Raw genomic sequence first — 144,179 nt, 5'->3', positions numbered from 1 at the left:
TCTGGGCCAGAGGCGCCGTGGCTCCTGCACAGGGACGGGTCCGCACTAAGCCGTTTTCAGTTCAGGAAAGTGATGGCACAAGGTTTGGAAAAGATGGGGCCGACAGGGGGCCGGTTTGGGACTCATTCATTCCGGATAGGGGCCGCCACCTCTGCGGCGGTCGGGGGGTTAGTGGCGGAGGACATCAAAAGGTTGGGGAGATGGTCTTCGGGGTGTTACAAACATTATGTCAGACCTGAAAAAATGTAAGTTAACCATGCCGTTCCCTCCATTTTTCATTTCCCAGCGGCACAACGAAGGAGGCTACGCACGGTATGGGTAGTGGGGCACTCATTCATCTCAAGGGCCAGGATGAGCTGGACTCAACAGCAAGAGGCGTTGACGGCTGGCGAGTTCAGGATTGAGTGGCACGGAGTGCCAGGGATGAAATGGGCTCAGCTAAAGGGGCAATTGAGGAAGTTGCTGAGTAGGCAGCAGAAGCCGGAGATGTTGGTGATACACTTGGGAGGGAACGACCTGACCAGCCTGCGGAGGGGTGTCCTGCTGAAGGACATTACAAGCTCACTGCAGGAAATATCGGCACAGTTGGGTGAAACGGAGATTATATGGTCTAAGGTTATTTCCCGGGCACAATGGAGAGGGGCAGAGAGCCATTCAGCAATAGAGAAATCAAGGAGGAAGCTGAACGGGGCCGTTGCCAATTTCTGCAGGGGCAGAGGTTTCCATCAGGTCAGGCATGGCCTGATTGACGGGAAGACACCCGAGTACTTCTTAACGGATGGGGTGCACCTGTCCGCAAAAGGAATGGAGCTCTTTTTCTGGAACATTTGTACCAAATTGCTGGAGTTATGAGAAGGAGTGAGGAAAAGGGGAGCCACAGTGGGCGGGAACCCACCAGTTGGCGTGGCGGTGTTTGGGCAACCAAGCACAAATGATAGACTCCGGACGAGCCAGAAGAAAACGGAATGGGTCTTCGCTCTTCCGGACCAGCGCCTCTTGGGGGCCTAAACGGCGGGGGCGTCTGGTGGTAACGAATAAGGCTCAGCTTCCCCCAAAACAAACGGCGCTCTCCCCACCCACGGACACCTGCACGGGCAGGATAGGATCAGGTACAATGGGTCAGGGGAGTTGGGGGCCTACTATACCAAGTATAGGGGGAAGCAAGGGAAATCTGGCAAGCAAGCGCCACATGTACAGACTGAAGTTCACAAATGTGTACAAATAATTCTGTTGTCATGGAAATAAAACTGCGGCCAAGTTTGCCATTTGAAATATTGTGTCATGCCAATTCATTGTGTGATAAGGAGCAAAACGCAGCGGGGTGCATGCGCAAAGAATAATTGGCAGAAGAGGCAAATGGACAGATGCAGTGGTTATTGAAACGACAGTGTTTTAGATGCCACAGAAACTGAGGACTCTAGCGGCTGTTGCTTTAAGCGAAGTGAGGAAGGGCAGTGCCTGTACTCTCCGCTCCTCGTGCAGTTGCAGGAATTCCACCCAAATCTGACGAGGCAAAGGAGGGACCTGAAGTAGGAAGGGAGACACAACATTGAGACAGCAAGCCATCACACTAGGCCTGCACTTCATACACCTAAGAACAGGTAGACTAAGGGAGTCCCTCCTGGGGCAGGGTAAGGAAGTGACACGCAGAGACTAACCACCAGCTCCAAGTTTCATATCAGAACTGGTAGCCACCCTCAGCGGTGTGACCCACCAGCCAATCCCTACAATAGCTACCTGAAGGGATGCACCTGAGTTCCCTTAACACAAAGTGAGGCTGGAAGGCGGGGGCAGGGCATGGCAGTTAAAAGGAGGACCAGACAAGGGGAGGGTCAAACCAATACCAAGTCCCTTCATTCCAGGGGGCGGAGTCCAAGAGCCAAACCCCATCGCAGATACACACCTGAATCCTCATTCAACAGCGAGAGGCCAGAGTGCAGGAACAGAGCACTATGAAAGTACACACTCCCAGCCCATCAGTGTAGGTGTTTGGAGGTCAAGCTGGAGACTGCGGAGTGGAGGCAAGAGCTTATTTGGAGATGCTTGGTGTAGAGAGCAGGCCACTGGACCGGGCCAAGGAATCCAGGGCGCTGGAGCCATAGACCAGGAGGGGGAGAGTGGCAGTCAAAAAGGGTGACGCTAGTCTTGCAGAGGAGGGTGGTGCTAAGAGGAGTGAAGCAGGAGCCAAGAGGGGCGAATGACATGAGGGTGATAGTAGTGCTGAGGTGGATAGTGCTCATAGGAGCAAAGAAGGCACCAGACGGGTGAAGGACTTGATGGGTATAGTGGTGCAGAAGAGGGCAGTGCTCAAAGGAGCTCAGTAGATGCCCAGAGGGGTGAAGATATTGAGGGTGACAGCAATGTAGAGAAGGGCAGTACTCAGAGAAGTGAAGAAGGTGAGGAAAGAAACAGCGGGACTCAAAGGGATACGAAGGTGAGAAAAGGGATCATAGTGAAGAAGGTGGGAATGAGAAGCAAGACTGGAAGTTCAAAGACCCAAATTGGTGACAAAAGAAGAGCGTCCTGGAAAGGAGAGGCACAGTATCGGCTGATGTACTGATCGAAAAGCGTACCCTTGAAAAGTGGGAAAAAGAGTGCCAAAGAAGGGTAGTTGCAGGAGAAGAATGAACTGAGAGGTGAAACTAGAGAAAGTGAGGAAGAAGGAGTGGAGGTTAGAGTAGTGGAAGGAGATTGAGGAGAGTTAGAGAGCGTCTAGAGCACGGGCGATGAACTGTTGTCATTACAGGCCAATGAGGGGACTGCAGATTAGTTGGCTGCCCTCTGACCCTTACCCGCTCTACTGGACCCATTCCAACAATTTGGGAGTTGCTACAACCTAGAGTTAGCACCCACGCTTTTGACCCGGGTTCCCAACATTCCTTCTGTGGTTGACCATCTGGAAAAGTGAGGATCCTGAAGAAGAGGAACATACAATAGACAAATAGGAACAAGTCTCAGAGGCGAAGGAGGAGCCGGTGAGGATCCTGAAGAAGAAGAACAGAGAGTAGACAAATAGGAACAAGTCTCAGAGGAGAAGGAGGAGCCGGTGAGGATCCTGAAGAAGAAGAACAGACAGTAGACAAATAGGAACAAGTCTCAGAGGAGAAGGAGGAGCCGGTGAGGATCCTGAAGAAGAAGAACAGACAGTAGATAAATAGGAACAAGTCTCAGAGGAGAAGGAGGAGCCGGTGAGGATCCTGAAGAAAAAGAACAGACAGTAGACAAATAGGAACAAGTCTCAGAGGAGAAGGAGGAGCCGGTGAGGATCCTGAAGAAAAAGAACAGACAGTAGACAAATAGGAACAAGTCTCAGAGGAGAAGGAGGAGCTAAGGGGATACGTCCCCAGAAACCATTGCCAGAGCAGAGATTGTCCAAGAACCCTTGTATAAGGCAAGTCCGTGTGCAAGGGAATTCAAGGACTTGGGTTTGTTGTGAAACATTTGCTGAATAGAGACTTTAAAGAAAATACTTTGTTTTCTGTTGTCACCTCTCTTGAAGGCATCCCCAGAGCCTGACAACGCTGAGATGAAGACATTTTTTATTTTTTGTTTCCCCTGAACTTTCAGTTAGTTGCACCCACCAGAGTAATCCTAAAGTTTCTGTTGCACTTCACGCCTACGTTTATTATTTTTCCCTCGAGCAAAAGTAACCTAATCAATCACTTTAATCTTATGTGTCTGATTGCGTTTTATCCTTTCATCCGTGTCACATACGTGACAATTCCTATGCGCTCCGCCTGTTGTTTTTACACCTGGTAAAAGCAGATTTCTTAGTATCCAGTGTAAATGCCTTCCGCAATGGGTCATTTTTACACTTATATTTTCCATTACAGATTAGAAATTATTAAAGTTGCATGGAGGGAACATTTACTATGGAATGGCAACTCTAAGTGGACCCTGCTGAACAATGTACTGTTCAAATTAGAATGCACCTTCCCATATCTCTACCCTTGTAAGGACGCCCCTATTAAAGCCCTCACTGAATTTAAAATAGGATGCTATTTATATATATAGCAAGGCCTCTGGTTACCTAAAAACAAAATCACTCTTTATTCCCATCTCTACTGACAGGGGTTATCTCTGAATCCTTGTGGTTGAGGGCTTGAGAGGATTTTGAGTTCAGGAGCGCTGCCAGGGCATAGCCTCCAGGTGATCTAAGACTCGACTGTAAGGCACACATGTTCTTAAAGAGTTCCGCTTGTTAGTCGTACGCAGAGCTTGTACGAATGACACGTTGGGATACGATAGGTGTCTTGAGATGGTTAGGTCATAGGACAGACAATGGCAGTGTGAAAATGTTAGACCCTTTGTAGTCTAAGGTTCATCACCTGGCCAAATCATGCAAACTTGCAGAAGCCAATGACAAAATCGTGGCTCAAGTTACACAAGACTGGGTGACAGCGAAGCTACGCAGAAACATCATGGTGGAGCCCTGCATAATGTTTAAGGAGATACCGAAAATGCTATGACTTAGCAGATTAATGGTTATACGAGCTGGCAGAACAAGGTGGCACACTTTAACACACAGGATTTAATTCATAAGCATTGTAGTAAGTCAACATCAAGATACAGACAAGTTGACATTTTGAATAACGTGTCTGTTTACTGAAACAACCTATGTGTCCCTGTCGGTCTTGACACTATCTTGGAGAAAATAAAGAAGTCTAAAGGGTGTTCTTTAGGATATCCTAAAATATAACCTCTGTTCGTTGTGCAGAAAACCTAATCTATCCTGATTCCTGTCCCTACCACTAAAACAGAACAGATGTTAACATAAAAAAAGGTAGGACCTCTCGTCCAATGGTGGTTCAGTGGTTGGAGTCTGACCCCAATTCAAGTGCCCAGGCACCAGAACGTCTGTTTAACCTCTCCCTCCTTGGGTTGTGAATTTGCTTTAAGTTAGTGTATTTTCTTCCCTCTTTTTATCCATCTTTGGGTTTGTGAGACACTTTTACCTAGTCCTGGGCGTTGGATACCTCTGAGATTCCTGGGATTTGAAAGTCCTGTCCGAGGTAGACTTTTGGGAACACTTTCTAATGATTAAGGTAAGCTACGCTCCACCATTCCTGTTGAATACCCCTCCCCGGGGTCTGAGGTTTCACACCCTATTCTGGGTATTGACCCTCTCTGGTCCACCTTGGGATTGAATTACTATTACCGCTCTGTGGGGCTGGTTCGTGTTCACCCCTCATTGGGGTCGTTTGGTACTCACCCTGCCTGAGGTTGTTTGGTTCTCACCCCATCTTGGGCTTGTTTGATTCTCATCCCGCTTGGCGGTCGTCTGGTTCCAACGCCAACTTCCTCATCCAGTCTTGGGACTGTCTAGTTCTCACCCTGCCCTCGGGTTGTTTGATTATCACGATGCCTTGGGGCTCTTCGGTTTTATCCTGCCCCTGGGGTCTGCCTTGACCTTGCCGGCCACCTCTGAACTTCCCTGAGTGGCCGCATACCTATTTCTTCCAAGCAGCGCACCTACAATCTGCGACTTGGCGAGGTACCGCTGTCCTGTTCCATAGCCTCTCCTGGAGTAGGTGTCTCCACTGCGGGTCGAAGCACCACGCTGGGTGTTCACTCGGCTCTCCAGGTAACACCTCTCAGGAGGAGGGTTCTCCCGTGAGGCTCCGCGGGTCTCTCTCTTCCGCTTCAACAATGCAAATGGTTTCTCTTCCCTCTGCTCCACCAATGTGGAGGGGCTCTCTCCCATTTAGGTAGCAAGGTTGTGGGCTTCTGTCCTGTTCTCCAGGCCGTGTTAATGTTGTTGCCTGATTAGGTCAGAAACCATATCAGCCATGGATATACGAAGCGTTAACTCATTACATGTGTCAATTCCCATAAAACCGAAACATACTTATTGTTTTCTTGCGACAAGGGAGGATAACACATATCCCTATTTAGGGATTGCCTGTCCTCTAAGAGGAAGGGGCGGTCACGCCCAGTGGGATCCCGCTTGCCCTATCCCCCAGTAGTGTTAAGCTTAGCGGGCTCACCTCACCTTGGGAGCAGATGTTAGATTGACTCCATATTAAATAGTATTCTACATGCCCTTAGATGAATGAGGTATATGAGTTGTCATTTATTTGAATATTCTTATAATTGTCACCAATATAATAACAGGTTGACAGACGTTTGCCACATCCTTGATGGAATAAGGTTTAATGGAAAATGCAATTTTTTCGGACAAGGGTTGCCTTGTTTCTGGGTTGTAATAGTAAATTATCTTTCCTGATGAAGTCAAAGGGAAACCATCTGCTATCATGTTTCGTGAAAACATATGCCGATTGCACTACACAACCTAGAAATGGTTGCAGATTAAGGAATTGAATCATGTAAGTGAAGGGTACATCTGACAAATTGGAGCAGATACCCTGCACTGTATTTTTCTTCTCTGCTTCTATTTTCTAGTACACACATTGTTCTGTTGTGTGCAAAACCCCATGTTGCCACCAGGTGAGATATGCATATGGCATTTTGATTAATGTCCTGCGAGAACATTGTGGTTAGAACTTTGTGAGAGACTGCATAACAAGACAATTGAGAACAGGAAATGTACTGATTACTATGGAATTATCAAACCATACCTCATACTTCACTGGGTGATCTCCTGCATTACTTCTAACAGGCTGTCCCATCACCACAACCATCACCACTCAGTTGTCATGGTCCTCCAATGCGGTTGACAAGGAACAAGTAGAAGCAAGACACTGTAATCAGTGACACTGTTTTCATCAAGAATAAGCACATGTAAGGGAACAAAGGTCTGCCTTTTGAAGCCAGATATAAGGATACCATGGTGACAGCACAAGGGATGGATGGTCTGATAAACCAAAACACAACCCATTTCAAATAGTTGGATGGAAACCTGTGGGAGGAGAAGCATTCTGAATTATCCACGGGAGGAGAAAGACTGCAGGCTGAAGACCAAGGAATTTGCGCCAATGACTCCTATAATTTCCCATCTGATAACATTCACCTTGATGTAGTGGACACAGACCCTAAGCCAGTCACCATTCTAGCTCCCGCTTGACGAACCAACGTTGAAGAACCTAGATACAAACTATGACCTGCCACTGTACATCAAAAAGTCTAAAAGCCAATGAATGGCGCAAGTAGACTGTGATACTCTGAAGCTAAGCATTTCCACTGTTCAATGGGAAGGCACCCTGTGTTGGTTGATATCTGTATATCAGTGGTATTGGTGTCAGTGGCTCCAACGGGGAATAAAGCAGTTGTGAGTCAGAAGAGGCGGCTTGATAGTGTCGAGGATCCGGCCAGATAGCTGGATAGATAGTTGTAGGTAATGCACTTTAAAGGGATCCACGTGGACAGTGAGGCTGCAAACTAATTAGATGTATTTCAAAAAGAGGTGATGAGAAGCATTGAAGTAGATGGCAGTTCATTGGGGAGGGGTTTAGTGGGGGTTGAGTTGCAGGATTTGATTGGAAGGGGTTGAGTAAAGGATGGGAGGGAGATAGAGGTGAGTGGCAGACTGCGTTTAGAAGCAGTAGTGCATTGAATATAAGGGAGGTTAAGTGTGAGGGGAGCGTAGTATTGATGTATGTATATTATTTGTACATGAATTACTTACTGGATAGAAGCATGAAATACAGTCATATGTACCATGTGAGAATACTCATATGTGGCCACTCATCACTCACATAATGGTTTTACCAAATTCGTAGACATTCACACATTTTGAGACCACCCCTGCAAGCAGTTTTGCACTCCTGTCACTCCAAGGAAACTGCTCCCATGAATGTGTCCAACTTCATCACCTTTGCTAAGCACTCCAAACTATCCTCTATCCTAATTCTCCTTGACCTGTCTGGTGCCTTTGACACTGCCTATCACTCTGACCTCCTTAATACTCTCTTTCTTATTGGGATACGCTATGAAGCCCTTGCCTGGATTGAATCCTACCTTGCACCTTGCCAATTCTCTGTCTCCTGGAGCAACAACACCTCTTTACTCACGCGCCTAGCTGTTGGTGTTCCACAAGGCTCTGTCATGGATCTGCTCCTCTTTACACTCTACACCTCTGCTCGTAGTGCACTATTTTCCTCCTTTAGGTTCTCGTACCTACTCTTCGTGGAAGGCACCCAAATCTTCTTCTCTTTTCCTGAACTCTCCTATGATCTCCCTATCAAAATTTCCAACTGTCTCTCTGCCATTAAATATTGGATAGCTTTGCACTCTCTGTTGTTACACTCTACCAAAACAGGGGTGCTCTACTTTCCTGACAAAAACTCTCTCTCATCTCTTCCACTGCCTATCCAATTCCCACTTGACTCTCTTCCTACTCTTCTTCATCTAGAAACCTTAGCGTCATCTATGACCCTTCTGACACCTTCTCTACTTTCATCTCCAAAACTGGAACAGCAGCCTGCCTCAACCTCCTAAATATTAGGAAAATCATGCACCTCCTTCCTTTCAAAACCACCAAGCATCTCTTAACCACGCTTGTCTTCTCTAAACTGGACTACTGTTCCAGCATCCTCTTTGGTCTCCCCAACTATGCTTCTTTCTGTCCTCTCGACAAGATCATTAACTTCGCTACCAGGACTCTCTTTGAACTCCCTCACTTCACACCTACTTCCTCGTACCGTCATCAGGCTGGATTGCTGACGATGCAAAACATGGCCAGATTAAAATTCCTTCTCCTGGTTCACAAATCTATCCATGGTAAGTAACCACTGTATCTGTCCTCCTCTATCCAACGCTACAAGACTTCTCATTATCTCTGCTCTGCTTCCTCAACTACTCTTGTGTCTCCTCACCCTCCTTGTGCATCCTCTCGCTTCCGCTTTTTCTCTCTTCTTGCTCCACTTGCATGGAATTCTCTTCCCCCGGACATCAGAGAAACAGTCCTCATTGATTTGTTCAAAACCAAACTAAAAGCTTGTCTCCTCACCCGAGGTATCCTCTTAACCTACCGCTCATCTGCCTGCTAGCAAATATTTGTTGCTTGCCTCTAACCTGCCTCTGCCTCTACTCTAGCATTTCACCGATCATGGTCACATCTCAAGCACAGCTGGCCGTACCACCTACCTGCACTTAAAAATGTTGAATGTTGGTTGTCCTTAGTCTATGTATGTCCACTGTGATGAATACCAGGGTATTCTCACCAAACCCATGGGGGGAGCCCCTTCCCATGAGGCCTAGGAGGTGCCGCCGCTACCCGAAAGTCCCCATGGGGGTGGTACTCAGTGGGTGGATCTCATGGGCAGGGAATCCCTCTATGTGACCATTGACGACTATCTTGGCAGAACGCAGTATGCACCCACTCCATCTCCCCCCCTCCTCTCACCCCACTCAGTCCTCTGTGATTCTCCACATGTCAATGTATTTCTGTAGGGTAGAAGACCCCATCCAAACCCCATGGAGAACACGAAACGCTGACGGATGCTGGCTGAAGACACCCTGTGTTCGATGTTGTCCAGGCTGGAGAATCGGAGGTCTGGGGGAAAATGGGAGTCGGACCATGCGATCGGACTGAGAAGCACAAGCTGAGAGGGGCAGGCCTGAGAATGCTATGAGGACAAGCAGAGACTGCTGGAAGGCGACCGGAAGCCCGCAGCAGGAAGAAGCAGTTCCGCTAAGCTGCCCGAGCAAGCAGGTAATATCCCAAAAGGGTCCTGGGTTACTGTAGCGAGTGGTAGATATAACGGAGAACAAAGGAAGTGATTGGGAAAGGCTGAAGAAACCCATCTTGCTCGTACCAGTACTTGGGAAAATATAAGAAACAGACATATGATAAACAATGCCTGGCAGCGATACACTTGCGAGAGGGGTCTGGGACTCATATGAAGTCGGAGAAGCCCCTTCAAGAGCAGCACACCAGGGTCTGGGACCCACTTGAAGTCGGGAAAGCCCTGCAAGGAGAGCACACAGGGGTCAAGGACCCATATCAGTTCAAAGAAACACGAAAACAAGGAGCTGGGGCCCACAGCAAGTCAGGGGGGTCCTGAGAAAACATAGAGGGGCTTGGGACCCACCCAAAAGAAAGAGAAGCTACACAGCAGGTCTAGGAGAGCCGGAGACATTCCAGAGGGGTCTAGGACCCACATAAGAGAGAGAGAAGTAAAGATAAAGGATTGAGGACCAGTTCCCGAAAGAAGGAACATTTTCTGGAACACTAAGAGCTACAGTCAGGTCTAGCAGGATAGTGAACCAGATTTGAAGTTATATTTGTGAAATGGAGAGAGAACAGGGGAAGAAACTCCTCCCTGATACTTGTGAACTGTGCTTTTGGTCTTTATTTGTGAAATACGACATTGAGAAATAAGAAGATCTACAATCAAGTCTGTCAGGATAGTGAACCAGACTTGATGTTACATTTGTGAACTGGAGAAAGAGCAGGAGAAGAGACCCCCAACCCCCCCACTGATACATGGGAACTGTGTTTTTGTGAAACAAAACAGACTGAAAGAAAAGAGGAGGCAAAGCAAGTTCCTGCTAATCCTGTTGTGGTGTTGGATACATTTGGAAAAGCATCCAACATCAAGAACCTTTAAGTTAAAGAACCACTTGTATTTTTTAATAAAGGATTGAACATTTCAGTTGGCATTCAGAATGAGTGAAGCATCCTTCTGGATTTAGAAGACACCCAGTTTTTCTTTAGTTAATCTAGAGTGTAAGGGATGGAAATAGGCTTGGACACAGGATGCTGACCGTTTTACTTTATTGGACATCCTGACAGAATCCTTAGTCTTTTTGTTGAGGCAGGGAAACCCTTCTTAGAAATAGGGTCAGAAAGGTTTGCCTTTTCTTTACTTTTATATATAAATAAAAGTCTTTGCCAACAAACATGCCACTGTGTCAGACTCATACTTCTGCACCCTTACTCCACTTACGTATTGTCCCTGGTGACTGTACCAGTTACTCCCCTCCACAACCTGGTCGCAATGTCCCTCAAGCTCACCCATTGTAAGAAGCTCACTGCTTCTTGACAAATATGATTTGTAACCTACTGTACGTTCTTTTGTGATCAAAAGAGCATTGTTCCTCCTGTATATAAGTAAATAAATAAATAAAGAATACATCAGATGTCACACCCTATCAGCACATGGCAGACCTTGACGACCAGAGTAATGGAGAAGATAGAGGAGACACAAACAGATACAGGAGGATGAAGCTATTGAAACAAATGGCCATGTAAATCTGCAAACCTCCACTGCACCTGGCTGTGATGATGGTAGTGCAGCCACACATGTGACTGGATCCATGGAACATGCTCAAAGATGCTGTAATGCATGGAAAAAGTACAGACAGTACATCACCTGCAAGGACAAAACAAGTCAACACCAATTCAAAGATGGGCGCCATGGGAACATGGAATATAAGTGGTGTGTTTCAGCTTCCTTTCAACACTCGGAGCCTCCATGCACGAACTCTGGCTGAATTCCTCCCTGCCAGCATGCTACACCTGGATGCAGCACCATTACTGGGGTAAGCCCTGGATTTTCAGCGTGTTTTGTGCCAGATGCGGCGATTTCAGCAAAATGCACGCAAAATTGAGTTCTCCGCTGCTGGCAAGCTGGTGATTGCGAGATGAGCATTCTCCTGCTTTATTTCTATCTATTTCTATGACTTTTCTCTGCTTTTGGGCATTGGTGCCTTTTTGTGCTTCCACCTTCAAGATGGCTGCAACATTTCCACCAAGTACAACTGCCTTGGGCTAGCCGCGGTCTACCCCTCCCATTGGTTGCACTGGTCTAGATAGACCAATCCCAGCAACTGGGAGGCGGGAGCCGGCCCAGTCTACCAAGGCCCTATTTACCCCTGTCTGCCCCAGTACGCCGCCATGCTGCCCCCGTGATGGTGTGTGTGCCCCCCACCCCTTGCCCCCGTGATAGTGTATGTGCCCCCAACCTACCCCACCACCCCATGTGATGGTGTGTGTATCCCCCACCCACTCTCTACCCCCTGTGATGGTGTGTGTGCTCCCTACCCCCTTGCCCCCGTGATGGTGGGTGTTCCCCCCACCCCCTTGCCCCCGGGATGGTGTGGGTGCCCCCCACTGACCCCCTTGCCCCCTGTGAGAGTGTGCATGGCCCCCACCCACCCCCTGCCCCCTGCCATGATGGTGTGTGTGTCCCCACCAACCCCTCTGCCCCCTGTGATGGTGTGTGCCCCCCCGCCCCCCTCTGATGCTGTGTGTGCCCCCCACCCCTTGCCCTCTGTGATGGTGTGTGTGCCCCTCACCGACCCCCTGCACCCCTGTGAAGGTGTGTGTTCCCCCACCCACCCCTTCCCCCCTTGATGTGTGTGACCCCCACCCACCTGCCCCCTGTGATGGTGTGTGTGCTGCCACCCACCCCCTACCCCCGTGATGGTGTGTGTGCCCCCCACCCCTTGCCCTCTGTGATGGTGTGTGTTCCCCCACCCACCCCTTCCCCCCTTGATGTGTGTGACCCCCACCCACCCCCTTGCCCCTTGTGATGGTGTGTGTGCTGCCACCCACCCCCCTACCCCCGTGATGATGTGTGTGCCCCCTACCCAGCCCCTCTCCCTGTGATGGTGTGTGTGGCGCCCACCCACCCCCTGTCCCCCTGTGATTGTGTGTGTGCCCCCACCCCCTTGCCCCCATGATGGTTTGTGTGCCCCCACCCACCACTCTGCCCCCCCTGTGATGGTGTGAGTGCCCACACTCACCCCCCTACCCCTGTGATGGTGTGTTTATAACCCCACCCATCCCCTGCCCCCCGTGATAGTGTGTGTGTGTGTCTCACCCACTCTCCTGTGATGGTGTGTGTCCCACACCCCCTTACCCCCCATGATGATGTGTGTGCCCCCTACCCAGCCCCTGTGATGGTGTGTGTGGCCCCCACCCACCCCCTGTCCCCCTGTGATGGTGTGTGTGCCCCCCACCCCCTTGCCCCCATGATGGTGTGTGTGCCCCCACCGCCCCTCTGCCCTCCCTGTGATGGTGTGTGTGCCCCACATCCACCCCCTTGCCCCTGTGATGTTGTGTGTGTATCCCACCCACCCATCCCCCTCCCCTCATAATGGTGTGGGTGCCCCCCACCCACGCCTTGCCCCTCATGATGTGTGTGGCCCCCACCCTCCCTCTACCTGCCTGTGATGGTGTGTGTACCCCCACCCACCCCCTTGCCCCCCTGTGATGGTGTGTGTGCCCCCCACCCACACCCTTGCCCCTCGTGATGGTGTGTGTGCCCCTCACATTCCCCCCTGCCCCAGTGGTGGTGTGTGTGACCCCCACCCACCCATCTCCCTTGATGTGGTGTTGTTACCCCTTTTGTCCCCCTCTCTGTTCTCTAGCACTTTGCTATTTCATATTTGCCTCCTGACTGGTATGAAAATTGTCTGTCTGTGTACCCCCTCTTTTGTTCTTCTCCTTCCCCTCCCCTTCCAGCACTACTCTGAAAGGTTGTCTGGCCTAGTACTTTGGTCGATTGTTTTGTCCTTCTCCTCCCCCCTCACCCCTTATTCCTTAAATTAAATTCCGGCACTACATCAATTGCCTAACTGGCAGAGTAGTTTTAGCCGTCTGTCTTTCTCACCCACCTGCCCTATCCTCCTCCCCATCCTGGTCCTCCTCTTGTTAAATTCCGGCACTACCTCAATTGCCATCAGGCATAGTAATTGTAGCCACCTGTGTTTCTCATCCAACTGCCCTCTCCTCCTCCCCATCCCTCCCCCCTCTTGTTAAATTCTGGCACTACCTCAATTGCCATCAGGCATAGTAATTGTAGTTGCCTGTCTTTCTCATTCACCTGCCCTCTCCTCCTCCCCATCCCTCCCCTCTTCTTGTTAGATTCCGGCACTACCTCAATTCCCGTCAGGCATAGTAATTGTAGCCGTCTGTCTTTCTCATCCACCTGCCCTCTCCTCCTCCCCACCCCTCCCCTCCTCTTGTTAAATTCTGGCACTACCTCAATTGCCGTCAGGCATAGAAATTGTAGCTGCCTGTCTTTCTCATCCACCTTCCCTCCCTCTTACTGTCCATTAGCACTTACTCAATCATTTGTTTCATGACCTCCGTGATAGCAGCTTGTCTCTCTCTCTCCCCCTTCCCTCCTTGTCTTCTCCTCCCACTTCCCCCTCCACCACTATTCCGAATGGTCGCCGGACCTAGTATGTTAGTCGCTTGTGTTGTTCCTCTCCTTCTCCCTCACTCCATACCCCCCTGCCTCCCCTCCTCTTGTTAATGTTCCAGCACTACAACAATTGTCGTCAGGCATAGTAATGTAACCGATTGTTTTGTCTCTTTTTTCCAACCCCCTCCTCCTTTATTGATCCTTGCACTTGCACTATCTGAAATGTCGCCAGGCTTATTTTGATAGTTATTATTATTCACATTCTGAATTGTTTCAAGGACTTGTAAGAATGTAACTGTATTTTCCCATGTTCCCTCGCTCCTTGAAGCGCTTTGAAATGCATTGTGTATCAATTCAATTCAATTCAAAGGGAAGGTGGAAAATCTAACACTGCCCGATATCAAAACTGGAAGCTGTAACATGTACCACATTGAATCTTTAGGATATTTTGCAGGACATTTTCAATTTTAGGGCAGAAAACATTTGAAAAAATGTATATAATGAATACGGGTGAATCTCTTTTAGGATGGAGGGAACTAAAAAATGTACACATGAAAATGGATCCTAATATCAAGGAACAAGTATTACATGTACAATTTAGTGAAGGGTTGTTAGTGGAAGAACTATTTACGTCAGTCTTTTCTACAAAAAAATTGGGAGACTAAGTGGAATGGTCCATTTGATTATTGTGAAAGAAGGAAGTGTTCCGGTGTGGTCCAAAGTTTGACTAGTGCCTTTAACTTTGAGAGACAGTGTAAATGCAGAGTTCAAATAAAATGGTGTGATGGAGGGATAATTGAGAGAGTTCATGCAGTAGAGTGAGTGTCACCCATTGTGGTGGCAAAGAAGGTGTTACGCTCACCTGGTTCCCACAGGGGCGTAGATCAAACCCGGACAGCTGCGGCCTCCACCAACGTGAAGCATAGGGCAAAGATGACCGTCTGGACGGACCCCCTTAGTCTTGTAAGTTTGACTCGTCAAAGTATTCTCCTGTAGATGGAGAAAGGGATTTAGCCCCGTGGGTGTGAATGCAGACCCCCCCTGCTCCCGCTCTCCCCACTTACCACCTCCGAAATTCCCAGTCAGTGTCCTCACCTTATGTTTTTGATTGGTGAGCTCTCCAACCTGCGTGGCATGCAGGGGCGCATAGATACCAGTTGCTTCACTGGTTTTAGGTGCTGGAGTTCTGGACGATTTTTGACTCCGGAGTTTGCCAAGATTAAAGAGTTCAAAATGTCCAATGTTCACTCTTGCACTCCCCTGTTGATTTGCGGCGACAAATCCTGTCTGGAGGTTGCTGGCGGCGTTCAGGTAAGAGTCTGTATCACCCAAACTATCCTGTAAAGTTGCATGAGTTTAGCTCTTTGTCTTTTCCTTCTTTCCTAGATGCGGCGTAAGAAGATGCAGCGTATTGAAGGATAAAGCCTCCGGTGATAATCAGGTGAGTCTCGTAATAAAAGTGATTGTCTTTTTAGTCTCTTTAGGCTCACCTTGCGATTTTCTTGTCTTTTCCCCAGATGTTGAAAATCACCGAAGAAAATGACAGAGGCAGCGCTGAGTCGGAGATGCTGTGGGCTGGTGAAAATGGAGCAGTGCTGCAGCTGGAATACGACGCGTGCCGAATGAATGTCCCTTCAGGATCGGAGTGATGCAAGATCCGAAATCAGGTAAGGAATAGATTAAAATCCGTAATCTAACCTCTTCTCCTATTTTCCTTTCTCTCCTAGGAGCTCCTTGTTCAAGACGGGTGTGGCAGAAGACTGGATGCAGGTTTGCAGGCACGGTGAGCGTTACGCTGCTAAATGCAGAATAACGCGAAGCGTGTGTTGTAGATCGGGCGTGGTTTAAATAGCTTCAAAAGTAGTCCCAGGTAAGAAGTCCCTAGAACCACACCCGAGTGAAAAGTAGTCCTTGTGGAAAAATAGTCCCTTCCAGGTCTCACGTTGGCCTACATGCATGTGCAGCATGGTCTGCCTGAGGTAAGTGATGACTATGAGCCTGGCGCCTTAGGCGCCAGGACTGCTTCCTACTATGAGCCTGGCACCTAAGGTGCCAGGACTGAACCCAGATAGCCCCTAGCCGGGGCTTCTGAGGTTTAAACAAATGTCTGGATGCCTGCTTCCGGGGCAGATGGGCTTGGTCCAGCTGCCCGGGGGCAGGCATCATGACAGAAGGAGAATGAAAGAATTAGGTTGTGTGTTGATCTTAGGCAACTCAACAAGCGTGTTGTGGTGGAAAGGCATCCTCTGCAAAATATCAGGGAAATGTTGAGCATGATTGGGCAAAATTATATTTGTCATCCGCATATCACCAAATTCTTCTGGAGCCAGAGATGCATATATTACCAGCCTTCATAATGCAAGAGGGAGTATTTGAGTTTTGCAGAATGCCATTTGGGCTTGTGTCAGCCTCATCAGTTTTTCCAAAAGAGGATGCATAGATTGTTTGGTGACATGCGGGGTGCGATGTGCTTTCAAGATGATATATTGGGTTTTTTGGGGAGTGTGTTGAGGAGCAGTACGTCAACTTAAAAACAGTATAACAAGTATTAGAGGAGAGAGGTTTGACATTGAGTAAAGAGAAGTGTGTTTTTAGAAAACAAGTCATTGAGCATTTGAGACATGCATGAGGGTGTGCGGCTAAAAGAGGAATTAGTTGATTGCATAAAGAAATTAAAACACCTGAAAGTAAAGGAGAGCTGCAATCCTTTCTAGGTTTGGTACAATTCTATCAAGTGCTTGTGAAAAATGTTGCCGGAAAAGTGGTGGACATTTGGATACTTGACTCATCATCATGGACTAAACTAAAAATGTTACAAGGGTACGCCATTGAATTCTGAATGAATCTCTAATGAACCACATTGGGTAGTGCAATCTGTATGCAAATATGGGGTACCCCACTTACATGGTTCATTGTGTGCCTTATTTGTGTTCCTTTGTGTTTTTTCATGTTGTGGATATTTCCAAAATTATATTGGTTTTGGATGGATCTCTCCACATACTGAATCCATCCCCAACAACCTGTCCCGTTTCATATCAACATATGGTATGTTTGCTTTCTTTTTCTTTTCCAATATTGGTTGATTAATACAATTGCTATGTGTTTGATTGTTATATTGGAATAAGTTGAAACAAAAATTGCACAATGTTGCGTAAATGACATGTTTGTGACATGTATATGATCTTGTTTATTTCTATTTTTATGTTGACAATTGTTTAACAGCCTTGAGGACGACCAATTGATACATTTACTTTGAGCGCCGTGAGGATGACCAATTGGGTCTAAACACGTGTCGGCTGATCTAAGGACAATAAAACCAACTGTAAAATATTTGTTTGAGAATTTTGAAGCATCAATTTGACATTATTACTTCATTGGACTTGAATCTATTTTTATGGTAGAGCGCAGGTCACCCTCCCAAACTCCCTTCTTATCTTGTCAAATTATTCCAAACTTTGTGGGAAGTTTGTGGGATTAGGGACATCCTGCTGCCACCTCCAAAACAACCATTCAAACATGTTGATAGTGGAGAATAGCGCATAGCCATCAGATCGTTCCCACAACTTCACTTTTACAGTTTTTCATGATCGCGTCTGTGCTGGATGAATTACACTGGTCATAATGACCAACTATATGTGTAATAGAGAGGAGGATAGAGCTGCACTGTTTGCTCCAAAAGGCAGTACCTCCAACACCTTCAAGAGTAGCTACAATACAGTGGAAACATTGAGACAGAAATGTATTAAATTAGAAAGATTGTCAAAACGGGAAACCAATAAATATTGGGAGCATGCCTCCCTGGCTAACTACCTAGAGAATGGCCTCATACCGAGGGGCTTACGCGTGCTTATGTTTCCGAACTTTGATAAGGCAGAAGATGCAGATTTGGCAGAGGACTGGGAGAAGAAACTTAATCAGAGCTCAAAAATAATGCTGGAATTGCTGATCTCACATGCTACACGTGAACATAAAAGAGTGAGAGCTTTAATTAATACTGTTAAGGAAGAAATCAAGAATATGCCTAATGCAGAGACAACCTAAGAGAACAACTTTGAAAAAATGAATGAAATTTTACGAGAGTACCAGGATGATATTAAAATGAGGAAGTTCAGGAAATATTTCAGGGATGACAAAGATTCCAGGCTAGATAGGGTGTACACTTTCCAACCCAAATACGATAATATTCCAAAACAGAAAATCAGTTCCTCTAACACTACACCAGCTAGCTCAGACCCAGACTCTGAGGGAGATAGTGAAACTCAAGGTACCAGTAACAGTGATATAAATAAGGAAACCACACAACCGATATCAAGTGGAGGTATGAGTTTTTTAGAGCAAATTCACAGGCACAGAAAAGGGAATCAGAGATTTGCAAATACCTAGCAAGTCAGATTTTCAATCCCAAACACAGTTCCTATACAAACACAGAATGCCATATTAGGGGGAGCAGAAGGGCGAAGCGGAAGCGGGAGTGGAAGCTCTGACGAAGATCAAACACATCCAGGATTTCTGACCAGAGCCACCTCCAAGAAACAGATGATAAAATAGCTCAATGCAACCTAGTTATGAATTTATCTAATAGACATCTCACGATTTCTGAGGTTTCCGTTTTGAATAAAGACCTTTCTTTTGCACCAAGCATGGGTACAGACTTTGTACATTTTCAAATTGACCTTTATACATGTTTGCGGAAACTCAAACTAAAGAAATTCTTTGCTACGCAAGTACAAACATTTACACCAAAGGTCACTTTAGAACATCTCAGCACATATACTATTTCAGACATAGCGAATATTGAAACTATAACATCTTTGAATCAGAACACCAACATTGAATCTATCTGTCAGGACTTAGGGGTCAAGGACAGACATCTGACAATGGCAGATGTCAAGCCAAAATCTAAATTTACCCCCCAATTAGGGACAGATAACGTGACAGAAATCTTTCATAAGGCTATTACTAGGGACATGACTATCTTGATAGGGATTTTAATGGCAAAAAGACAACCAGATCCAATTTAAGTAAGGAGGAAGTGAGAGCTTTAGAAGATTTAGCAAAAGATAAATCAATCATAGTGAAAGAAGCAGATAAAGGGGGCAATATTGTCGTCATGAATACCGCTGACTATGTATCCATGGCTAAGTTACATCTAAATACACCACAATGCTATATTCAACTCAAATCTAACCCTACCAAGAAGGTGGTGTCAGAACTGCTGGATCTAATCCAAACATGGTATATCAATGGAATGCTAACAGAGGAGGAAAAGGCTTTTTTGAGCATTTCAGAACCAAACATGCCCACCCTATACTTCTTACCGAAAATACATAAACCCTTTGAAAATTTACCAGAAGTGAAACCAATAATTAGTGGTATAGGGTGGGCAACCGAGGGTTTGTCCCAATACATAGATGAAGCCTTGAAACCTCATGTTCTTTTGATGAAATCCTATATTCGTGATAGCATGCATATCTTGCAATTTGTGACGACTATTACTTGGGAACCAGATTTTCTTATAGCCACCTTAGATGTCTCAGCCCTGTACACTAGTATAGACCATGATTTAGCACTGCAAACCATTGATTACACGTTCAAAAATTGTTCTGCTTTCTATATCAAGCATATTAATATGATCAAATGTTTTTTGAAATTCACACTATATAACAATGTCTTTATTTTTAATGACCAATACTATGCACAAGCAAAGGGAGTAGCCATGGGCGCTAAATTTGCTCCATCTCTGGCCAATCATTTTATGGCATTTTTTGAAGAGACACACATTTACAATCACAAGGTTATTGGAACTAATGTCATTGCTTGGAGACGGTTTATAGACAATATTTTGATTGTTTGGAGAGGCACATCTGACTCATTTCACAAATTTGTATCAGACATCAACATTAATAATTTTGGAATACGTTTCACGGGTTTCGCCAGTGCACTATTTGTTGATTTTCTTGATCTCCACATCTTTGTGGACAAAGGTTCACTACAGGCCAAAACGTATCATAAACCAACGGAAGTGAATTCAGTACTGTATGCGGCAAGTAGCCATAAGAAATCTCCCCGCTGGGTAATTCTATAGGGCCAGGTGAAACTGTAGCTGTGATAAAGACTACCTGGAAGAAACAAATGTACTAACTAGGAGGTTTCTAACTGGAGGGTATCACCCAAACTGTATACTTAAACCTCAAGACAAATATGCATTATCTAAACAATCAGATTTAATCGGCAAACAGACCAAAATAAGAAATTAACAACGTCACATTACTATAATTACACAGTACTCACGTGACTCCTCCTAACTTTATAAACTGGTTGCTAAGCATTGGAATAATTTAAAACTGGACAAGGATCTGGAGCCCTTTTTGTCAGATAAGCCCAAACTGACATTCACTAGAGCACAAACCATAAAACAGAAAGTCAGTCCCTCTTTTTTGAACACCAATGATGACAAGTCCAACAAAAATTGGCTAGGCACTAAAACAGGTTTTTTCAAATGTGGATCTTGTAACCACTGTAGATATGCACACACTAACTGCGACTCATTCACTGACATGAGGGGTAGAACTATACGTATTAATGGATTCATAAATTGCAAGTCATGTTATGTGGTTTATGCTATCATTTGTGTGTGTGGAAGGCTATATGTGGGCAGCACCATTAGACAGCTGAGGATTCGGTTTAGAGAAGATCTAGCAACCCTAAGGAGCCCTGACCCGAAATTGCCACTTGCAATACATGGGCAGGAGCGGCATCAGTTGGATAATAAAGACGACATACGCTTTATTGGCCTTATTAGAACTACTATGGGCAAAAGAGGCGGAACTATAAAATTGAAGTTAAGGCAATTAGAGAGTAAATTAATCTGCCATCCTAGATATACTTCAGTTGGCCTTAATTGTGACCATGAAATGCATGTGTTTCTTTGAGTCTGTGAACACTATCGGACTCATTAGTTATAGAGAGTTGAATACTATAAATATTATCCAGTCATCCTTTAACTTGTGGCTACATTACTAACACAAAGTGTTTCTTACTCTCTAATCCTTTCTGGTCGGTCCAGCATTAATGCACATCAAACTTAGCACTCTAATAATCATCACAATTCATACTCTATTATCATATTCACTAACAGATTACTTTCTTTTTAATTTCTTAGGTGTTTACCTATCAATTGAGTGGCATTTATGGAATAGCTCCTAGGGGTCATTTTATGCTATTGCTCACTTTTACACATTGAGAGAATCCTTCACAAGGGAGATTATGATATTTTTTAATTTACCATATTTGTTAAAGTTTTGTGAAGTTGCAATCCGTATCTTCTGGTCGAATCACTAAATAGAGTAATTTTTGTTTACATTGAACGCTACGAACACAGATACACGCATTGTCATCACGGTCTGAGAACTACCAGGCGTCCGCCTCATCGTGACCTATTTTTGTTTACATCTGACGTCACGCCGCAACGTTACTGACATTTGGAAGTTGTTGGGAAAAGCGGTGGAATTTCAGTGGAATTGGAGGTGTGAGAGCGAATTCTGCAATAGAAAGGAGGAAACTGATTTGATGGTTTCGCTAGCCCAATTTGACACATGGAAGTCATCTATTATTACAGTTGACGTGAGTGATGTGGGACTGAGGACAGTGTTGTCTCAGAGGAGTGAAGGGGGAGAATAAAATGTTATTATACATGCGTCACGCGTTCTGAAGTGTCCTGAGAAAAGGGATTTGGGGATTTGGTGGAAGAGAGAATAAGAAGACTGAGGTTGTTGGCTCATGCTGTAACATGTGATGTTCCATTTGAACTCAAGAGGATGAAAGGGAAACTCTCATATGTGCCTGGCCTCGGTGGGGCAAGCTAGGAGTAAAGAGATAGATTTGGGGGAGGTGAAAATGTGTGCATTACACAAGGAGATCATGAAGGAAAGGAGTGTGAAAGATTTGGTGAGGAGAGGTGATTGGATAAGAGTGAAGAAAGTAGTTATAAAAAGGAAGGGAGAGGTGGTGTACAGCGATCACATGCAAGTGGAAAATGTTTGTGCAGGAGCAGTGAGGGTTAGTGATGGCCAAGTGTGGAAAAGTACCTAAAGAGAGTTGTGACGGTCTCAGTGATATTCATTACAGAAACAACAATGCGTCTTTTTATTGTTAAGTTAGAAATATGACTGAATTTATACAAGAACCCTGATTCCATTACTTGTTTCCTGACTGCAGACCAGTATTGTTATATTTATTGTTATTCTTATTGCTGGCGGGCCCACAAGCTGTTTCTAGGTCACAATATGTCTTTTGTGTAAGGATAAAGCCGTTGAGAAATGACATGCTATATATACATTTTCTGATGCTTTATACTTGTTTCTCTTCACACTTTATGTATAATTCTTATCGGACACCCACTGCAAACTACCTATCATGTATTATGAATTGTATGCATGTTTGTTTTGTAACATACTAGTGTATTAATGTGGTTACGTTTTTGTCGTCAGTGCTGTACATTTGTACTAATGATTTTTCATCCCTTAATGAAGTTATGCCTGAGTGACTCACTGATAAAGCTGGAGTGAAAATGGTGTCCAATGTGGAAGGCTTAGGGTCTGCAACATTTCGATCTCCAGATGTTTTGGACTGAAGCTCCCATCAGGCTTAGCCAGCATAGTCAGTGGAGGGGGAACCATAGGGGTCATAGTCCAAAACATCTGGAGAGCCACAGGTTGCAGACCCCATGCAAAAAGAAGTGCTATTGTCTGTAAGCGAGATATTAGCAACCAGGAGCAAGCCATGTGCATTTGCATCAAATACTTGTGAAAACTGGACATGCTTATAGACTCTGAAGCTGACAGTTGCTTTGTGAATGAAATGTGGATTTCCACATTTAGATGAAATGGTACAAAGTTAATGGAGATGGATGTGCATGTGTGTGGTTATGGTGATGTACCCATAGAGGTTCGAGACAATTCAATGCAGTGGCACATTTTAAATGTAAGAGTGAATAATGTGTCATATATGTCTCTAAGAAAGGTGAAATCATTCAAGGTTCAAGATGAATAAAATAGTCATATAATATTATTATTGAATCCCAATGTTGATGAGATGTTTTCTTGAGTATTAAAATGTATGTGGGATGTTTAAAAGGCCATGATTCAAGCTTAAAAACCATAAGCTAACTGGTGTGCCCAAAGTGAGGAAGGTGCAAGTTCGTTGGCTGGGGGGAGAGGCAAAAGAGATTGCGAGATTATGGGAAGAAGGAGTCATTGAACCTGGGAAAGCCACAGCATGGTTGTTGTCTTTGTTCGTAGCAAGAAAGGCATCAGGGCAGATTATGTTGTGTTTAGAAGTGAGGACATTGGAACAATGGGTATTGGCAGTTTTCGAATGCCCATTATTGGCAAGGTAGTGAATGATGCCTTTGTGTTTAATGTTTAGCATATCACCAACTGAAGTTACATCTCCAGCCGATGCACTTGACCTATCATTTCAGATACTAAATGGAGGTATAAAAAAATCCTATTTGGTTTGATGTCTGCAGACTTTTTCAGTTCGCTATGTGTGTATTGATGGGTGAGGAAAAAGGAATCTGATTTTTGCAAGGTCATTTGCTGCTATGTAGGAAATATGTTGAGGATAATGACAAAAGGTTGAGGATGTTTTTGCAAATGCCTGGGTAGATATTGTTGCATTTAAAGAAAGAAAAATGGAACATCAGGGAAATTCATGTTAATTACCGTGGTCATGAACTGTCAGGTGAAGATGTACTCCAACCAAGGATATGATCAAATCTATATAAATTGATTCAGTTACAAATAAGAGCTGCCATATGCATGGGCTTTGTTGAGTACTACTCTACATTTGTAGGATATTTCTTGACTAAAGCCAGGTTTGTTTGTTTGTTTGTTTGATTATTTATAGCGCGCGCCAGACCCAAGGGTATCAGGGCACGAAACAGGCAAGAAAATTCTCAGCTTGGTTACAGGGCTGTACAAATATATACAAAAGGGTGGTGGAGCATGGGAGTGTGCGGGATAGTCAAGAAGGAACAACAGGTGGAAATAATGTACACAAATAATATACAGATTGAGATAATATACAACACTTGAGGCATAAAGAGATGTGCAAGCAAAGGCATACTATATACAGTGCGGACTGGTCAGGGGTGTCCGTGGCGGATCATTAAAGTTAGTGGTCATTTACTTTGAACCAGTTTATGATATTCCGTCGGAAGTGAGGGTAGGTTTGTTTTTTTCTTAGGGCAGGTGATAAAGAGTTCCACAGCTGGGCTGCTTTAAATGGGAAGCTACACCCTCCTGTTTTGGCTCTTTTAAATATGGGTACAGTTAAGAGGTTTGTGTTGGCCAGTATTGAAGGGCAGTTAGAGTATTGTCTTGTGAATCTTTCTGTGAGGTAGCGCGGGCGGCGTTATTGAGACATTTATGTGTAAGTGAGGCAGTCATGAGAAGCAGGTCCATGACAAGCTTGGTAAGGAAGAGTGGGGAAAATCTCAGTGGAAAAATACATGTCAAGAAGAATTTAATGGGATGAAAAGACAAATACCTTCAGTGAAAATGCTTTTGAGATTAGACACAACTAGTGACAATAGCTATCAGTGAATATTGTATTGGCACGATTTCAACTCAAATGCAGGATGGCGTAGAAAGGGTTTTTATAAACAAAGGCATGGATATTTTTTCAAGAAGGGATAGCAAGGTGAGTGACAAGTATACAGGGCCTTGTATTTGAGATAGGTTATGTGCGAGGTAAAGGGAATGTGTTGGTAGATGACTTATCACAGAGTCCAGTGGGTGACAAAGAACAAGAGAGGAAAGAGAATTGTGCGGAGACCATAGATATTTCTCAGTTTTCTGACGAATCTTTAAATGAACATTGTTGGATGCATGCCATGTTGTTGGATGGCACTTCGTTAAAAGTTAACAAGTTACTTGAAAGTGGGGGAAGAAAAACATTAATTGTTGGGATCATAAAGTCAAAATCTTTAGAAGAGTGAGAGAGGAAATGAGAGTTGATGGAGATTTTCTCTGCAGGGCACACATTACTTCATCTTGAAGGAGTGAGGAACAGAATTACAAGCATGCCATGGCAATGTCTGCACTTGGAATTTGGGGCTAGTGAAAATGATCAGCCGCAGAGATGTTAGTTGTTTAGTTGATAGATTTGCACCCCTAGTGTGTTAGCGTACATATTGCTTCAACAGTGACTACAAGGAAAGATGCCATATACTTAGAGAGAACATTGCAAAGGGAGGAGGTTATGCAGCAGAATAATAACTAATAATTGTGCTGACATGGTTTCCAAGGCCAGGAAGAAATTCCTGAATGACAATGGTATCATGCATGCTAGGGCTTAGCGTTATCATCCTCAATACAATGGCAGTGTTGAGTGCTTCAATAGGACTTTAATTTGTGGTATAAGAATAGCAGTGGAAAACAATAGTGCTGTGGAAAAGAAGTTTCCCAAACGGTAGAAGCTTACTGGTTCGAGCCTAACTCCGCAACAGGCCTTGTTTCTTTTTACATATTGAGAAGAAGAAAGTGAATGACCTTCATTTGCCCACAATGACACGAGAGGGCACAGTTGTTGGCATGGATAGAGAAAGAAGGGAGAGAGTTAAAAAGAAAATTATGTCAGCTGAAACATATTATTATTCTTCTCACATGTGTAAGTACGTTACAGTAAAAGCGGGCCACGAGTTAGCTAAATTTTCTTTCAAAGAATTGATGAGCATTGCTTGAGCTGTGGAAACTCAAGACATAAGAGTTTATAATAAGGGAGGATTGTTGTGCTAAAGAACTATTGTACACTTCGTTTCCTAATGCAGGAAAAGATGGGGGATATATTCAGTTACATACTTGGGTTGCAGAATGTTGAGTGAGGCCTTCAAAGTGGAATTAATGTGATGGGAGTTGGTGGCGAGGTCTGAGACATCTGGCAGTGTAACATTCTAGCACAGGGGTCTGCAACCAGTGGCCCTCCAGATGTTTAAGACTGTGACTCTGATGATCCCTCACCATCAACCATGCTGGTTTGGGCTCTGGGAGACGCAGTTCAAAACATCTGGAGAGCCAAAGGCTGCAGCCTCCTGGCCTAGCAACTGGCACATTTTTCATTATCTACAAAATGTACTTTGTTGAGAAGACAGGGGCACTACCACACTTATACATTGATGGCAGATGAGTACTAAGAAGGGACAGGTAGCTTGCAATGGTCCCCTGAATGCCACTACAATGTAGATAACACTTCATCTTCAGCAATATGTAATCTTTAGCTTTTGCTTGGCTTAATTACTTCATAGCTGGATAACTGCCCCCTGCCTCTTTAATTCTGTTTTGGTTACAATGCAAATGAAGCAGACTTATTGCCCTTCTCTCATTTTCCCAAAAAATGTAGTTAAAAGGTGATCCTGTTTCTGGGAATGAACCAATGAAAGGCTATATCACAAATCCTGGTTTATGTGTATGAAGCAATGACATCAAATTTACAATGCTATCAAAGAGCATATGAAGAAGGTATGAGGGACCTTGGGTCAGTAATGGTAGCAAAGCATTGACATATGGTAAACTGAATGGATACAATGTGACAGAGAGGGTGATATGAACCATGCGATACTGGAAACTACTTTCATCCCACCCACGAGAAGCAATTTGGCTCAAACTGGTATGCCATGCCTCCTCTGTATGTTTTTGATTCATTGGGCCTCATCACTGAGGTGAAGCTTAGACTTTTAGACACAACGAATAAAGGGTGCATATTCACAACAGCATTGGAATCACAAAAGGGAACACAAAATGAGATGGAAAAGCTTTGCGCTAATGTTTCAAAACCACTGGGATACCTTCGGAAACATTTCCCTCATGCTTAGGCTCATCTGTTCGAAGGCCACCAACATTTTGGAAATCATTTTCAAACTGCTCCAAACTGCAGTCCTGTGCCCCCTCTGCAACAGACAAGAAGCATTCTGAGGCCCATTGCAGTCTCTCAGGGCCTGGTCATTGAGGTGCAGCTTGTGTCTCTAGGATAGTCAGCAATAGCTGTCACTGTTCGAGACTAAAAGTGTTTAACAGTGAAGAGCTTCCAGTTAGGGTTTCAGTCTGTTGAGCGGTGGTGTAGGCACAGTGGCTAGAAAGTGTTAGAGTGTTCAGGAGGTGCAGAGTTGAATGAATGATGAGGCGGAGGTGGATAGAAAAGCAAAAGGCACAGGGGCCCTTTAAGAGGGAAGACCTTGTGCATCAATGGGACCTAAGTGTGAGTGTAGCAGAAACATGGAGAGCAGATAAGAGCTGGGCAACAGATCGGAAAGGCCGCATGGGTACAGGTTGGCAGTTCCTAGTTAATGCTGCCAGGAGTGAGTTAGTAGGGAGATCTAAAGAATGTGAAAGTGACCTACTCATCCACAGAAGATTAAAGAAGAGGCTCAGTCCTTGGCCCTTCATTATTCTCTATCTCTTCTATTCCTCTATCTTCCATTATTTTTTCCTCTGACTTAAATTGTCCTTTTCACACTGATGATTCCCACATTTTTCTGCCTTTCCTGATACATTTTCTACCTGTATTTCTGACATTCCAACTCTGAGTGCTCTCCTGCTCTGAACCCATCTAAAATTGCTGCCCATCCCCAAAATGAGACCGCCCCATTTTAATTTCCTCTAGTGCTTTAAGTTGGATGCTAAACGGGGGCTCTCGTTAGGGGGTTTGGCCTACACATGTGTGCACTTAGGACACACTACTGACGAGAGCCCCACGCGCCTAAGGGGGCCTGATGAAAGCAGAGGAGCTGGGGCGCACTGGCATTATTACCCTTGGTGCGCCCAGCCCCTCCTTTTTAATAAAAGGAGGGGCTGGGCGCACCAAAGGTGTGATACCAGTGCGCCCCAGCTCTCATACGCAGCAGACACCCTTTTCATTCAAGAAACCACATGGTTAAAGTTAAGAACCGCAGGTTCCGTGAGTGAAAGGTTTTTCTGCTGTATGATGTCTATGTACTCAGAAAGAATAGTGGACCGGGCCCTCCAGCACTCCTCCTGTTTCTGAGTACAGAGTCATCAGGCAGCCTGTGTAGCCAGTGTGTAGCACACAATGTGGGGGGGCCCTCGAAGCCATGCTGAGGGCCCCCCTAGCTCGACAACGAATAACGGGTCACACCACACTCTGGCCCGGCCTAGATTACCATGCTTGCGCAGTAGGGCACTAACGTGCTGCTGCAGGGGTATGCCTCACACAGTACTAGGAGAAAGATATATATATATGTTTTAATGCATTATGCAACACACTTACTGAGAAAAAAGGCCAGAGCGTTTGGAGTTGTTTTGCAGGGTAACACCACATGCAAGTCACCAACAGTGCACAGGAACATTAATGCTTGAATTTATATAATGCTTTGCTATTAAAATTGCCATACAACAATTTTTATTTATTTATTTAAAATTTATAATGCGCCGGTAGCCCTCGGGCCTCAGGGCACAGAAACAAGGACACGTTACAGATGGACGGGTGCTTTGAAAGACAGGACAGACAAGTGAGCAGTGGGCCTAGAAGTGGGTTCAACAGAGAGATTATTTAAAAATGAGAGTTTTCACTTGCTTGCGGAAACTCATGTAGTTGGTTTCCAGTCGAACGTGGGTGGGGAGATTATTCCAAAGGCCAGCTGCCAGTATAGGGAAGGATCTGCCAAAACCACATTTGAGTTTATGCGGCGCAACTGAGATTTTGCCGAGATGGGTAGATCTTAGTGTTCTGCCTGGAGCATAGGAATGAATCCTGGATTTCAAATAAGCTGGGGCTTTTCCATGGATACATCTATGCACGATTGTTAAGGCCTTGAAGTGAACCCTATCCTCAATTTTCAACCAGTGTAGCTCTCTTCTGCAGTCACTGATGTGCTGTGATCTGGTTTTATGCTTCACAAACCTTGCTGCGTTATTCTGGACAACCTGGTAGCTGTGTAAGCATTTCTTGGAGGCACCCAAAATCAGGGCATTGCCATAGTCCAAGCGGGACAATATAATGGCTCTAGCAATGGTGGCACTATTGTCCTCGATATGTAGGGGCGAATGGATTTTAATAACCTGAGGTGATAAGCACAGTTTTTTTAAATATATCGTGCCTGAGCATTTGTCCCCAGGGAAGCTTCAAGCATCATACCGAGGGTTTTAACTTTACTTTGGACCTGAATCTGTGTATCTTTTATTTTAAAGGATTTATACGAGGTGGGTTGTTTAGCTCTGACTGAGGAGGAGCCGAAAATCAGAAGCTCGGTTTTTTGTCCATTGAGGCACATCCAATTGGAGTCCATCCAATGTTCCACGTTGTTGTGAATCATGGTGAGCTGGTCGCTATCTTTCTGGTAGTCTCCGCTAAGCTCGAACACCAGCTGCGTGTCGTCGGCATAGTTGGTAAAGAATGCATTTATGTGATCGAGGACGAGGCTCAGGTAGATGTTAAAAAGTAGCGGTGACATGCTAGCGCCTTGAGGAACTCTGCATATGATTTCCTTTTCCATGGAGAACTTGTCGCCCCAATGGACCTTAGATATCCTGTTTTTTAGGAACAACATCATCCAGCCGATGGCTTCCTCTGAACAGTTAGCTGTTTTCTTCAGAGTGGACTGGAGTAAGTTATGGGTCCAATAGGTCGAACGTAGTGCTTAGGTCGAGGAGAATGAGGAGACCTGCCTTTCCTTTGTCGATAATGCTAAGCATTTTAGATTGAAAACATGTCCGACTGGCTGCATATTACAGACCAGTCTGGACACGTAATAGCATATAACAGTAAAGCATGCAACGCCACATTTAGACATACCTTATCTGGTTGCACCAAAATGCCAGTCGGAGCAATAACATTTACGATGGTTGTTTTATCACAGATGCCCAGAAAAATATACAATTCCACAGTATGAAATGGCTAGACTGTCAGCACCCAAATGTCAGTCTAGCCAGGTAATTACACTTTGCAGGACTGCTTTATCAGAGATGCCCAGTTAAAAAAAAGACAAGCCTAATAAAAAATGACTAGACCGGCTGCACCAAAATTCCCCTCTAGACACTAATACCACATATCAAGCCTGCTTTGCCTGGAGATGGATTACCATTATGATTTATTGCACAATCCCTGCCGCACCCCACCCGTTACCACGCATCCCCTCTTCCTCCCACCCCCAGCCGCAAACCCCAAAATCAGCTCCTCTGCCCAGAATTACCTCCACATCCCTCTTCCTTGTCCCAGTGCTTACGTATGAGGCATCTTGTCCCATATTTAAGTACTAGGACGAGGAAGAGTGGAGCTCGGAGTAATGAGGAGTACAGGTATCTAAGCCAGATATTACCTCGATGTTCCACTACCTTATCCCAGTACTTGTGTATGAGGCAAAGTGCCTCATACACAAGTACTGGGACGAGGAAGAATGGGGCTACCAGTAATGAAATTACCAATAAGTAATCATGGCATTAAACACAAGCACTGGCACAATACCATTGATCTGACTGGCCTTCAACCCTCTCCCCCTACCCCTGAAATGTTGGACTATGTTGACTCGACCTGGCTGACCTACATAGCCGTTGCCGGACAGAACAGGACACAAATGTAAACGGTGCCTGGGTTTCGCTGTTACCAAATGCCCGGCAATTACTAACATAAAGCATTTCACTGTTAGTACCTGCATTCAAATGCATAATTCTTTAGCCAATTGAAATCGTGATGTGGGTTTAGTACTTGCATGCCAGGGGAGTGATTGGATGGGTAGAGATGGGGACAGGAGACTGCACATTCTCAGAGCTGTCCATAAGCGGGTGCTTTCAGACTTAAAGGAGAGAGTTAACTGCGTGTAACATTGAAGCGGCACTAGAATAGTCTCATTAGAATGTGTAAAGAAGTTAGATGCCCCCACACAAATAAGTTTGCCCCCACCCCATCGCCCTTGAAGTAGCTCCTCTCCCAACATTTGAAGGGTTACCCCCCGAAATGTAGGTTTTGTTGCACCCCTGAACACAAGCACACACACCATTCATCATACACATACACACACATACACACACACACAGCCACCCATACATTTAAGTGTGATGCCATTCTGATCTGAGGCTCGCAAATTGCTGGTCCTTTTTTTATCAATGTCATGAAGCTTTCATTACCATAGACAATATGCCAGGGTCCATCCCCACCTGCCCCTGTGGTGTTTGAATTTTCAAGTGGGGCCCAGAACAAAGCGCAGAAATGTCTCATTCATACTTCTTTGGGGTCAGGATTTAATTGAAACTCCTGTTGTGGGGATCCCAATGAGTTGATTAGCTGCCGGATTTCACGCATGTTTTTATTGGCAACATTTCACAGCATTTTTTCCGCATCTGCTTGCAACATCAACCTCCTTTGGGATCTAAACCAGTTTTTGTACTTTTGGCACCTCATTCTCAACAAGCCCTCCCTCTCAGGGCCCATATTTTTCATTATGATGTGCAAATCGGTGCTAATTTTCTCCTAGTTAGGTCCACGTCAAAGTTGTGTTTATGGGAGAAGTTTATACTCCCATAACTAGAGACACCACTGACCCTAAAACCTGCCAAAAGCGGGGTATAGTCAGTCATGTTAGAGCTGTTATCCGCTTTGGCATTCATAATCCCCCCTAACATTGTGGCATAACAAGGTCACCCGAAAGGCATCCATCCTCAAGTGATTTCTCCCTTGCGAACACTCGATTTGTACCTTAAACACCTGTCTGGGGTCCTGTTTCTTTATATACCAGCTCACTTCTAAAATGTTATGATCACTCCTAGTTGAATCCAGAAGGTCAAATCTGCCTATCAGAGGCAGAAAACTACTGCTCACAAACACATAATCAATTGTAGCGGAGTATCCACCATGATTCCAACTCGAGTGGGCTGGTATATCCCCCTTCAATTGACCATTTAGCAAATGGAGGTTTCGACTGCCCACATCTTGTAGCCACAAGAACTTCATCTTCTCAGCTAATTTTGTTGCACAATCACTCAGTCAAATGAATTCATTTTTGCTGATAACACATGACAGGTGAGGTGGTTGAACATTCGTGCTGATCGTTGTTGGTGTGTTGGTTAGGGTCTCAGTGGCGTTTTTTTCATTTTTTTTCTGTATATGCGGTTGGTGGAATCCATTGCTGGTTGGTGCCTGTTTCCAGGTCAGGCATGCCTATCTGGGTTGCCTGATATATATTCCTTTACGGGGTGTTTTGCCAGTCTCAGTTTTGGTGCTTTTGCCATGATCCTGGTTGTGATGTGGTAGGGATTTTAGTATGGTGTTTTGTTTGACGGGGCATTGGCTATTGTGTGTTTGCTCATGGATGAGCATTTTGGTTCATGTCTGGGTGTGGCAGACCTAGGACTCGCACGGCAGTGAGGAGTAAGCGGAGTTCTGTTTTTTTCATTGGTGGTCTCGTGTGTTGGGTTGTTTTTTTGCTCTGAAGAGAGCAAGTCTGTGCCTTGGCGTGGCGGGCCTAGGACCCTGGGTTGGCAGCCTGGGCTCGAAGGAGATTTGTGTTTTAGGGTGGTTGTCTTCCTGCCATTTTGGTGTGGCAGTTTTTCAGCTGGTCCTTTGTTCATTTCGGTTCAAAACTAGGCTTACAAACTTACTAGACACACTTTCAAAAGACAACAAAAGTAACTTTTGCATATGTATGCTTTGGATGAATGCCAACAGACAAAAATTCAACCCCATGGCTCACACCCAACTCTTCCCCATTATTTTGGTAACCAGAAAGGTGGCCACAAGCCATGGGCCACAGCCCCACCCATGCACAAAACGGCAAACACTTGGGAATCATTATCGATTCAGAACTCACATTCGATGCTGAAACTGTCTGAACAGTTAATAACTGCTTAGTTTCCCTAAGTTTAATTACGTTTCATCAGAGGCGTCTTCACAACTTACCGCAAAACAAACATCACAAATGCATGCACTTCACCCTCTCACTTCCAGCACAATAGGATCCATAGCCGTTTTCGAAAAACCCAAACCCGGTACATTGCAGCTTAACCAAAATCACAAAATCAAAACCAGAGCTCATCTTCGGACTACGCCAGGAGCACATTTCACCAGTAAACAGAACCATTCACTGGCTTCCCATTCTACAGATGAATATGGTCAAGGCCTTATGTACAGTGTTGGACTGGGATAAAAAATGTTCCCAAACACCAAAGTGTCCTACATAAAGAATTGCAATTCATGGCTCTTTACAACAAACAGTTTGAATAGAGTACTGGGGTACATTAATTGGGAAAATGTGAGGAAATATTTAAAGCACATTAGGACAACAAGATTGGTCAAAACACCTGCTGCTCAGTCCTTAAAGTGGACCCATTTGTTGAGAAAACTGCCCACAGTGGACTGTCAAGCCAGCCCTCAGGCATTGCAACCACCTGTTCTCATATTTGTGCTATTGTACAGGCACTATTCTGAGGTCTGCCTCCTCCATCTGTAAATGTGTTATTGTACGTCATTTCTGATCGAAATTGACATCCCTGTTCTTCAAATAAATATAACTACAAAAAACACCATAGTGCCATATGGGCCAGTCCAAGCCTGCTTACGCATCATTCGTCATGTTTCCAAAAAAATAGGTTCTGTGTATATATATCCATGTGTATTAATTTACAGTGACTCAGGTTTTCCATCTCAAGCCCTAGTTGCATCCACACTGAATTAAAAAAACACACACACACCTAACAGAAAACTGATGCAAACAATAGACTGTTCCACCTACCTAAGCCTCTGAAGGAAAGACAGTTGTGCTTTCTGGTTTCAGGCCACTAATCTCTGGAGCTCCTTTTGTGCACATATCCGTGAACTGGACGATCACGCAGCATTTAGGAAGGCTTTGAAAACCTTGCTGTTCCCATCCACTGAGTAACTCTGTGGATCAAATCCTTGGTTACCCATTGGGACCAAAACACAATTGGATGAATAATATATTTTACAAATGCATATCTGGCTTACGGAGGGCTGATTTCACCTCTTTGTTCCTCTTTCTCGTTGCGGTTTCCGCATTCATCTTTATGCAATTCTTGGCTATGTCAATTCTGACAGTTGGCTTGGCAGACCAAGATTATTTCCTTGGGGGTTGGCAGGTGACGCCGAAAAAGGTTAAATGTTAATAGAGCCCCGATTATTCAAGGGCACGCATGAGCAAATCTTGGGTCAATCACAAAACCATGTTTTTAGGCAAGATTGTATGTAGTAACCCTGTGGGAAACTACAACAGCCTTGCCTTCATGGAAATAGGTAACCCAACCTTTGCTATAAGCCTGTATTACACACGTTGGTAGAGTGACTGAACATCCAGGCTTATCTCAAGAGGGGTCAGTGTGAGCTTTAGGGTTGCAACATAGAGTTTCACAGTGAGAAGTATCCAAATAACACTTACATTCACGGTCTCTTGATTAAATAATTATTTATTAATTTAACAGTCAGTTTTAAAATAAGCCTTCTTTAGAAGGGAGCAATTTGACAACAATAAAAATATGTTTCAAAATATCCTTCTTCAGTTCAATACAGTAAGTAGATACCCTTTTGGGATGGAACACAGATTTCCTACACCCAGTGGGGACTTCAATAGCTATGACACTGTGGACATTAATGTATCCCTTTTCACACTGAATTGATAATACTGAGGTTATGGCAAAAAGGAACAGGTTAGGGAAGGAAACAATAGTTAACAAGTTTCTCAAACAAGCAAGCACTTTTAAACCCTCCAATGCAATGTAGATTAACCCTTTCCCAGCTATACAAGTGAGGTATGTATGACTTTTTGGAGGGATAGTTAAACACGAAGTCAGAGTTAGAAGAGTCTTCAGGGAGCCAGGACAGCCAGTGTCACTTGAGCAAAGTCTAGGGGAGCTGAGACACTTCTTGAAGGTAAGTAAATGTCTTGCACAATGCTTCAGAGAGTTTGTTGAAAAAGAAATCACTGTTGGGCCACAAGCTGGGAAGCGTGTGAAGGGCAAAGCTGCAAGCAACTCTGGAAAAGGCAGCAACTGCAAGTCTCAACGAGAACAGACAAGTACCCCTTTGTTCACAGTACCTTACGTCTGAAGAAATGGTTCTAGCTGGCTTCTGATCCTGTTGTATTATGGCAGATCCTGTGGTTCCCGGTACTCAGTCATGGGGAGGACATCTGGGGACTCCTGCACTACGATTCAAAGGTCGGCGGCAGCAATGAGCAAGGTTCAGATCAGCTGCACTGCTGGTTGCAGCTTCTCGCGAGCAGCACCACTGCGATTCTTGGACACCTTGTGGTCTTTCTTAGCTTCTGGGGTCCAGCACTCTGTTGAGGTGGCTCAGGCTTGGTCAGCCCTGCTTCGAGGGAGTCCGGAGGATCTTCCTGGAGCTTGGGTCTGGCTTAAAAAGTATGCCCTCAATTCTGGTGTTCCTGTCCCCTGGCACTCGGTTCCTGCAGCAACAATGGAAGTACAGCGAGCAGAGAGAGGATTTCCAGTCGAGTTTTTCTTTCTTGGGGTTGATTGGTCCCACCAACCCAAGGGGAGAAGTTGTATGCAGGGCTTCTGTAGTCGAGGCGAATTTGGAGCATCAGCACTGCAGCAGGGCTTCAGCGGGAAAACCAATGGTCCAGGAGTTGCAGCAAGCTTCTCTTCCGAGTTCTTCTTTGATTCCTTCGTCCAGTGGTCGACTCTGCCTTCCTTGCAAAAGACCTTGCCTTTTTATGCAAGTCTCTACCATTAATTCGCAGCCTAGCTGTCACTCACACAGCAGCGTGGCTGTCCTCCAAGCAGGGGTGTTGTTAGGTCTGGAAAAGATCCGGGGCTATGCTAATTTTGGGACTGTCGGGACTGGGGGCTAGCTAGCCTTTTTGGTTGTAACCCCTGAGCTTCTATCCGAGGCTATAACCAAAAGACCCGGGGCTATAGCCCCCTTAACCCTCCCTAGCAACGCCTCTGCCTCCAAGGACAGCCAGCCAGCCAATCACCTTTGGGTGCATTCCTGTAACCAAGCAGACTAAGCACAGGGAGTTTCGGGCACCTTCAATGCTTCCTGCCCTGCCAGACACGCTGGAGCCACAGGCGGGCTTCACCAGTGAATCCTGCCAAAGACAAAACGAACAAAGGGACCACACCTGGTTTGGCACGCAGAGTAAATCTCAAGAAGGACCTTTAAAACAATAAATGGTGAAAAAAGAAGACCGGGCCATTTTGACAAAATGGGCACCCATGGGTGCTATACTGCAGCTACGAAGGCAGTGTCACGCTCACCTGGACTCCACGGGGGCGTAGCACGTAGCCGTACGAATGATGTCTGCACTGGCACAGCTCTGGTGGTATGATGATGTCCTCTCCCCTGTTATCACCCCAGGAGGCGTTTGTCTGCAATGTTGAAACAAGACATTAGCTATTGAGTGGGGCTGGATTGGTCCCACCTCCTTCAACCTCCTGATGCCCAACTCCTCTTCTGGCTCACCTTTGAGTTTTGTGAGGTTGGCTCTCCATCCTGCTTGACACTCAGCAGGGGCGCAGTAAGCTCACTCTTTCCCCAGACAAAGTTACTTCACTGGTCCAGAGTGGCTGTTGCTGTGTCTGAAATATCTGGATTAAGCAGGTAAGTCTCTATGCCAATGGATGCTTGGTATATGTGCTCAATGTCTTTATTTCCCAAGGTTTAAACGTGTTTTGTCTTTCTTGCAGGCGCGGATTCGTACGGAGGTTTGGATGAAGAATTGACTCTCCTAGGATGCTGAGCAGGTTACCTCCAGGTGAGTCATAGCGCGGGTGAGTGGTGCTGGATGGCTGAATATTTGTTCGTTTTTGTTTTGTGCGCGACTAACCTGCTGTTTCTGTTCCTTCTATGCAGGCGCAGCGCGGCCCCAGGATGATGAACGGAAGAACCGCTCCGACGTATTCCGGAGGAATGCAGATCCCCGGGTGAGTATTGGATGCCTGCGCGGATGCCCTCTTCCCAACAAGGACGGCAATCCAAAGATCAGCTGAAGGCGAGACCGATGGATGAGAATTTCAGTTAAGGCCTTTGTCACTGTAATAACACCTGTTCTGTCACAATCACAAGCACTGAATGGAAGAGAGATTGACACTCTCCCCCGAACCACGGAAGCCTAATGAACTCGACCCTCCCACCGTGGTTGGCACAGGCGCCTGAGTTAGAAAACAGGTCGCCACGTGGCAGCCAATGGGGGGAAGAGGGGTTAGGGAGAGGTTGTGGATAGGGAGGGGAAATTAGGAAAACCGGAAAGAGGGTGAGGGACTCCTACTGTGGATGGGACCAGGGCAGCACCAGGGAAAAACCCTAGACTGTCTAACATGTAACACACAATAATATTACCTAAACATGTACTTGATTCCTGAATAGCACACCTTAGTACGTGTACTGTACCATGTCCTGACTTACACAACACATAAGCAAGCACAATGAGAACACATAATGGATTAGACAGTATACATGGCCTATAGGGCAGCGTTAGCACCATACAACATAAATGAAAGTCCCCTTAGTTTCATTCACCAGAGACATAACTTAGTCCATATGCAGTACTTTCTGCAGTACCACATGAATTGCCTTAGTTCCATTCACTAGAAACATTTCCTTGTCCAGATGCAGTATTTCCTGCAGTACCACAACACAAACTTTGCAACATAGATGGAACACATGCGTAACCAGTAAACCAGTTTTATTTTCCCCCACGATTGAATGTCAGAAAATGAGGGAGTGACTTATCTCAGGTCTGGGGAGCCCCACAGGACCTCCCAGACAAACATGGAATGGCTGCAAATCACTCTCAAGCAGTTTGATAATGCCCTTGTCTCCCCGAGTACTTATCTTGAGTCTGGGAAGCCCAGAGGGATTTCCCAGACGAAGAACTGCAAGCGTTGAATTCGATGGTGACTTAGCTCCCCTCCTGCTCCTGCTGTTCAGCGTCCGCGTGTGAGGAAGCATTTCTCCATTGCCTTGCACGCAAGTGAAAACTCCTTCCGACCGCGACTGTCTGCCTCATGCTGCATCGAAAACAATAAGCCACACCTGCCTGCGCCGTTGCCGGCCTTTAAGCTGTACTTAATTCAATACAGCTGGCCAGGTGCGCACATGGGCTAAAGTACAAGGACACCCACAGGTTGCTGGGAACTGTAGTTTCGACGTCCTTCCCAGCACATACAGTCTCAATAGGCATATTTCAACACTACACGCCTTTGCCAACCCTGATTACTGACATGTTCTTCTCTCTTTCTTCTTTCAGGCACCGATGGATGGAAATCTCAGAACGGGCGTGGCTGTAGAAGCTCGAGGACAGAGCAGACACATTGAGCGTTATGCTGCAGGAGTACAGAATAACGCGAAGCATGTTCTGCCTGCAGGGTGTGGCTTAAATAGCCTTACAAGTAGTTCCAGGCAAGTAGTCCCTTTACCACACCCTGCCTTTCAGGTAAAGTAGTCCCTCAGTCACACCCCGGATATGCAGAAAGGTTCAGCCTCACTAGGCTGAGTAAGTAGTCCATATGGTTCAAACCGTCTTATGAGCCTGGCACCAACGGCACCAGGACTGAGTCGAGGAGGTTCTGGGACACTCCTTTGGGGCTTGATAAGCCCTATTGGGTGTCAATGAATGGGGTGGGCCCATCAGTTCCAGCGGTTTTGGAGCATGCACCATGACAGGCAGCCTGCGGTAAAAACACACAATGGTAGGAAAAAGTAAACCACTGTCACCAGACATTAATTGTAGAAAGGGTGACATAAACATGTTACACGAGAAGTTAGACAAAGGGGATACTAAGTAACCCATCCAGCACACTATTGTAAGATAGTGTGTGCTGGGTCTATAAAGAGGAAAATGTAGGTAAAGTCAATTTCACTTCACTACTCTTGTAAACAGTAGTTTATCCATGAGAATGTATTTAAACCTTAGCAGGAATCCAAGGAATTTCTCTGTGATACTGCACTGAGGGTTCTGTGTGTTACAATGTAAAAAGATTATGCCTCAGGAGTTTGTCAGACTCCAAAACCAAACACAGAAAACACATAGGATTTAAAGTACAAAGTCCCAAAGTTCAGCAAAAGAGCTGGGGGTCTCTAAGGTGGGAGGAATTAAACACTAAAATGAAAACTCTCCCTAAAACTCGTCCCCCACAGACTAAGGGACATGAGGATCTAATCCTCACCAGGATGGATCTCCTGTTGCAAGTCGGTTAAATGGTCTGCTGAGAATACCAGCAACCTTTCTTAAGCTTTGCCATGGCACATTTTAACAGGTGTTTTCATTTGTAAGCTATAGGACCTAAGAATACTTTTTGGTACATCTTCTTTGTTTAATGTATAGGGGTTCTGAGTTAACAGTCCCTTAGAAGTTGTGACAATGGGCCTCATTACACGGTAGGCGGTAAACCATGGCGCTATTAGCGCCATGGTTCATGCCGGTAATTTACCGGTACCACCTTGGTGGAAAGGGGAATTAGTGCCCCATTCCAAGGTTGGCGGGGCGGTAATTCCCCTTTCCACCATTGCCCTTCCCCATTCCCATTTTTGCCCCATAGGGCATAATGGGAATGGGGAAGGCGCTAATTATGGTACCGCAAATTGCGGTACCGTAAATAGCTACCTGGGTCCCTTTACGGGTTGGTTTTTAATGCCTGCAAAAAGCAGGCGTTAAATTCCCCAACCCACAAAGGGACCTCGTAGTAAGGCGGTAAGGATTTACCGGTACCGGTAAAATACCGGTACCGGTAAACCCTTACCGTCTACCGTGTAATGAGGCCCAATGTCTCAACCTATAATAGGCATTTTCTAGTGGTCTTCCAAAGGAAATCGCTTAGACCTAGAGGGACCGCCAGGATTCTTCACCACCTCTCTGGCTAGCACAGGTTGGGTCTCAGGCATCTGGGTTGGAGGGGTTATATTCAAGCAAGGTACATGCTTCCACATCCTCTTAGATCTGGTTTTACCTGGCTTAGAAGTTTCCCTCCTAACACTAGGATTTATCCTGGAGTCTTCAGCAGAAGATCCAACAGCCTTAAGGTGTTTAGCCTTAGACTTGTCTTTTCTGGCTTTCCACCAGTTTTGAGAATCACCAGTTCTCACAGACTTAGATAGAGGTCCAATGTGTCTGTCCACCTCTTCCTCAGAAGCAGTGTGGGTTAAAGACATTACAATTGGAGTGGAAATGATGCAGCATGGTTTGGGCTCCCATTTCCCTAATATTCTAGCCTTGGATTAGCCTTGGTTAGAGGTTAAATTACTAACATAAGGACTTACAATGGGGTTCTCTGTAGAGGCTCTCACATGCTCAGAGGGGTCTCTTAAGGTTGCCTCTCTAGCACACCTGGTTTGTTCCTGCTTCTTCCTACTGGGAGGCCAGGGGGTACTGGACACTACTCCTAGAGTTTTTAAGTTGTTCTGCAAAAGGACCGTCCCAGGCACCTCATTCTGAATAATGGCAGGGATCCTCACTGTCGTATTGTTACACTGAACGAGAGCTGGAAACCATTTGGACAGGGCCTCCAGCAAATCTAGTGGGGCCCTTGGGTGCCTTGGCCACATCCTCAGGCTTGAAAAAGCTTTCATCCAAAACTGTTCTGCTGGCCCCAGTGTCTCCCATGGCATGGTTTTCCTGGCAATTCACAAGAACACTGTCCATACAATACCCTTTGGCGTTATCTGGAATGGAGCTATACACATCCATATTCTGATTTGTACACAGACCCAGGGACACTAAGGATGCACTGGCTTGAACACCAAAAGGTTCTTCAGCCAGTATGTGAAAGTGGGCTCTAGCCATTTGTACCTCTCGCTCGGGGATGAAGGCTAAGGAGGTATTTCTGACCCCTGAAGGACTACCCTTGCATCTGGGATCTCTTTACACATGGTCAGTAGACCCACAAGCATAGCATTTACAAAATGCTCCCTGGAATGGGGACTTCTGCTGACCTCCCTCTGGTTGGGCACCAGAGAGTTCACTAGACCTACCAGGTTTCCCATGGGATCTACCCTTATTTTATTTGTGGACCTCTCTTCTGGGGGGTTGGAATTAGAATTGTCTTTATTCTCACCCTTGTGCTGCTTTCCCTCCTTTTTGTGAGTGGCCTCAGAATCCTTATGAGTGGCCCTCTTGGCTGCCCACGTGTCAGCTGCTCTTGCTAACTTTTTGGGATCAATCTCTTGGGAGTCAGCCAAGTGCTGTCTCAACTCAGAGGAGTAGGCATCAAACATAGATTCTAATAAAAACAGATTGCTCATTCCTTCAAAGGTGTTCACTCTGTAGCCCTGAACCCAACCATTGAAGTTTTTGAAACATTCTCACACCCAGGTAGCCCAAGGGGTACCATCAGCCTTTTTGAGGGTCCTAAACCTCTTAAAGTACTGGGAAGGAGTTTTCCCAAATCTGGCTATCAAGTCCAGCTTCACATTCTCAGGCTCCTGTCTTTCAAGTTCACCCACCTCCATTACATTTGCAACCTGGAGAAGCCTAGACAAAATCCAAGGAATCAACTGATTCCCTGTGAGACTCTGAATCGCATGATTCTATTCAAAGGCACCCAATCAATCCAAAATATCAAGTTTCAAATCATACATACTCACTGTTTTTTTAGGGCGGCGAGGCCTCTTGTGACTGGAAGACCTAGAGGACTCTGGGAGAGAAGCTGTTTCAAGAGACAATGGGCCTCATTACGAGTATGGAGGTAGCCATGCCGCTTTTAGTGGCATGGCTACCCCCATAACGGGTACCGGGTCTGAGTACCAGGAATAGGGAATTACTGGGCCATTCTGACCTTGGAGGACCCGGTATTTCCATTTCCTGGGACCCAGACCCGGTACATCCCCATTCCCATTTGAGCCCCCATAGGGCTCAATGGGAATGGGGAGGATGTTAACAACAAGCCCATTAATGACGGGCCTGCTGTTAGCATCCTGGTCTGCTAGTGGGTCCCGCTAAGGACGCCTGGTCTGACCAGGCATTCCAGAGCGGAACCCGCTGCAGACCTCGTAACAGGGCGGCCCAGAATGAACGGTGCTGGTCCCTTACTGGCACCGTTCATTCCGTGGCCGCCTTCTTTTGAAGAGCATGCTGCATTTCCATTTCCCTGAGCTTGACGTCCCAATGCTTGGCTTCAGTTTGAGCTTTCAACCTTTTGAACTCCAATTCAAGTCTCATTGTTTCAACAGACACATGTTCTGCACTCAGTGTTGGACCTTGTGGGGTCCCGGTGCACATGGTTTAAGGCAAAAGGGCAGGCTGAGGCAAAGAGGGGCTCCTATCCTGGGACTCCTCTACCTCCTCTGACTCTTCTAACACATTGGAGTTAGACTCTGAACTATCATCCTCAGTATCAATTTCCACATTTCTTGGGTTAGTAGTTGTTGTAGGCCTACTACTTAAACTTTTGTGATTCAACAACCTTGCAATCAACTCATTTTTCTTTCCTTTTACAGTAAGATTCCTAGCTTTACACATTTCTTTCGGTTGATCTACTGTTAAAATGATCAGGGTTTCCTGACTGATGTTATCCATACTTGGCATGTTATAATTGCTGTTCTGATGAGGCTTAGCCTTCTGGGGGTTTAGTTGAACACAAGCAAAATACTCAATGTAACAACTCTACAATAGATCCTCACCACCTGCCACCAGTGTTAGGCATGATTGTATGTAGTAACCATGTGGGAGACTACACCAGCCTTGTCCTCTTGGCAATAGGTAACCCAACCTTTGGTATAAGTCTGTACTACACAAGTTGGTAGAGTGACTGAGCAGCCAGGCTTATCTCAAGAGGGGTCAATGTGAGCTGTAGGGTTGCAACATAGAGTTTCACAGTGACAAGTATCCAAATAACACTTATACTCAAAGTTTCTTGATGAAATAATGATTTATTAATTTAACAGTCAATTTTAAAATAAGCCTTCTTTAGAAGAGAGCAATGGATAACAATAAAAATACACTTCCAAATACCCTCCTTCAGTTCAATACAGTAAGCAGATACCCTTTTGGGATGGCACACCGATTTCCTACACCCTGAGGTGACTTCAATAGCTAGGACACTGTGGATATTAATATATCACTTTTCACACTGAATTGATAATACTGAAGTTATTGCAAAAAGGAAAAGATTAGGGAAGGAAACAATGGTTAACAAATTTCTCAAACAACTAAGCACTTTTAAACCCTTCAATGCAATATAGATTGACCCTTTCCCAGCTGTACAAGTAAGGTATCTTTGACTTTTTGGAGGGATAGTTAAACACAAAGGGCCTCATTACACGGAAGGCCTTGGCGGAAAGGGGATTTACCGCCCCATTCCAAGGTTGGAGGGGTGGTAAATCCCCTTTCCGCCATTGCCCTTCCCCATTCCCATTTCTGCCCCATAGGGCTCTATGGGACTGGGGAAGGCGCTAATTACGGCACCGCAATTTTGCGGTGCCGTAATTAGCTCCGAGGTCCCTTAGCGGGTTGGTATTTAACGCCTGCAAAAAGCAGGCGTTAAAACTCCAACCCGCTAAGGGACCTCGTAGTACGGCGGTAAGGGTTAACGGTCACCGTTGCCATTAACGGTGACCGTTAACCCTTACCGCCGTCCGTGTAATGAGGCCCAAAGTCAGAGGTTAGAAGAGTCTTCAGGAAGCCAGGACAGCCAATGTCATTTGAGCAAAGTCTACGGAAGCTGAGGCAGTTCTTGAAGGTAAGTTAATGTTTTGCACAATGTTATAGGGAGTTTGTTGAAAAAGAAATCACTGTTGGGCCACAAGCTGAGAAGCTTGTGAAGGGCAAAGCTGCAAGCAACTCTGCAAAAGGCAGCAACTGCAAGTCTCAACTGAGAACAGGCAAGTGTATGGGAGCGAGGGGCCATCAGGCCCCTTGTGTCCTTTACTTCTCAGTACGAAACTCAGACCAAGTGCCTCCAGTGATGGGTTCGCCCCTCGCCCTTATACGATGTCGACTTCGGTTAACATTTGCGTAGATGGGACCACTGTGCAGGACACAGGGCATCCAGTTTTGTACCCCCTTTCGACTCCATCTTGGTGACTAGGCCTCTCCACTCTCACTGGAAAACTCCATGGCTCCATTCTCACGCCGCAGCCAGAGGTGCTTGCAACAAATAATAAATGTAACACATCACTCTTCCTCTGAGATCACTGTCCTGCATGTGAACCAGCATGAGCTAAGCGCAAAGCTCGTCCATCTCCACAAACGTGTCCTTGCCCCCACACCCGTGCCAGTGGAAACTTACTGACATTGTGACCCTGTGCCCCTGCAAGCTATTCCTTTTATGTGCCAGACCACTGACCAAGCCATGATGCCCACCCAACAGATCCCCAACTAACATTAGACCCCTGCTGTAGTATATCGTTGTCTACCACTAACAAATGTCACATACCAGAGATTCTTATGAACGCAGGCCCTAACTTCAATCAGTGTTATTATGGTGGTCAAGGCTCTTAACCTAAAGCCTTTATAATCCAATGTAATTGATAGTATAGATATATGTGTGACTTTTATAGAGACATGATGAATTATTCAAACACTACAAATGATTATTATTTAGTGCATGTATTTTGAGAATATATTATGTTAGCTTAGATAGTGACCACCCTGCTTCACAGCGACCTGACCTTCACCCATTCGGAGCACAGATGCCTGACGTCCACCCTCCCGCCAACCAAGCAGCCAACCCGGAGGAAGAGATGCCACCCACACCTTGGGCACCATATGGACTGTCCAATCCGGGACCAAGGTAGTATCTTATGTTAGTTGCGTCATTTGCCCTATAAAATGTATTGTAACATGAATTTTGGTCAGAGCGCTCTCAGAGGCAACAGAGATCTTTGAATGCCATTCACTTATATAAACCTTGCCTTGAACTCTCGTAGCCTGCTCTCTTTGCCTCATTCCCCGTCAGGGGTGTGTCAGTTTTATTCCTTTGCATGAGAAAGACGGGGAGGGCACAAACATTTGGTGACCCCTACGTAATTTGGAGAGGTGCCTCGAGGCCCGCACCGTGCGGCGAGATCCGGGATGCCACGCAGCAAAACCATCGCCTCCGCGGACGACCAGCCTGTGCGCACTACGAGAAAGGGTCAAGGGTTCCCGGTTGACGAATACCCAACTGAAAAAGCTGCTCACCGAGGCGGGCCACGGCTTGGTTGGGGTGCGGACCTGACTGGGGTCAGACCTTGAACGGTGACCCTCGGATTACCTGACTGAACACGTGAGTGCCGGTTGCGAAGGTTCCTACGGGAAGGTAAGGGGGAACAGGTGATAGTGGGTTAAAGCCAAGAGTAGGGACTGTGTGAGTGATGCTCAGGCTTTTCTGATCTGTCCTTTATATGGCCATTAGGTTTTTGTGAGAAGTAAGAAGAGGTATCGTAGCCCGAACGGCGTAGAAGGCGGCGCCGCCTAGCATTGTCTCGTCCAGTGCAGATAAATAAGTGGAGATAAAGAGAAAATAGTAGGAGTCTCATATATTGAGTAGACTCGGAGTAGTTATTTAGAATATTCTTTTTCTGTGTAAGCAAGAATTCTGGGGAAAGAGTAAGAGGGTGTAAGAGGTGGGGAGTGAATGAGAAGATCAGGTAAAACGGGGAGGGTAAAAAGTGTTCAGTAACAGGAACAAGGGGGAGATAAAAGCGCGCAGGTAGTGCATGTGCATGTTATGTGTTATATGTCTTTTTCTTTTTGTCGATTTTTGTCGTGTATGTCAAAATGTTCTAAATGCAATGATTACAAAGGTAACGTTGAATATTGATGCACAATAACTGCTAATAATTGAGAAACGTTTAACATATTGTTGATCAATAACAAAGGGAAGGGTGGTTAAAAGGTGCGATTAGAGGAAGGATCGGGTGCAAGTGCACACACACAAGCGAAGACAGAAACACCATCATGGGGGAATAACACCATTAGCTCACATTTGCCAACACCTTCCACTATATAGTGACAAGATACAAAAATACTACGATTAATGGGTGACGGAGATAAAAGGGGACAGCGTGACACCAATCTGGCCAGAGGGAGGGTCATTTGACAAAAGGGTGTTAGATCTAGTGTCCACACACGTGTTGGCAAAATATAAAGGAAAACAGTTGCAGAACAGAAGAGAAGTATTGGATCTGTGGCGAATGTTCGAGGAAGTTACCCCTACAGTAGAGGTAGATATAGAAAAAACAATCGAAAAACAGAAAACACAGGGAGAGGTAAATGGAACACCAAAGGGTGAATGTACAACGACCACAGTTGAGAACGATACGACTAGAATATACCCCTTAATGACAAGACCGGCAGTAGGATACAGCGAGCCTCTGTATATACCAGCGTGCCCCACCCCCACTCCCTCAAATGGAGCCGTAGCCACGGCACCACCACCATACGACAAAGGAGGCCTTTATGGCCCGACAAGTGCACCCCTTGTAAACTTAGCTCGATTAACCGGAGATTTAGACCGCCAGTTAGCGCATGCGCAAATGGAAATAACACGGCTAACGGCACTGTGTGACCGAGGCCAAATGCTACCGGGGGAGGGGAAGTACCACTGTTGTCTGTAGCAGATCTCACACCCCCACTAAGTGCAACAGGGGAATTAGCCCCAGCGACGCCAGAGCCAGCGCACTCCGTATTGTCTCAGGGAGCACCCACATCACAAGTGCGAGAAAACGAATGGCGATCAGGAGAGTTCCTGTTCCATCTGAATGATAAACCAGTGAGAATCAATCGCCCAGCCACCCCATAAAGCCAGCGCGGAGAAGGACAAGAGGAGAATGGCGAGCAAGAAGAGGAAGTAGAGGAGGTGTGGAGCGATCTAGACGAATATGAGGAAGGAGTGGCAGCTGTAGGATCCCCCACTGCCACATCATTTCGATGACATGGATCCACGATCACCCCCACGATGGCAGGGTAGATTAAGGGAGCGAGTAGGGAACATCCTGGTAAGTAAGACGAAGAGAGGGACAGTAAGCAAAACAGGAAAGATGCATAAGTTGCAGATGCCGTTAATATATGATGGAGCAGGTAGGCCACACTATATCCCGTGGGCCCAGATGGATAAAAACAACTCGCTGAAACCCTTAACCCCACTTGCGGGAGGGACGGGGAAATGGATACATGCGTTCGAAAAGAACACGGCAGGAGTACCGTTAACGATAGGTGATGTAAAAAGTTTGCTAGTGTCCGCCGTCGGTGATTAAGCAGACGCTGTGTGGGAAAAGGCAGGGTTCCCAGGAGTAACAATGAGTTGTGACCGTCACGATGGATCGCCCTTCAACAATGTTCGAGCACAGATATGGGACGCATTGCGGTGCATATTTCCAGATATTCCAGATTTACATTTGGTAATGCAATGTACGATGGAGGAGAACGAGGATCCTACGCAATTCATATTGCGAGTGCAAGACTTGTGGAGAAGCGAAACTGGTACGGCGTGGAACCAATCCACCGCCTTGTTCTATTTTATAATCAAGAAAGGGCTCCCAAAGGAGGTACAGAAGACCTTGGACAAGATAGCTGGGATAGAAGCCAAGGGTTGGCCTGAAATTCAGAGTATAATTGTGCACCACTGTAGGAGGATCAAAGAGAGAGAAAAGGAGATAGCACAAAAAAGGCTGGCAGACGAAGCGAAAGTGGTACAGAATAAATTAGTGAAGGTTGCCGCCATAAACGCCAACGTAGCAACAGATAGGGAGAACGAGGGGGGTGAAAGTGCGGGAAACAGACCAGTGGGAATAGCAGCGCTGTGGGCAGCAGGAGAACAAGGACCGTGGAACGGAGAGGAACAACACAGAGGACCACAGTGGCAAGAAATGCCGGCAAGAGGAAGAGGTGGGTACCGTGGCCAGAGAGGAGGGTTCGGAGGAATGGGGAATAGAGGATTCGGTGGCCAAGGGATGAGAGGAGGACAGCAAGGGTCATGTTGGAACTGTGGGAGATGGGGACACTATTCAAGGGATTGTAGAATGCGGCCCTCAGGGTATTTCCAAGGGCAACCACCCATGGCCAATGAACAGGTATGGGGATGCCCACACCCAGGTAGCCACTATGGATTACCAATGGGAGGGGGAAGACCACAAGACCAATGTTATAACGAACCCCAAATGCAGCAAAGACAACCACCCTCACAACCACATCACAGTGCATCACAGCCCATGACAAGACAAAACATTGTAGGAAACGCCAGCAGCAACAATTTCGCAACGACTGCACATGGTGCACCTGCACCGTTCCGCGGTGCAACAGTAGTTGGAGATAATGTTTTCTCAGTGCCCGGACAAGAAAGGTACGCAGACTAGGACAGCCCACAGGGAGCACTTGCGTGTCCAGTCCTATCCACCACCCTACGTGCTGAAAAGGAACCTCTAGTGGGGGCGGAGGCAGGAAATAAGCAGTGTATCTTTATGGTAGACTCAGGAGCGGAAAAATCATGTCTTATGGAAGGGCGGTTTCCGCTTTCAGGCAGGAATTTGGAAACGCAGGGGTTCTCTGGGACTATTTTAAAAGTTCCTTACACCAAAGATCTTGATATAACAGTGGGGGTAAAACAGTGCGTGCACCCTTACTGTACCACGAAGATGCGCCAATCAACTTGCTGGGTAGAGATTTACTTAGTAAGTTGAACATGACCATTTTGTTTACCGAGCGGGGAATAGTGTGTTCCACCCCAGGAGTATGCCCAGTGAGAGCAATGTTAATGATCAGTACGGTGATGAATGAAGTTGTGGTGTGAGGGATACCCATTGATATAGACATGTTTATTTATGGCATCAAAGTGTTAGCCCGAGTAGTACCCGAGATAACGAGGAAAGAATGGAGGACACCATCAGACTTCATATTCGGCCCAATTGTAAATACGGATGTCGTGCCAGGCACGATAATATCCATAGACATCGAGGCAGTTTGGGTATCGAGAAAACGTATTGTAGTCATAGGCCTAGACACGCATGGGTGCGAGTGGAGAACTGTGCTATGCATAGATCAAAACATAATGTTAAGAGACTTAACTGATGAAAAATTATTCACTGACAACGAAGATGATGGAGATATAATAATGGAAAGAAGTATACCATGTGACATCATGATCCAGTACAGAGAGGTACATAACCCACTTATGGCTAGTGTTAATGCCCCACCAACAATATTTGAGGAAGACATGGCAAAAGTAGCATCAGAAATCTGGACTAGAGGCCCCATGATGTAGGGTTATTACATGAAGCAACACCAATAAAGATAAAACTTAAACCAGGTGCCATACCGCCAATGGTAAAACAGTACCCAATATCCAGAGAAGCAGAGGAAGGAATTAGAGAGACAATCAATGCACTCCTGAACCAAGGTATCATAGTACCATCAAACTCCCCGTGTAACACAGCCATCTTCCCGATTAAAAAAGCAAAAGGAGGGGCGTGGAGGATGAACCAAGATCTCCGCCCACTTAATGACATAATTCAAAAAGAGTTCCCACTAGTGCCTAACCTGGCATCAATACTGTGCAGCATACCTAAAGAATCTACATGTTTTACTGTGGTTGACTTGAAGAATGCCTTCTTCTCTATACCACTTGACCCAGGATCACAGTACCTCACAGCATTCACACTCAGAAACAACAGATATGAACATTGCAGACTCCCACAGGGATATTGTGAAAGCCCAGGTATATTTAACAGAGTATTGCATGAAGACATTGGAAATATAGATGTAGAGAGTACCATTATACAATACCTAGACGATTTACTCGTCTGTAGCAAAACAGAAGAAAAATGCAGAGAGGACTCCATAACACTGTTAAATGTGTTAGCCACCAAAGGATATAAGGTCGATAAAGGTAAGCGACAGTATTGCCTTGCCGAAGTTGTATACCTCAGACAGTTGATATCGAAAGATAGAAAACGAATACTCCCTGATAGGGCAGCTGCTATACGTAACATAATAATACCTAAGACAGTGAAGGACATGAAAACATTTCTTGGCATATGTAACTATTGCCGAGCATGGATCCTTGATTATGCAGCATACACAAGCCCATTACTGCAAGCATTAAAAGAAGTGCAAAAAAGTAGAGCCCCAATAAAATGGATACATGACATGATGGCTCAGTACTTCAGACTAAAAGACCTTATCGCAGATGCCCCAGTCCTCGCGAACCCAGATTAGGAGAGGGAATTTTTCTTGTTGTTGCACTGCAATGGAACATTGATGATGGCAGTGCTGACACAAAAAACATCATTAGGCCATAAACCATTGGCCTATTACAGCGGAACACTAGATGCAGTGATGCAAGATCACTTCGCATGCAAACAGGCCCTCGCAGCCGCGGCCTTCGCCATTGAAAAAAGTGCCACAATTGTAATGGGATGTTCAGTAACGTTGTATGCAGAGCATTCATTATTTGCGATTCTTGAGTGGTCAAAATCAACCCTGACAACACAGAGAGCAACCGCATATGAGATAATAATTTCAAGCCCCAACGTGCATGTGGTCAGGTGTAAAACAGTAAACCCAGCAACATCATTACAGAGCCATGTACAATGGAGGACATGCAGGAACACGATTGTGCCACCTATGAGGGGGAGGGTGATGATATTCCCAAAGCGAGTGAAAACGCCCTGAAGGAAGGAGAAATATATTTCATAGATGGTTCAGCATCAATAAACCCAGAAACAGGAGAAAAGCATGTAGGGATGGCAGTAGTACGAATGGAGGAAGATAGCTATGAAACAATCGTCCAAAAACGTCTCCCGTCCCATTACTCTGCAGAAGCGGCTGAATTAACCGCATTAATTGAAGCATTACGTACAGCCAAAGGATGCACAGTGACTATATACTCAGATTCAGCATATGCAACTACCACTGTCCATTCAGGACTATCGCGCTGGCGTAGAAGAGGGTTCAGACTAGCAGATGGCTCATCCGTACAGCACGCCACGCTATTGAATTAATTAATAGAGGCGTTGGCAGAGCCATCGGTAGTGGCAGTGGTAAAATGCCAAGCCCATACCAACAACAAAGATGCAATCTCATTGGGAAACGCTACAGCCGACGCAGCAGGGAAGGAGGCCTCGTATTTCAATATAACACCAGCAACCGAATGCATTGTAAAAGCAGCTACCGCAGAGCCACTGGAAGAAGCCTATAGTAACACGCCCATAGCACAGCTAATAGAACTACAGAGGAGAGCACCACCGGAGGAGCAAGAATTATGGAGCAAGCGGGGGTGCAAACAATCAGCCACAGACCTCATTTGGAGACAGGAGACAACGGGGAAGGCAGTGATGCCGGAAGAATTACTAGAGCTAGCATTCCAACAGTTGCACTTTCCAGCCCATGTAGCGAAACAACACATCGCCGCAGACATCCAGGAACATTGGTTTGTCCCCAACCTAGAGGAACATTTGTCAAAATGTATCATAGATTGTACAACATGTCAAACATACAATTCAGGGATGACATTGAGGACATTGCGAGGCACTTTGCCACGACCAGCAGGGCCATTCAGGGAACTCCACATAGACTATGCCGGCATGGGAGAGAGATGTAATGGGGCAAGGTATCTAATTGTGGTAGTATGTCCTTTTTCAAGGTGGCTGGAGGCGGGTCCATGTCCCCACCCAGAGGCCAAGTGCGCTGTGAAGTTTCTAGTACGAGAAGTGTTTTCCCGGTGGGGAATATGTGATGTGATACGGTCAGACAATGGCACACACTTTGTGAATGACCTCTTCAAGGAAGTGATGTCACTCTTGGGGGTGAAGCACAAACTGTGTTCCATTTATCATCCGATGGCTAATGGAGTGGTGGAAAAGATGAACGGCCTGCTCAAGAGTAAGTTATCAAAATTGTGCAATACATTGAAGAAAAACTGGGTATATTGCTTACCCCTAGCACTGTTCCAACTCAGAACACAACCATGCAAGGACCACCATTTGAGTCCCCATGAAATTGTGACTGGGAGGCGAATACACACACCACTCTCCCCAATTAGGAGAGCCTCAGATGCACACAGGGCTGCCACAGTGCTGGGGGAAGAATATAAGGAATATTTGACTCAGCTGACGTGCGCAGAATGCAGCATAGTGCGTCAAATAGCACCGCCTTTTACTGAAAATGTGGCAACTGATACTACCACGCCAGCCACAGACAGCCCAACGGGGCCGCTGATGCCAGGGGCACAGGTATATGTGAAGAGTTTTGTCAGGAGATGGAATTCACCAAGGTTTCATGGCCCCTATGAAGTGATTTATAGTACGCCCACTGCAGTGAAAGTAAAGGGACTGAAATATTGGGTGCACCTCTCAGATGTGAGGAGGGCACGAGATAGTACACTCCCTCGGGGCGAACAGGAATGTGCAAGTGGTACTACAAGTGAAGTTGAGCAGCAATGACAAACTGATCATATAAAAAGAAAGTTGTAAGGAGCAAAAGAAAATGATGTGTCCTCTGACTTGCCTTACCCTACGACTTTATCTTCCTTCCTTTCATCCTCTTTTCATGACTATATCTTTCTCTTGCTATAAATCTGCACTGGGAAAAGAAAAAAAAGAGGATATAAGTGAAGCAAATGACAAATGTATGATGATAATCAGTGCAGCAACTGTAACGGAAGCAATGAGTAAACATGAAGTGTAAATATATAAATAATGTACATATTCTGGTGATTTAACAAATTTATATCATCCCTCCAGGTGACAAAATGGCCCAACGAAGTACATTCGCGGAGAACACATTAATGCTAGATAGCAATAGGGATGCCATTAGGGCTAATACGTTTAGCAATGTTGAATGTGTTTTGAAATGCGCTGCTGTTTTGCTTTCTGTGATGTTGTTCTTCATGGTATGGTACTACACTCTCTTGTCTCTGGTTAATGACATGCACAAGAGGGGGAGCGGGGCTAAGCTGATACGAGAAGGATCAAGCCTAAAATGGACTGGAGTAAAGACAATATGGGGAGAAACATATATCATTAGTATTAACGATACAAATGTAACACAACCTTCAGAGCACGTCCCTGCTGATCCAACAATGTCTCCTTGTTACATCCTGGAATAAATATGAGTGAGGATTATGAATCAAATGAATATGATGGCGACTATTATTGGCCGAGTAACTTAGCCAACACAAGTATGCATGCACAGACAACCCGAGAACCTACCTCATATTACGCTGCTGCTACTAATGAGTATACACATGCCATATTCCACAGCAATGACACTGCCTTGGCTGGAATGTTCCCAATACATTACCAGAAAGTGAGAAGCTATAAGGAGGGAGGGAAAAGGAGAGAAAGAAGGGGGGCGGGGAGGGAAAGATATGACATTTATCATGACCTGGGGTTAGATGAAATAGAAGACCCCCGCCACCCTGTTCAATCTAACAAATGGTATTCGGACTTGAGTGCTACAGCAAACCAAGCAACAAATGAAAGCTGCTATGTCTGTTCGCTCATACCACATGCATCAGGGACACCCAAAATGTTGGTACTACAGGAAGTGCCCTTGTCGGAGCCTCAATGTTTGATTCACTTAGTTCTATGTAGGATAAAAAGCACCTTCCAGGCACACACCGTCAGCCTAGAACAGCTGGAAAGTGAGAGAACATGGACGAGCCAGCGTCAAGGAGTAATCTGCCTCAGAGAACCATTTCTTGTTATAAAAGGGACGAGGTATGCAGAAAACAAATGGCACGATGAAACTATCGAATGCAAAGCAGAAGCACTCCGGGGACTATCTGAGGACACGTTCCAATGGATAAAAGACGTGTGCTCACAGCACGTCACTAAGCTAACATGGATCACTGCACTGGAAAAGCCTATAAAAATACAAAACAAAATACCGCACAAACTATGCTTCCATGGGGAAGGAAAAGTGAACATGGGGGAAGCAAGGAGATGCAACAAGACAGTAATAATACCTGATATGAAGAAAGGCACCGCAGCCCTCATGGACATGTACTGGATTTGTGGCAAACAAGCCTACCTGCATCTACCTGCATCCTGGAAAGGTACTTGTGCCTTAGCCACCCTCCATACAGCCCTGATGGTAATACCAGAAAGCCATATCCAAGGAGCAGCAGGAGAATCGGCTGGCAGATCGGCAGCAGGAGAATCGGCTGACCCATCGACAGCGCCCCAACAAGTAAATACAGAGCTTCCAGCTTATGACTGTTGTCAGAACACGAGTTGAAAAAAAAATTATCACGAAGCAAAAGATCATCCAACTATATTTCATCTGAATCATCAAAACCTCTTGCTAAGATCCCACAAAAATACAAGCTCTTCTCATCCGCAGAGACATTTTTCGCATCGCTCCTATCACCAGGGCTCCAAGCACGAGCAAATGCCAGATGGTTACAAATAGTGCGCTGGGAGCTAATCTAACTGGCCAACGACACTGAAGAAGGATTCAACGTTATAAAAAAAGAGCTCCGTGCCTTGCGCCTAATGACAATGCAAAACCGATATGTTCTAGATCTCCTCACGGCGATGGACGGTGGTGTTTGCCGAAAAATTGGGGGAGGGGGGCGTGTTACACATTCATGCCTTCTGAAGATGCAGATAATGGGACACTCTCACATGTGATGACAGCAGTTCACAACTTAGGAGAGAGGATGAGAACCGAGGGCGGAGCAGAAGAAAGCACATGGTTTGACAACTTGTTCAGCTGTATACCATCATGGGTAAATGTGATGATGAAGATACTCGTTCCTATCATCATCTTTGTGTTACTATTCTTCTGCGTGTGCCAATTAGGACTCTGGTGTTGTGCAAAAAAGTATGCCTACTTCAACTATGATGATGGTAACAATGGGCCGACCGACAATGGTAGCAACTATGATAGATGCACAAATACAAACAGGGGAACATAACACTCCAAAGTACAGGATGACTGCCATCTACAGGTAATATGGGGACAGGGTCGATAGTTTATACCACACCACAATCAAGGAACCAACAGAATTGCAATGGTATAACGAGGCATGGGTAGACCTGGATGGGGATGGTGGGAAATACTTAACATGCACTCCAGATGAATATGCAAGAAGAGGGAATAGCTTGAGAGGTGTTTGCAGAGCATGGATGCCAATAAAGGGTACCCCAGCCTGGGAAGAACCAGTTGCTGAAGCTGAGTACTACCGAAGGGAGAATGAAAGAAATAAAGTGTCATCATTCGTTACTTTAGATGTAACGAAAGGGGGGAATGTGTGGGAGCGAGGGGCCATCAGGCCCCTCGCGTCCTTTACTTCTCAGTACGAAACTCGGACCAAGCGCCTCCAGTGATGGGTTCGCCCCTCGCCCTTATGCGACGTCAACTTCGGTTAACATTCGCGTAGATGGGACCACTGTGCAGGACACAGGGCATCTATTTTCGTACCCCCTTTCGACTCCATCTTGGTGACTAGGCCTCACTGCGATAGTACAAAATGCTTCTCTTCCCTTTCTCGCAACGGCCAGATGCGCAGGGCACATGGCCCCCACCATCTTCCCCACTCTGACTGGAAAACTCCACGGCTCCATTCTCACGCCGCAGCCGGAGGTGCTTGCAACAAATAATAAATGTAACGCATCACTCTTCCTCTGAGATCCCTGTCCTGCATGTGAACCAGCATGAGCTAAGTGCAAAGCTCGTCCATCTCCACAAACGTGTCCTTGCCCCCACACCCTTGCCAGTGGAAACTTACTGCCCTTGTGACCCTGTGCCCCTGCAAGCTATTCCTTTTATGTGCCAGACCACTGACCAAGCCATGATGCTCACCCAACAGATCCCCAAATAACATTAGACCCCTGCTGCAGTATATCGTTGTCTACTACTAACAAATGTCACATACCAGAGATTCTTATGAACGCAGGCCCTAACTTCAATCAGTGTTATTATGGTGGTCAAGCCCCTTAACCTAAAGCCTTTATAATCCAATGTAATTGATAGTATAGATATATGTGTGACTTTTATAGAGACATGATGAATTATTCAAACACTACAAACGATTATTATTTAGTGCATGTATTTTGAGAATATATTATGTTAGCTTAGATAGTGACCACCCTGCTTCACAGCGACCTGACCTTCACCCATTCGGAGCACAGATGCCTGACGTCCACCCTCCCGCCAACCAAGCAGCCAAACCGGAGGAAGAGATGCCACCCACACCTTGGGCACCATATGGACTGTCCAATCTGGGACCAACGTAGTATCTTATGTTAGTTGCATCATTTGCCCTATAACATGTATTGTAACATTAATTTTGGTCAGAGCGCTCTCAGAGGCAACAGAGATCTTTGAATGCCATTCACTTATGTAAACCTTGCCTTGAACTCTCGCAGCCTGCTCTCTTTGCCTCATTCCCCGTAAGGGGTGTGTCGGTTTTATTCCTTTGCATGAGAAAGACGGGGAGGGCACAAACACAAGCTACACAGAGGTAAGTACCCCTTAGTTTACCGTAAATTAGGTCTGAAGACCTGGTTCCAGCTGGTTTCTGTTCCTGTTGCAGTATGGCAGATCCTGTTGTTCCGGGGCCTCCGTCCCTCCGTCATGGGGACAAGAGGGAGGACGTCTGAGGAGTCCTGCACTACGATTCGAAGGTAGGCGGCAGCAAAGGGCAAAGTTCAGATCAGCAGCACTCTGCGGTTTCAGCTTCTCGCGAATAGCAGCACTGCGGTTCTTGGAGACCTTGCTGGCTTTCCTTGCTTCTGGGGTCCAGCACTCTCTTGAGGTGGCTCAGGCTTAATCAGCCCTGCTTCAAGAGTGTCCGGAGGATCTTCCTGGAGCTCGGGTCCGGCTTAAAAACAATGCACTTGATGTTGGTGTTCCTCGCCCTGGCACTCAGTTCCTGCAGAAGCAATGGAAGTACAGCCAGCAGAGAGAGGATGTCCAGTCCAGTTCGTCTTGGGGTTGATTGGTCCCACCAACCCATGGGGAGAAGTCGTCCTTTGCAGGGCTTCTCTAGTCGAGGCGAATTTGGAGTTTCAACATTGCAGCAGGGCTTCACATGGCAAACCAACAGTCCGGGAGTTGCAGCAAGCTTCTCTTCCAAGTTCTTCTTTGGATTCCTTCGTCCAGTGGTCAACTTTGCCTTCCTTGTAAAAGACTGTACCTTTTTATGCAAGTCTCTCCCATTAATTTGCAGCCTAGCTGTCACTCACACAGCAGGGTGGCTGTCCTCCAAGGACAGCCAGCCAGCCAATCACCTTTGGGTGCATTCCTGTAACCAAGGAGACTAAGCACAGGGAGTTTCGGACACCTCCATCGCTTCATCGCTTAGTATGGCGCTGAGGGAATGCAGCGGGAAAGTGGCAGTAACGGAATTAGCGCCACGTTACCACTGATTGCTTCCACACCACCATGCTCGTGATGAGACTCAATTGTATTTCTTTATAACAAACATTCTCTTTGATGCACTGCCAATGAATGCACATGCACCCCTGCTAGTACAATGACATACCCGCCACTCGACCCCTTTGTATTCTTCCAATTGTCAATGGAGTTTGTTTTTTCCCAGTCCTCACGACGTCTGCTTTCCCCTCCCCCTAACCTTTTCACTTTTTCCTTTTCTCCATAGACCAAAGTCTGGTTAAACTAGGCAGGAGCACAATACGGAACTCTCAGGGAAATACCCGGTCCTGTAAATACACTGCTGTGCTCATGGCGCAGTACATAAGCTTTTTACTAAACACATATTAAATGAATAACTTTCATCAATGACACTTGAATGTTTTAGCACATTGCACAATTGACGCTTTAATGCTTAAAAAAAAAGTTAAGAACAAGTAACACTTTCAGTTATTTATTTTTAATGGGTATCGACATTAGGTAAATGTCAGCGTCAGCTATCAGGCTTTGACAAGGGAATCATACAATTATTCTGGGAAGGAGAGATACCACCATTTTGGAAGAAGCCATACTACAAGATTTACTCCTGTGGCGTAAGCTCAAACGTTAACACAAATAGTATTAACCAGTAGGACAGTTCATCCATGACTTAGTTTACAGATGGGTTATTATAGGAACGCGCTCCTTGTAGATATGCTGAGTTATTTATGTAGCCCTCCTGGCACGTTCAAAAGACGAAACAGTGAAAGCCCACAGCTCACTTGCTGTCGGTTGATAATTAAAGGACTGCAAGATAGGTTGAGCTGATTAGCTGGCTTCTGAAACAATGAGCTGGGTTTCTGAGTTTCCAGCCCCCGGTCACAGATGACACAGAGCCTAAAATGGCCGTGATTCATCCGGAGCTGTAGTCACGCACACGAGTGACATACACTTTACGCAGGAGAGTCGGCGTGTGCGTCGCCCGCGCTCCTCTTCACTCTGCCGCCGCCTATCATGCTTTTCAGCGAGCTCCCCGCAGTGAACAGTCATCGGCCTCCGACTCATACTCCTACCTGTCCGAGGGCACGCGCACCACGAAGAGGACAGCGCATTTGAAATGCGCGCAATAAGACAATGGGCAATTCAGCTGTTAGAACGTTTCTACTTATTTAGGGAAAAGGAAGAGTGTTTCTTTGATATATATATTTTTTTTAACAAACTCATAGCACGCAGCAGCTTAACGTCCAACATTAGAGAGCAGTTAAGAGGAATATTTTGCACCTGCAAGATTTGCTAAACTCCTAGTTAATAATATTTTTTTTCTCGGGACCTTACCAGGAGATGGTAATATTTTCTCACAGAAAATATGGAAAATGTTAAATATTGCAAGTGCGTTCAGTGAGTGAGTTTGGGGATGTGTAGAAAGACCGGTGTTCACTAGTTCGTATTCTCACAGAAAAATGGAGACTAACCGGCGAGCACTAGAAGCATACCTCTGAACTTCTAAGCTTTTGGCATGTGTCACACGTGATGTAATCATTTCACTCCTCACATTCCCAGACACCTCATTGGGTGTTTAAATTATGTTTACAAGGTGCTTGGCCCAAAGCGCCTTCTATTTGCTCACAATACAAATCATCTCAAACATGCCGCCCTTGCCTCCGTTGGCCTTTTAAAAGCACAAATCACGCTGGCAAAACACTCTTGGTTTTCAAAGACACTGGATGGAACAGCTTCACTCCTCGTTTTGGGCCTTACCCTGTGATGGACATCCTCCCACTCCCCACATCAAATCTCATTCCTTCCCACATTTAGCAGATCACTGGCTGGAACACAGATCATTGCAGAAATCACTCTTCCTGCAGCATGTGCAACATGGCTCCAGACAGTATATGCAATCATGTTCTGGATGTTTGCAGCAATAGCCCCAGAAAGAAATTAGCAGTATTGGTCCCAGATAGTAAAGCATTAATGACCCAAGACAATAATGAACAGCATTTATCTCAGGTAGTTAGGCACTAATGGCAAAGACAGTATTTAAGTAGCACTGCTAACCACAGACAGGACAGCATTAACGGTCCCAAGCAGTAATGCTTTGATTACTTAATGTAAGCTTCATCTTTTTCAGTTTTTGGAAGCATCTGTTTGTTTGCTTGCAGTAGTTACATGAATTTGCTAAGCTTAGTTACAACAACAACGATATATACATACACACAGTAATAGTAATAACAGGATTATATACATATATACAGGAAAGCACATATGAGTACAATATGTACAGTTAGCAGGAATTTGCAAGACTTAGGGACTAGATGTGTTTGAATGCTTACGACTTCAACCATGAAACAATCTTAGATCGGAAGTTTTGATAAGGTAAGTCCATTCTGAGAGTTGGTGGTAGGGAGTTCCACAGTTTAGCCGCTTTCACTGGGAAGATGTTGCACCCTATAGTGTAGCGTTTAAAGTTGGGGACAGAGAGGCAGTCTCTATATGCTGTTCTTGTAGGTCTCAGGGAGGTCTGTCTATGAAATCTGTCAATCAGGTAAATAGGAGCAGCGTTATTGAGGGACTTGAAGGTAAGTGACACAGTTTTTAGGAGAATTTTGTCTTTGATAGGGAGCCAATTATTCTGTTGGCTGTGTACTGTGATATGATCTCTTCTAGAGATGCCCAGTGCCGCTCTAAGAGCGTTATTCTGAAGAGTTTGTAGTTTGCTAGTGGTAGCTTTGGAGGACCCAAGATAGAGAGCGTTGCAGTAGTCCAGGCGGGACAATATGAGGGCTCTGGCAAGGGGTCAAGCAGCTAGTGTCGGGCAGAAAGGGTTTGGCCGCACGGATCAGTTTGCACGTGTAAGCCATGGAAGAGGCTAGTGAGTTCACCTGTCTATTGAAGGAGAAGTTGGAATCCAAATAGAAGCCCAATGTTTTAACCATCCGCCACAAGATCTAGATCACTTCCTGCACTTTCCTATTAACCGCCCTCTGCTTCGGTCAGTGGGGAAGTTACCCACCGGGTTGTACTCTCCATACCCTTGGTGCAGTCATCCTCACTACCTGCCTGTGCGCACAAGGCAGCAATGATGCCATTGCTTGACCAGAGTATACAGCCAGACCACACCGGTGCTCCTCTGCTACTAACTGACATTGCCACAGTTCCACCTTTAGTGTCATGATTTTGGTCTTCTCTTCTCCCTTCTTTTTCCCTCCTTTTTTTAGTATTAAATACAACCCGGGTCCTTAACTGGGCCCGTCTCCATGCATGCATGAACCCACCTACCAGTGCCACTCAGAGCTTGTTCTCCTCAATCATTAACAGGGCGGTTGCCTGATACAGAAGCTTTGTCTGGCGACCCTTTTTCCTGTCCTTTTTTTCTATGACGTACCAGACAAATAGCTGTTTAGTCATTACATTCAAAACATCAATCCCAATGACCAGGTATGTCACTATTCAACCATTTAAGGGGGGCCGCTACCTAACTTCACAAAATTCACCTTGAAACGGCCATCAACCAGTAGCTGGACTGGTACATTCCCTATGCACTGTTACCAGTGCAGAAAAATACGAGCACATTATCGTCTCACTTATGCGCTCCCGTACCCTCGGCACGGGGGAACCTGCTGCTCTGGCCGCCACCCTTTCACTGTTGCCAAGTTCCTTTTATTCTTTTAATATATTATTTATATAACCCTACTTGCTAAAGGCATGTAGCCTATTTCTCATATACAATTTCAAGCAAGTATACAACCAAAATTGGTATTGTTATCTCTCTTGGAAATGTAAGGCTGGGTCAGCCATGCCCACATTCAAACCTGTGACCTTGGAACTCCACCAACTATTGCAGTTGCAACGATTTAATTTGCTGAGCTACTTTAATTGAGATCATTAAATGTTACCCAATCTCAGAGTGTTTTTCCCCCGTTAGCCCTTCCTCACTTACAAGCAATGGCCTGTTTGCAGGTAACACAGGGTGAGAAATCCTATTCTCATGAATGCAGTAAGGCTAGGCAGTGGAGTATCTATTTAACTAAACCAAGCCATTGAAGCCTTTGCGGTTAGAGCCCCCCTCGGGCTGCCTGATACTAGCCCTGCGCCCACTGAAAATCTACCTCTCCCTCTCTCCCATTTCTCCAATAAGTTTACTTTCTTGCATACCTTAAATACATCCTGTGAACCATTAGGAGGCTTTAGGAGGTGCTCTACATGCACTAATTTTACCATTGTGACAATTTAGTGGGAGGCGTAATGATAATCATAACAAAATTAATAATAAATAACTAGATCCTGGCCAACTACACCAAGTAAATTGTAGGTTCTTAAGTAAGGAGCATTCTCATTACCGCAGTCAATGGTAGACCCTTTGGTGAGATAAAAGACTCAGTACTTTCAGTGATTTTAATCAATGACTGGTTTGTTGCTCACAGATGCTTAACTCGTGGAGGTACTTTACCAGTATGCATAGTCACCACCCTGGCCCTTGGTCCCTACATCCACGTCGACCCTCTTGGAATTTAGCAGGAGCCCCAGACCAGGTGGCACCAAGTGACTGGTTGGGATGTGCCAGCACAACTCCCAAAACAATTCCATCAAGTGTGCTCGACCCACTGAACTGTCTTACCAGCTCCTGTAATTAAAACAAAACAGTGTTCTCCCAGGCAATCTCACCCACCTAGCGTAACAGAGCTCCCAGGCAGTAACTTTGGGCCTGCTGCCAGCATTCTGATAGGTGTCAGTCACTTTCAGTTCACAGTGTAATGGTTAGTGTGAACCCTAATCATACTGTGCTGAGCCCAATGTTCTTTTTTAGAATTTAATAGTCAAGTGTCATTACAGTTTCCAGTGCTCCCAAAATCATGGTGTGTCATGACAAAGCCAATAAGTGTTTCGACCATAAGGTCTTTTTCAAAGCTTAACATTAGTAAATGCATAGTTCATTGTAAATTACAAGCAATAGCGATCATATCAAGGTACAGTATAACACAATCAAATTAAACGGAAAGTCATTTGAGTAAAGATCAAAATATCATAAAGAGGGAAGGAAGGGAAGAGAAAATGGAGAAAAACAAAACATAGTAGAGTAAGTAAGATTACATGGGTATATGGAATTGTTAGGTCATGTCCCAATTGTGTAATTGGTGAAAAACACATATACGGCCTCTGCATATTAAGTGCCCTTCTGGCTTCATCATAAAATAAGTGGCTATCTGAGTCATGGTGACATTCTGGATTGGTCATGGTGTGCGATGCATATTATAAATAGGTCTCCATTTAGATTGTACATTGGTTCAGTATTGGCTCTAGCTTGTAGTCTGACCTATTATGTCTAAGAGTGTGTAGTGGGTGTCTACCCCTCCCACCACCAGTATAACGCCAATTTGACAGACGCCACATGCACCTCTTATCTCTCTTATGCGGAAATGCCAATCACACAAGAATACATTTAACTGCCTGCTTGATGCAGAACACAACAAAACGGAGTGGCCATGTAAAGCAAGATGGAAGACACAGCCATAGTAGATGAATGTGAGCCGTCTGTGGGGAGAAAGATCCAGTCTTGCTGGGCCAGAAAAAAGAGCCACCGGTAGGACACCAAGTGCATAGTGCCAAGGTCGTTATGAAAAGGCAGGTTTGAGCCAGCATTGGAAAAGTACAGACAGTAAGCAATTCCCTGGTGAGAGGCATAACTCTACCTGAATAAACAAAGAAGCAAATGTTGCAGAAATGTCAGGCTCCCATCAGCTTACAGCTGACACAGAGGAGGAGACAACCTGACCAAGTCCCCATCAGCTAAAATCCTCACAAATCACTGAGCAGGATAATCCAAAATGCGGTTCCTACACACATGACTTGCAGTGGCCGAGAAGGCCTATTCAGAGAATCCCTTTTCAGTGAGACAAAAGATACAATACAGTATGAAGTTGAAATCTAGAATGTCCTTGCTTGCGGCCAAGGGAGCCAGAGACTGGTAACCTTATTGGAACAGACGGCACCCTGAGGCCCTCCTCACCACCCCCATTGTGCTCATTTGATGGTAACTTTCCAAGGCTGAAAATGCCCACACTGGCCAATCCCTACACACCTTCCATGCTAGTTCACACTTTGTTGCAAGACCCAATAGCAATGCGCTATCCTGACATGCCTGTATTTGCAACATTTAGGAGGCGGTCGCAGGTGGAGCCACCAGATAGCTTGTAGGCACTAACCCCATATAGATTATATATGTAGCCTACCGCGCTAACCAATCCTATCCCACCTTAGGTTTTTTGCAACGTATCATTTGTTTGTGATGTCACTCTGTATTAAAAACTCCATGATAAGCATGTAACCAGTTGAGAGTATTGGAAATCTTGAGACGTCCGTGTGTATACCTGTTTTTCTGAAATTTCATTATTAAAGCAGTAGTTTTGCCACATTTCTGGACTCCTCTGTTAGTTGGGGGGGGATTTCCCCTGAGCCAGACATCCTGCTTTTATGATGGGGGTCTCCCAGCTCCCTCCCCCACTTCAAGTTAGCTAATTATTGTGTTGCCCGTAAATTGAGTGTATAGTGTGCTTCTGATTAAAAATGGTTTTCTAATTCAGTAGTGGCAGACAGGTGGTCGTTAAAACAATATATAATCCTTATTTGCAAGGATCCCTAAATTTGGTGTGGCTAGGATAGTGCATAGTGGTTTAATACGCTCACCTAATTGGTATCTTGTTAAAGCGTCAAGTATGTTTGAGCTGTCCTAAATGTCCTCCATTAGGACTTTAGTTGGTGGCATGATGTGGTTAGCGCTGTAAGAGAAAGAAAGGTGTCTGGTATGCCGCTGAATTTAATAGAGCCCAAGGTGGGTGTTTATAGTTGAGAAGTAAGTAAGCGTTTTGCAGAATGCAATTCAGGATGTATTCGTTTTACAATGATTGTAGCAAGTTTTTAGTATCTGAAAAAACAAGGGTTGAAAGGTGCGATTTGAAATTGTGAAACTCAAGTCAGTTATGTAATTAAGCTGTAATGGTCTGAAAGATATCTGTGCTGACCTCTTAGTTGAAAAATAAGGGTGCCCTGTGTGGTACAACCGGCTGTGTTCGGCGACTCTCAATGAAGTCCGCTGCCTGCAGTAGCAATGTGGAATACTTATACCAGAGAAATGTCACGTCATTGCCAAAAAACGCTAACTGCAAAAATGCAGTAAAGCAAGGCCTCCTAGTCATTGTCGGGCCAGTGGTCATGGCAACTAGAAATGTCACGTCATTGCCAAAAAACACTAATTGCAAAAATGTAGTAAAGCAAGGTCCCCTAGTCATTGTCGGCCCAGTGGTCATGGCAACTAGAAAGGTGTCTAGTGGGGGGCGGTGCTGTTGAGCAGCTAAGAAATGGCCGCCTGATAAGGAAGCTCCAGCCCTGGCAAAATCCTGGGAGCAAAACACCCTCAATGGTGCCTGTTTTTTGACTTTCCCACAAAAAGGAAGAAAGCTAGAGGTGAGGGGCACCTGCAAACCCGGGCTGGGGTCCCCGGATAGCCTAAATATCGTAGGGCAGCCACCTGAATCCCCCATGCTGTGGCACGAATGCTGTGCAGTTCGGGTTTCCAAGGGAAGTAGGAGGAGCTACTACCATAATCCGATGTAGCAGAGGCCTCAACAAAGGAGGGACCACAGGTTCTCAGACATCATTGAGTTTAATTACCCTACACCAGCGGCAATACAGCAACGCTGATGCGAGGAACGGGCTCCTGCAGTGGCGGCCCCGCGGTGATCCCCAGGGGTTTGGACCAAGGCTATGTTTACCAGGCTGCGACAGAACAGGAGAAACCTTAAGGATAAAACAAGCTACAATTGCAAAAGTATGTGGCAGTACGACAAAAGGTGGAAATAAGAAGAAAGGCCCGATGGACTTTTTCACCAGCTGCTCAGTCCCGCAAGGGCGTTGGGGAAGCAATGGGAGAAAACATTAGGGAAGACCATTTCATAACTGCCATGCAAAGCGGCTTCATGTCAATAAATGTAAAATTGGACGACATCGTGATGACGATGGATCCCTCAAATCAAAACTGGAAAAATAGTGCGGACGCATTAATGAAGTGGAAAGAAGAATTGGGGCAGTGGAACATATGATGGGCCACCGTGACCGCAGCATTGTGACTCTTAAAACATAACTTGCCAAGTAAAGAATAAATGCGAAGACCTAGAGTAGCGATCGAGGCAAAGCAACATGCAAAATGTTGGCGTACCAGAGTTGGCATGCAAAGGTCCAATGGAACCATTCATCCAGGCACTCCTAAAGACACTATGGGCCTCATTACACGGTAGGCGGTAAGGGTTTACCGGTACCGGTATTTTACAGGTACCGGTAAACCCTTACCGCCATACTACGAGGTCCCTTTGCGGGTTGGTGAATTTAACGCCTGCTTTTTGCAGGCGTTAAAAACCAACCCGCAAAGGGACCAGGGTGCTAATTACGGTACCACAATTTGCGGCACCGTAATTAGCGCCTTCCCCATTCCCATAGAGCCCTCTGGGGCAAAAATGGGAATGGGGAAGGGCAATGGGGGAAAGGGGAATTACCGCCCCGCCAACCTTGGAATAGGGCGGTAATTCCCCTTTCCACCAAGGCGGTGCCGGTATTTTACCGGCATGGACCAAGGTGCTAGTAGCACCTTGGTCCACCGCCATCCGTGTAATGAGGCCCTATGTGATATCACAACCTTTTCAACACACTTTCTGGTTGAGCGCACATACCGAACTCTCACCCGATGCCACGACGCGGATGCACCGCCGCACAAGATCATTGCTAAAATGCTGAACTATATAGACACAGACACCATCCTGAAACTGTCCAGAGAGCTAGAAACACTCTGTTATGAAGCCAACAACATTCATATTTACCTGGACTTCGCCGCCGCAGTCCAGGCTCAGAGAAGAACATACGACCCAGTGAAACGGCTACTGAGAGTACAATGACTTCCCTATGCCCTAATATTTCAGTCGAAATTACGAATACAGCACGGTGGCAGAGCACATTTCTTTGAAAACTCTGTCAGATGCAATGTCCTACGTGGAGGTGTCTATTCCCACCCCACCGCTGATCCTCGACAGAGATCAAAACGAGGCATCAAGAGGGGAGAATGATCTGGGATATGTTGGGGATTGAACGGGAGTCACGGATATGATTATTGTTTTATTCCATATCAATGTAAGCAGGCACGAATTATAGTTTAAATTGAACCCAGGCCGCAGCGCTACCATGGCAGACCAGGGGAGACATGGTCACCAACGATGGTTTCCAAGGTTATTTCAGGGATACATCATCAAGTTGGGGTAGATGGTGTGGGAGGAGGAGGCAAGGGGAGTTAAACAAGTTGGGAAGGGCGGGGGAAGTGGGCCTCTGGATGACCGACCAAGAAGGGCCCACAGAGGATTTGGGAAGGAAAGCTGAAAGAAAAATGCTTGCAGGCGGGTAAATGGGTTGATGTGACACCGAGAGGCAAATAATGGTGTTCAGAAGGACACACGTGGACAATGTGCACAAACTTGAAACAAATGGGTGAACCAATATGACTGATATCATGGAATGTGCGAGGCCTTCACAACCCCATCAAAGCTATGAAGGTTCTGTCCTATCTCGAAAGACACTACCCTAAAATTGTGATGCTACAAGAAACACATGCCTTGATGCCAGTACATGTCAAATTTGCACCGAAATGGGGGCAACAAAGATACTATACCTCATACTCATCATAAGCAAGAGGGGTAATCACCCTAATACATAAATCATTAATGTTTTAAGACGAGGATGTCCAGATAGAATCCGTGGGGAGATATGTTATCGTTACTGGGACAATCATGGGGGAGAAAATTATATTAGTGATCACAGCCGCAGCCCAAACAGTTAAGCAGATAATGACTCAGCATGAGTTGGTAGACGTATGGAGGGAGGAACATTCAAACATGCCGAATACATGTACTACTCCATGGTGCATGATGGGTTGTCCCGAATTAACTTTTGGTTGATGTCAGCGACATGGTTGTATAGACTATGCGGGAATAAAATCTTTCCTCGCACCCTATCGGACCACTCCCCAGTGGTGATACCCCTATTACTAGGTGATTTCCCCTGCTGATCTCCTGTCTGATACTGCACTGATCACCTGGCCACCCTCTGAATTCGGGCCCAGGTCTCTTCCCACCCAGTTGCACAATGCACTGCCTCCTGGCAACCTCTGCAGCTGGGTCTGTATCCACAACCCAACAGTCCCCTTACCTGCACTTAATGGACACCTGCTGTCTGCACTTAACCCTTGCACTTGCCACCTGCTGGCCGCCCTACTTGTTGTGTTTGATCCCTTCTATGGCACTCACCCTTCCTCCCCTGCCCCTGGCACTTTTCCTCTCCCATCTCCCCTGCACTTGCGCGATCTCAATGTCACTAGGCCTAGTAACATTGTAGTTTTTGTCCTCCCTCTGTTCCTCTCCCTTGCCTCGTCGCGTCATGAAACCATTGTGTATAGGCGTGTTATAAATGCCATATCATATCATCATATCATATCATACTAACCACTAAAGCTAGACCCAAACATTATGGAGGATGGCACCAGGGGCACAGTCGAATCCTGCATTGGTGTCAACTCTATGTGAAGAAATAGAAGGGTTTTTCACAATAAATGAAGGATCAGTGACACGCTATGCAACAGTGTGGGAGACATTTAAGGTATGGCTGCAGGGCACGATGATCTCCTCTGCATCTGGGATACTCAAAAACACCAGACGGGATTTGGGCAGGGACTGCGGAAACTCAAAAATGAATAAGGGGCTACCTGTGACATGTCACTGCTAGGTATTAGTAAGGGAATCCTGTTGAGATTCCGCGAGTTGGCTGACCAAGAGGTATGTTTATGGTTAAACATATTCAGGCCCATAGATATGGTGAAGAAGACAGACCCGGACGCCTCCTGGCGGGAGTGACTAGAGATGAGAGGGAGACTCAATTCATCACAGGCATAGAGCGGCCAGAGGGTCAGTTCATAACTGAGACAGAAGCGATAAACACTGTATTTCTGAAGTATTACAAAGAACTATATGCAAATACAGACACTAGTACAGCAGAAGAAGTAGATCAGTACCTAAGTGGGATAGCTCTTCCTAATCTGGATGACGAAGCCAGAGAGGTACTCGTGGACTAATAACATTAGAGGAACTGGCCTCGGGTAAATCGCCAGCTCCGGACGGATTGGGAATAAAACTCTACAAGACATATAGGGACGTCCTGGCGCCTCGCCTACTTAAGTATGGGAGGAATCATGTAGCAACAGGCTTCCCCCACCGCCATTATCCGAACCGGTAATAACGGCTGAAATTGTAAATTACAAGCAATAGCGATCATATCAAGGTACAGTATAACACAATCAAATTAAACGGAAAGTCATTTGAGTAAAGATCAAAATATCATAAAGAGGGAAGGAAGGGAAGAGAAAATGGAGAAAAACAAAACATAGTAGAGTAAGTAAGATTACATGGGTATATGGAATTGTTAGGTCATGTCCCAATTGTGTAATTGGTGAAAAACACATATACGGCCTCTGCATATTAAGTGCCCTTCTGGCTTCATCATAAAATAAGTGGCTATCTGAGTCATGGTGACATTCTGGATTGGTCATGGTGTGCGATGCATATTATAAATAGGTCTCCATTTAGATTGTACATTGGTTCAGTATTGGCTCTAGCTTGTAGTCTGACCTATTATGTCTAAGAGTGTGTAGTGGGTGTCTACCCCTCCCACCACCAGTATAACGCCAATTTGACAGACGCCACATGCACCTCTTATCTCTCTTATGCGGAAATGCCAATCACACAAGAATACATTTAACTGCCTGCTTGATGCAGAACACAACAAAACGGAGTGGCCATGTAAAGCAAGATGGAAGACACAGCCATAGTAGATGAATGTGAGCCGTCTGTGGGGAGAAAGATCCAGTCTTGCTGGGCCAGAAAAAAGAGCCACCGGTAGGACACCAAGTGCATAGTGCCAAGGTCGTTATGAAAAGGCAGGTTTGAGCCAGCATTGGAAAAGTACAGACAGTAAGCAATTCCCTGGTGAGAGGCATAACTCTACCTGAATAAACAAAGAAGCAAATGTTGCAGAAATGTCAGGCTCCCATCAGCTTACAGCTGACACAGAGGAGGAGACAACCTGACCAAGTCCCCATCAGCTAAAATCCTCACAAATCACTGAGCAGGATAATCCAAAATGCGGTTCCTACACACATGACTTGCAGTGGCCGAGAAGGCCTATTCAGAGAATCCCTTTTCAGTGAGACAAAAGATACAATACAGTATGAAGTTGAAATCTAGAATGTCCTTGCTTGCGGCCAAGGGAGCCAGAGACTGGTAACCTTATTGGAACAGACGGCACCCTGAGGCCCTCCTCACCACCCCCATTGTGCTCATTTGATGGTAACTTTCCAAGGCTGAAAATGCCCACACTGGCCAATCCCTACACACCTTCCATGCTAGTTCACACTTTGTTGCAAGACCCAATAGCAATGCGCTATCCTGACATGCCTGTATTTGCAACATTTAGGAGGCGGTCGCAGGTGGAGCCACCAGATAGCTTGTAGGCACTAACCCCATATAGATTATATATGTAGCCTACCGCGCTAACCAATCCTATCCCACCTTAGGTTTTTTGCAACGTATCATTTGTTTGTGATGTCACTCTGTATTAAAAACTCCATGATAAGCATGTAACCAGTTGAGAGTATTGGAAATCTTGAGACGTCCGTGTGTATACCTGTTTTTCTGAAATTTCATTATTAAAGCAGTAGTTTTGCCACATTTCTGGACTCCTCTGTTAGTTGGGGGGGGATTTCCCCTGAGCCAGACATCCTGCTTTTATGATGGGGGTCTCCCAGCTCCCTCCCCCACTTCAAGTTAGCTAATTATTGTGTTGCCCGTAAATTGAGTGTATAGTGTGCTTCTGATTAAAAATGGTTTTCTAATTCAGTAGTGGCAGACAGGTGGTCGTTAAAACAATATATAATCCTTATTTGCAAGGATCCCTAAATTTGGTGTGGCTAGGATAGTGCATAGTGGTTTAATACGCTCACCTAATTGGTATCTTGTTAAAGCGTCAAGTATGTTTGAGCTGTCCTAAATGTCCTCCATTAGGACTTTAGTTGGTGGCATGATGTGGTTAGCGCTGTAAGAGAAAGAAAGGTGTCTGGTATGCCGCTGAATTTAATAGAGCCCAAGGTGGGTGTTTATAGTTGAGAAGTAAGTAAGCGTTTTGCAGAATGCAATTCAGGATGTATTCGTTTTACAATGATTGTAGCAAGTTTTTAGTATCTGAAAAAACAAGGGTTGAAAGGTGCGATTTGAAATTGTGAAACTCAAGTCAGTTATGTAATTAAGCTGTAATGGTCTGAAAGATATCTGTGCTGACCTCTTAGTTGAAAAATAAGGGTGCCCTGTGTGGTACAACCGGCTGTGTTCGGCGACTCTCAATGAAGTCCGCTGCCTGCAGTAGCAATGTGGAATACTTATACCAGAGAAATGTCACGTCATTGCCAAAAAACGCTAACTGCAAAAATGCAGTAAAGCAAGGCCTCCTAGTCATTGTCGGGCCAGTGGTCATGGCAACTAGAAATGTCACGTCATTGCCAAAAAACACTAATTGCAAAAATGTAGTAAAGCAAGGTCCCCTAGTCATTGTCGGCCCAGTGGTCATGGCAACTAGAAAGGTGTCTAGTGGGGGGCGGTGCTGTTGAGCAGCTAAGAAATGGCCGCCTGATAAGGAAGCTCCAGCCCCGGCAAAATCCTGGGAGCAAAACACCCTCAATGGTGCCTGTTTTTTGACTTTCCCACAAAAAGGAAGAAAGCTAGAGGTGAGGGGCACCTGCAAACCCGGGCTGGGGTCCCCGGATAGCCTAAATATCGTAGGGCAGCCACCTGAATCCCCCATGCTGTGGCACGAATGCTGTGCAGTTCGGGTTTCCAAGGGAAGTAGGAGGAGCTACTACCATAATCCGATGTAGCAGAGGCCTCAACAAAGGAGGGACCACAGGTTCTCAGACATCATTGAGTTTAATTACCCTACACCAGCGGCAATACAGCAACGCTGATGCGAGGAACGGGCTCCTGCAGTGGCGGCCCCGCGGTGATCCCCAGGGGTTTGGACCAAGGCTATGTTTACCAGGCTGCGACAGAACAGGAGAAACCTTAAGGATAAAACAAGCTACAATTGCAAAAGTATGTGGCAGTACGACAAAAGGTGGAAATAAGAAGAAAGGCCCGATGGACTTTTTCACCAGCTGCTCAGTCCCGCAAGGGCGTTGGGGAAGCAATGGGAGAAAACATTAGGGAAGACCATTTCATAACTGCCATGCAAAGCGGCTTCATGTCAATAAATGTAAAATTGGACGACATCGTGATGACGATGGATCCCTCAAATCAAAACTGGAAAAATAGTGCGGACGCATTAATGAAGTGGAAAGAAGAATTGGGGCAGTGGAACATATGATGGGCCACCGTGACCGCAGCATTGTGACTCTTAAAACATAACTTGCCAAGTAAAGAATAAATGCGAAGACCTAGAGTAGCGATCGAGGCAAAGCAACATGCAAAATGTTGGCGTACCAGAGTTGGCATGCAAAGGTCCAATGGAACCATTCATCCAGGCACTCCTAAAGACACTATGGGCCTCATTACACGGTAGGCGGTAAGGGTTTACCGGTACCGGTATTTTACAGGTACCGGTAAACCCTTACCGCCATACTACGAGGTCCCTTTGCGGGTTGGTGAATTTAACGCCTGCTTTTTGCAGGCGTTAAAAACCAACCCGCAAAGGGACCAGGGTGCTAATTACGGTACCACAATTTGCGGCACCGTAATTAGCGCCTTCCCCATTCCCATAGAGCCCTCTGGGGCAAAAATGGGAATGGGGAAGGGCAATGGGGGAAAGGGGAATTACCGCCCCGCCAACCTTGGAATAGGGCGGTAATTCCCCTTTCCACCAAGGCGGTGCCGGTATTTTACCGGCATGGACCAAGGTGCTAGTAGCACCTTGGTCCACCGCCATCCGTGTAATGAGGCCCTATGTGATATCACAACCTTTTCAACACACTTTCTGGTTGAGCGCACATACCGAACTCTCACCCGATGCCACGACGCGGATGCACCGCCGCACAAGATCATTGCTAAAATGCTGAACTATATAGACACAGACACCATCCTGAAACTGTCCAGAGAGCTAGAAACACTCTGTTATGAAGCCAACAACATTCATATTTACCTGGACTTCGCCGCCGCAGTCCAGGCTCAGAGAAGAACATACGACCCAGTGAAACGGCTACTGAGAGTACAATGACTTCCCTATGCCCTAATATTTCAGTCGAAATTACGAATACAGCACGGTGGCAGAGCACATTTCTTTGAAAACTCTGTCAGATGCAATGTCCTACGTGGAGGTGTCTATTCCCACCCCACCGCTGATCCTCGACAGAGATCAAAACGAGGCATCAAGAGGGGAGAATGATCTGGGATATGTTGGGGATTGAACGGGAGTCACGGATATGATTATTGTTTTATTCCATATCAATGTAAGCAGGCACGAATTATAGTTTAAATTGAACCCAGGCCGCAGCGCTACCATGGCAGACCAGGGGAGACATGGTCACCAACGATGGTTTCCAAGGTTATTTCAGGGATACATCATCAAGTTGGGGTAGATGGTGTGGGAGGAGGAGGCAAGGGGAGTTAAACAAGTTGGGAAGGGCGGGGGAAGTGGGCCTCTGGATGACCGACCAAGAAGGGCCCACAGAGGATTTGGGAAGGAAAGCTGAAAGAAAAATGCTTGCAGGCGGGTAAATGGGTTGATGTGACACCGAGAGGCAAATAATGGTGTTCAGAAGGACACACGTGGACAATGTGCACAAACTTGAAACAAATGGGTGAACCAATATGACTGATATCATGGAATGTGCGAGGCCTTCACAACCCCATCAAAGCTATGAAGGTTCTGTCCTATCTCGAAAGACACTACCCTAAAATTGTGATGCTACAAGAAACACATGCCTTGATGCCAGTACATGTCAAATTTGCACCGAAATGGGGGCAACAAAGATACTATACCTCATACTCATCATAAGCAAGAGGGGTAATCACCCTAATACATAAATCATTAATGTTTTAAGACGAGGATGTCCAGATAGAATCCGTGGGGAGATATGTTATCGTTACTGGGACAATCATGGGGGAGAAAATTATATTAGTGATCACAGCCGCAGCCCAAACAGTTAAGCAGATAATGACTCAGCATGAGTTGGTAGACGTATGGAGGGAGGAACATTCAAACATGCCGAATACATGTACTACTCCATGGTGCATGATGGGTTGTCCCGAATTAACTTTTGGTTGATGTCAGCGACATGGTTGTATAGACTATGCGGGAATAAAATCTTTCCTCGCACCCTATCGGACCACTCCCCAGTGGTGATACCCCTATTACTAGGTGATTTCCCCTGCTGATCTCCTGTCTGATACTGCACTGATCACCTGGCCACCCTCTGAATTCGGGCCCAGGTCTCTTCCCACCCAGTTGCACAATGCACTGCCTCCTGGCAACCTCTGCAGCTGGGTCTGTATCCACAACCCAACAGTCCCCTTACCTGCACTTAATGGACACCTGCTGTCTGCACTTAACCCTTGCACTTGCCACCTGCTGGCCGCCCTACTTGTTGTGTTTGATCCCTTCTATGGCACTCACCCTTCCTCCCCTGCCCCTGGCACTTTTCCTCTCCCATCTCCCCTGCACTTGCGCGATCTCAATGTCACTAGGCCTAGTAACATTGTAGTTTTTGTCCTCCCTCTGTTCCTCTCCCTTGCCTCGTCGCGTCATGAAACCATTGTGTATAGGCGTGTTATAAATGCCATATCATATCATCATATCATATCATACTAACCACTAAAGCTAGACCCAAACATTATGGAGGATGGCACCAGGGGCACAGTCGAATCCTGCATTGGTGTCAACTCTATGTGAAGAAATAGAAGGGTTTTTCACAATAAATGAAGGATCAGTGACACGCTATGCAACAGTGTGGGAGACATTTAAGGTATGGCTGCAGGGCACGATGATCTCCTCTGCATCTGGGATACTCAAAAACACCAGACGGGATTTGGGCAGGGACTGCGGAAACTCAAAAATGAATAAGGGGCTACCTGTGACATGTCACTGCTAGGTATTAGTAAGGGAATCCTGTTGAGATTCCGCGAGTTGGCTGACCAAGAGGTATGTTTATGGTTAAACATATTCAGGCCCATAGATATGGTGAAGAAGACAGACCCGGACGCCTCCTGGCGGGAGTGACTAGAGATGAGAGGGAGACTCAATTCATCACAGGCATAGAGCGGCCAGAGGGTCAGTTCATAACTGAGACAGAAGCGATAAACACTGTATTTCTGAAGTATTACAAAGAACTATATGCAAATACAGACACTAGTACAGCAGAAGAAGTAGATCAGTACCTAAGTGGGATAGCTCTTCCTAATCTGGATGACGAAGCCAGAGAGGTACTCGTGGACTAATAACATTAGAGGAACTGGCCTCGGGTAAATCGCCAGCTCCGGACGGATTGGGAATAAAACTCTACAAGACATATAGGGACGTCCTGGCGCCTCGCCTACTTAAGTATGGGAGGAATCATGTAGCAACAGGCTTCCCCCACCGCCATTATCCGAACCGGTAATAACGGCTGAAATTGTCCCTTTATATAAAAAGGGGGCGCGTGATGAACCTGTCAATTCTAGGCACATTTCCTTACTGGATGCTGGGGAGAAGACGTTTGCCAGGGCTCTCCTATTCCATCTGGATGATTGGGTTCTGAGCACTGGAGAAATAGACCATTGCCAGGTGGCATTTTGTGAGGGCCTGAGCATGATCAATCAAGCCTCCGACTCCGACTGGTTTGTGAGACATACTCTGTGATTAGAAAGGTAAACGTTTATGCAGTATTTGTTAACCTATGTATAGGCTTTGATACGGTTCCGCGAGCGTGTTTTTGGAAGGTACTTGAGGAGCTAGGTATTCCCGCTGCTCTGCTTTCAGCTATTCAGAGCCTCAATACAGGGAATTCGGCGGTGGTCCACTGGAGCCCTGATGGGAACACTTCCCGCAGCATTTGTATCCAGAAGGGAGTGCGGCAGGGATGTGTGATGGCACCTCGGCTCTTCTGTATCTTCATTAACAAAGTTTTGAAGAGGCTGTTGGCTGTTCAGACTGACGCCCCTTTGCTGGCAGGGGACAAGTTCCCTGCATTGTTGTTTTCAGATGATGCAGTGCTTCTCTCTTTTACACCTGCTGGTGTGTATAAGCAATTGGAGATTTTTGTGGCTTTCACCAAACAGAATGGGCTCTCCCTGAATATTGCCAAAACTAAGACCATGATTTTCAATGCCAATCCCAGGAAGAAACAGAAGCGTCTATCTCTCTCTCTGGAGGATGGTGTGATTGAGCAGGTCGTGTCATATGATTAATTAGGCTTGAGACTCACGGCGTCATGTGGAAAATGCAGAATTAAAAGGCCACTCTCACCTTGGTCAGGTACAGCGGGGCCCTTACCAGATCTACCAATGAGCATGGGAATGGGGCTGTGCGGGTCTCGCTCAAGGTTTACAAAGTCTCCAGGCAGCTTTGTATGGGGCGGAACTCTGGGGACAAGTGGATATTCAGCCCCTTGCAGGGGCTGAGATCACATTTTAGAAAAATATTCTTGGTTTGCCCACTGCTGCCCAGAATATCCCAGTGAGTTTGGAAACTGGATTAGAGAGGTTTGAAACGATTTGTAAATTGCGCCCAGTCCTCTATTGGGCCCGTCTCTGGTCCAATCACCATCTATGTAAATATGCAGAGGCAGTTATGGATGTTTTGTCCCATCAAGAGAGCAGCTCCTTAAACTGCGCTACTCATGTGCAAAGTTTTTTGGGTTTCCTGGGTTTGGGGGAGTATTGGTCAAATCCCTCAGTGATTACATCTGTTTCCAAGGAAGTGTTTAAGAGCCCAACAGGGGCAAAGGCCTGTCAGGATATCTTGGCAAAATCCACGGCCTCAGAGCAGCTGGTTCGATATCTTATAATCAAGAAAGGGGTGGGTTGTGAAGAGTACCTGGATTATGTTTCCCTTAGGTGGGAAAGGGCTCTATACCTAAAGTTCCGTTTTGGAATTCTGCCAATTGCCGCACTTCGGCACAGATAGAGCAGTCGTGTTTTGGCATCATGTATTCTTTGTGGCAAGCACGAAGAGGGGGATTGCGGTCCGGCGCTCCCTATGGGGTCCTGGTGGAGAATGATTAGGTTCTGTAGGTACAGTGGCTCCTGTTGGGCCTGTGAGGATCCAGCTATTACCAGACGCGCAACTTTTGCATCCCAGGGCCCAACAGGAGCCACTGTACCTACAGAACCTAATCATTCTCCTCCAGGACCCCATAGGGGGCGCCGGACCGCAATCCCTAGCCTTGAGAAAGACCTACGCCTACGGGTCGAAACACGTGTCGGCTGACCACATGGGGACATAAGATCCTCATTTATACCTTAAATAAGGGTGTACTCTAAAAACTTCAAAACCAATAAACAAACCCCTTTGAACAATTAAGCGCCAAAAACTCAACAAACTGCGTGGAAAATCATTTTCTTGAAAGCAATTGACGCAAGATATCCAGGTTAAACCAACCATCCCCTTTATCCTCTATTATTATTACAAGTTGCAAAAACTGTCTGGGTCTCACCTGTCTAATAGATCAGTTCTTGCAGTAATTGGGATGTTACCTTCATTTAAATGTTTATGTATGCTCAAGTCACTGGTCTGAGCGGGCTGAGGTGCTTTTTTGTATTTTTAAGTCACGGTGATAATTTATGAGTCGAGCATCACATTAATGATGGTGCTTGTGTCCCATAGCTTTAATGTATTGTATGGAGATGAAGTAAAATTATGATTTCAAGTGCTGTGTTACATTAGTACTGGGTCAGTCGTAAAACAAATATGGGTTTAGGTGAGCTTATTTGGATTAATAGGGATTATCCTTGTGTATAGAATGGTCATGGCAAGTTTTGCTTCAATTTAGACAACATTCCTAATATTTGTTGATTGCTAAAATGTATAGTGTGCAGTCTAGAGATATCATAGTAACAAAGTGCTAAATAAAAATGGTAAGTGCATATCTTACATTGGTACCTGGCCAGTTTGCACAACAAATATACTTTTACATGAGCTTATCTTCATTATAGGGCAATTTACACGTGAATAGACACATGGCAAGTTTTGCCTAAATTTAGCCAACATTCCTAATATTTGTTGTTAACATATATCCTTAGTATGTAGTCTAGACATAACATAGTTGGAATTCGTGCTACCTTTGTTGTAATTGTTGATAGCATTTTTGCTTGCATTTATGCACATCTTTTAGTGGTTCTTCCTTACTGCAACAGTCTGTTGACTGGTACATTTAAGAAAAATGCATTAAGTGGTAACAAAATTACTATTGATGCGCATACAATTGGAAAAAAGCTTTGGCATGTCAGAAGAAATGCAGAGGTTCATAAGAATACGTTCATTTCATGCTCTTTTTTCAAGTCAGTGAGGGCACTTCGTAATGTGTAATTATAATAGCACTTGTTCTTTTATAATCTTTTATAACACGCTTAATAACAGCAAGTGGTTTCTAAGTGTGGGATCGGGCTCCAAACCTGTTTTGCGCTGCCCCTGAGATATCCTCCCTCCCCAATTAACAGATAAACATTGCTTCCATTTGTTGTAGTAGTAGTGTGCAGACACCTCCTCGCTTCCCACAGTTTGCTTGCTGGAGACCAATACATTTGATGTTTCCTTTATCCTCCAGTTGATGGTTTTCTTGCCAGTGATTCGCTAGTGGGAGCCTTGGGGTTTGGTTGCAGAGATTGAAGAAATGTTCTCTTATTTGTATCCTAAATTCACGTATCGTGTTCCCGATGTAGAGCGTGTTGCAGACACATAGAATCACATCGACAAAATATTTTGTTCGACAATTTATAAACATATTATTGGTACTTGTTCTTCACCACAGTTTTTGAAAAGCTAGGTGTTCTTGTGGGCATTCTTGTAAATTTTTCAGATGCCACACTTGTAGCAACCTTTGGATGGATGCTTCAACCAATCTTTGTCTGAGCTAGTAGCCACTTCAGTGTCGTTCAAAAAAATGGGCTGAGTTTGGTTCTTAGAGTTGGTGCTCTTGTATAGATAAACCCTGGTTTAGGGTCTGTCACTTCCCTTAGTATTGGGTCTTTATGTAACAGATGCCAGTGCTTGTTGATTATTTGGTAAAGTAGCTTGTTATCTTTTGAGAATTTGGTGATGATTCTGATATGAGGTTGCTTCACTGTTCTTGTTTTGGCAATAATTATGGACTGTCTAGTTATGCTGCTCATCCTGTTCTGGGCTTTGGTCACAGATTGTTTGGGATAACCTCTGAATGCAAATCCTTTGGTTATGATATCACATTCCTCTTGATAGATTCGGTCCTCACTACAGTTTCTTTTTGCTCTGTGAAATTCTCCTGGTGGGATATTGTCTATTGTATATTTTCTATGACAACTGGTGGCATAAAGCGTGCAGTTTACTTCTGTCGGTTTTCTAAAAGTTCTGGTGTGCAGTTTGCCTTTTTTCAAATATATGTGGAGGTCTAGCACGTCAGTGGCTACGCCCGATCAGTTCTAAGCAAAATGTATTGCCGTTGAAACATTTACAAAGTCTTTTGTGGGGAGGCGCACAGACTTGAATGGTGCATATTGCTACTGTCACCTACCCCCTCCCCACCATTATACAGCCAAGTTGACAGATGCCACTCACTGAAGCAGCCCTACAAACCATAACCGGATGATATCCCTCAGCACTTCCACTGGCACACCCTCTGCCCTGGCGGTTCGCACTTACACCTAATGTGGCGCCAGGCCGTGTAGCACTCAATAATCTTAGCACTTCATCTGTGGCTCACTCATGAGCTCGGACTCCCCAGTACATTTTCCTCCGACTGCTCTTAAATATTGTGTTTATATTCGCTTGTTCCCTCGAGTTTGCCATGTGGGCACTTGGAAACAGTATTTTACTTGCTCTATAAGCGCCTAACAAGCAAACAACAAATAAATAAATAAATATCACTGAAACAATGAACCTGCAGGCGATGGGACAACTAAATGAGTTGCAATCATGAAGGGGCGAGTGACGTCGTAGCTTAACACACACAAACATGCTCGCACGTAGATGTGTTAGACACAAAGTACACATGCATCCCTGTCCGAAGCTATACAGACACTAGGTCAAACTGCTCTTAGACATGAAGAACACACTTACAATCACTAAGGTAGAGTTCACATACACTCTATCTCTCTTATGCTGCAATAACAATCGCACAAGAATACATATAACTGCTTGCTTGTTGCAGAACTCAAGTAAACTGAGTGACCATGTAAACCAAAATGGAAGACGCAGCCATGTTAGATGAATGGGAGCCATTGAGAGGCCTTGACACTGTAGGGAGAAAGATTTAGTTTTGCCTAGCCAGCAAAAAGAGCCAAGACCAGACAGCTCACCAGTTGCCAGGATCATCATGGGAAGGCAGGTTTGAGCCAGCATTGGAAAAATACAGACAATAAGCAAACCCCAGGCGAGAGACATAACTCTATCTGAATGAACAAAGAACCAAATGTTGCAGAAATGTCAGGTTCTCATCAGCTTACACCTGACACAGAGGAAAAAACAGCCCGAACAAGGCCAAGGGAGGTAATAACATCCACAGTAAAATCAGCTAAAATCCTCACCTGAGCAGGATAATCCGAAATCTGGTCCCTACACACGTGACTTGCAGTGGCAGAGAATGCCTATTCAGAGACTTTCATTCCCATCCATTTCATTAGCAAAAAAGATACAATACAGTTTGAGGTTGAAAGCTAGAATGTCCTTGCTTGTGGCCAGGGTAGTCAGAGAGTGGTAACCATATTGGATCAGGCGGTACCCTGAGGCTCTTCACACCACCCCCCTATTGTGTTCATGTGCTGGTAACCTTCCAAGGGACCAAGGCTGAAAAAGCCCCCACTGGCCAATCCCTACACACCTGTAACGCTCGCTCACACTTTGTTGTAGCAGCCACTCACAACACACTAGCATGACATCACTTCACTTGCATCATTTTGTAGGTGGTCCCAGGCGGAGCTCCCTGATATGGCTGGACCAATTAGATCATCCATCCTATATAGAATACATATCACCCAATCCCATATCATCTGAAGTTTTAGAAATGTATCTCTTATTTGTGACATTACAGTCCCTTAAAACCCGTTGACAAGCCTGTAACCTGTCGAGAGCATTGGAAATCCTGAGATGTCCAGCACTATCTCTGTTTTCTGAGATCTCATTAATAAATCAGTGGTTTTGTCACAATTCTAGACTTCAGACCCAGCAAACCAGAAGGTGAAGTGACAGATTGTGGGAGTGACAGTGTCCGTGGGCTTTGGCGGAGTATAAGTATGAGTCCAGCAATATGACAAATACAGGTGGGAGGGAACTGTGTGTGGGAGAAGAGTTATGACTTGTCTGTCATTTTATATTATTTATGAGAGTATACTTGTTTCCCAGCGTTAGCTGAAGTTATGGATGAAGTAAGAATACCTGTTTCCAGGCATTAGATTAGGTTACAGAAGGTGGTACCTTGTTGAATATTATGGAAAAAAATAAAAAAAAATAAAAAAATAAAGCTGCAATGGTTTTCATATGCTACAGTGTGGAAGAAGGGCCTTGCCCCAGAGAGGGCACTTTAAGAGATCAATCCACTGTGAGTAAAAGCTGGATGACGGCCATGGTGGTATTTGTGTTGGGGTATTTTTGAGTTTTGTGGTGGTTTAAGAGTGCACTCATATGTTTTGCATGCATAGTAGTTGATGATGTCAGGAGGAGGTTGTGAATAGGACATAGTGCATTGGCTGGAGGTTGTCAGCCTGCTGTGGCGGCACTGAGTTGTTGGTGAAGAAAAGGGGGAAAAAGGCTTTGTTTTGTAGCAATGTAAGGCGATGATTGGAGAGTGGAGGGCCAGCTAGCTCAAGAGGTTGAGGTTTAGAAAATGAAAAGATTGAAGTACCATTGGGTTGGGCTCGGGGAGCACTTGGAGGTTTGGATTGGCCTTTAAGGGCGGAGGTTAGAGTGATAGCTTGTATTATTGTGGTGTTAGGGGTTCACCCAGATATGCAGAGTGTGTCAATAGGTATGCAGAGAGCGTATGATGTGGTTGTGTAGTTTGGTTAGATTATGGAGTTTGTATACCAGTGGGGAGGTGTATTGTTTAATGTTATGCATGGCTAATGTGTGTTCTGTCGGTGCTTCAGCTTTATATCAGTGTTTTTTCTCTCATTATTTGTGCCTAAGCGCAAAATGTTTGGCTGCCAGAGAGAACCCTTCCCCGTGTGGGAGAAGCACAGCTTTTTTAAATGGCCGGCAGGAAGTATCATTTCTGGAGAAAGCTGTTCCAGTTTACAGAAAGCCAGAGGGGGTGGGTGGGGAGACGGTGGATCAGGCAGGCAGCCCGGTATGCAACTGTGCGTGGAGCTTTGTTTCTCAAGATGTGTCTTGGAGTAACTTAAGATAAAATTAAGTAGCAAGGGACGAGGTTTTGATCATTTTGGTGGATAATTGAAGTATGATATATGGGGCCAACCCCCTGACATGCCACTTTTGGAGTAGCAAATATTTTGGAGAAGCAACACACACAGGCATTTGTATATAGGAAGAGAAGCATTTTCTCCTCGTGAATATCGATTTTGATCACATAGCAATGATAGTAATGCAAGCATACATGCATTAGGGAAGGCGCATGGTATTAAAAAGCGCTGTACCGCCCCTTGCATCTGGTCTGACCACCACATAATCACCTTCAGTATTGAAGCAGCTTCGCCACTCACACCTCCGGTCACCCCAGCCACCGTCACTAGAAATAAAAATAACATCACCACGGAAAAACTACTCCCCCTCACCCTTCCCTCCCTTAATAATGCTCCTGACACTTGTTCAGACCCTACCATCCTAGCCGACATGTACAACCAGTCAGTGCGTGCAGCCATCAACTCTATTGCCCCGCTCAAATTGAGGAGACCCAAACAACGCGCTCACCTCAATTTGTGGATCACTCGCCAACTCAGAGTGTTATGCAAAGAGAAACGTACTGCAGAGTCACGTTGGAAAAGTCACCATTCTGACGCCCATAAGGACGGTCTTCTGCTGGCCACCCTTAACTATAAAGAAGCTTTACTCCAGGCAAAAAAAGATTCCTACAACAACCGCATTGTGTCAGCCCAGTCTAACACCAAGGAACCTTTCAATATTCTTAAGGAACTTGAGACACCTGCAGCCCCCCATGACTCGTGGACCAAAGATAGCACTTGGTGCACGAATATTCAGTCAGCACTCCTGGGTAAAATTGCCACCCTCCAATCTAAAATCAGAGACAAACAAAAATCCATACAGTAGTCTGACCAACCATTGACCACACCCACATTTAATACGTACCAAGCCAATTCCTCTCATAAACCTTTCTCTTTCTCCCCGCTCACCTCCCTTGAAGTAGAAGGAATCATAAACAACTTAAAACCGTCCAATTGTCAAGGTGACCCTTGCCCGGCGCCTATTATCAAGGAAGCATCTCACAACCTAGCCCATTTCATCACAGCATTTATAAATGCTTCCTTCAAGATGGGTATAGTCCCGGATAACCTAAAGGATGCATGGGTAATCCCACTCCTCAAAAAACCCTCCCTTCACCCTAACATCCCAACTAACTTCAGACCAATCACTACAGTCCCGTTCCTGCTCAAGATCCTGGACCGTGCAGCTTACCTGCAGATTCAGGACTACCTTGAATCAAACAATCTTCTGGGGCTAAGACAATCAGGATTCCGTCCTAAACACGGCACTGAATCAGCCTTGATTGACCTGAAAACTCAGATGGAGACATTAAAGGACAATGGGAAGTTAGCTCTACTCCTTCTCCTCGACCTCTCCGCAGCTTTCGATTTGGTCAACCACCAAATACTCTGCCAACACCTTAAATCTGCTGCCCACTTTTCCGACTCTGCCAATGCCTGGATCCATTCATTCCTGAGCAACAGATCCATGATGGTCTTCTCACCTACGGCATCGGCTGACCTCTCCCCCATTCACTGTGGCGTTCCTCAAGGCTCGTGTGTATCCCCTACGTTGTACAACGTATTCACTAAGCCCCTCTTCGACGTGCTTGATTATCTGGGTGTCTCCTACACCAACTACGCGGACGACACCCAGATACTCATTCCTATCACGGGAGATTACACAGCCGACACTAAAGCACTGAACGATGTCTACCTGGTCATTCAGGCCTAGATGGCCTGAATGACCTCACAAACTTTGCCTCAACGACAATAAGACCAAGCTCTTACTACTAGGGCCAAACCATCGGCTTAACAAATTAGATCAAACCTACAAGTCCTTCACCATCGACGGCAACAATATCAAGGTCTCCAAAGACACTAAGACTCTAGGCGTCTATCCCGCAGCCACGCTCTCCTTGAACAGACAAACAAATATAGTAAGGTCGGCATCAGCCTACACCTGTAAACTTATCACCACTTGTAGACCCTTCCTAAACTCTACCAACTGCATCACCCTCGCCAGAACACTCGTTATGGCCAAAATGGACTATTGTAGTGCTCTCTACCTAGGGACCAGCCAGTCCAACCTCAATAAATTGCAAACTGTACAAAATAATGCATTAAGGGCAGCTTTAAACATCCCGAGACGCTCCCATATCACCACCTTCAGATCTGACTTACGCTGGCTCCCGGTAAAACAGAGAATTGCCCTGAAAATGCTAGCCTTGACCCACAAATGCCTGAACAACAATGCCCCACCCTACCTCTCCGCGCGCCTTACACTCCACACATCCTCTCGACCCATTAGATCAGCCCAAACTCACAGCCTCAGCCTGCCTAGATTCAAACTCCAAAAAGCGGGCGGTGTGAGCTTCCCTGTCCTAGCCTCCAAACTTTGGAACACCTTGCCTACTCCTATCAGAACTGAACCGTTGTTCCAATCCTTCAAGAACAACGCCAAAACCTGGCTGTTCTCTCATGATTTATGAGGCCCTCACTCAGTCCAGTATCCATGTGTATTAAAGGCCATGTATATACACCTCTCATTGTACTTGTATTATAATCTGCTAATGGTATTCTTTCTGTATATTGCTGTATATTGTAAATTCACTGTGTATTCACTGTTTATTGCAACCTGTTCTCAAGAGTATGCGCCCGGTTGCCCCTAGGCCTGGTTTTTTGCGCTTTATAAATAAACTAAACTTCAAACTTCAAACGTCAATGTTGGAATGCAATGTTAAGGAGATCGATTTTGTTTAGGGCTTGGAATCCTCAGTATTAACTTCCATGTGAATGTAAGATGGCAAATTTGGAAAGGTGGTTTGGGGAAGAAAGAAAAATATAAATTCAGTGGCACAGAGAAGGGGAACAGGGGCCTTGGAAAAGTGGTATTTTTGGACCTTTGACAAGATAGGGAATGGCTGGCGTAAAGTGTACCATTCCTATAAGATGTGATACTTTGGAGCAGAAGAGAAGAGGGCTATGAAGTAGGTTAATTAAAGAGGATGAATCCAATCTCAGTGGTGTGATCTGAGATGCATCAAGTGAGCATGCATGAAAAATAGATTGGGAAAGCATGAGATTTGGACTAGAATATGTAGGAATGAGTAAGGCTAGAGATGATATATATGTGTGCATGTATATGACCAGTGCAGATTGTTGAATAAGACAGATTGTAAGGATTTGCAATTCTTATCTGTATCAGGCTGAAGAAAATATTGTATCTGGTGAGCAAAGTGATTTTGGATTGGCATTGCCAGTGGAGAGAGTATTAGAATGGGTGTGATGACATGTTTTGAAAAATGTATTATTAATGTAGGGCTTTAAGTGGGCTGGGACCCAGCCGCACCAGTATCTTAATACTGCCCAAGAGCCAGAACTCGTTGAACTTACTATCCTTATTAACGTTTTTCCAAAATATATGAATAATAATGTTGTTTTTGACAATGGAGGTCACTTTTGGGGCTGGTTGGATTTACAACATCAGTAAAAGTAATTTGAGATTGTGTGGTTTCTAATTAATGAAGCGCAATGAAAAGAATGTGTATTATTTGATTTTGTCATGCTGTGTATTACGGTGGTGCCATTACAGCATCCTTAATTGGCATGTGAGAATAATGGATTTGTGTTTAAGATTGTATGGGGTACAAACCCCTTCTCGTTTGGTGATTGGTTCACATTTAGATATGTTTATGTGGGTTAAAATGACATGTACACATTTATGACATTGTTAATGTATGTCTCCAACCTTGGGTTAATCCCCTTTCATTGCACAAACACACACACAAATTAGATTGGCCACATCAGACAACTCATTCAATCGCACAAGTTACTTCTTGGTCTTTAAAGCCCATAAGAGGTTCAATGTTGGAAATTTGGGACTGTGCCAGACACTTTTCAAACCTTCCTCTCAAGCATGCATTAAGACATATTAGACCCCCACCACCAATTTCCTTTACCTCATTTCACCATTACGAGTACCTTCATCAGCAATGAGTGGCCCACTTTTAAGGGCACACTACAGCGTGCATAGGGCAATCACGCAGACAGGGAGAGAGAGGCACTTTGATTAATGAAGAGAAACCACTTTTGGAGCTCAGGTGTATTGCGGGACGATTAATCAGAAAGGGGAGATGCCTTGCCCAACACACACACACCACACACACAGGCACACACACAGGCACAGTAATGACTTCAAGTGTCCCTGGATGGGCCAACACCTACAGGCATAATTATGAGAATTGAGACGCCCCAGATATAGATGCACATCATTTGGTGCAAAAAATCACCACAGGAAAGGAGAGGAGCATGTAGGAGGAGGAGAGAGAGAGCGTGTAAGATTAGGACACATTTCCCGAGCATGTAAGAGCAGGGGAGGGATATAACAAAATTAGCAGGATCCCAGAGGGGGGAATGGCACACCCTTCGCAATACAGTGCATAACCACCTGAATATTATGCTGCAATAGTTAGTGACGACAGAGTGATTTCACACTGGGATAATAATGAGGGAATGAAGTGGGGAATGGAGACAGCTCTCAATGAGGGGCAAGATGACTAATTTGATGGATGGAGGAGTGTTTATTCCAAATGAATGGGGTTCGCAAATATAAGTTTCATGTACCAACTAAAAAGTGAAAATAGCGACAGGGAAGATTGGGCACCAGTACTAAGCACATTGTGAGATAGTAGCACACACAATGGTCTCACATTGAAGGGAGCAAGGGCAGTTAGGAACAGTATGAAATGGAATACCAATATGGAACAACTGGGAAATAAGGGGAGGAGAGTAAATGGAGGTAAAGTTGGTGCTTTAGAGAGATAGGGCATACTGCACAAAATATGTGGAAACAGAGGGGTATCTCATTGGGGGCTTGTCAGTTTTATTTGGCCACAAGAGGGGGGACAACACCCACGGTACATAAAGACCTCCTCCCACAATATCAGACAATATTCTTGTAACATAAGCTTAATAACAGATTGAGTGGCAGAAAAAAAGATGTTTTATAAGGGCCAGGAATGAAGGGCTGTAAGGAGAAGCACAATGTGCAGAATAGGAACCCATCTGCCAGCCAAGGAAGCAACGTACATGAGTAACACAATATTTTATATATGATTAACGGACACATGGTGTGTCAAACAGTCAAGGGATGTCATTCTTTCATATGGCCTCAATGGTGTAGCATATTAGTGTAACTGGAAGGAGCAACACATGAGGAGGTAAGCACTTGTGGATGTGAAGGGAAGGTGAAAGGTAGGTACTGGGGGAAGCGAAAGAAGTGTGGAAGGTCGTCCATTGGTCTCCATGGAAAGAGAAGGAGGTTCGGCTGAGTAACAGGTAGAAAGGGAGAGAGGAGTAGAGTGGTTTTGAATTATTAGCATCTCCTGTGTAGTGCAACAGGTACAGGTAAAGTATGGTACTTAGAAGGTGGCCATCCAAGACAACAAAGGAATCCACTCTATCAGATGCAGGAAATGTAAATGTATTGACATGTTATGCAATGTTTTTGCTATATTTGATAAAATGTGTGTTGTATGAGAAGAAAGTATAATGTTAGTGTTATTGGAGAAGGGACAGAAATGTATATGTTAGAGATGATAGGAAAACTTGAATACAGATATGTCACCCCTGCATGCACACGTGGATCACATGTGCTTGTTTCAGCGTCAGGGGAAGGTGTGTCAGTGTAGGGAAAGGTTAGGAAGGTAACACAAATTTGCAGTTATGTTTTGCCAGGACAACACAGCAGGAAACAGTAACAGTCGCGACCCAACATAACATAAAGAAGGTGGACATGAGGCAAACATCACGACCAAGACAGCTCACGCAGGCCCACCAACACAACAGAAGGGAGAAAGGAAAAATTCTTCATTGTTGGAAAGACCAGGGAAGGATTTTTGGACTTCACATTAAAGCCAACACCCCCAACGCTTTGGTCTGAGAGCGTAGAGATTACCAGCCCGTCACATTAAGGAATCACTCAGTGGCAGGGGCAACGCCCCATGGCAGAAGGGGAAAAGAGAGCTCATTAAAAGGGGAGTAACATTCTACTCTCTACTTTATCATGACTTTGTGTCCCTATTTGGTCGCTACAGGACATAATTTCAGCTCATGAACATACATGGAAGAAGGAGCAGAAGTGGCAAGGACAGGGAGTGTGTTTTGTTATTGTTGTTTCTGTTTTGTTCTTTTTTTCTCTTTCATGTGGTTAAAGGAAAGTGGGACAGCAATCCGCCAGTGGAATTAAGGGTGAAATAAAACAATGATATTGAAGGTAGAGGCGGGTTGGATAGTGAGCATGTGTAATATGAATTAGATTGTAGGAGTAGGTGAATTAAAGGAAGGAGTATTAGTAGCAAGCATTAAGGAAGTAGTAGAGAGTTATAATAAAATTGATATACAGTTTGAGAAACTCACTCAATTTCCTTTGTATTTCAGGCACCAGGGCACTTGTAAACAAACACAAGAGGGAGGAATGCACATCGAATGACCCGGCACCTGATCCCACAGGCAGGGACAGAAGGCCCTATCGTCAAGAGGGCCTGTGGGACTCGGCCTAACTCCAGATATCACAGAGCTGGGGAACGAGAAAAAGCCCCCTGATTGTGTACTCTCCCATCCCTTGTGTCCCCCATGGTGACATTGTCCCCTTGACTGACTATCCTACTACCCAGCATCCAGCTCTCTGAAGTAGGGCTCTCGTACAAATAAAGAGGTGTCTGTACTTATTGAATGAGCATTGGACTGATGAACGGTTCCTGGACTTGAACTGCCTAAAGGTGTTGAGACAGAAGTCTTCGCAAACCTACATTAGGAGTGTCTTCCAAAAATATACATGGTATCCAGGTAGATGGCAAAGGGGACAGGGACAGGAGAAGGGCTTTTGGGGTTGAGGAGAAGATGTCTTTGGGGGTAGCAACATTTCCAAAAGAAAAAGAGAAAGATAGCGACATTAGAAAAGAGTTACCAATGGGCTTTTGTGTCCCCACAAAAGGTATTTGAGCGTCACTTAAGTGACAACCCCAATGCTCGCGGTGGCAGGGGTGACCGTTGTGCATTAAAGAAAAAAAAAGAAAAATAAATAGGACATGATGTTGATGGTACACAGTGGTGTAGGTTTTGCAAGTTATCAAGGTATAACTTACAGACAACGTAATGAGCATGCATGCTTGCGACACATGGATTACACTGCTGAAACAATTGTAGATATGTTTGTTCTTGAATTCTGCTGTCTCTATTTCTTTATACGCCCAGTATTATGAAATGCAACAATGTATTATGTATGTGTAGAGAAGGAGCCAAGTGCCCCCACCTCAGGCACCGCTCCCATGTTGCCTATATGTTGGGAACCAGAGAAATACATGCAGTGCCATTGAAGATACCAATACCAAGGAGAATCCTGGAAGCAAGGTTCCCATTGAGAAAACCATACCTGCATACACGACAATATGATGGCCATTTGGATGAAATCTCAGAAGAAAAGTGAGCAAAAGGGAAGATTTGTGACGTCACACGAAGTAGGGCTGATGCACCCAGAAGAGATGAAGAGAGAAGAGATGATAAACATTGTATAGGTGTTAAGAAAGTGTCAAAGATAAGCAACATTTCGAGATTGAGATGAAGATGTTTATGCTACAGAAACGATGAAGATATCAAGTCCTTTTACAAGTGAACAGATGCAATAAATGCAAGCAAAGTATTCTTAAGGCTAGCTATGTAATAATGTGGCATGCACCAAATATATATATCTATAGGAGTGAAGGAACTATGGACGATTCCACTACGCATTTTAGCAGAGCTGGCCCCAGAGAAGGAAAGGCTTTTTCCAGTGTGTCGCAGTTGAAAAGCAATTGAATTACAGAGGTGAATCAAAGAAAGGCGAGTTTGGACCAGCACCAAGAAGCCGCTCTGGGTCTGAAGGATCAGACAGTGGTTACAAGTGTGTGAAAAGAACAAACTCCTGTTCAGAAGATGGGCACGAAAACACTGAAGACGACAGAGGTTCATTAAATAAGAGTATTTTAAATGCAGCAGAACTCTAAAACATGGTCTTCAGTCACGTGGATTAGTGAAAATAGATAATCATGATGTGCTACGCCAACTCCAGGGGACAGAGTATGATATGCTCCCTAATATTCACAGACAGGAAGAACAAACTCAAGGCCAATCTTCAAAGGGCTAATTGACTAGCAGACAGAAGAGTGATGATGGATAGTAGGCTAATTAGTGGGAAGCTATGGTCAAGACCAACCCACCAGCACCTGGATTCCAGCCTGTGTGCTGCTGGCGTATGTGGAAAAGTTCTCACGGATACAAGGGTGCCAACCAATTATAGAGGACCACGTAGTAAAGAGCCCTATAGTTTATGTAACCAATGGGACGTCTTGTATTTGATGACGTTCGTAGTGAGCTGCACTAGAGGAGGGCTTAGTTGTCCCACCTGATGTTAGAGACCCAATTACTTTCCCAACAAGAATGGAACATATACCTAGATGTTACCTCTAATCCTATCACTTTCTCAAATAGGTTTTTGAAGTTTACTACGTAGGATGACGTTAGTAATGATGAGTTTTTACTATATAACCTGCTTTTTTATGAAACTTGCTGAGCGGGAAGATTGAGAGACTTGGCGATGTTCGTTGTAACTCCCTGTTTTAGACAATTGCAAATGAAACAGATGTGATTTGCCAACTTCCTGTGAGTTAGTTTGATTATTGATGTTTCAGTATCTTCTGCATCCCCATCCATCTCAAAGTATTGCTACCTCATCTTAAAGACCTGAGTCGATAACCCCAGTTCACATGTATTATGCACCTGAAAAAGTATATGTTATATGATATATGTTCCCATAGTTACTGAAGTAATGACCCGACCGCTTGCTAGTACCACGAAAGAGATGAAGCAGCTCCATTGGAGTTTCATTACCAATTTTAAAATAAAGTGCTTATATAACCAATTTGGCCCACACCACTAACAATATATAGCACCAGCACCTGACCCGTGTTGGGTAGGAGGCTTCAGGGGAGGGCTGCCACGTCTGCTCTTTCACTTCCAAGGCCATTAGTGCCTACAGGACTTTCGTGGCTGGCAAAATACCGGAAACTAAGGAACAGTGCCTGATGCATTTGGCACTTTTCACAACTAGGGGCCTGTTCCAGGCAAAGTGGGCTACACTAAGATCAATGCCACAGAAGATATTCCCACATGAGGACAGCTATATGAAAACACGGACAATGACAGAGGATTGCTGAAGTGCAGATAACGTGATACAATATACACAGCAAGGCCCAAACAAAGGAGAAGCAAGAATAGTAACACAAAGGAAATTGCAATGCCCCAAGACAGGAAGAAGAGAGGTAGGGGGAATGCTGCAAGAGACCCTAACTACTATTATATGGACAGTTGTTTACATGAGAAAAATGGGTCGAAGGACTGCATGGATGCAAAGCACAAGAGATCTTGACAGTTCCAGTGGAGGTGGTGCAGTGAGAAAATGATGATTACCTCAAGGAGTGGGCAAGGTGTTCCAAGTTGCTCACATGGGTAGGAAACAAAGGAGGCTCTCTGCCCATAATGGCACTCAAGAATAACACCACTATGTTACCAGGAGTATGGTCCAGTAAATGTTGAAGAGAACAGAGGATGCAGGCACATTTCGAAAGTACATGGCATGAGAGGAGGTAAAGCAGTACTCATGGATCACCATTGGGCCTAAAGCTTACATGCAGTTGCCCCCCAAATAGAGGAGGGGTATGTACCCTGGTGCCATTGAACACACCAGCCTTGGTGGTGCCCCAGAAGGACATAAAGATAGATGGGTTCCTTAAACTGGATGCACACCGGAGGAAGAAAATGTCACTGAAGCTGAGTGGAGTGAAGATAGATAGATGGTTCCTTAAACTGGATGCACACCGGAGGAAGAAAATGTCACTGAAGCTGAGTGGAGTGAAGAGGAGAAAGTATATCTCCAGCAAGACGGAAGAGGCACTTGACGCAAATCAAGACGAGCATAGGCTGTTCAGCAGAAACAACGTTCTTGTTGTTCCTGGAGTACAGGCGGATGGTGCAGACCAGACAGGGAGTGCTGCTACATGACCTGAAACTCAAGCGACCTGAGGGGGGTGGCAAAGGTGTGGAACCACGAGACACGCATCAGTGGGGGGGGGCTTCAAGTAGGTGTGACACATGGCTGGACCAAGGGGGGAATTGTAGAGAGGTGGAGTGTATGAGCACCCCCCATTCCGGCATGACAGACATGAACAGTGCATATCGCTTCTGGAGACTCCCCACCATTACACCCGCAAGGTGACAGGCGCCACTCACTGAAGCAGCCCTACAGACCATAGCTGAATAATATGACTGAAGCAATGAACCTGCAGGTGATGGGGCAACTAAATGAGTTGTAATCATGAAGAGGTGAGTGACATCATGGCTGAACACACACACACCCACACACACACCTGCAGATGCTTTAGACATGAAGTACACATGCATCCCTGCACAAAGCTACACAGGCACTAGGTCAAACTGCTCTTAGACACAAAGAACATGCTTACAGTCACTAAGATAGAGATCACATACACCATTTCTCTCATGCTGCAATTAAAATCGTACAAGAATACATATAACTGCTTGTTTGATGCATAACACAACTAAACTGAGTGACCATGTAAACCAAGGTGGAAGGTGCAGCCATGTTAGATGAATGGGAGCCATCGAGAGGCCTCAACACTGCAGGGAGAAAGATTCAGTCTTGCTGAACCAGCGAAAAGAGCCAAGCCCGAGCAGCTCACCAGTTGCCAAGGTCATCATGAGAAGGCTGGAGCCAGCATTGGAAAAATGCAGACAAAAAGCAAACCCCAGGCGAGAGACATAACTCTATTTGAATAAATAAAGAAACAAATGTTGCAGACATCTCTGGTTCTCATCAGCTTACACCTGACACAGAGGAGAAAACAGCCTGACAAGTCTCCAGAGGCCAAGGGAGGTAATAACATCCACAGTAGAACAAGCTAAAATCCTCACCAATTACTGAGCAGCATAATCCGAAATGCGGTCCCTACACACGTGACTTACAGTGGCAGAGAATGCCTCTTCAGAAACCTTCGTTCCCATCCATTTCATTGGGACAAAAGATACAATACAGTATGAAGTTGAAAGCTAGAATGTGCTTGCTTGCGGCCAGGGGGGTCAGAGAATGGTAACCTTATTGGAACAGGCTGTACCCTGAGGCCCTTCTCACCACCCCCTATTGTGCTCATGTGCTGGTAACCTTCCAAGGCACCAAGGCTGAGAAAGCCCCAACTGTCCAATCCCTACCCACCTTTAACGCTCGCTCACCCTTTGTTGCAGCAGCCACTCACAACACACTAGTATCACATAATTTCACTTGCACCCTTTTGTAGGTGGTCCCAGGCAGAGCTACCCGATATGGCCGGAACAATTAGCTCATCCATCCCACATAAAATACATATCTAGCCATACTATTCACCCAATCCCATCTCATCTGAGATTTTAGAAATGTATCTCTTATTTGTGACATCACAGTCACTTAAAACCTCTTGACAACCCTATAACCAGTTGAGAGCATTGGAAATCCTGAGATGTCCAGTACTATCCTTGTTTTCTGAGATCTTGTTAATAAAGCAGTGGTTTTGTTGCATTTCTGGACTTCTCTGTTACTTGGGTGTGGGGATTTCCCCTGGACCAGACTTCTTGCTTTTATGATGGGGGCTTTCCCACCCCTCCACTTCACTGTGTATCACTCCTCACTGCCTTGCCAAATTGTCTGGGGTTGCTCTTGGTACTCTTGTGCAGAGGAGAATTTCCTAGCATTTCAGTGCTGGACGGCCCTAGGGCAGGACAAAGACTGATATGTTTTGGATATTTCTCCTGAGTGAAAGATAGTGAGCTAAATTAACTCTTTCGTAACCAGGGCTAATGTCCAGCAGAGGGATTCCCATGCACCCCCTGTTTTTTTGCCAAATGAGTATGACATCATTGATAAATCTGCACCAGGTGATGACATTGGAGGTGAATTTGTTGTTTGTTAGGGTAAAAGATACTTCAAATTGCCCCTTGAAAATGTTGGCAAGAGAGGGTGCACATTTGGCGATCATGGCAACACCCTTGGTTTGTTAATAGTATTTTAAGCTATTTTGTGTAAGTGTGAAATTCAAGAAATCCTTAATCATTTCCATATGTTCCAAATACGAGGCCAACCTATGTTTGTAGGTCTAGTAGATAGTCTTGATTGCTAGCCTATGTTCAATCGAAATGTAAAGAGCCTTAAAATCTAGTGTTGCTAGTCAATCGTCCAGCTGCCATATAATCTCTTTGAGACCTTGTAATACATGGTTCGTGCCCCTGATGTATGAGTCTAATGTGATGACTTGTTCCTTAATGGTAGTGTCAATGTACTCTGGTAATCTTTCAACCAATGCAGATAACGATTGGTCTAACATCTGGCAGGGTATCATACTGTTTATTGACTTTTTGAAGAAAGTACATGGTGGGCATGGTTGGATCTGTTACAATCAAAAATAGTTTCTCGTTATTTCTCTGCAAGAAAATCCCTTGCATAACAAGAACGCATTGTTGAACGATGCAGGTGGACAGGAGATGCTGCCTGATGACACATAGCACGCAATGCTACATCCATGTCTCCAAGCCTTGAAGAACTGAGGTTCGGACCTTATGCGGCAAAGCCATCGCAGGACAAGGCCATGGTGTTGAGCGATGCAGGTGTGCAGGGGACGGTGCCCAACGACATGTAGCATGAAACGCTACGTCCATGCTTCCGGGCCTTGAAGAATCGAGGTTCGGACCCTTTGTGGCAAAGCACTCGCTGGACATGGCCGCAGTGTTGAGTGATGCAAGTGTGCAGGAGACGCTGCCCGACGACACATAGCACACACCACTGCGTCCGCACTTCTGAGCCTTTAAGAACTGAGGGTCGGACCTTCTATGGCAAAGCCCTTGCAGGACAAGGCTGCAGTGTTGAGTGACGCAGGGACACAGGAGACAATACCCGATGACAGGTAGCATACAATGCTACATCCACGCTTCTGAACCTTTAAGATCTGAGGGTCGGGCCCTCTGCACCAAAGCCCTTGCAGGTCAAGGCTGCAGTGTTTAGTGATGCAGGTGCGCAGGAGATGCTGCCTGATGATACGTTGTATGCAACGCTACGTCCACACTTCCGAGGTTTTAAGAACCGTGGGTTGGACTCTCTGTGGCAAAGCCCTCGAAGGACAAGGCAGCAGTGTTGAGGGACGCAGGTGCGCATGAGATGTTGCCCGATGACATGTAGCATGCAATGCTATGTCCATGCTTCCAAGCCTTTAAGAACCAAGGTCTGGACCCTCTGCAGCAAAGCCCTCACAGGACAAGGCCACGGTATTGAGCGACGCAGGTGTTTGGCGGCGATGGGGTATCATGGCAGATTGCGAGTGCGGATGACCTCACCCTCCTTTCTGTGACCGCAAGGTAAGAAGGTGTGGGGAGTGTTAGCACTGCTACACTCCACACACCCCACTGACCTTGTGCCCCTCTCCCTCTGCACATGTTTCCCCCTGTAACTGGTCCTGCAACCCCCAACCCCCAAATGTGTTTGCCTTCTCCTCCTGCCTATGTGCACTACCTCGCAATTTAGGCCTTTTGCGCTCCCCTGCAATTTGCACCACGTAGGCCCCCTCATCCTGTCCACGCTTCCCCTCCCTTGATTCCTTACCTTCGTCTCGCATCTTTAGCCCCTTCGCCCCCGACCCATTGTCTTGACACCCCCTTGCGCAGTGTTTCCCTGGCCATTCCATTGTTTTGTTTCTCTACTGAACCTTTGCATTGGATGCATTCCATTTCTCCTAGGTTCCTCGGTGGTGCATTTGCATTGCCTGCATTCCATTTCTTCTAGGTTCCTCAGTGGTGTTCTGTGTCTGTGTGGATTGGGTTTCTGTATTGTACTTTGACACTGATGCAGTTTCTTCTCTACTGTATTGACACTGTCTTGTTCTCTACGGTATTGGCATCACTTTGCATTGCCTGCATTCTTTACTTCTAGGTTTCCTTGTTGTGTGCTGTGCTTTGTTGATGGTTCTGTATTGAATCTGATTTTGTAGGTCTATTATTTCTTGTTCTGTGTTGTGCTCCCCTTCCTGTTGTGTCTCCCCTTGGCCTCCCTCTTGTCTGCTCCCCAGCGATATCTCCACTCGCCCTGCTTGTTCTCTGCCCCCACCCCCTTTCTGACCAGCATGAATGTCTACTTAAATGGCACCGTCTTGGTTGCGGGCCCTCAGGCCAATCTCTTCCTTTTCGATAGACTCTTCCCGTGCCTTATCAACTTCCTATCTTCTACTGCTATCCCTACTCACCCCTCTCTGGCTCCTCTGCCACCCCCTTCCTCCACCACCTCCATGGCACCCTTTGCTGCTTGTTTAACCACTCTGTGCCTCCTTCCTCTACCACCTCTCTTTTACCCTCTTCTTCCTCTCTGACTACCCTGCCATCTCTTCATTCCTCGTCTGCCCATGGACAGGCACCTCCAATACTTCTGCAGGGTGCACCTCTGGCGTGTACCCCTCCACGGAAGTCCTGTGACAACCTGTGACAACCTGTTCCACATCGCTACTTTCAACTCTCGCTCCGCTGTCAAACATTCCCTTGACATCTGCCGTCTCATGGAAGAGCTTGATTTGGATGTACTCAGTGTCACCGAGACTTGGTTCACGGCCAGCTCTGTCACGAGTTTCAACACTCTCCTTCCCAATGGCTACAAGATCCTCTCCGAACCCAGAACCAACCGTCCTGCAGGGGGTGTAGCCTTCATTTTCCCAGAGTGGATCCCTGCTTCTGTCATTCCAATGCAGGACTACTCCTCCTTTGAATGCCTGGTCTGCAGGCCCAAAATCTCTCATGGCCTCACTCTCACTGTGGCCACTATCTACAGGCTGCCTGGCCAGGTCGCCCTCTTCCCTCTCTGAGCGGGCTCCCCTTTCCTCTTCCCTCATTCCCTCTCTCTAACTCACAACTTCTCCTCCTCGAAGACCTCAACATCCACCTGAATGCTACTAGCCCCTCTTCAGGGCTCTTTCGCAACCTCTGTGACTCTCTCGCTCTCTCTCTCTCTCTCTCTCTCTCTCTCTGTTCTTCCTTGTGGCCCAACTCAATCTGCAGAGCACACCCTGGATGTTCTGATCTCCTAAAACCTCCCCCTCTCTAACCCTCTCACCACTCCTCTCTCTTGGAGCAACCACTTTCTCCTTTCCTCCCACCGCTCTCTCTCAACCCCTCAGGTCAAGCCGACCCCAGCATTGCCACCTACCTTCTCGGTCATCAGGCCCTTGAAGTGTGTGTCAGTTGAGGCTTTTGCTGCTACTTTCTATCCTCATCCTACATCTTTGGCTGACTCACACTCTGACACAGCCCTTATATCTCTAACACTCTCGATATCCTTGACCCTGTCATGAGGATCCCTTTGAAGCCCACATCCAAGTGCAACTCTTGGTCCGATTCCGACCTCGCCACCCTTAAACGCAAGTGAAGGGCGGGTGAGAGGAAGTGGAGGGCATCCGGTTTACACCCTGACAAACTGGCCTGTCGCCTGCTCCAAAGGCACTATGATTATGATTGGTTCTTTATTACGTGCTTAATACCCAAAGGTCTCTACGTGCGGATCCGGGGATCAAACCTGTGTTGCTCCAGTATAGACTCTCTGTCCACTCTAAGTAGAGAGCCTACATCCAAGCATGCGTCTCTGCGGCATCTAACAACTCAGCCGAATGTTTCAAAATCTGCAAGGAGCTGGCCAATCCTGTTGCAGTCTCTACCTCTGTTGTTCCCTCCCAGGCCCTCTGCACGGTCCTGGCTTCTCATTTCATCACTAAACCTCAGGACATCCTGTCCACTCTCTCTTCCTCTACCTCCTCTTCCTCCTCCTCATCTACCACCCCTAGCCCCTCTTTGGCCGTTTCTCCTCCTCCTTTCAGCTCCTTTCCGCTTTTCACCGCTGACAATGTTTCTAGACAAGTCCGATCTATGACAGTATTATCAAAGCAGGTTCTCCCCTGCTCATCCAGAACCATCAAGGACTATATCGACACCCTTGCTCCAGCCTTGGCCGATTTCATCAATCACTCCTTTGCCACTGGAACCTTCCCATGCGCCCTTAAGCACTCCCTTGTGCACCCCCTTCTAAAGAAGCTCTCTGCTGATCCTTCCTCTCCGGATAACTATTGACTGATCTCCATCACTCCTTTCCTGGGCAAACTGCTGGAAAAGCTGGCCCTCTCCCAGCTTAATCTGCACACTGAATCTGCTGGTTGTCGCCATGATCACCATTCTGGCTTCAGAACTGACAGAATCACAGAAACTGCTCTCCCGAACACCTGTGAAGACTTGCTCTCTAACCTTGACTCTAACCTTCCTTCTGTCCTCATTCTGCTCGATCTATCCCCTGGTCTGACACTGCCAACCATCCTGCTCAATCGCCTCCATGACATCCTTTGTATCACTGGTCAGGCCCTTGCCTGGTTGACCTCCTTTCTCACTGACCGACCCTCCCAGGTCCAAGTGGGGGCTTTCCTCTCTTCTATCTCTCTCTCTCTCTACTTGTGGTGTTCACAGGCGTCTAACCTTTCTTCTTTCTGGCTTTTCAACCACTACCTGTAACCTTTTGCCCATCGCATCGCTACATTCTACTCTAACTTTCAGTGTTATGCAGATGACACCCAGCTCTCCTTCAGGCTCCCTTCAGTCACCTCTGCTCCTTCTCTCATACCAGACTGTCTGGCTGCAATTTAGGAAGGGTGTGCCACCCATGATCTCTGCCTTAATGCCAGTAAGACTGAGAACATCCAAATCGGGACACCTGCTCCTTCCTTTCCTCTCTCCCTCTGGCCACCCTCCCTGGGCCCTCTTCCTGCTCCTTCCTGTGAGGCTAAGAACCTTGGTGTCATCTTCGACTCCACCCTCTCCTTCTCTCCTTTCATCTCTGACGTCTCTCAGAAGTCACACTATCAGCTGCACCTCCTCAGCAGTATTCTGCCTTTTCTCCCTTTCCCCCAAACTCTCACTTTCTCCAGAGCCCTGGTCCTCTCTAGGCTGGACAACAGCCTCTTTCAAATTCTGCCTGTCGCTACTCTTCGACCTTTGCAACTTATCCAAAACAGGACTGTGAGACTTCTCCTTGGCCTCAATCCCAGGAATCGTATCTCTCCAGTTCTGAAATCTCTTCACTGGCTCCCTGTGGTTGCAAGGATGTAGTTCAAGACCCTTAGCATCGTCCACAAAGCTTTCTGGGGTATGGGACCACACTACCTCCAACTTTCTCTTCCTAAACATCTTCCTTCTCGAGCTCTCTGCTCCTTCACCTCCAACTCTCTGATGGTCAGACGCCTCTCCAAGCTGAGATTTGGGGGTAGATCTCTTCCTCGGCTGGGGCCTTCCTTTGGAACAGCCTCGCTGCCTCTCTCAAACTTGAGCAGAACCACCTCCGGTTCCGGAAGCAAATCAAGACCATCCTTTCCGCTTCCGCTTTCTCTCTTCCTCTCACCTGCTGATGTCCCTGACTGTTCTGCACACTGGTCACCTGACCACCCACTGAACTCGGGCCTGGGCTCCTGTATGTCCAGTCGCCCTTGCACTGCCTCTGGGCTCCCCCTGCACATAAGAGTCTGTATCTGGAACCCTACAGTACCCGGTCTCTCTGCACTTATGAGCCACCCTAGGGCAGCACTTATTGAGTACCTGGACTTCTCCCTTCCCTGTCGCCCCCTTGCACTTCTCTCCTCCCTCTTCCCCGCACTTGTGCTATCTGAAAGACACAAGGCCTAGTAAGATTGCTGGTTTTTCTCCCCCCCGCCCCCCCTGTCTTGCCATGCCTAGAAACACTTGTGTAGAGGCGCATTCTAAATGACTTATCATATCATACAATATCCTTTATTTTGAATTTATTTATTTATGTATTTATTTATTTATTTATTTATTTATTTATTTATTTATAACACGCCGACAGCCCGCAGGCATCTGGGTGCACACAAACACAAGGACATGAAGCATGGGACAACAAAAAGACCCTCAACAAAATCGATGTTAACCAAGCTTTACCAAGCAAGCTATCAAGAGGGGAACCCTAAAAGAAAAGAGCAAAGGGTCAGTTAGTCGAAGAGAAGTGTCTTCAGCTTTTTTCCGAAAGATAACAGATCTTTTTCCAACCGCAGCTCTGAAGGTAAGGCATTGCAAGTATGAGCTGTTTAAGTATGGAAGGAGCACCCGTTTCCTCTGGCTCGCTTACAACGTGGGATAACCAAGTACCCACAGTTACTTGAGCGGAGCAATCTTGGTGGGTTATACACTTTAAAGAAGTTTTTAAGGGATGCAGGTGCATCACCATAGATTCATTTATGAGCCAGAGAAAGCTCCTTAAAGCGTATTCTCTCCTTGACCGCTAGCCAGTGGAGATTCTTCCTAGCACCAGAGACACGTTCTTTCCTTGGAATATCACAAGCCATGCGTTCTGCTTCTCTGTGAAGGATTTGAAGTCTATTTAAACAGTTCTTGTTTACACCAATCAACAAAGCATTACAATAATACAAGCGGGGCATGATAATAGCTCTAACTTAGATTTTACATTTGTTGGGTGATAGAAAAGGTTTGATATGCCGTAGCACTCTAAGGTGGTATTGAGAGTTACACATAATTACATCCACATGCGTTTCCGCACCGAGGACTCTTCCAGATAGACTCCTAAAGTTTTCACTTTTTTTACAACTTGTATGTAGTTCCCTTCAATAACCACACTGGCATATTCAGGAGCATGATTATCTCTAGCTTGTGGGGAGCCAAAAATCATCAGCTCTGTTTTTATTACAGTTCAGACACATCCAGTGATTAGACATCCAGGCTTTAACTAGTTTAACCAGCCCGTAGATGTATTTCTAGTCTGTCACAATCTTTGTTGTAATCCCCACTCAGCTCCATAAGGAGCTCAGTGTCATCAGCATAATTCGTAAAATGGATTCCTCCAGATGTGAACAGGTCACAGAGATGTTTGATATATATGTTGAATAGTGACGGGATAAACATGACCCGTGGGGCACACCACAGTGTATTAATTCTGGCTCTCAACTCGCTCCTCCGCAGCACACTCTAGACAACCTGTTTTTCAAAAAGGAGCAGATCCAATCTGTGGCATCTACTGAGCAATTTCCCATGGTTAGTGATGCCAGCAGGCATTCATGGTCTACCAGGTCGAAAACGGCTGACAGATCCAGTAAAATCAACAGCCCTGTACCACTTTTCTCCAGAACGTCCAATATGTTGAACTGAAGGACTATAAGAGCACTTTCTGTCTCGTGGTTACTCCTAAACCCTGATTCGTTTGGGTTGAGAATATTTGAGGCTTCAAGATGTTTCTAAATTTGAGATGTAGCTATTTTATCCATGCTTTTCAACAGAAAGTGAGTATTTGTCATAGGGCGCAAATCACCTGGATCTGTCAGATATAGGCCTGATTCTTTTGACCAATGGTGTAACCACCACATGTCTAATAGCACCCGGTACTAAGCTCTTTTTAAATGATGCATTTACGAAATGCATCAAAAATGGGGCAAAGATTTTGGAATTGGCCCGGATCAGTTTTGAGGGTACAATATCACCTGTAGATGAAGTCGGGCGCATATTTCTCAGGAAGATTTCCATCTCTGATTCTGTTACAGGGTGGAAATAAAAAGGAGAGCCTTCTGTATGTAATGCCGCTTATTTTGATACTTGCCAGATCAGTTTTGTCCAGGAAGGCCAATCGGATCTTCCTACAATCTTCATCAGATGTAGTGATGGATTTGGTCTGGGATTTAGGCTTCTCGAGATTCCTGTTTATCTCAAAGAGTTTTCTAGAGTTATTATCTGCATCTGCAATTTCATCATCACAGAAGTTTCTTTTGGCATCATAGATTTTTTTTGTAAATGTATTGTAACTGTTTCCAGACTTGTTTATTCTCTTCTGATCTATTCTTTTCCCAAACTTGTTCTGCCTGTCTTTTCTCCCTCTGGAGTTTGATAAGAGCCGGGGTGAACCATTCCTGATGTTTTACATTGTTTCTGATTGCCTTAGATTTTATAGGGGGCACTTTGTCCAAGACAAAGTTCAACTGAGAACTATATTCCTGCACCAGTACTTCGGGGGAATCGGTGTCTGCGGTGCAGGACATGATAGATTTAAGTTTTCTGAGTTGACTCTGTTTAGGTTACGACTAACTACTCTTTTGAGAGGATTATGTGTTCTCTCTCTATTGCCAGGGAGCTCGATTGAGCACTCTACAAAAGTGTGATCCGACATTATGCAAGCCTTGGTATGGGTGATTTCCATTGCAAAATGTATTGATGAAACCCAAGGTATGATTTTTCCTCCTGAGTGGGTGATCTCACTGTTGTGTGTGGTAAAGGCCCTGCGTATTAGTTGTTTCTCGAGGTCAAGAGCCTCTTTGTCACAGTTTCTTTTAGCCATCGATTTAAATTGCCTAACTATTAAGTTTAATGAAAGGTGCTAAAAGGCGGACAAAAGTATTAGTTAAACTCGGTCATACTAGAAGGAGGATTAGTTAGGATCTCACATCCATTACAATTTATGGGGGATTAGATGAGTTGTAGATAATTTTAGGCCAAAATGGCAACGCCCCCTCCCTTATCCTGTTCCTGGTGTTTACCGAAACAATTATACCCTGGTTGGGTGGCTAAACATATCTATGGGCCACAAGAGTCGTTTAGCCAGGTTTTACGTCAACATCCTCTTCCATGATGTAGTCGTGGATGTTACATGCATTTTTGCAAAGTGAACGAGTATTCAAAAGTACCAGTTTAAGATTTGATGGAGAATTAAAGGCTGAAGTAGAACTCATATTAACTGGGACCTTTGTAAGAGGAGCGCCAGGACTAGCTAAAGTAGTACAAGTCGTAGGGTGAAGTATAGTGTGAATGGGTAGGCTCACCTGAGCCAGACAAAGGGGATCGGCATTCCTATGTCCAAGGGGACATGTAAACCATAATTACTTAAAGTGGCTCAGCGGCTCAAGAATCACTGGCTCTATCTTCTTGTTTCGCTTGGTTGCATAGTCAGGAGCTAGAATATCAGAAGAGGGGATAGTTGCCTGTGCGGTAAGGATCTCGATGTTGCACAGACTCATTTCCCTAAGTCTAATTGGATCATTATTAGTGATAGAGTTAAGAGTTTCAGAAATGTATTTTTGTACAGTAATTTCTCGACACCGTTTTTGTGCTACAAACAGCAGATTGAGTTTACTGGGAAAGCCCATTGTGCAAGCAGGTAGAGAAAAGATCTTCTTATTAAAGAGAGAAGGAGCATACAGAACAAGTGCCTATAAAATATGTCTAGAAGAATTTCAGTGTAAATCAGAGCAGTTTACCCTTAATCTGAGGGGCAAACAGGCAAAAGTATCAGCCGATCAGCCGTGCTGGTGCATACGGCGTGGACTGGCAAAGAACGGCTTCACCCAGAAGCACCAGCACTGAAGCACCTGACGTTTCTTTAAGAGCAGCCTAGGGGAGCCTTGGAGGTGTAGTTTTGGACACAACGCTCTGCTCCAGTTTACTAAGAAAAATAAACAGAATGAGAGTGATGTTTCTCTTTGCGTATGCCTACAGTCAGTTTTAAGCAATTCACATCAATGGAATTCAAAACGATTAAGTCGTAGGTTTTCACACACACTGCATGTAAATTCACACAGTGCAAATACCTGGCAGCAATGAAGGATCAATGAGCAATGCAGTTTATAAACTGGCGAACACTGGCTTGACCCAGAAGCGCAGAAGCTCCTGACGTTTCTTTATGAGCAGCCCAGGGGAGCTTTGGAAGTGTAGTATTGGACAAAGAGCTCTGCTGCAGTTCAGTAAGGAACACAAACAGAACCAGAGTGCTTTTTCTCTCCGTATATGTCTACAGTCAGTTTTAAGCAATTCACATCAATGGAATTCCAATCGAGTAAGTGGTAGGTTTTCACACAGAGCGTAGGTTAATTCACAAAGTGCAAATACCTGGCAGCAAGGTATCCTTTCCTGTACCATTTGAAAATGAAGGCGTGTAGTTCTTTGGTTGTCTCTTCGGTTGGGTTTCAGAGTAATTTCTGGTAGCAACCCAGTGTTTGTAAATGCGCATCATCCATGGCTATATGGTCTGTTCTGTCAAGTAAAACTATATTACCTCCTTTGTCCGCCTCCATGATCACTACAGTGGTGTCTTCACTAAGATTATTGAGTGTTGTTCTTTCTTCCTTTTTTAGATTGTGTCGATTGTTGCAGGTCTTATTTGCATCACTGTCCATATATTTCTGAATACCTGTAGTTACAGTTTGTTGAAATGTTTCTATTATTTTGTCGGATGCCAATTGTGGTGTGAATTTAGATTCTGGTTTCAATTCCTGTCTTTCTAAATTCCTAGATCTAGCATTCGAGTCCTCACAAATTTGTTGTTTGCTAATGTCTGCGTCTTGTTCTATGGAAATTAGTAAATGCGTATTCTCAATGTCAGAGATGGTCAAGTCACTTTTAGGTGGAAGTTCAACCGGTGGATTGTAATCTGAGATTTTGTTTAAGAAGAATTTTTGTATTTTCAGTTTTCTTGTGAATTTGAAGATGTCTATTTGAAAGTCCATGACGTCTGTTCCAAGTGTAGGTGCAAAGGTTAGCCCTTTATTAAGGACTTGTGTGTCCTAGTCAGTCAATGTTTTGCTAGAGAGATTAATCACTAGCTTGTTCATCGCTCTGATGACTGTTGTCTCTCTGTGTTTGATCTTGTAATTCTTTTTTTCCGACTCCCATTCGCTGTTGTGTCCTCCTGTTGCCTCTCCTCTTCCCTCTGTGTTCATGACCCGTGTTGCGGTATCTAGATCTGTGGGTTCAGGAAATCGCACGTGTTTTACTGTCTGTCTCTGATTCCCTTTCCTGTATCATTTGATCTGCTCTAAAAAACCTCTGCTAATATTTGAGGTTCCTGTAGGAGTGGTGCTGTTTTGGGCTGTCGCTGTTATTGTACCCCGTGAGGTGTCTGGCTCAGAGTCAGCGTCTGAGCAGGCTGGAGAGGATGCTGGTGCTGATTCGTGGAATGTGCTGTACGGGTGTCATCACATTTAGGTTGCAATGTGTAAACTTGGTCCTCCCTATAGTCCCGGTCATCACCATAATACGCAGCTGCCAACTCTATAGTCATTTTCTATCACTCCTACACCTCAGTGCGTAAGACAATTGGTTTCCCTAAAAATGATGTATACCTATAACTTCCAGTGCACAGAAGCATTTACGTTTTAGTCAATGCTAATACCGTTTTACTTATATTGCTTTTTCTGCCAGAGTGATGTACATAGCACATACAATTACCATCCCAACTCTAGTCGGTACTCATTTATCGACATCGGAAATTGAGGGGCTCAGTCAACCTTGGCATGATCGGAACCTGTGACCTGCAGATCCCAAACCCACATCGCTGCAGAAAGCGCTGAACCCACTTAGCTATTTCAGGTCTTTAAACAGAAAGTTACTTGGTCATTATGTACATACACCAATAAATTGTCCTCTCACCTATCCTATCAAACATACTGTTAGTGAGCTGTCATTGCAACCTTTTCGTCCTTTAAACAAGCCCTGCGTCAGTGCACTTTAATATTATTTTCATGGTATACAATAATATGCACTCAGAAATGTTAGCTATGCCACTCCAGACCTAGCTACCTTAATATAAAGGGCCCTCACCAACGTTATTAATACAGAGACATATTCTCCAAATTGGCTAACAATTCCCTGATGTTCCTTGGTCAATAAATACTCTGCTAACAACAGATATGCAGGCACTGTCACTAGGCTGTTGTAGCTTAATGAGGACATCATAACCATAGTTTTAAACTATCCGTGCACGCTTTCCACAGCAGGGTACCTGACCTGAACATTATAACAGTCATTTTAAACTATCTGTCCAATCTTACATCGTATATATAAACTGATATCTGCTCTTCAACGGTATCTGCAGAATTGATCGAATTTGAAGATACGTACTACAAAATGAGCAAATGTTTTTGGTTGGATTTGTTATGGATTTTTGTAAATTTTTAGTAAAAAATAGATGGGGGGTGGATTAAGGGTACAGGTTAAGGTAGGGGTAAGTGGGGGGCGCAGGGGGTATCCCCCCTCAATATAAAAAAAATGAGACCAAAAAGAAATTCGGTCATTTTGCAGTAGGTATTTTATTTTCGATCATTTCACGGTAATCCCTCTTCAAACACCTCTGACATCAGGATACAGCAGAGACCCATGTCAAATTCGTTGAACGCATAGCGAGCTCAAGCAGCACTCTACAGGGCTGTCTTTACCAGGAACACCTTCCAGCAAAGTCATACCCAGGGATATGAGTTTACAAAGGAGAAAAACCCTCCTATTTCATACATAAAACTGGCCTGTGCATTGCCCACCCTTGCACTGCTGACGCAGCTTCCTACCTTCACAGGCTTAATTATGTGATCTTTATCTGTGTCCCGAGGGAGCTACCATATTTCTGGCATCCTTGGGTGGACTCAACCCTGGCAGTACTCAAGAACTTTTCAGTTAGTGGCCACATGCATTAGCTGATGCACCGCGGGTCCCCCTGTCGCACTAAAAAATACAGCCGAACACCAACCAGAGATGTGCTGAAGCACAGCGCTTCCTCAGCTCCCAGCCACCGTGAATGTGAACGACAAAGACAGACGAGTTATGGGTAATAGAAATTATGCGAAACCCCCCAAACACAGAAGTTGCGCATGACAAGAATTCCGCTCAGTAGTCGAAGTGTACGAAAAGAAGTAGTGGAACTATATTCCCTGCTGGCCTGCCCCTGCTCCCCATAAACCCCATCGCCACGCTCGCATCTATACACTGTATCTTACTTCACCTATCCACGCTCCTAATGGTGTTAGCTTAGCTAACGCTGGTCTCCCCCACTCACATGCGCCAACCTATCTTGCCCTAGCAAACTACCCGCCCGACGCTGCATAGGTTGTTCCACCAGCATCTTCAATGCACACTACGCACTGCCCAATTGCCTACCCACCCCACGCCACATAAGCCATCTTCTTACCATGTTATGTCTCTACAGCCTAATATCTCCCCCTGCCATTCATCCTCTCATGGTGACTTGCAAGGCACTCCATTGTCTCTCCCGCTAATTGTGCAGCGTTATGCTGGATTGCATCCTGCCTCTCTCGAACCTTGGTGTATTACACTATGCTATGCCTAGTCTACATATTTTATTGCTACTGCACACTTTTGATCTCTGTGAATCACGTTACGTGCCTGTAATATTGCTACCATTGTGCTACTATTGTGCCTGTCTATATTGTCTATATTGCCACTATACTAGAATATATCGTGCCTTCCCTGACCCTCTGAAAGAGGTTACACTGTGCCCAGTATACCTGTATTAGTGCCACTATGCCTGACCATATTGCCGCTGTGCCCAACTACATTTTGCTTCTCCAGATCATTTGTGACTTGGGCTTTGTTATGCCCTGCTTGCCTACAAGAGTGCCTCTGTTCCTGACTACATCCTACCTCCTCGCCCCTTTGTGAATAGTGAATTGTGAGGCTTTGTGCCCAGTTAACCCGCACTACAACCTCATTCATTAATTCTACTGTAAATTATAAAATTGTAATTGAATGTACCTTGTCTACATCTACTAGATAGGCCATATCCACCCTAAGAGGACCTTCCTCCTGACCACTAGAACCGCTTACCTTGCAAGCTCCAAACATTACAAGACCCACATTAGCCTGGCTCCCCGTAGGTCTACTCGAACGTAGACACCAGACCCGCCTCATGGCAGCATTCCATAGAGTCACCCTCACTATGGCTTCAATCCTCCCGCTATTCCAATCCATTTCACCCACCAACTTCCTCCCGCCACTCCAAGTCAATAACAGCTTCATTCCCGCCACCAATTCCCACCAATGGGATATCGCCACAAATCCACTCAGTCCCCTGGATTGCATCCATCGTTACACCACATCACCCACACCCCTAGTGCCATGCCCTGTGAACACCAGGAACTCAAGACTAGGATCTCGCTTCACCACTCACATGTCATCCTGTAGTCTGCCAGCCTGAACTCCCAAACCCACTTCCAAATCCAGACCATGTGTACCTACCACTCTGCCATCTGGATCCACAGAGATGCACACTCTGCCCACCCAAGCTACCCACATCAAAGCACCCCCTTCCACTGTCTCACCAAGATCGCACAATCCAAGCACTACAGCAACACCACCCACGATTAAAGGGGCTCTGATTAATGCACAAACCTTAGTTGCCCATGCTCTCAGAAAACAGCCTCGATTTCCTCTCTATCACAGAAACCTGGCTCCATCAGGCAGCAGGACCTGCACTCTCCCTAGCACTCCCAGAGGGATAGACGATTATTAGAGATGACAGAAATTCAGACAGAGGATGTGGTCTCGCCATTATAGAAAGAACCCACTTGGGCCTTAGAGATACTACCGTCGCCAGCCTACCATCTGCAGAATGCCTATCAGTTAAAATCCCAGCCACGCAAACCATCCTCCTTCACCTCGTCTACCGACCACCAGGCCCCATCTCCTCCTTTGAGGAAGACATCTCAGGCCTCTTAACCTTGAATACAAAACCAGGCTCCCAAATCATTCTTCTGGGAGACCTTAACCTTGGACTCCAGGACCCCAATGATGCCAATGCTCTGGCGCTCAAAAACTCCTTAACCCAACTCGGATTTAAACATAGAATCTCAGAGCCCACCCATGCCAAAGGCCGCACCCTAGATTGGCTGTCTGACCTGAACTGCACCATGAAAATTCTTCAGAATGAACCCCTCGCCCGGACAGACCACCACTACATCTCCTTTGCCATTCATCCAATATTTTGGACGATACTAACTAAAAAAACCTTGATCCTACCAACTTGGTAGACCTCTACAACACCACTCTGGAGACTGCCTTGAACAGTATCGCCCCACTCAAACTAAAAAAAGCCAAAGCAACCGCCCACCTCAATAACTGGTTCACACCAGAACTAAAAACCCTGAAGAACATAAAAAGAGAAGCCGAATCGGCCTGGCATAAAGCACCCACCACTCATAATAAGACAGTGTTCTCCACAGCAGCAGCTACCTATCAATCTGCCATCTTCACCACCAAAAAAAGAAATCTATAACAATAGGATCTTTAACGCCAAATCTAGGACCAAGGAGCTATTTAGCGTCTTAAGGGAACTGGAATGCCCATCTACCCCCTCATCGGTCTGCACAAAGGACGCCACCTGGTGCACTAAAATACAACAAGCCTTGGCGGACAAAATAGCCTCTCTCCAAACAAAAATAGAAGCCAAAAAGAATAGCCTTGCAAATAGCTCACCTAATAAACTCCCGCCAAAGCCTCTACTTCCTCAATGTCAACCGTTTACATTCTCCCCATTCACATCCAGGGAAGTGGAAGTAATCATCAAAGGTCACGAGCCTTCAAGGTGCCAAGGGGACATATGCCTGGCTCCTATCATCAAGGAGTGCGCTAAAGAGCTATCTTCATTCATCGCCACAGTGATAAACACCTCCTTCGAGACTAATCTTGTCCCTCACAACTTTAAGGAGGCCTGGGTCATACCGCTCCTAAAAAAGCTTAATCTACATCCGAACACCCCAACGAACTATAGGCCAATCACAACCGTCCCCTTCCTCTTAGAAATTCTGGACAGAGTGGCCTATCTGAAAATCCAGAAACACCTGGAGGACAACAATTTACTTGGTGTCCGACAATCTGGTTTTCGGCCTAGGCATGGCACGGAGACTGCCCTCCTGGACCTGAAAATACAGATGGACGAGGCGAGAGACAAAGGCAAACTAGCCATGCTCCTCTTTTTAAATCTCTCAGCTGCATTTGATTTGGTTGATCCCCAGATCCTCACGGAACACTTATCCTCCGCAGCAGCCTTCTTCACGAAGGCCTCCACTTGGATTAAATCATTTTTATCCAACCGCACCACCAGAGTCTTCTCGCCCTCTCCTTCTGAAGTCCCGATCCCCATCCACTGTGGGGTACCCGAAGGATCTTGTATATCCCCAACGCTATACAATATATTCACGAAGCTCCTATTCGACCGCCTTGACAACATGGGTGTCATCTATACAAACTACGCAGATGACACACAGTTTCGTGATCACCTTGTCAGGATGCTACGCTGATGACTCAAAATTAATCAATGACATCTATTCAGAAATACAGGCATGGATGGCTACGCATTGCCTCTGCCTCAATGAGGAAAATACAGAGCTCCTAATTGTCGTTACCCAGGTTCGCCTTAACAAGTTAGACCCACAGTACATGGCTTTCAATATTGATGGGAACTCAAAGTTGCGAAGGTGATAAAAACCTTAGGTGTCTACCTCGACTCGACCTTATCACTAAAAAAACAAGTGAGTCCCATCGCATCTTCAACAGCCTACACAAACAAGCTAATCATTGCCTGTTAGATATACCTAACTCCCTCCAGTTGTATGACGCTAGCAAGAGGCCTAGCGCTCTCTAAACTAGACTACTGCAACACACTCTTCCTAGGAACCTCTGAACAGAACCTCAACAAGCTACAAGTCTTATTAAGAGCTGCACTAAGCATCCCCAGATCCAGCCATATCTCCAGCCACAGACAAAAATCTAATTGGCTTCCAGTGCATGACAGAATCTCGCTTTGCACGCTGGCAATCACCCACAAATGCATCTCCAACGCTGCACCGAAATATCTCTCAGACAAGTTCTCCTTACACCAAGCTACCCGATCCACCAGCTTGTCTCAAACCCGCCTACTCTCAGTGCCTAGGTACAACCTCAAAACGGCAGCTGGAGCCAGTTCCCCGAACAAGCCGCCAACCACCGGAATGCCTTACCTCTGCCATTAGATTGGAACCTTCCTTCAATGCCTTCAAAACCAACGTTAAACTCTGGCTTACCGGCAAGCTCAATAACTGATGCCCCCTTGGCTCTAGTGTTTCTGATTCACTGCTGCTTTGTCCTACTTGTATCTCTATGAGCATATCCTAACTGTACCTACAATGACGGCTAGACCCCTCTGTAACCCAGTTCGACCCTTTCAAACAATCTCTTATGTATGGCTTTTATGTATGTATCCTATTTGTAACATGTTCAAGGTTTTCCAGCTCCCAGTTACCTGAGGGTTAGGTGCACGATACAAATAATAAACAAATACAAATATAAAATACCCTCCCACGCACAATACAAACCCCAAAATACATGAACCTGCTGTTTAGGGGAATGCTCAGTGCAATGCACCGAAAGTGCAAGTTTCCACTTCTTCCTACACTTTTATTTTAAAACGCAACCATTCCAGAACGGTTTCTTTTTAAAATAAAAGTATAGGAACAGTAAAACTTAATTAAAAGAAGAAGAGGAGCACCGCTCCCGCCCACTTCGACCACTGATTCCGCTCACTGATTCTAATCTTCCACGGGCAGCCATCTGCCATTCTGGTGCACTGCAGGGACGAAAAATCTAAATAAAATGAAACACAGTCATCTATGGCCATCCTAAGCAAGGCCCACTTGTCTGCGCCATTTAAAATACATTACTGTGTCATGTACACAGCGCCAACCAGGATGGACCCTTCTTATCTCCCATGATCATGCAAGGTCATAAGGCCCCCTACCCTTCTCGTCCTCGCAGTTCCTGCTCGCATTAGTGGCTAGAGCGTACTTTTCCATTGTGTCGTCCACCGAGTGCCCCTAGAAACTGGCACTCACCCTGCTGCGCTCTTCACCTATATCTGTGTCCCATAGGAGCCTGATAAGGGTTACTAGTCTTTGCATCGAAAACTTTCCAACAAAAGTAAAATGCATCAAAAGTTTTCCAACAAAATGTTTTCCATTGAATTCATTTTTTTAAATGTTATTTCCCCCCCAAAACCCTGTTTGTTACCCTTTAAAACCCATCCTAAACAAAATGTACCCTTTACCCCACACATATATGCATTCGATGGAAACATTTTCATTGGAACTCTTTCGATGGAAAATGTTTAGTTGGAAACTTTTTCGATGGAAAGACTGGATACCCCTGCCAAGAACTAATTCCAGCTCTTTCCAAATGGGTAACTGCGCTTTCCAAAAGCCATCGAAGGGGTAAGGGTGGCATTTTACGAGGCCCTCCCAGGCACCACCTACACCTGGTGGGTGTACCGAGCGTGTTGAAAATGAGCTGCGGGAAGCCCTACCAGGACATACTCATCCTTTATACTTGGGCAACCTAGATACACATTTATAAGTTTTGCAGCATGCATTTTAGTCAGACTTTTTCCATTTTAACATTGAAAATGATTGTGCTTCAGAGACAAAGAATGCTGCAAACTAAATGCAGAAATACTTCAAAGTGCCAGCATATTAATTCGATAGAGCCAATATCGCACAATGCAATCTGGTGCCTCACATTTTCAGGTTCCATCAAAGGAGATTATGATGAAGGAGCTAGAGATCAAATCAGTGCTGACTAGGAAGCAAAAACGATTGATCACCAGGGCTGAAAAACATAAGGCCAACCAGGAAAAGAATAAGAAAGAAAACAAAAAATGTAAAACAAAAAAATGAATTCTTGAAATCTGAAAAAATAGAGACGAATAATACAATTGGTGAAGATGGAGAACTTTGATTTTCAACAACTCAATAAAGAATCCAGAGTATTATTGAATGTCGATTGTGATAAAGGAGATAGGTCTGTAGAAGAATCCCCCCTGAAACAAACCAAAATTAGGGGGGGCAGGGAATCAGAATCCAAAGAATCCCGTTGCTCCCCCAAACAAAAACAATCTGATCTACTAAACTTCTTTCCGGCCATATATATCAAGAAAGCCACTAATAAGATCAAACAGGCTGGTACTAACAAGAAAGTCCTCAATACAAGTATTGATCAACCGAAGCCTCAAAGGTCTCAGTTAAAGAACCTGGACTCTCAATTATTCAAAAATGAGGAATCCAGGAAATCTTCTAATAAAAAAATTGCGACATAGCCAATTGTGATCGATAATAAGTCCCAACAAGCTTACGAAGGTGGCTGTAATGGTACTACATTAGCTGAAAACGGTCCAAAAGGGTCGGTAACCCATGTTGATGAATAAGTCCCAAAAAATCAGGATGATCGTATTCAGGAGACCAGATTCCAAAATGATGAAGGAATTCTCACCCCTGAAACACCGTCTATAATGGGATGGGAAACCAAGTTAACATCATCTACTCAAAAGAACCTAAATCGATCAGAAATGCTTAAAGCTTTCCAGCGCTGAGAACAATCAGAAGTGATGACATTGACTGGGTACGTTTAGCAGGTGCAAACTCCACCAGGATGATTTGTGGCTAACATTCCCATAGCATAAAGAAAATTAAATGGGAACAGAAAGAAGACTTGGAATTACTGGGGCTATTTCCATGTATATTTAGTTCTGATGTACAGACCAAACGTTTTATCACAACACCTTTAGAAAAGAACGTATTGCCTGTGACCTTAACAGCAGGGGGTGGTTTGCCTCACTTGACCGAGGATTTGTTCCAACAGTTTATGAGCTTTGCAGCGATATTTTCTGGAATGTCGGGTTCAGGGTTAAACATTCAGGTGCCTGCACCAGTGAATAAGGAAAAACAGTAGGATAATGTAACTGGACTCTCATTCCTTTCATGAAATTCATGTGGTCTGGGTAATTTGCGAGCCTGGACAGCCAAATCTGATATAGCAACTCGCCCAAATATTTGTCTGATCCAGGAAACAATGGCACAGGGAGGTGTCCACTTAGAAGGTTATTATACGTATTACCATCCAGCAGCAAGAGGTGTCCTCGGTCACCCGTCTGGAGGGCTTGCTATCCTGATTGATAAAAAATCTCAGGGAGGCATCCACACTAGACGTGGCAGAGGATTCCTTTGTTGCTGTGGAAGTTCTTCCATTAGAATGTAATTCCTCGAGATTCCTATTTGTAAATTTATATTGGAATCCTACTAAGATCTCATTCGAAAACCTCACTAACCAACATAGTACTATACTTGAAAATGCATTGTCAATAGATCCTAGAACTTGTATTCTGATCGGGGGGGATTTCCATGTGACTTGTCTGGTCATTAAGAACAAACCCTGTATAGGTAATCAGGGATTGGGTTCTAGATCTTTGATAAATGGAAGGAGATGGGTTGACTATTTTTTAGCATGGGACATCCAATTGGCCCCCTTTGAAAGCGACTCATACCAGTATACCTGGTCTAGAGGGCCTTGTATGTCAATGATTGATTATATTTTTATATCCTCTAAGATGCTGACCATGATTGATCCAATACGAATCTGTGATCTACAGTATGGTGATCATTTTGCCTTGAAATCACTACTCCAACAAAATTTGGGCATGTTTAATCGAAACCCCACTAACAGCAATTGAATTTGATCGGCCCCTCTTATCATTGAAATGGAATTAAAAATGATGTCATAAATTTATACAAAAAATAGAAAATTACCGTTTATTTATTTTGAGAGTGAACCAAGGTCGATTTCAATCAGTTATGGCTGAAACACAAAATGACTAGAGAATCCATACTCATATGATACAGATTATGAAAGAGAACGCAGCGAGAACCTCTAATACTCATCTCCATCAATTTAATGTTAAGATCTCGAATTTAAAAAAACAAAAACGGAAACAACTACGTGAACTTGGATCATTTAGTTATGACCCTAATGCATATTTTACACAGAAACAGTTTTTTTACAAATATATCGACAAAAATTAAAATCCCTGAAATATGATATTAATGTGACAATCAAAAAATATGAATTCTTCTCCTACAGAACGATTCAATGCATGTGTGGGGCACACTTAGAACTCTAATTGGACCTGCAGACTCAATTGAAGAACCTGCGATTTCTGCGATTAGTTGGGTAGAATTCATAAAAACGAAATCTGCGATGCCTCTGCAATTTATCAACAAAAAATTAAGAGATCCATTCAATTCAGTGATAAACAACTGCTCATGGTCTACTGATGAAATTCGAGTGGCCATTAACAAAGTTAATGGCTCTCGAGCGCCTGGGCCTGATGGTATCCCCCCTTGTCTTATGAAAGCAAATCCGGAATTATGGGCCGACATACTTAAAATAAAATTTGATGCGATCCAAGTGAAAGGAACTATTCCAAGTTCATGGTGTTCTGCCATCAGTATTCCGATATATAAAAAAGGAGTGATTAATGATCCTGCAAATTTTAGGCTGATAGCGCTCATGGATGCCTCTGCAAAGATCTATTCCAGTTTATTGTTAAAGTCTATTCAGTCACATATCTCCGCATTTTCCTTATTCTCAAAATTTCAAGTGGGTTTTCGTAAATTTATGGGCTGCCCATAAAACGCGACTATAATTGCTCATTTATATCAGCATACGAAATATTCTAATACTGGACCAATATATATTGCAGTCCTCGATCTAACAGCGCCTTTGATTCTGTTATAAGATCTCTACTCTGGGCCAAAAAGTATGGTTTTTCCATTAATGTGGTTGCTAACATCGCATTACTACACCAGCAGACAACTTATAGTTTACGAATGACTAGGGCAGGGGCAATGACCGATCCTATACCCACCAAGATTGGGCTTAAACAGGGCTGCATTATGGCTGCATTCCTGTTTAATCTTTATCTCCTAGATCTCGATGAAGGATGGGATAATGCAGTAATTTTCCCTTTCAAATTAGGTGGTCTAATACTGAATTGGCTCAGCTTTGCAGATGATTGATTATTTTTTGATCGGACGCCGTATGGCCTACAGACCAAGTTGAATCTATTCTACAGTTATTTCAAAAAAGGTAGCAGGTGCTCCTCTCCAGAAAGACTGATATGCATCTGTGAAAGGTACAGTGAGCAAAAAGCGTGTGCTGCAAACTCGCAACTCAGAACAGGTTATCATTCCATGTTCTTTCTGGAGAGGAGCGCCTGCTACCTTCTTTGAAATGTTTGCAAGGAAGTTGGGGTTGGTCACCCTGAGTTACCTGGGGGCAACCAGACGTGGAATCCCTGCTCACTGTGCTCAGAGAGACAATGCTTCAGCTCACTGATGAGGCCCAACAAGGCTGAAACATGTGTATGGGGTTGCTTTTGGTACTCTTGTTCAGAGAGGAATTGCCATAGCATTTTGGTGCTGGACTGCCCATGTGGGCGGGACAAAGACTGATATGCAAATGGCTATTTCCCATCTGTGAAAGGTACAGTGAACAAAAAGCGTGTGCTGCAAACTCTCATCTCAGAACAGGTTATCATGCCATGTTCTTTCTGGAGAGGAGCGCCTGCTATCTTCTTTGAACTATTCTACAGTTATGCCACAAAAAACAATCTGCTGGTAAATCCTACAAAATATTTTATTATTTCCTTTGCAGACGGTACAAAAAAAACTGTAAAATTCAACTGGTGTCTAAATGGTATATCGATCCCAAAGTACATTTCATTGCGCTATTTAGGATACAATCTGGCCATGACATATTCACGTGAGAAAATTCTGAATGAAAAAATTACACCCCTTATCTCGCAGATGCGGATTATATTTCGGAGACTTGGGAGATTCTCCCTTTTACCAAATCTTAAATTCTATCTCCAAAAAATGGAACCAATCCTATTATATTCCATAGACATTTTTGTATGTGATATTAAACACATTTTGGATGTCTTACAGGGAAAGCTGTGGAAACGGGTGTTAAGATTGGCCTTATCAACCCCTAATGTGATCATTTATCACAAGCTGAGATTATTACTGTTATCAGTAAAATGGCACTAGCGTCTCTTGTCTAACTATGCCAAAATGCTATCACCACCACCGGTATCTTTATATGAAGATCTGGCCATTATGATCTCTAAAGACTTTCCACCTTCAATCTCGAAATTCTGAGCTAAAATGGATGCTATATTGGCTGAAACAATGATAGCAAAGGAAGATCTATTACTAGGTCTTCCTTCGTGCAAATTGAAATACCAAAGATTTTATTGGGTTATTCAGGTTGATAAAATTAATAAAAGTAAGGCATTCTATGAATACGCGAAATTTACACGTCAATGGGGACAACATGCAAAATATCTGGAGGTCTTTCCTTGTCACAAAGCTAGACATACTTATTTAAGATTTCGCTTAAACCAACTCCAAATTAATTAAAAATTAATGCACTGGTTCCATGATAAAGACAAATTAAATATTGAACAATGCAGATTCTGCGAACACACAAATGTTCTTGAAACATTAAAACATCTGACAGTCTATTGTGCTTTTTTTGAATGTTCAAGAAAACGAATATTGGGGGATTATTTGTACCCTGACTCAGGATTGAGCAGGGAAACTTTGTGGCAATGATTTATGTGGGCAAAGAGCCAATCCCTGACTCTTTCCCTAACCAAATTTATAAGATTTCTAGACGTGAAACTGTTAGACAAAAGACAACTGTGTTATGATCCAACTGATTGAAATCTGTCATTGACAAATCCATTTCTGTTATAGGTCCTATCTATGAAACTTTTCTTTAAAATGATCTATTATAACGATAATTGATTTGATTGATTTGATGAGAATTCCTATTAAGAGATATATATTTGATAATTCTTGTCTTTTGATTGTTTTTTATACTGGTTTTAAATGCAAGTTTTGTTGAAATGTTTTAATTATGTAATAATGATATTGTAAAGATATTCTTATTGTTTTACCATATACAATTATAAATATTCAGGTTCCTAATAATGTGGAAGTACCTGCATTCATAACCGTTTTTAATTAAACGTTTGAGTGCCACCACAGTGAGTTATAAACAATAGCGTAATGATGGTGTTTCTGAGACGAAAATTGCTAAAAGCAAATGCAAAAATGTACCATTGCCAAAACATTAAATAGGATATAGCCAATGTGGCTCAATGCAATCTGGTGACTATTTGTTATTAACTTTAGTGCTCACATATCTGGGTCCCTAATAATGTGGAGGTCAGATGGGAGGGGGTGCACTGCCATAGCAGGAAGAGAGACAAAATGCTCTGTGTTTTACCGCCCCACGCTGCTATGCATAACACTGTATCCAGGGCGCGATCGGACCAGCGGCTATGGTGCATAATGGTGGTGGCATGTGGCCCCTATTGAGCAACAAGCTCCCCCATCAAATAAACGGTTATTGTTGCTGTAGGTTGGAGGGGCAGCGTGGGAAAGCCTGTACAAGACACATGAAGCAAACACCAGCATAGTGACGGGTGACACCTAATAACCACCAATCTGCAATCTCCCTTGACCTCCCAGGCTGTGCCGGGTGGCGGCACGGGAAGGTGCACCGTAAACCAACCGCTGAACCCAAGTTCACCCTACCCGGTCAACCGCTTCCCATGTGTGCTAAATAAACAGCGATTGCAGCTGTTGGGTGGATCACCGGTGTGGGAAAGCCCATACAAGCCCCATGCTGTAATCACTGTTGCAGTGGCAGGCGACAACTAATGACCCCTTAATGAAATCTCCAGTGACCACTAAGGCTGTGCCGGGCAGCGGCGTGGGAAAGCCCGCCCTGAATAAACCGCTGAAACAAAATCTTAATTACCAGGCAACCTCTTCTCACCGAACAATGCATTTGTCTCCATGTGAAACATCCAGTGACTGCCCAGGCTGAGCTGGGCGGTGGTGCGGGGAAGACCGCCCTGAACAATCCACTCAAACCCAATCTTAATTACCCATAAACCACCTCCCCCTGAAGCATGAATCAGTATCAATTGCTGCGACGTGCTGCTATTAATACATCCTTAACAAGAAATGAATAAGAAATATGCATTGATTGCCCCGGCTGTGCCAGTCGATGTCATGAGAAAGCCGGCACCGAACAACCTGTGCAAAAAAATTCAAGTTTGCATTCCTAAGGAAATGCTGAGGTGTATGGCCCCAGCAGGAATGCCTGCACCACACAACAAGATCAAAACGCCAAATAAATCACATTCAATATGACGTTTTTCCATAGTGGCTAACCATGGCACGACTGCGGCCGCAGCCTCTCGTTTAACCCCATGGAAGTCGCAGCCTGCACCGTCCATCTTTTTAATGATGACCAAAACCCTTACATTGGAGAAAACGCTGGATGCTACCAGGCCTCCACCCCATAAACTCCACACATACCAGCGCAATTCCTAATCAGCCCTTTCAATCAGCTCAAGATGATGCTGCATGTTTCTCCTGCTGCCAATTCCTCATCGATGCTCCTCGTGTTCGTCCGGTGCAGCAAAGAGGATGAGTCTCTGCAGCCCCAAACCTTTGAACGTCCCCTGGCTCCCAGAGCCGGTCCCACCTCCCTCGGGAGAAGCGAGGTGATGAGCACCCCAGGCAGGGGCCAGATGGGTGGGCCGCTATTCTGGCTGCCGCCCTAGCACCCCCCCCACCCGGGGGCTGGTCATCACTTGACATTGGTGGGAGAATTGTCCTAAAGATTGAAGCGGCTATTCGTAAAACCAACTGCCTCAAAGGATGTAGAAGAAACTTTCATTCCAAACTCCTAACCAGGTAAAAAGATCATGGAAGGGGCGAAATCAGAAACCCCCCTATTGCTTCATAGGACCAGCAAAGCGAATTAGCAGAGCAAAATAACCGCAGGAGTGCAAGGCACACACATGCAAGTACGCGACATTCAACAAAAGCATTCCCGTGGAAGGTGAAATGGGATGACTACCCAGAGACACCATGGTGGACACCATCATAGATGGAGCACCAGCCACTGGTCACCCGTGCACGAAGAGTACAGTGACCTGCTCCACACCATTAACAACTGCAAGGAAAGAAACATTGGATTACCAAAAACATGTCCCACAAAACAGACTTGAAATCACAGCCAAAAAGATAGCAGTGACTACTGTTACGTCTTTAGGTGATTGTACGCATGCGCGAGCCTCGTTCTAGCCGCGCATGCGCGTTGGCAATAAAGACGGTCCGTGCGGCAGTTGCCGCCGGGACCCTGGAATGTACGGACATGTGGTAACTGGTGTCAGTGTATGCATGCGTGTGTGTATTAGTACGGGGTGGCCCGAGGCACGGGTGCCCCCATCATATTGGCGACGAGGCGGGACACGGGGAGAGAAACGCTCGACACGTGTAAATGTGTTGTTAGGAGTATTTCCTCCTCGCGTGTGCTACAAACTTCACACGAGTGATGGCGGCCATTTTGTTTTCGGTATCTACGGCAGTAGCGGCCCGCGAGGGTGCTCGTGTGCTGCCCAAATACTGAAGGAAACAATTCCTTAATTTTTGGACACCCTGCAGCCCCCAATCGAGGGGACTGCACTTCTGACCTGGGCATACAGGTTTTAGGAGAGAAGCAGCCAAAGGACATCACCACAGTACCTCAGCCCAAGAATCCAGGTACGTTGAAGCCGATTTCAGACAGGTTTGCGGCCTCTACTACGGCTTGAGGTGCCTGTGCGACCTGTGAAGATGACGGACAGCGACAGAGAAGCACCTGCGGCGGCTAGAGTGGTGAGAAGGCAGCATGGTTCCTTACAACCCATACATGAATTCGACACATCAGGCCCACCTTTAAAATTGGGCCCAAGATGGCTGCTATGGATAAAAAAACTTGATATGTGCTTCGCTGCTACAGGAGAAACCGACGATGATGCGAAAGTAGTAACCCTACTATAATCAGCAGGTACAGAAGTACTACGTATTTACGAATCCTTCACCCTGCCACCTGCAACCTACGCTGCTGTCAAAACTGCTCTCCATGATCACTTTATCCCTCTATCTAATGTTGACTTTGACAGGTTTGTCATGTGCGGGGAGAAGCAGCATGATGACGAGTCATTAGATCAGTTTTGCGCACGTCTGAGACAGCTGGCAAGCACGTGCAGATGGGCAGATACAGATGTGATGGTTCGCCATCAACTGATACAGGGCTGCAGCTCCGGCAAACTAGGAGGCAGATTCTGAGGGAGCCGGGCATGACTCTAGCTCAAATTTTGGACAATGGAAGGGTGTACGAGCTCGCCGAAAGTAGAGGGGAAAAAATGGACGCAGCAGTACGCCCAGGCAATCACGAGGAGGCCTTTGCTGTGGGGAGACAGACTCAATCGAAACCCCGTTGGAGCCAGAAGAGACAGGAAGCAGCATCACCACAGGGTGGCTCTGCCATTTTGCAGTACTGTGGGTATGACTTGCCGCACTCAGAAGACTGTCCAGCGAAATCGAGAGTCTGCGGGAGATGCAACACGCCGGGACACTATGCCAGGATGTGTCGGACCGCTGCTCCGGTTGCCACGCAGAGAGGGCCAGCCAGGTCAGGTGGTGGTTTCAGGAGGCAGCGTAGTGTCGCCGCGCTGGAGCAAGAGGCCCAGAGGCTCAACATAGCTGAGGAGGAAGAGGAAGATGAAGAGGTCTTCTTCATTTCGAATCTGGCTACAGGGACAAAGAAACGCAGATAACCGATGTGCGTTGTACACATTCAAGGGACCCCCCACACATGTGCTAATAGACACAGGGGCCTCGGTGTGCGTGCTGGCCACAGAACATTATGAGGCCATCCCAGGCCTGCCTCCCCTGGACAAGTCAAGAGCCAGAATTTTCACATTTTTTTTATTTTTTTATTGTGTTTAACTGTTGTTAGCAGTTTTTACAAAAAAGAGGAGAAGAAATCCCTTTTCCGAGTGCATTTTCCAGATGCTTGTCCCGGAGGGCTAAGTCCTTTCAGGGGCTTTCTAGTCGATCGCAGATGGTGTCTAGCTTCAAACTGTGTAGGAAGTTTACCACTGCAATTACTCTCTTTCACATTTGGAGGTGACACTCCCCTGCCCATCAAGGGGGTATTCGTGGCCCCAGTCTCCCGTGGGGACAAAGTGATAAAAGCAAGGTTTTTCGTCACCAACGTCAGCCCACGTTCCCTGTTAAGTTGTGCTGCCTCGGAAGCATTGGACCTTGTGCACTTTCCACTGGAGGTCTACCAAGGGGACATTGACACGCTTCTGGAAAAGTTTGCTAGCATCTTTCAGGGGATCGACAAGCTGAGGGCAGAACCAGTGCGGCTGCACATTGAGGAAACCATACGGCCGACAGCGCTGGAGCACCGTAGGATTCCATTCCACCTACGGTCCCAAGTGGAGGATGAACTCAAAACGCTAATCAGTATGGACATCATTGAAAGGGTGGAGGGGCCAAATCCATGGGTCTCACCCATCGTTGTGGCGCCCAAGCCCAAACAACCTGGTGCGGTACGCATCTGCGTAGACATGCGGCTTCCAAATGCGACTATTAAGCGTGAACGCCATTTGACTCCCACGCTTGACGACATTGTCGGCGAACTGCAGGGAGCCAAGATATTTTCTAAGCTGGATCTGAGAGCAGGTTACCATCAGCTTGATCTGCACCCAGACTCGAGGTACATTACCACTTCTACCACACACAAGGGTCTGTACCAGTTCAAGCACCTCAGTTTTGGCATATCCTCGGCCGCACAGGTCTTCCAAAATACCATCAGGGGTGCTCTGGCAGGACTCAAGGGTGTTATTAATATGAGTGATGACATTCTCGTCTTTGCTACATCCCACGCTGAGCACATGAAGCGGCTGGAGGCGACCCTGCAAAGGCTGAGTGACCTAGGCCTCACCCTGCATCGGGAGAAATGCGAGTTCTTCAGGGACCGTATTGGGTTCTTTGGATTTGTCTTCCACGCAAGCGGGGTGTCTCCAGACCCGGAAAAGATCAAGGACATCCGAGAGGCAGCGGCGCCCCAGTCGCCCACGGAGGTGCGCAGCTTTCTGGGGATGGTGAATTATTGCGGCAGATTCATCAAAGGACTGGCCTCGCTCTCTGAGCCCCTGCGGGCCCTGACCAAGAATGACGCTGTGTGGGTCTGGGACAAGTGTGAACAGGAGGTGTTCTTGGCGATCAAGAGAGCACTGTCCGACCAGGACACAACGGCGTACTTTGACCCAACTCAGAGTACAAGATCGTCGAGGATGCTAGTCCCGTGGGCCTAGGGGCAGTTCTCATGCAGGCGGATGCCAGGGGTGAAATGCTACCCATCGCCTATGCGAGTAAGGCCCTTACAGAGACAGAGAGACGCTACTCGCAGATTGAGAGGGAGGCGCTTGCGATCCTGTGGGGCTGCAGGCATTTTCGGTTGTACATCCTCGGAAAGCCGGTTACTGTTGTAACAGATAACAAGCCTCTCCTGCCCATCCTAGCGGGCGTCTCCTCGAAGCCCCCTCCACGGATAGAGCGGTGGATGCTCGCTCTCATCGAATATGGCGTCAAATTAGTGTACAGGCCAGGGACGAACAACCCGGCGGATTACCTGTCCCGCCACCCCAACAAGGACCGCACGACAGGCCAAGGGGAGGTGATGGAGTGCCAAGAATTCATCCACAGCATCGTTGAAGGGGCGATGCCAGTAGCATTGGCCAGGGAGGTTGTGGCAAGTGAGTCATCCAAGGATGAGGTGTTCAAGATCATCCAGGCCGCGATTTGCAGCGGGGAATGGAGAGATGTCCTGCAGAACAACACTAGGCGGGAAGACAGGGCCCAGAAGGACCTGCAGTCGCTATGGAAAGACTGTGACGAACTGTCAATTTCAGATGACGGACTGCTGCTGCGGGGACGGCAGATAGTGATACCTCAAGCGCTAAGGGCTAGGGTCCTGGAGCTGGCCCATACAGGGCACCAAGGGGTAGTGAAAACAAAGGCAAGACTGCGACCAAAGGTATGGTTCCCGGACCTAGAAGGCCGGGTGGAGTAACCCGTGAAACGGTGCCTCCCATGTCAAGCAGCGAGTCCCCTTGATAGAGCACCACCGATCAACTCCATGGAGAGGAGTGAAAGGCCGTGGGGCACGGTCCATGCCAACTTCGGGTCAACTGGGAGGGGCATGTACTTTTTGGCAGTGGTGGACCAATACTCAAGGTATCCAGAGGTGGAGCTAGTCGACTCATACGCAGGTGACCACACCATCCTGGCCCTGGAAAAAATGTTTGCCACGCACGGTTTTCTCGAAATCCTGTCTTCAGATAATGAACCGCCCTTCACCGGAAGCCAGTTTACACAATTCATGAGGGAAAAAGGGATCCAGCACCGCAAAGTTTCACCGCTCTGGCCCCGAGCGAATGGCCAAGCGGAGAGGCTCATGAGGTCGCTCAACAAGGTTTTTCGCATAGTGGCCAATGGTGGAGGTGAACTGAAGAGAAACCTTTTCGAATTTCTCAAGGAGTATAGAACAACACCCCACCAGTCTACGGGGGTTGCACCAGCCGAAGCGTTGTTTGGGCGCTGCCCGAGAGGACTCCTCTCGGAAGTGGAAGGCCGTGAGCCGGGGGTCATAGACAATGACCGAGTGAGGCAAGAGCGAGAGGCCCACAACGTGAAGGAAAGTGGCAGGAGAGGATTGCAAGACAAGGAAGTAGTCGTGGGAGACTCCGTGCTAGTCCGAAACCGCAGACCCGAAGGGACGTTGTCACTGCCATACGAACCACAACACAGGACCGTCACCCATGTGAAGGGGTTGATGGTCACTGCGGCTAGCGAGCGGGGGACTGTCACCCGAAATAGGTCATTCTTCAAAAAGGTCGACATCAGGCCCCAAGAAATGGGATCAACGGAACCAGCATCGCAGGAGGACAACGTCGAGAACCCTGAAGGAGACACCGGGGTGGACCCGCCGCCAGTGGTGGTGACCCCGCCACCTACCCCGAGGATTGTGAGGCGGTATCCGACGCGACAGAATCGCAACCCACCTGTTCGGCTCAAGGAGACTGAACATGAGACTGGCAAAGATCAGCAACCCTCTGGTGGGCATGTTCAAGTTGTTGTTTGTTACATTGTTTTGTTTAAAGAAAAAAAGGGATGTTATGTCTTTAGGTGATTGTATGCATGCACGAGCCTCGTTCTGGCCGTGCATGCGTGTTGGCAATAAAGACGGTCCGTGCGGCAGTTGCCGCCGGGACCCTGGAACGTACGGACATGTGGTCACTGGTGTCAATGTATGCATGCGTGTGTGTATTAGTACAGGGCGGCCCGAGGCACGGGTGCCCCCATCACAGCTACCATGTCTCGAACCCAGCTCTAACAAATCAAATACAAATACAAAAATCTGCATTAAAGCATTGGGCCCCATGTACAGGTGTGCTTATTGCATTGTATTCATTGAAGAACCAGGAAATCATTTGAAACAGAAATGATGTGCAGAGTAAACACTAACGTTAGGTAAATAACACAAGCGCTGCTGGCGGAGGACTGATACGTTCTATTATCCCAATAGCAAGAAAGGTTTTCAGGGATCCGAAAATGTACTAAAGGGCATCGGCTAGAAAGCTTGCAGGTGCGCATCATGCAGCGTGGTGAAAAAGATGGCACAGAGTACCAACACAAACCTTAAATCTTGTCTTACATCTCACTGTGGCCCAAAGCAATCGTTGACAACTACTCACTAAACCAGCCTGGAAACCACAGGCAAAAAGCAAAGACTAGTTGGGCAGATGTATAAGCATGCAATCGCTACTGTAACCTCTCAGGTTCTGAGAGGACACTTTAAGAGAAAACTCACCAGAATCAATGAGTCACGCTCTGCTTGATTGCAGGAAAAACTACATGGACACCATAAGTCCACACTATACCAAGAAAGACATCCACCCCAGGGGATTTCACATCCAATGCAAAGAGAACCTTGAAAGTTATACAGAACACGAAGTCACTATAGCAATACTTGGTTGGCCTGACAGGAAAAGACGTAAATTGGATTAATGTTGTTTGGCACTCAGCCTTTAGCAGCATAGCAAGGCTTGGACTCTCAATCACTAATACCTGTCCAGCTAGCAGCATGGCAGGTGCTGATACCAAACAACTGTCAATAGGCTAAAAAGATCCTCTATTGGAATAGACAGTAGAAAAAATGCCATGTGTGGAACCAATCATTGCAAACATCGGGCTCATGGTCCTTTTTTAAATTGAATTTTATTAATTTTATAATAACAAGGAAAAGTACAGAGAAAAAAGAAAAAATAAATCATACCAGAGGGTGGTTAACACTGGCGCATGCTTCGAACAGAAGATACAGGAGATCTTCCATCTGTTCTTATTCACCCCTCCCCTGTTCCCTCCTTTCCTATACATTTCAAACATATCTCTTATACGTGAGGTTTCCAGCCCACAATAAACAACTTCAGCATAGAGAGGTCCCATAAACATTATAATTAGAAGAAGATGCACACCCTACGGATACCAATGCTACGGCCATGAATGAGGGGGTCATTATGAGTTGAGCGGTAAGGGATACCGGGCACCGGTAAGGAGACCGGTGCCGGTAATCCCTTACCGCCCAATTCCGAGGTCCCTCAGCGGGAACCGTAAAGGACGTGTTGTCTGACCACACGTCCTTTACGGGTCCCGCTAAGGGACCAGGGTGCTAATTACGGGCCTGCTATCAGCAGGCCCGTAATTACCGCCTTCCCCATTTCCATTTGAGCCCTATGGGGTCTCAAATGGGAATGGGGAATGGCTGGTTGAATGGGGACTTACCGGGTCCTCCATGGTCAGAATGACCCGGTAAGTCCCCATCCAACCAGACCGGACCCGGATCCAGACCTGGTATTAGAGGCAGCCATGGCGCTAATAGCGCCATGGCTACCTCAAAAATCGGAACGAGGCCCTGAGTGGGACCATCATGAATGGTTGTACCTTCCTTTCAGCTACCCAAATCTAGTGGGGAATTGCTGCCATTCCTCCTCCATCTTCCGCCGTGGATTACAGCTGTGATCTTTTCCATGAGATAAATATCCCCTGCCGTGCCGGACCACTCCTTTAGGCTCGGGAGCTCCCTTCTCTTCCAGTGCCTTGCCAGGCATGCCCTTGTAGCCAACCACAGGAAATGAGTCATATGAGGCAAGGAGAGCCATTGTCCCTCCTGATTGTCTAAACCAAACAGTACCAACATGGGTTCCAGCACACGTTCCCTCCCTTTGACCTCTTTAATCCATCCCAGGATCTCGGCCCAACATACTTGAACGTTTGGAGATCGCCACCACATCTGGCAGTAGTCTGCTCTATCACAACATCCATGCCAGCACAGGGGGTTCACTGATGGAAACATCTTTGAGAGCCGCATTCGGTCAAATTGCCACCTGTGTAGCAACTTGCGACCATGGAGTTTATACTGACAGGCTATTGATGTTTTAAATGCCCTCCTACACAGTAGTTGCCAGAGGTCTTCATTCAAGTCAAGACCCATGTCCCTTTCCCACCTTTGCCAGAGACCGTCGACCGTGCCCCTAGAGATTTCCACCAGCGCCATATAGAGCAGCAAAATGAGGCCCTTCATCTCAGTGTGCCCATCAAGCACCTTCTCTTCGGGGGTGAGGTCCCTTTGAATCAGTTCCCTCGATTTCTCTGCAGCGAAGATCCCTTTCAGTCTGAGGTAGACAAAAAGGGGCAACCATCCAATATCCAGGCTAGTCTCCAGCTCTTGTATCCCTATGAAACGCCATTAACCCACAGTTGGCCAATCCTAGATAGCTCCGCCTCAAACCATTTCTGATATCTCTCCGGCTCGGGTATCTCATCTGCATGGGGGGCCCAAATATGGCTCATCGGCAAGGGCCATGTAGTGATGCCCGCATTCCAGCTCCCTTCCTTCACACCTCCCAGTAAACGCCAAAGGTCGGGTGTTCTCTAATTTTCTTCGTGATCTGCTCCCTTAGGACCCAGAGCCACTGCCCAACCATTGCCGGGCACAGGTGATGGTTTTCGAGATAGATCCACTGTTTATCAGGGTCCTCCTGCGGGTGTGGCACCATTGCTATCAACTGTGTGGCTTTGTAGTATAACATCAGGTCTGGTAACCCCTCCCCCGGTCTTTGGGCAGTATCAGGGTATCATATGCCACCCTTGTTTTCTTGTTTTTCCGAATGAACCATACCATCCTGGCCTTGGCCTCCTGCAGGAGGTTCTCCAGCGCCCATATGGGTAACATCTGGAACATATACAGTACCCTCGGAAGACAATTAATTTTCAGGGCATTCAGCCTGCCCATCATGAGATTTGACCTTTACCCCAATCTGCCATTTCAGGATAGTGGATAGTTGGTCCCACTAAGGTCCCCCTCCAGGTCTAACAATGATGACTACCATTTTCTGTATGCTGTCCAGCTGGATCACCAACCGCAGGGGCCGGAGAGCCTCCACATCCCTCTGTCCATCCCCTGCAAAGGGAAATATGACCGACTTTCCCTTGTTCACCTTGAACCCGGGGAAACCCCTGTACTCCTCTATTATATCTAAGGCTGCTCGGGTAGAACTCTCTGGGTGCACCAGATGCAGCAGGATGCCGTCCGCTTGGGACTGAACTTGAATTCCTGTCCCCCACCTTGATGCCCACCACCTGCGGTGCCTTCCGCAGCTGTTCGGCAAGTGACTCCATCGAAAGCGCAAATAGGAGTGGTGATAATGGGCATCCTAGCCTTGTACTCCTCCCAAGATTTAAGGTCCACGATAGTCTCCCATTAGCCGCCACCCGCGCAACCGGATGAGTACAGTGCCCGTATCCCCTTCAAAATCCATTCACCAAACCCATATTTGTGTAAAACTCCATAGAGAAAACCCCAATCTACCCGGTCAAATGCCTTTTCGTTGTGAAGAGCAACCAGTACCGGGCTGCCCTCTTTTCTCATTGCGCCCTCCATAAGGTGTAGCATTTTACGCAGTGTGTCTCCCCCCTGCCTGCCCCGAATAAAACCCACCTGGTCAGAATGCACAAGTCCAAGTATAACCCTCTCCATTCTAGTGACGAGCACCCTGGTGAAGATCTTTGCGTCCACATTTAGGAGGGATATGGGGCGGTATGACTTACAGCTATTTGGGTCTCTCCCTGCTTTTGGAATGACTGTTATTAGTGCTCTACCAAACAACGGCAGAGGTGCCCTTATCGCGGCCAGACCGTTGTTGAAAAGCGTCTCCATGTGCGGGACTAAGGAGCACGAAAAAGTTTTGTAGAACCCTGCCCTGTACCCATCGTCCCCGGGAGCCTTTCCCACCTTCATCCCTCGAATCGCCATGCCTACCTCTTCCTGAGTGATCAACATTTCTAGGTCTTCTCTCTCGCTCTCGCGCAAGACCAGCAGGGATACCCCATTGAGGTATCGCTCTAGGTCTCCCTCCCTGACCACCCTTTCTTCCCCATACATTTGTTCATAGAACGTGGTGAATTCCTGAAGAATTTCCCCCATTGTGGAACATAGTGAGCCTCCCGTGTCCTCCATTCTGTTTACCCAGCAGTCCACCCTTTGCCCCCGCAGCCTCGATGCCAGCAAGGCATCAACTTTATCACCCTTTTCATAGTATCGCTCTTGGAGGAAAAGTAAGCCTGACACCACCTTGTCAACCTCCAGTTCCTTCAACTCCCTCCATTTTCCTTTCTAGCTGCAACCTGTCCCTATCAATTTCCCCTCCATCCAACGCCCTAGCCTCCAGCCCCCGAATATCGCTCTTCAAACTCTCTGTCAAGAGAGTCGTAACCCATTACTTAGCTGCACCCTCCCTTATCAAGAGGCCTCTCCAACTAGCCTTTGCAGCCTCCCACATGGCTCTGAGTTCCACCACCCCAGTACTGTTGAGACTAAAGAACTCCTCTATCGCTACCCTCATCTCCCCAGCAAACACCACGTCCTTGAATAGCATGTTGTTACAGCGCCATAGTGATTCCCTCATTCGAAGGCTGTCATTGGGATACCCATGTCGACCATGTCATGGTCTGTCCAACTAATTGGGATATGTTGACCAGCCGTTACCCTCCTCACATGTTGTTGTGTGAACCAATAGTTAATCCACGTTCTGGAGCCATGGGCTGGGGAATAACAGGTATAGTCCCTATCTGCCGGGTGACATTCCCTCCACACATCCACCAGGCCCTGCTCTGTCATGTAACTAAGGAAGCCCCTTCCCTCCTGTGGCCCCCACCTGCCAGTTGGCTGTATCCCCCACTGTGATCCATGTGCCGGTCTATCCACATATTGAAATCCTCCCCAACAATAGTAAGCCCACCGTCCATCCAAGTATTTCCGCCATCACTTCCTGCAAAAATTGGGGCTGTCCTAGGTTCAGGCAGTAAACTGCGGACAGGGTCACCTGAACTCCTTCCATGGTGCTGGAGACTATCAAAGCACTACCATCCGCCACCACTGCAGCTCACCTAGACAAATTCTCCAGTTAAGGAGGATGCCCACTCCACCCTTCCTGGTAGGCCCTGATGCCAAGAACACCTGCCCAATTTGAGCCCCCGGAATGTACCTTTCCTCCCCCCTATTACGAAACTCTCAACCCATCAAAGATCCCTTGCTGGGTGAGTTCAGGCCCTTGACATTTAAGGTCCCTACCTTGAGTGTGTCGACCCAGCCCCCTCCATCAATGTACACCATTTAGGTCATGGCATTGATAAGTCCTTGCACTTTTCTGCCCACATCAGCAGTGGTCTCCCCCTTTTGTTCTCGTATTCCCAGGATACGTATATTGTTCCAGCATTCCCTGTTTTCAAGGTCATCTAGTTTCACCAGGGTTTCCTCCTCCTGGGTCTCTAAGTCTGTGAATCAGGATTCCTATTTCATGTCCCGTAGGTCGACCTGCATGCCGCTATTCTCCGTACCCTCCATTTTGTCCTCAAGCTTGTCCACTCTGGCCCTCGCATCACAGATTGACACCTGGATGTCGTTCCTGATGGCCTTAATTTCATGAAAGATCTCCTTGAGGTCCTCTCTAATGAGCGAGGGGGAAACAGTCCCCTCCAACATGGCGTCTTCCCCGCTCTGTGCCCCTTCGTGGTCCGTCAATGGCATTCTCTGGTAGCGCTGCAGAGATTGCATCCCAGAGTCTCTCGTTTCCCCAAGTGGGACAGGGACAAAACCTTGTCCTGAGCCCCACACTCTCCCTTCACCAGGCTCCGACCCCCTCTGTGTGTTGTTGTGCCAAATCTCTGTGAGCTCAAATCCAGCCACTCTGCTGCAGTTCCACCTCTCCCCGCCAACGTTGCTTTGCCTTATCTGCTCCTCAGCCAGGTGACCTCCCCGCGGCAGGTTGCTGTAGGGTTCTGGGAGAACCACCTGGCACAACCAGCTCCAGGGGACTCACCAGTATCGTTCACAAGTGCTCAGCCAGGGATACCAGGGATGGCATTTTGGGGGCAATGATTCAGGCTCCCATTGTGCCCATCCAGACCGTTCTCCAGGTGTGTAGTGCCAGCCCCGGGGCAAGTCTCCCCCATTCCAGATTCCTTGTGTCTTCCCGGATACCTGTGGGTACCCTGAAGGGCTGCCTCAGGCCCCCAGGCACTTTGCGCTCCACTAGATCTCCTGGGTCCGCCCCTTGGACTCAGCATGGCCTTACTGCTGTCTCTCTGCTGGTGGCTCACGGCTCATCTAGTCCCCTGGTAGCCACCTGAGGTGCAGGCCTGGATGTCCCCTGGTCTGGTCCGGGGGGGTCCGCCTCTACTTCTTCTGATCACCTCCTCTTGTGGAGGGCCTCCTACCATCCTTGAGTGGCTTCAGGTGCTTTAATGGCTGCCTCACGGGGGCTGCCATGGGGGGCCACCCCAAACCTTTCCAGCTTCTCAATCAGGCAGCCTGAAGCTTTCCAGCCCACCGCATCCCTCGATGTGCCTCCAGTCACCGGCGGCTCAGAGAACCGTATCGTTGCAAGCTCCGCTGGGGGTGGTCTGTGGCTCCATTAGACGCAACACTCTCGGCCCAGTTGACCTCCTGCACTTCTTGTGTGGTCTCTCCATGTCCGCTGCAGCCTCCCCCAGTCTGTGGCAGCAGCGCGGATCGGGGATGCCAGCATCTCCTCAATGGCCAACTTTCCCTGTGGCCTGCAGTCATCAGCCGCGTTGACCACACAACGTGACCCTGATTGCCACCAAACCAATATGGGGGAACTGCGTGGACTCACCCCTCGGCTCCCTTCCACCACAGCACGCTTCTCCCACCAGGGTGCTCACACAACGCTTGTCGGGGGTACACTTCGAAAGCTGTACTTCGGCGGCAGGCAACGGAGCTCGGTCCTTAGCAGGTCATCTTGGTCTGCGCCCCCTGGTGGTCTCCTCCTTGTGGTCCTTTTATCAAAGTATAGTGTGCAGATACCTTCTGCATTGACAACCCAAAGAACAGAAGAAATGTAGGTTCTCAACTATCACAATGCTGTACAATCGGCTGAAGATGAGGTACTTTTTTTAAGGTACTGTTTCTGGGATAGTGAAACAGGGCTAATATTGTGTACCAGACTACCTCAAACCAAGAAGGCCATTGGGAAATAGAAGACGTAGGAAGGACAGGCAAGCCAACCTTTTGGAAGTGCCCAGAGTGATAAAGCCTTTTCAAATATCTAGGCCTATGCAGCATGCCAGAACACAACCCTCTGGGTGTTCAACACAAGCTAGCACCACCTCACTGCTACATCTAACGTGGACATGGCTAGATACTTGCAGATCCAGATGTTCATAATACAGAACACACCATTCCAATCTCAGACATGCTGAGGAGACCAGTGAGTTGGTCGGAAGCCTTCAACTTCTGGAGAAAGACTGAAGCTTAGAGCAAATCAAAGTTCAGGGCCTTTAAGGACAGCAACTAAATCTTTGATTTGTTTCTGTTCTCTGAAATCCTGACAATCAGCCTTACTCCAGAGGCTAGACAATAGAGACTCAATAATGATCAACGACATTGAACAACTCATGAGCACCATAATCATATTACATACAGACACCGTGTCTGAAAGTAGTTTCAATCCAAAGCTTTTTCAATTCAACAACCGTCTGGGAAAGGAGGCATTAAAACAGATTGAAAATGTGGTAGAGGCACACATTTCCAATGGATAGGCAATCAGGCTTGAACTGGCTTGTATTTCAAGAGTGAACCATTCTTAGGAGCCCCGAAGCCACTTGCTTTCTGGTTGCCCCCAGCTATTGGAGGCGTTCAAACATTGTTTCAGGGGAAAAAATAAAATAATGTTTGGGCTCATGTGTAGCATATGCTACAGCCGTGTTTAGTATATCACACCGCAACATTGAGACCACCATAGGAGATCCTCACCCACATGAGCTATATCACTGGCACACCGGAGTCGCTTCTAGCCCCAACCCCGATGTGGGCAAAACATGAAGACGCTGCTCTAGTAGGCAGCTGTTTCTTCTGAAGAAGGTGGAGGGAGAAAAATGTGTGAGGGCGCTGGTGCGGCAGGCAAGCATAGTCTGGCATAGCCATACCTCAACCTCTGCGCCTACTAGGCAGTGTATGGCATTAACGTAAACAGTAAAAGCAAAGGCTATGACTCCTGAACCTGTTTAATCCTGTTTCTTTTATTTCATATATTATTTCTGACAGGGTCTACTCAGTTCTGTCTGCCCAGCAAGCAATCCTTTGGACAAAACAGAAATTGTACCAATTTTCAGAATTGGAAACATGTGCAGTCTACAAGACCTTGACTTTACATTTCCTACAGGAACAAAGGAAAATTTCGACACATGTGTGCATGATGTTCCCTTCACATTATTCAAACTCACGGCTCCCGTAGCTGAAACGTAGATCCACAGTCGCTGAGGTATTTGCAGACAACCTGCTCTGCTATGCTATGCTATTCTGAACAGGTTTCATTGACACAATAATTATAGTAAACAGTTTGGAAGTGGTTAAATGATCACAGCAGCAATATACATGTAGGTAAGTAAGGGGTATGAAGGAGAGAGAGAGGGGGAATGAGGATTGGCAATGGTTAAGGTGTATGGGCAACCTCCATTTTAAAAAGGGAACCTGATTAATGCCATGTTGGATTTGCCACAACCAAACTGTATACTATAAATATTACAGTGAAGAAACAACCCAGAACCTGCTCTGCCATGTACTACACAAACATCGGCTGAGGGAGGTAAATGGGGCTGGGGGTGGGGGGGTAATTGGCAAAGCTCTAGTGCCCAGATCAGCAGAGCCACCAAACCACCCAATACTCTAGGAAATAAGAACCATTACCACACATCATTTTCACATAACAATACACCCAGACGCTCTTACTTAATGATATGTGGCACCTAGAACAGCCTACTGTCTGGGGCATCATGGTTCCCACAAGGTCTTATCTGTGACTCACAGGAGAAATGTCATGTCTTTTCCAGAAGACAATGATCACAAGCCCTGCTTGGTTCTTTACTGCCCGTTGTACCTAACACCACCTAAAATCTGGCCCATGGTAGACCAAATAAGGCCCTATACAAAACACAATTGACCTGCAAAGGATAACCCTGCCTTTCCCACAGGAACACTTAAAAATACCCCACCAGTTTAGATCACAAGTGCTTGACAAAGTGCAATGGGCACTAGACTCACGTGGTCTAGATGCCATCTTTCATTCCCTGAACCGCCTAAGACGTTGTCCATCACAGATAGCCTAAAGCAATCCCCGCAAAATGATATACTTGCCAAGGGCAGCCCATCAAAAAAGAAAACACCAAGATTTCCCAGCATAACCAGTGCTCTAAAAGGACAGAACTAAAAGTCCTTAACAACTGAAAAGGGGCACCAGGTGTACTTGGTCCAAAATTTCCCAGTGATGCGTAGAATAGCTTAAAATCCAGCATGGGCCTTGAAGGGACCTATATACAACAAACAAACCTGGCAATTACAGTCCGAATGCATCCAAAGTAGGCACTGTAAAAGTCACATCAGGTTAGCCCAGCATAACCAATGTACTATCAGGGTTACAAGCCTCAGAAGGAAAAGTGCAGTGAAGGAAGGAAAGGCACTCAATTTTCCCAGCAAGTCCAACAACTGATCCTCCTCCCTTTCCCTAAACAATGGAGGAAGGGGGAACACAGCCAGTGCTAAATTTGTAAGAAAATAAGTGCCAGTGCCCAAAAAATATTTCCTAGCAATCGTGTGACACGCCAGTGAGGACACCAACCACTTCAACTCCATACAGTGTCAACATATTTGGGGTTAAAGCTGCAACTCCCACCGGTTCATTTAAAGTGATGAATGACCTGACTCTGGCAGTGTTGACATGGCTCGAAATAACATCAATGTTTAAATGTTTCTTTACAACACATCATCGTTAACATTTTGCACTAATTCTCTTAGTGGCAAATGGAACATATTGACCATCTAACCACAGACAAAAGATCAAACATAGTTTCCTCCTATGGCGAATTGATGGAAAAATACAGGCAAAATCATTACTGAACTAATGAAATTTCCTTTCAAACACTGTACTAAGTTCTTCTTGTGTAGGCTCTCACTCATGGCAGGCACTCCTCTTTAGCATTGGCCTCTTCAGTGGCCTTCTCCTTGTGTTTGGTCTGCTCACTGGTGACTGTCCTGTTGTTGCCAACCCACCCGCTGTGGCAGTACAGCTGGTTATTAAGTTACAGAATTTGCAACAATGTCATGCCTGCTAACTTGAGCAGTGTGCAGGCATGACTAGCATTGGTGACCAGCATTGTCACCTTTCAACTCATAGTTATTCACAAAAATTGATAATTAGGCATGTCCTGCCAACCTAGGCCACACTGTTTTTGCATGTAGTGCTAGTACGACTGGCTTACAATTAAAATAATGAAGTTTCCAAAATACCACAACTTAATCAAACTGGACTCAGAAATAAGTGTCAGTGCGTAAAAATAAGTGCAGGAGCTGTGCCATGGCAGACACCCCCACAAATTAAGCACTATCCCCCAAACTCTTCTTTTGACAGTCAACCTCTGGGATGTAGGGCAATTGAGATAGACAGGGCAGGCATCGAGAGCAGCCGGGATGTCTGCTTTACTTGACATGTTGCAAAGACAGCAAGTACAAACTAGAAGAACACTGTCCCAGAAAAGAATTGGAAGAGCCCCAGTTCTGCATGCTTTAGTCAGCTCCTGGAAAAGGACCAAGGCATCTGCTATACCAGAATGCCCTAGCAAGGCACTTCCGCGAGCACCATCAACAGACCTATGATATGCTAAGCCAGCCTAAACTTGTATGGCGGCATCAAAGGTTTTTAAGATGTTAATGGTGTCAGATACAAATTAAAGAGGACAGAAAGAGAGAGGGGTCATTGTGCACCGGATGATGCAGAAATTGGAGGTGTGAAAGCAAGACCTATTCATTTTGCAACTCTACTTTCCACAATTCATGATGTTAATGTAGCGCAAGCCAAAGGAGGGACACAGAGCAGAGTTTATATCTCCACCACCTTGTGTGCGCACCTTGTTTTATGCCGCCATGAGATTTTCATGCAGGCATAAAACGAATGGATCCCTATGGAATCTGCCTCACTTTAGTACCTGCTAATGAGCGGTGAATTCCATAAGAACATTTGTGATGTCATCTTTGATGTCCTGGGTGTTAGTCTTGGCAGTTCACAGTGGTGGTGCGATTTATGGTTGCTTAGCTTACCATAACTGGCAAATTTCTGAGGCTTTTCGGTTTTACTTGTAACCATAATGTCCCTTTAACAAAGGTTTTTCATTGAATTTCATGGGTTTTTACCAGTGCATGCCATTTTCCTACAACTTACTAATATCAATTTCCTACTACTTACCCCAATATAGCAACATTTTTTGGCCAATTTACAAAGTGTCACCTAAATCTCTGCCATTTCCCACCTTCTAGCATCATTTTTAACACTTCTACACACTTTTTGCAACTTTCTCCACTGTTTTTGAGTCCGTCGATGTCCAAGAATGACTGACGTCATTGCGGGCCTTCCCGACAGTGCCACATGACCATGCGCTTGTGCGCGGCATGATGATGTGTCCACAAACGTGTTCACACTTTGTGATTAGGTCCTTGCTTCGAGGACAGTTCGGAACTGCATTTTCTACTGGTCTAGGAACTTTCAAGCTCTTAATGTACCCTTGCACAGCTCCTACACATATTCTTATTCATTATCCATTAACAATCTAGTACAAACACACACTTGGAAGAATGTTAGCAAGACTGCTATTTATCTAAAAACGGCATCAGCTATTGCCATCCCTCCTCCCCAAGAGCCACCACCACCACCAGATGGAGGATCTACACAACAAAAAAAGTGCAGCATTTCCAAAGACAATGAAGAGGACCAAGAAGATGAAATAGAGGACGTGCCTACCTGTATCACTCAGAGAGAATCATGGGTGTGGCAGTTCTTTACCACTGTTGGGAATGTACTAAAGGTTGAAGCTACAAACGTTAAATGCACTCAGTGCAGTTTTGTACTCAGTCGCGAACTACCTGGACATTACTCCTACGGGACCACCTCCATGCACCCCTATACCAAATCCAACCACTGCAATGATCTCAGAAATGTTGTTCCTTTCTTAGCAAGTAGTAGGCTGTCTTCCTCCACATCATCTTCCTCAACCAATACTGTAACCACACAGCCTACTTCTGTGGGACACAAAATCCCACCAGCTACCTTGTAAGCAATAAAAGAGGCTGTTGATCCATATCTTTTGAAGACAACAGTCCGCTGTATTCACTTCAACACACCACTCTGCAGGAGGAAGCCATTTCAAAGTGCTTTTGAAGCTGTAATCAAGGAGCATGAGAGACACTGCCCCCTACCTTAGAAGTAACAAACGTGCAACATCTTCCCCTGTCCACCTGACCCTCCATATTAGTGCTTGATGCTGCTTTCCTCATTTCCGTCCCCACCTTATGTTCTAACTGCTCCTGCAAAAAAATAAATTAAAAAAAAAAACAACAAAAGAAAGGTTTCTTTAGGAATCACCTTGCACAGTTAAAAAATAGAACAAAAAAATATATATTCTTACATACTCCATCTATTGATGTGTGTGCCACGTTGACATTTCTCTGTTTAGTTAATTTGTAAGCCTGTTTGTTTGTTAATAAAAAGGAGGGATGTTAGGGAGTAATGTACGCACTCGCGACACGGAAGGAGGCCGTGCATGCGCGTCGCAATAAAGAGAGGCCATGCTCGGCAGTTGCCGCTGGGACTCCGTAGTGAGTAGACCTATCTCTGTGTGTCCTTTCAGGTACCGGGGTTGGTGGGGGCCTAACTACGGAGATGACCCAGGGCTATATTTACTATTCAACAGAGCCGTGCGAAGTGAGCGTTTTGTTTTGGGCCGTTTTGGTGGCAGGGGCGCAGCTCCATCAGAGAGTGGTGAATGTGACATGGCACCTGGGGCTGCTCAACCTTCTCCCCTCTGCTTCCCGGTCATTTGCTGATTTCTTTGGCATGAAGGCACTGATGTCGAGCCCTCTTGCCAGGCACTTCTCATCTCGTGAACATCAGACTGGGAGCTGCAATTCGATGGAGTGGAGATACAAGTGCCACAGCTTTCTGCAGCCAAATGACCTGGGCGAAGGCTTTTGCATAAGTGGTCTCCTTTCATCGTCAAATTTAGCAGTTCAATACCTCTGTTGCCATGTGGAGGTATGTTTTGTTTTATGAAGTTTGTCACCTTGTCATTTGGCATTGGACTTTGTAGAATAACACTGACGCATTTCTAGTGTCTTAATCCTCCAGTTTTACTGCCTAGCCTTTGGGAGCTATGTAATCTCTGCTGTGCTAACTTTTCTCGTAAAAGGGAGCCGTTCTTGTGTTGCCTAACTTGCTTCTATAACTTCTATTGTATTGCTAGGATCACTGGTCGTTCCACAGAAAAGTCACACAAATGATCGGCTACAACATTTGTTGTGTGGGGAGAACTCCTGGGGGTGAATTTCATAAATATGTGTTGCATCCTGGTGTCAGATGAAACAACCAATGTGACGGGAGCTTTCATTACACGCTCAGCAGGTGTGTGGGCTGGGGGAGGAAGAGTGGTGCGGTGCACAGTGACGGGCAACAACCACTACTAAAAAAGTTTTTCAAAGTTATTGAGCAGTACAAACCCCCATAAATATGTTAGCAACAAGATCTAGTAGAAACTATTTGGAAATAGTAAAGTGGCTTTTCCAACGCGATACTCTACCTTCAAGTAAAGCACCTTAAACAGCAGAGGCATGGTTACAGCCGCGGTTGAACATTGCAATTGGCTTCATGTCAACTGTGAGTAGCTCATGTCAGTAAACCTTCAGTTGACATCTAAGACATTGCTTCTACTGGATCACGTTGAAGTATATGGGTTTTAATAAAGCACTTCACCTGATAGAATCACTACTAGACCTTTCTTGCTAGCGATTCAGGAGATGTACAGACTACCATCTGTGGGCAACTGGATCCGTTCCAAAAATAATTTGAGAAGAGTTTGCTGGAATCTATACCAGGACACCCTGCTTTCAAGGGGGTTATATGTTATTACAGCTACAGTCTTCTTTTAGATGAGTTTTTTTTAACCAAATATCTTTTCGTGAAAAAACTAATCAAACATGATGTATTTTTATTTTTGACGGGGTCCCCATACCACCCTCTCCTTTAATTGAACATTATTCCCTACCCCTTAATTACCCTTACCCTCTACCCCAATGTTGTACCTTCAAGAGAAACGCAGGAGACATCAGAGTCTAGTTCAAGACAGTCTGGGATATGTCAATTGGACATTTTTCAGGATTCAGTTGCAGACACATACCTTATTTGGCAATCAGGTAACCTATACAAATGGTAGAAAATAAATAGGCTCCCTTTTTATGCACCATCCCAAAATAATTTCTTTGGAATATGTAACATTCACAGATTATTGATCAAACACAGTGCACATATATGGTCATATCATTGAATGCACTTCTACAATAATATATTTTGCTGTCCCCATACTTAAATAAATAAGCACTCTAAGAGTTTCCAGGCACCTTCAGGGTGTGTTTTATGAAAAGCATACCATTTTCCGTACGTGCACTTTGTGATTTTCCTCTCTGCACCCTGCCGAAGGAGATGGAAGTGGCCAGTACACACATGCGCAGATCTGTGTTTGGGGTCTGTTTTACGGTCTGGCGTGGGATGTCCCAGGTGCGATCCTTGCATTAATGACAGCCACAGACAGACTGTGGTAGCCGGGGGTGTTGCTAGGTCTGGAAAAGACCCGGGGATAAGCTGATGCCGGAACTGTCGGGATTGGGGGCTAGCTAGCCTTGTGGTTGTAGCTCCTGAGATTCTATCCGGGGCTAAAACCAAAAGACCAGGGGCTATACCCCCTAGCCCCCCCTAGCGACGCCTATGGTGGTAGCAGCACCGGTAGCAGGCCTCGGCAGTGTTTCTCCTTTTGCTTCTGTGGCACTGGAGGGTTCATTCATTTGGTGAGAGCAGCGAGACGGAGAGACAGATCCTGGGGGCGATTTCGGTCAGTGATGCCTTGTAGGGCCTGCAATCATTTCACCCAGCTCACTCATGTGTCGGTGAGCTGGAAAACACGGAAGAAAGGGTGGATAGATTAGGCCGTCAGAGTGGCCTAGAAAGTGTATGTTTTAAAGATTAAAGGATGGCATGTATATTCTAGGGCCCTTTACACATTTTCAGCTGATCTGCTTAATTTTAATTTTGCAGTTTAGACTGTTTCTGGTTGTTTGTCCAAACTGGCAAAACTGGCATAATGACTCCTTCCTCGCCCCTGACTTAAAAACATGCAGCTGGCCCTAATTGGCAAATATGTTCCTTCCACCCCCGCCCCCATATTCGTGGTGATTGTTGACAACTATTAATCACTGGTAGTACAACTAGAATCCGAAAGAATTTTCTGAATTTTTAGAGTCGATTTCAGCTGAAGAAAAAGAAATGCCGTAACAAGAGCCCAGTTGCATAAAGTGGGCATGCCTACTACACCTATGCCTGGTTTACATCCCATTGGCTCCATAGAATGCAGGCAAAATGAGAATGCCACATTGAACTGACATGCAGCATAGGCCGTATGTGAACAAACCTAACAACACTATACCAATGTACTTCCCAAATAGTGTAACAGAGCGAACATTAACCCAAAGCAGTCCCCTGATCATTTTGCTATCCAGTTCTCCATTTCTCCCTAGAATGTGGCCATTACTGCATCTACGAAGGTCGCTGTTTTTTCCCTCTGCGACCTAGCTAGCAGGGAGTTAAGCACTGGCCCCAGTTAGATGGAAGTGGCAAAGGGTATCTCACAGGGAATAGCGAAAATAAAATGTGTGAGGATCTGAATCATCCAAAAGAGAAACTGAACTATAAAAATAAAAAAGAGACTATGAAAAGGATTTTGGACACTGATATGCACATGAGTGCCTTTGTGAACAGGCTGTTTGTGGATGAGGAGGTTCTTTATAACAGCTGGTAAAGGGAGAAATAAGCCAACAGAAAAAAGTGAGAAACCAACCCAGACTAAGCTAACATCCACCAGAAGTTTAATAGGTGGATAGTCCCAGTCAGAATTCCTGAAAATCAGGGAAAACCTCTGCAGAAACCTCATCCCATCGAACAGCTAGGATGGGCAATAACCCATCTAGCACCCGCAGTGGAAGAGAGGGAAATACAAAAAGAAAAAAGAGAGCCAAATAAGGTCCCAATGTGGAACATACAGAGACAGAAAACCTGCATTCCCTAGGTAGAGAACATGAAATTCAATCATCCGATTAATGTCAAAAGAAATTTCTTAATCAGAAACATAGATAAACCTTCTTGGTGAGAACCAAGGGATGCACTGAAAAATAAAGTCTTAGCATGGCTTTAGAAGTAAGGAGGCCGGGGGCTGACCCAACCGCAGGAGCGTTGGTTCCTGCACAGAACACCAATAAAAATACTGAATACAACCAATATTAAACTCTGCATTATAGTTGGAAAATGGCACAGCAAACGTTTCGAGTTTTTGTGAATTAGCAAATTGATCAAAGGGAAACTTTGCTTCTAAAAATCATGGAGAGGTAATAGTGGAAGAAAAAGGGACATATAAAATATCATGCCTTTTATCCATTCCCCTATTGCAGTGTGAATGCCACTCTTGTCTTCTTATGTTTAAGCAATATCTCACATTTGCTTTATGTCTGCGTATTTTAGGTTCTATTATATAACAATGATTACACAAAAGGCTCAAGTTTTCATAAATGAATTTGATTATTTGTTCATAGTGAACGACTTTTCAGTTTTGTTCGTTTTAATAAATGCTTCTTCCTTGCAGTATTTAAATTAAGTTGAGGTGTCCCATCATCATGTATTTATAATTCTTTTAGGATGTCTGTGTGTTGGGAAATGTGCACAGCCATCCATACTCTGAGACAGGCTATAATTCTGGCGGAAAAGACCCGTGGACTGCAATTATAGTGATCGATGTTGTAGCCATTTGATCCAAATATTCGAATCCTGGAACTCTGGGAATCAGTGCACATGGTTCAATGTTGCAAACATTTTAGTGTTAAAGTGTGAGTTGTGAGACATGAAATGAGCACCAAGCATGCACCTCTTTTTTTATCACAGACATATTTGCCAATTATAAACATATGTGGTCATTCTTATGTTTTCAAAATGATCTTCGATGTTATGCAAAGCAGTAAGGAACCCTCACTCATGTTATTTGTCGCCTTCTCATTTCTCTTTCTATGAGGCAAATGTCACACTATTTTATTGCCATGATCTCTCCATTAGCATGCTTCATAGTCAGATACTCCTATTGAATACACACCACCCAATCTTCATTGGATGAGTATCATTTCTACATTTCTGACCAGAAAAAGGTGGGGGCCCAATCTGCTCTTAATAACTTAAATACAAATTTGTTTTTATTCCATAATAGTAATGAGATATGGATTTGTGAACTCTGTCATAACAGCCACCTCCCTGCATATGCAACTTTAATGTATGCTATAATATTTCACAAAGTTATGAATATTTACCCTTTTTATATTAATGGCAGGGAATCTGGTGTTAGATTTAAGAAAGGTATTTCAGCTTCAAAACACACCCAACCCCAGGTTTCTAAGTCATGTGGTCACAAGGTTATGGGCCAACAATGTTTACATACATAATTCAATATTTGAACCGTGACATATGAATATCTCATGCTACAGCACATGACTCACAATGTGTAATGGGTTCAGGGAATGATTGATTTGAAATGAGATGACAGGCGTCTTTGTTCTCCTTCATTAGCTGAACAAATTGCCACATTGGCTGGAGGAATTTCTCTTTGAAGCTTTGTAATAAAATTAACTTCATGGAGGACCACAGATGAGATTTAGTTTTAAAACATGTGTTTTTCTAACATTCTCTGCTCCCAATGAGTTTCCAAAGGTGGGGGCTGTTCATTAATTGAAATGCCTGCTTTCAATGACTTTTGTCCTCAGAATTTGATGGGTTCTTCAGGAATAAAGCACATAATATATCTTTCTATCTGAAAGGCCCGAGTTAATCCCTTGGGAGTCTTAAATGCCTCCACACGGGAGCCTGTATGCAATGCTGAAGTGAATCAGTGAGTACATTAGTGATTTCACTGGTCCACTATTCAGCATTGCCCCAAGCCAACATATAGCATCTTTTGTTTCTGTACAACTGAAAGGCCTTTTTCTCTGACTACAGAGAGTGTTTTTTTTTATGTTGGAGCCTTTCAGCATTTCCTTCTGCCAATTTAAAATTATTCAAACTCAGTTTGTGGGTGAAATATTCTCAAGGCTGTCTCTCACGTGTGTAGGTGACTATCTACATCCCACAGTTACACCCAATTCATTGAAATGGAAAAAATATGACATCGCTGAGGGAGAGAAAGGCACTATTCTGACACCCTTCACTTTTAATTCAGACAATTTTCATTTTCCTTTGGTATTTTCCTACAGTAAGCATCTGCCTCACACTTGAAAGAAGCAGCACAGCAGCACAGTTTTTCTGCATCACTTTGCTTTATGGAAACAGTATTGGGTTCCATTTATCTTCAAAGGATGGAGAAGGTGAAACCTCTAGAGCAGACCGCTGTAGAGGTTTGCCTATAGGTAGTGTCTTGAGTCCTTTAGCTTGCATGCAACACATGTAGAAACATAGCCTTGAAGAACGCTGTGTAGCAGAGGCCACCAAAAGTGTCTTTCTATAGTTTTTTATGCTGCTATTATGTCTGTATTCCCACCTGGTAAACTGCCATGGCCCACTTGCAGTACCTGTTGCTGGAGCTTGCTGGTGGGTACACATAACCACTGCCCTTAGAACAGGGATTCTTGTCGATGTTTCAAAGCCCGCTGTTGCAGGCATCTTTGATCCTGAAGAAAAGGTATCCACATTAGCAGCCTGTAGGAAACCTTGAACGG

This window comes from Ambystoma mexicanum, chromosome 4q (genome assembly GCF_040938575.1).
Source record: "Ambystoma mexicanum isolate Mex_15411 chromosome 4q, UKY_AmexF1_1, whole genome shotgun sequence".
In the NCBI taxonomy this organism is placed as follows: Eukaryota; Metazoa; Chordata; class Amphibia; order Caudata; family Ambystomatidae; genus Ambystoma; species Ambystoma mexicanum.
Note: the sequence above shows the minus strand (reverse complement) of the source record.